This window comes from Polypterus senegalus, chromosome 9 (assembly GCF_016835505.1).
Source record: "Polypterus senegalus isolate Bchr_013 chromosome 9, ASM1683550v1, whole genome shotgun sequence".
In the NCBI taxonomy this organism is placed as follows: domain Eukaryota; kingdom Metazoa; phylum Chordata; class Cladistia; order Polypteriformes; family Polypteridae; genus Polypterus; species Polypterus senegalus.
Genome location: NC_053162.1, coordinates 76,339,063 through 76,483,241, shown reverse-complemented (window position 1 = coordinate 76,483,241; position 144,179 = coordinate 76,339,063). Strand labels below are relative to the sequence as shown.

At 38.1% G+C, this 144,179-nt stretch overlaps 1 protein-coding gene across 2 annotated transcripts; it reads right to left on the bottom strand.

The window, feature by feature from the left end:
- Nucleotides 1–30,450: 30,450 nt before the first annotated feature.
- Nucleotides 30,451–98,754, bottom strand: hnf4b (hepatic nuclear factor 4, beta). 2 transcript variants are annotated; one of them, XM_039763326.1, is made up of 10 exons: nucleotides 98,446–98,754; nucleotides 94,364–94,535; nucleotides 87,426–87,520; nucleotides 68,627–68,730; nucleotides 64,693–64,848; nucleotides 57,560–57,647; nucleotides 55,844–55,996; nucleotides 49,115–49,348; nucleotides 48,682–48,792; nucleotides 30,451–30,748 (listed from the first exon to the last, which is right to left on the bottom strand). In XM_039763326.1, exons 1-10 carry the CDS (start codon nucleotides 98,558–98,560, stop codon nucleotides 30,645–30,647), a joined length of 1,332 nt encoding a protein of 443 aa, XP_039619260.1. In that variant the 5' UTR covers nucleotides 98,561–98,754; the 3' UTR covers nucleotides 30,451–30,644. The 2 variants fall into 2 exon arrangements, with proteins under 2 accessions (XP_039619260.1, XP_039619259.1); XM_039763325.1 differs by having other exon boundaries at nucleotides 30,452–30,748; nucleotides 68,627–68,733.
- Nucleotides 98,755–144,179: the final 45,425 nt, after the last annotated feature.

The window sequence follows — 144,179 nt, the reverse complement described above, 5'->3', positions numbered from 1 at the left end:
TCCAAGAACGAACAAAATTTACCTTTAGAATTTCATAGTCAATGGACAATTACATGTTACGATCTAGAAAAAGCTGACACCTCACCCGTAAATCGCCAACATCAAAAGCGGATTAATTCTCATACGACACTACTGTGGTGATCATAGGAGGTGAAAATAGGAGGTAGTAGGTAACACTGTTTCACAAGAAAAAAGTGATTAAATCAATAAAAAGTAAAAAAAGCACTCAGTTAACACCACCAAATGAGAAAACTCAAAAGTCCTTGGATAAACACTGCAACTTCTTACATTTACCACACAAACTTCCTAATTCCTCTCTCCACATGAAACACTCGCTCTTTATTCACATCTTAACAGAGAAGGTGCTGTGAGCAGATGGAAAAGCTTGTCTTGAACATAAAAACAGCAGCAAAGGCTTGGAAATAATGGCACCAAAAGGACAAAAGAAAGGGGAGTTGAGTGAAACCAGGAAGTCAAAGAACTGATTTGTCCAAACATTATGTGAAAAACCAAAGTCATTGGATCAAACAAAAAATTCGAAATATCTTTGAATCATTTCCTAAAATAGCTGATGCTGTTCATCACGAATTTTGGAAATATTCAGAAACTCAGATGATGGCATTAATGTGACAGAATTTTAAATAATATCTGCAATCGAGATGTTGCACCTTAAAGTGCTATAATAAACAGTAAAGCTCATTTAAAATTAGGAGCCAGTCGAACAGATGCCTTTATTCCAAATGCTATTGTTCAGTACAAGTAACACCCATTATTGCCATGCCATCTACTGAGACCTCTGAGTATCAACATGTACAGTACACTAACATCTTTAACATAAATGGGCAACCACCATCAATCATGTGAATGATACAGAAAGTACCATTATTACCAAGAAAAGAAAACTTTGGAAGAGAAGCAAACTCAAACTGGTATTGAAATGATGTGACTACTGAAACAATAAAAAGTAATAGTAACTTAATTTGTTTATTTTAAATGTAAAACAGCCACCAGAATTTTACTTAACGACTCAGAACTGACAAGTACAGCATAAAGTTTATACGACTTACACAAGAAACAGTTGTTCGACCTAAAGTGCTTGCAACAAACCCCAACCAATCTAGTCTACACTCATTACAACAGCATCTCCTCTTTATGGCATTATTCTTTTTTATTACTAGCCAATATAAGAAAAAATGTACATCACCATACATACTAAAATGATGCGGCACATTTATATAGCTCTGGTTTTCTGGTCTACGGTGCGCTGGCGCCCTGCCCGGGGTTTGTTTCCTGCCTAGCGCCCTGTGTTGGCTGGGATTGGCTCCAGCAGACACCCTGTAACCCTGTAGTTAGGATATAGCAGGTTGAATAATGGATGGATAGATGGATGGATGGTTTTCTGGTGTGTTTGTGACCATTGCTACTACTATTTTTGACTTTTTTTTTTGCTTGATTCATTTGTTTAGAGTGTTTGCCTGTCATGTTTTTTAACACTTTGTCTACTTTATGAGGATAGATACTTACCTTTGTTATTCTAGTTTCATCATAGGCCAGTGTCCACCAGTGATTTGATTCCAGTTGACTGCCTACTGAAGTGTGTACACATGGCCTCAAAAAAATAGGGATGCCACTATACATGACTGTCCTCTGTGATGGAAGAGTATAATGCACCCTAATTTTTACAAAGAAAACTGCAAAAGCCCGTTTTGCCCTGTGTACGACGTGCATTGTGATTGTATAGGAAGCGGGTGAGGTTGGAGTAAGACACCGACGTGAATAACTGTAATGGAGAATAATTATGTTTTGTTTAATTCTTTCCGCACATGATACAGTATATTGTATTGGAGTGCTAACTGTAAGCAGTACTCCTACTGCAGAATGTTCAGTGTTTGTCGCACCATGCTGTGAAAGGTGGGAATGACAAATAGCCCTGTGAATCAAGAAAAGAAAGAACTGTATAGAGACAATTGGTAAAGGACTATAACAGCAAGTGGAAAATTATTGTGCTCATCAGACTATTCCAGTTTAATCATCATCTTCCAATTCGCTGCTGAATTTGGATTCGCCACTGCTACTGACGTCGTTGTTGTCATTTTCCCATAAGGTGTCGTCTTTGCTTCCATCGATGCTGCTGGATATGCTGCACTTTTTGTAGCTTTTCACAACCAAATCCTCTGGAATAAGCTTCTAAGCAGCGATGATCCAGGCACACATCCGCACCAATGTTGGGGCTTTCATTTTGCCAGTTGGCATTGTGTCGTGTACCGTTGTTGCAGCCCATTCGGTATACATTCTTTATACATGAGCCTTAAATGGCCTATTGATGCAGACATCTTGAGGTTGGAGGAGCAAAGTCATGCCTCCAGGAATTATCACTTGATTTTTTTTTCCCATCTTTCAGTCTTTTTTTAACACCTTCAGTTAAATGGCCGCGAAAGCTGTCCATGACCAACATGTTTGTCATTTTCAGGAGACTGCCCGGCCGACATTGCCACACACATTTCAACCAATCAACTACGAGATCATTGTCCATCCCACCCTTTTGTTGATCTCTGATGATGATCCCAGGAGGAAATGTCTCATTTTTCGGCAAGGTCATCCTTTTAAATATTATGTACGGTGGTAGTTTCTTTCCATCCGCAAGAATTGTCAACATCACAGTACACCGCTGCTTCTCTCTGCCTCCCGTGTGTACCAGGACACTCTTGTCTCTGACTGCATTAACAGCTGTGTTTAAGAGATTCTAAAAATAAGCTGGCGTTTGTTCAGCATTACCAATTTGCCCCATTAAATTAATTTTCTGCTGCCTCAACTGAATAACATATTTTTGGAAAGCTAGTAACTTTTCTTCATATGCGTCTGGTAGACACTGCGAAATGGTCGTGCGGCATCTTATTGATAAGCCATTCCTTCTCATGAAGCATGTAACCCATCCGTGTCTTGCTTTGAACTGAGTAATGGGCATTCCACATTCTTTCGCTAAACAACGAGCTTTCATCTGAATCATTTCCATGGACACTGCATATCCCAGCTGACGCCTGTCTTGAATGTAATCAGCGAGTGCAACTTCAACTTGTGGGAACTGAACAAGTTTTCCACGAAATGCCCTTCTGTTTTTGTTGCATAATGAAAGTTTTTCTTTCTTCCGTCACCAATCTCAAACACATGACTCTGGAACACCATACTTGCGACCTGCTGCCCGATTTCCTGCTTCCAAAATCATTTTTAGTTTCTCTCCCACCATAAAGGATCATAAACTAGTAGAATCCTAACTAGGAAAAGAAAATCAGAACACATCACACCAGTCTTAGCGTCACTACACTGGTTACCTGTGTCATTCAGAATTGACTTTAAAATTCTGCTTATGGTTTATAAAGCCTTAAATAATCTCGCCCCATCTTATATATCGGAATGTCTGACACCTTATATTCCAAATCATAACCTCAGATCCTCAAATGAGTGTCTCCTTAGAATTCCAAGAACAAAACTTAAAAGAAGTGGTGAGGCGGCCTTCTGCTGTTATGCACCGAAAATCTGGAATAGCCTGCCAATAGGAATTCGCCAGGCTGATACAGTAGAGCACTTTAAAACACTGCTGAAAACACATTACTTTAACATGGCCTTTTTATAACTTCATTTTAATCGTAATTTAACTTAATCCTGATACTCTGTATGTTCAATTCATCATAATAACTATTCAGGGTGGCTCTAAAATCCGTACTGACCCCTACTCTCTTTTCTGTTTCTTTTTCCGGTTTCTTTGTGGTGGTGGCCTGCGCCACCTCCACCTACTCAAAGCTTCATGATGCTCCAACAATGATGGACGGATTAAAAGGAAGAAGTCTACGTGACCATCATCATCATCAAGCCCTTCCGTGAGAATCCTAAATCCAAAGAGGACTGTTTCATTTATGTTAGGTAGAATGCCCAGAGGGGACTGGGCGGTATCATGGTCTGGAATCCCTACAGATTTTATTTTTCTCCAGCCGCCTGGAGTTTTTTTTTTTCTGTCCCCTGGCCATTGAACCTTACTCTTATTCGATGTTAATGTTGATTTATTTTTTATAATTATGTCTTTCATTTTTCTATTCTTTAATATGTAAAGCACTTTGAGCTACTGTTTGTATGAAAATGTGCTATATAAATAAATGTTGTTGTTGTAAACGCGTGCTACTATTGATGCTGAATGATGACGTCAAACTGATTTTACCATATACCTCATGTATGACACGCACCTGATTTTGTAATGCTAATTTTTGGGAAAAAATGTGCATGTGGTACATGCGTAAATATGGTAATCAAATATCAGTGTCTCAGAAATGTAAGAAGTCAGAATACGAAAGAATAAGTAAAGAACATACAAGATGTATGTATGTTGTTTTAAAGTTCACAATCATGGACAAAGACTGGAATGCACTGCCTGCTGAAATTTTGTGACACTGACATCACATGACTCAGCTAGTCAGATCGCGCTGCTCTTGGATGAATAAGTATAATAAAACGTGTTCAAACAAAATAAAACAACTAAACTTAAGGTAAAACTAGAAAATGTTTAATAAACCAAAAAAAAAATTGAACAAAGGTACTAGAATTCATAACAAAATCAAAGTCTAAATTATAGCATCACAGGCAGTCATCTCAAATTAAAGTGGCATGAGAATTGAACTCCCTGAAGCAGCTGCTCACCGTGAACTATGAGTATACGTTAAGGTGCTGAAACTGTCTGTCTACTGCATTGGGTTACATTATGTTTTAGCGTATTCTGAACTCAATTTAAATCTAACTTTAAAACTAAATAATAACATAAACAGAACAAAATGAAGAAAAGAAAATAAACAAACTAACCGTAAATAATGGCAAGAAGGGGCTACATACTGTATAAAATAGATGCTACATGGACTACTCAAAAATGGATCCTAAAAATACCCGAATAATGACCAAGATTTTGTGAGGATTGACCACTATAATGAAATATAGTAACACTTTGATCACTAAGTATAAATTTAGCTTGTGCTAAGCCACTGTATATACATTAACCCTTTACACTAACTGTCACTTATTACAAGACTCGTATACCATAACTATTCAGTAGTTATTGGACAAGGGGAACTACAGGTGTAAGTATTATTACCATGTACTAGCTGCGTAACATTTGTCAGTCTTATTCCATACCTCATTCCATATTTCACAGTGCGTAAACAAGTAATAACAGTTACACTGTAAGTACACTGTAATAAGAGGGACAATGTTAAAGGTTTGCTCAAAATAGCAATTGTCATTAAGTTGCAAAAGGAAAAGAGCAAGCGCCTGAAGGCATGATGGAATAAAAAGGTGGGAAGTGGATGTACTAAAACTTTCACCTAAAAACATTCACATCCCAACCCACCGCTGTTACTTCAGGTGTGCCGCAAGGCTCTGTCCTGGGGCTTCTTATTTTTATTATTTACCTTCTTCCTCTTGGCAATATCTTTTGTAAATATAACATTAATTTTCACTGTTATGCCGATGACAACCAGCTCTGCCTTGCTAGTAAACCCATCTCTTCTTTTCCACCATCTTCACTTATTGACTGAATTGCTGAAATTAAATCCTGGTTTTCTTCAAATTTTCAACTGAGATTCTCCTCATTGGTACAAAATCAGCATTATCTGAAGCCAATAAGCTTTCACTTGTTAATGATAATTCCTTTGTTTCCCCTTCACCTCAGGTCAAGAGTCTGGGTGTCATCCTCGACAGTACTCCATCTTTCCAATCTCACATTAATAACATCACCCGGTCTGCTTACTTCTACCTATGTAATATTAATTGCAACTGCCCCTCCCTCTTTCCCCATACCACTGCCGTTCTTGTTCATAGTCATTTTACTTCTCGTCTGGACTATTGCAATTCAATCTTCTTTGGTCTGTCCAATAAATCTCTCCTAAGCTTCAGCTGGCCCAGAATTCTGCTGCTCGCATCATTACTGGAACCCCATCTATTCACCACATTACTCCGATTTTAAAATTCTTCCATTAACATTTAAGGTCGTTCATAACCTCATCCCTCCATATCTGTCTGACCTTCTTCATGTTGTCATTCCCTCCCGTAAGCTTAGATCCTCTTCCTCCATCCATCTGACCTTCCCTCTAGCCCGTCTAACCACCACTGGGAGCAGAGTATTCAGCCGTTCTGCTCCCAAGCTCTGGAACTCATTACCTACTGAGCTTAGAAATACTGAATCATTCTCAACTTTCAAATGTAAACTTAAAACCCATCCATCCATTGTCCAACCTGCTATATCCTAACTACAGGGTCACAGGGGTCTGCTGGAGCCAATCCCAGCCAACACAGGGTGCAAGGCAGGAAACAAACCCTGGGCAGGGCACCAGTCAGGAAACAAACAAACCATGGGCAAGGCACCAGTCCACCGAAGAAACTTAAAACCCATTTGTTCAAAATTACTTTTTCTCAATGATCACAACGGCTTTGTTTGGTTTTAACTTTTTATATTTTCTTTGTTTATAATGTGCTTTTTATTTATTGTTTGCTCAGTGTCCTTGAGTGTTTAGAAAGGTGTCTTTGTATAAATAAAATGTATTATTATTATTAAAAGAGCGTAATCATTAAATAGGCATGGGTCTGAAAAGCTCATGGAAACAAAGAAGAAAAGAATTATCTAAACAAAAAAATCAAATTACAAAGTTCAATGCAAAAATCCTGAAACTAACTTGCTTTGTTTGCCCTAACAATTGCTACAGTTTTTTAATGAAAGGAATTCAAAGTGAGTAATGTGCATTGCCATCTTTTAAAGGCAGAGCATGATGACGTAATGGGTCAAGTGACTTCCTTGTCACATGACCATCAGCAGGCATAGCAATAGCAAGCCAAATGAATGCATCAATGTGTATAAAATAAAGCAGGAATCTGTAGTGTTGTCAACTCCTCATGCATATGTTACATTGTATGTTGCCCTGCTTTAATCCAGTTATGTTTTACCCAATCTGTTCCCCTGGTTATGTGATGTCATCCATGGGAACTCCTCACAGTATTTGATGAGAGGAGGTAAGTATGCAGTACTTTCTTTGTATTGTAAACAATTAAAACAAAGCTTTTTATGTGACAGTAATTATAATATGATCTCTTTTGAGAATTTGCAGTTGCTGTTTTGAAGTGTTCAGTCATTGTTATATATTAATGCGAGCATTAAATGGCCTTTTTATAGGAAATGAACAAAGAGACCATGCCATTTACTTGTGCTTTTGTTTGTTAATATGTCAGCCTATGTGTTAATATTCATTAACAGACAATAAAGCTGACAGTTAGTGCCTTAACACTTCTTTTTGATGGCTACACAACATAGTGCAACATGAATTGCAGTGCAGAAGCTCAGGGGCCTCATGTATAACACCGTGCGTAGAATTCTCACTATAACATGACATAAGCACAAAAACTGAAATGTGCTTACGCACAGAAAAATTCAGATGCAGGAATCTGTGCGTACTCCAACTTCCACGTTCTTCCGCTACATAAATCCCGGTCAGCGTGAAAAGTAACGCTCGTGCACGCGCTTCATGTAACGCCCCAAATCCTCCCAGAATTACGTCTCTTTGAATATGCAAATCAATATAAATTGCCCTTAAGCTCAGCCTTCTATGAAAAGACAATGGGAAAAGCACGGGGGAAAATATAAGAATTTCAGTGAATACCAAGTGGAGGCAAAGGAAAAACATACTATATGTTTAATTAAACCGTGGTATAATCAACAAAAGGAAGTTGATCAAGTGACATAGCATGTTGAAGAAACTTGAAAGCTCACGTTCACAAAGTGGCACAGTGCCGGAAATAAAAAAGAAATCGCATATCAAAGTCGCTGTGAAAAGACGAGTTGTAGCCCATTGTCTGAGTGTCATATGAAAGCTTATTAGGGTACAGAGAAAAAAAAGGCACACAGTGGGGAAAAAGCACAAAATTTCCACTTTAATCACGTAGTTTATAATTTCATTAAAGTAGAACATCATAAACTTCATCTTACAATCGTTTAATTAACCAGTTTCTCAAATCACATCGTAAATAAAGTATAGCACAGTAAATGCTTTGTTTTGTATGTGATCTTCTATGTGCTCTATTTGGGTGTGAATCATAACTTGCTTCTTAAACCGGCTCTTTTCCTCCAACAGGATACAGAATCCATGACATTCATGATATTACAGCTCTCTGAATAACTAAAATACTGAGATGTATATGTAATATCATTTTGATGATGATAGGAGTTAAAGCACGTTATTAAACATGGGTTTCACGGCGCAGTGATTGTGCGTGACCTTCGATGAAATTATTTATTGCAGCAGTAATCAGGGGCGGCTCTAGGCTTGTGGCGGCCCTGGGCAGAGAAAGAATCGGTGGCCCCTTCACCCGCCAATGTCAATATGGTATCTTATGCACGGTGGATGACCACATCCATTGCAGACACAGCATAGCCGCCTCGTGCTCATGACACAAGCGTTTAACTTTTGTTGAAATTTGCCGCTGCGTTTTTAGTTGTGTTCTTATTTTCTCTTTCTGTTTTATGTTCAATATATATTGGCGTGGCTGCCCCTGCAGTCCTTGCTTTTCTTTCTCCAAGTAACCGATCGGCACACAATCAGCTCTGTAATAGACGTTAAGCCATCTGTAAGCTTAGAGCGCCGATTCTTCAAAAATTGAAATATCTTCGTAGTACATGTTTAATTTTTCTATCCTTCACGCCAGTCCCAGTGAAGAATACAGATTATTTAAATGAAGTTAAAGTTTTATCTGTATAATATAATAAACATATTTTGCTGCATTTCATCTTAAAAATGATGTCATCATATGTAAATATGCACTTTATAAAGTGGCGCAGGTTGTGTAATATTATAACTGTAGTGCAAGTTTACAGTGAGGTAATTGTACTTATAAATACAAACAGTTCTACAAGGAGCACTTGATTGAGTGCATTTAAAGTTCTTGGGATGAAGCTTTGAAACGTTTTGCCTTGGCTGAGGTAGCGTGTGCTTGAAACTGTATACCGATAATTCTCTTTCCGATCAGCTGCTGCTGTGATTCACACTCAGATACAGTGATATAAATACTCCGAGTGGTGCAGTGAGAGTAATATGGAAAAAGATGATCCGCTGTGGCAACTCCTAACGGGAGCAGCTGAAAGAAGAAAAAGAAAGTGCAGTGAGAGTAACAACGCTAAAGCAGTTATTGCATTTGGAATACTATGGCTATTCCCTGGACCATTATATTGTTACAAGTTAATTACAATCAGATGCATTATACTAATAAACAATATGTGGTTAGTTTCAGTGTATTTATAAAGCCATGTCAGGAAAATAAGGAGTTACCACACAGGAACAGTAGCATTGCTTTGATGCTGGGTGCCACCAGTCTGCAAAACCGAGCGGAGAACTTGCGTACGACAAGGTATGAGGCACCGTGGAAATGTGTGTGGCTTTACGCCAAGTGTAGGTTTTATACAGTACATCGCGATTTGAACGTGGAAAAGTTCTTATGCAACATTTCTGTGCGTACGCACCATTTATACATGAAGCCCCTGGACATTACCCGGACTGAAAGTCAGAGTGCTGCAGGAGAGAGTGTGCAGTAAACACCAGTTATACATGCAAGGATCAACCCATAAAGGCTGTGACAAAAAAGAAGCAAGACTAGAAAATGGTGGCATGATGATATCCAAATGATAACAATAAAAATAAACAGTCACATAAAAAATAAATCCAAAAAAAAAAAAAAAATGCAAACAAATGATGAAGTGGAAATATGTAGGTTCTGACAAAAATAAACAGGTCATAGCAGTAATAAAAATGAAGGGCAGAAAACTAAAATTTGAATAAAAAATAATTTTTGCATTTTTGGTTTACTCTTGTTGCATGCACTCTGGTGCATTAGATTAGGTACTTAGAATATATTTGTTATTTACCACTAAAGCACTGGGAAATTTAAAATGATCTTTTTTCTTTCCCGCTCATGATTTATACAACAGGTACCTTGATTACTATGTGGAAGCTAATTGAAAAATAAATTGCTCTGCGTAACAGTTAGTTTGTGATTCTGAATGTAATGAATCAGAAACTTCATGAAAATGCCTGCAGGGGCAGTGACCTCCGTTAATCCTACAGAAGCTTCCATTTTCAGGAATAACAGAAAATGAAAAATCACTCAGAAGAGAATAATCTGTTTCAATAGTCTTGCAAACACCTGAATACGCTTATACTTATTTCTTGGTACTGAGATTCCAAACATCTCTGCCTTAATACTGTTCTAGCTCTTGACTTCCAAAATGGACAGGGGACTATTCAGTTACATTCACCTTAATAAAAGGTGTCTGTGTGTCTATCCTATTGCTATGTCATTCCAATAGATGGTGCAACACAAGCATTTCTAGTATTAAAATGCATTGCATTAGTCATTCGAACAGATGGCACATCACAAACAATAATACTACTTTTACAAATTCCATACCAAATGGCATCTAATAGAGACTTATGCATTGTATCTGTCATTTCATGTAGTAATACATTTTATTACTGCAAATGTTTGTGCTGCACCATCTGTTGGAATGAGAAATACATTTTATTATTACATGCATTACAAAATACATTCCAATAGCTTGTGCACTGCAAATGTTAACATTGGGGACTACTTTGATTACTTAGATTTCAAACCGTCTTAGATGGGAAGCACTGCTAGTTTTCTTTGAAATAATATGAGCATCATCATTAACAGTATTGTACTCCAGTTGCATTATCCTTCTCAAAATAAAAGAATCAAAATCTAAGCTTTCTGCAGCTGCAGCTACTTTCACCTAACAATGCGCACCTTGGACTGAAACAGATGAAAATGCATCCATTGGGTATCACTAAGGATTTCTAACAATTGCAATAGTGCTTTATGGTACTAAGAATGGGCTGAACAAGGTGTTCAACAAGTGCCAAACTAAACTAACACATCTAAATGTTAGTGGAATCTAAATAAATATGCCCAGTTGTCACCGTGCCAAAAAACGTTTTTTCAAATGATATTGTCAACTGGGACATTAGCTTCATTAGGCCTTTTAATGATAAGGATCGAGAGAAGAGACACAGTAAGCAGATGTGCCAAGTTCATATACCTGGGAAGTCAAAACATTCTTTCAGCAAAACCTATACCCTGAGCCGAAAATCAAGGTCCTTTTAACAAAGCTAGGTCTTTTAACATCATACCAATACAATAATGCACTAAATGTTCTCAATATTCAGATCTCAGATAATTAAAGGAGATGTCCACTAACTTTGATATGATCACTCTGGTGACGCCACAAGTGGCTCACATTCTAATGCCTCATGAAAACTGCCACTATAAACAACAGAAAATAATGGCACCCAAATGGGTGTCATGAAATAACAATAAAAAAAATAATAACTTTTCTAACAAAAACTAAAATCAGAAACAAATTCCATGAGATAAAAAAGCAAAAAAAGACATATACTTTATTCAAACAATACGCAGAAAAGTAAAAAAAAAAATGAGAAAATGCCCTTCATAAATGATCTACACTGTTTGCAAGTCTATTACTGGCCAAGGAACAGTCAACTTTAATACCACACACACTTAGAAAAACTCAATGTATTCTCAGTAAGTGTACTCATTAAGTGAGAATTCAGTACACTAAAGCAACAGTTATCAATACTGTATAATGAAAAAAGTATAAGATAAACGTAATGTTAAAACATAAACAATGAAAAAACAATCAATATACATAAGTATGCTGAATGTTTTAAGTCTGTATTCTAGATAGCCTAGTTCAGACATGTTATTAATTTGCTCACTCCACATATACAGTAAATGTTACAATTGCAGAAGGGTCTTACCCTTGTCTTTGCTCTTGGTTATTTTTGTAATTTTTGCCCTGTTCCTTTGTTTGTCCTATTTCTTTTAGTTTGATGCCTGTGGTCTTACCTTGCAAGTTTATTCTTGATTGTGTCTGTCTGCAGGGCCAAGGACTGATTTTCACTTAGGACTCTTAGGTATTGCAGTCCTTAGGGTCTCAATAACCAATGAAGACCAGACATCTCTCATTGGTTCAGCTAGATCACTCTGGTATTAGTTAGCTTTGGCTCCTTTATATCTTTGGCCTCCATTCTTTCTGTGTAAGTTGATGTACGATTGAAAAATATTCCCTAATTTTGTTTGGTTACTTGGTTTCACAGCTACCTTTGGTATAAATAATTAACAGATGTGATTATGGTGTTTTGAATTTTTATAGGTAGTCTTGAGGATTCTTATTGTGAATCTTAAATTATAAATAATAATAAACTATGGAATATTTAGTAAATTTAGTCTTCAGTTTTTTTATATCAGTTAATGTTTTCTTTTATCCTTTCTTTTATAGTACTATAGTACTTCTGCATTAATGTTTGCAGTAGTTCTCAAGTTCAGTCCTAGGGAGCCTCCCTATGGCTGTAGGTTTTCATCCCTAGCAAGTTATTATTTTAATTATTGTAATTTTATTCAATTTCTACATTTGTTTATGTTTAACAAATAGAATTAAGTTTGTTGGTGAAAACACTGAAGATCTTTTGCCTGTTAAGTAAAGGTTTGAGTGATTTACCAAATTCCAGATTTTAGTTTTTATTGCAATTTTAGAAAGCGTCTCAATTTTTTTGGAAATGGGCCTTGTAGTTGTGGTCTGATATTGTGGCACAGGATAGTAGGGGCAACCAAGAAATATTTTAAACAGAATGGGAGTGATATTTCTTTCTTTAGAATCAAACAAAAGAGAATCATCAGGCACTATAGGAAATTATTACAATCAGTACAATAAGCAACCAAAAAAATGTAGGATTGTTTTTGATATCTGATATTCATTTTTGAATATTTTTATGCAATTTTATGGCTATTGTTTATCCGAGACCATGGTCCTCAGCCGGAAAAGGGTGGAGTGCCCTCTTAGGGTTGGGGGAGAGATCCTGCCCCATGTGGAGAAATTCAAGTATCTCGGGGTCTTGTTCACAAGTGAGGGAAGAATGGAGCGTGAGATCGACAGGCGGATCGGTGCGGCATCCGCAGTGATGCGGGCTCTGCATCGGTCTGTCGTGTTGAAAAAGGAGCTGAGCCGTAAGGCAAAGCTCTCAATTTACCAGTCGATCTACGCTCCTACCCTCACCAATGGTCATGAGCTATGGGTAGTGACCGAAAGAACGAGATCGCGAATACAATCGGCTGAAATGAGTTTCCTTTGCAGGGTGTCTGGGCTTTCCCTTAAAGATAGGGTGAGAAGCTCAGTCATCCGGGAGGGGCTCAGAGTAGAGCCGCTGCTCCTCCGCATTAAGAAGAGTCAGATGAGGTGGCTCGGGCATCTGATCAGGATGCCTCCTGGACGCCTCACTGGTGAGATGTTCCGGGCACGTCCAACCGAGAGGAGGCCCCGGGGAAGACCCAGGACACGCTGGAGGGACTATGTCTCCCGGCTGGCCTGGGAACGCCTTGGGATTCTCCCGGAAGAGCTGGAAGAAGTGGCGGGAGAGGGAAGTCTGGGCCTCTCTGCTTAAGCTGCTGCCCCCGACCCGACCTCGGATAAGCGGAAGAGGATGGATGGATGGATGGATGGATGTTTATATTTGCATTTGTGTCAAAGATGTCACCATGCTGCATTTGACATGTGGTTTTCATTGCGTATGGCAATGGTCCCTGTTTTCGCCTGTGGGATCATCAACATTGCAACACAAGACATTATCATGGGATTGCTATAAAAGGTGGTGGTGCAGTAACACAAGTATCAAAGCTTATACATAGATATTGAAAAACAATTTTCAAGCTATAGTTTCTGAGACTTTTGCCTAGAGCTTAAAGATTCTATGGCTATTTTTGAGCTATCCTTTCATTCCTTTTGAGTAAATGTTTTTGGGTTCAAGTTTTGGATTTTGGTGTTAGTAAGTTTGACTTTCCATATTTTTGACTCTTCCCAGCCCCGCCTGAACACAAGTTGGCCTTCTCCCTTTTATTTTACCATCTTGTTAAAAAAAAATCTCCTTAAAACAATCTACTCAACACCTTTACCTTTTACTTTGTGAAGATGATCTTCTTCATTGAAAACAAAGTTTGAACGCTGAGGTGCACTCTGCTGGGCTTTTATTAAAGATAACCACAATGACATCACAAGCATGTAGTCACACCACCACTCTGCATGCAATCTTACCTCAGCACCTTCTATTGACGTAATGCAATTATAACAATAAATAAAACTGCAAGTCTACCACAAAATCCCAAAGTTAAATTAAACCAGGAGGTTAATTATTAGGTTAAAGGGCAACCAAGTCCTTGAATGAGTCACCTATAGATAATTTTAGCATTTAGCATTAAATCAAGAACATTACTAGAATGTTACTGTTTCTTCCTGTTCTCAGTGTCTGTAGTATCACCGGGTCTATCTTGAAGTATGTGCGTTGTTACAAATTAAGGACCTATTTTGTATTTATTCATAATGCCTATATTTGCTCTTATGGTTTTCCTTAGAACAGAAGGCCAAAACATAAAAAAAATGCACAAAACCTCCCAACTCAAAAAAGGCAGACTATTTAATTAAAAATAATAATAATATTAGTATTAATAATAATAATAATAATAATGTAATAATTCAATAGTTCTGAAATTCAGCTCTGGGGACCCCCTTTGGCTGCAGGTATTTGTTGTATAGTAATACTGTTTACAGTCACTGAGCAATTTTACCATTAATTGATCTCCGTTTAGTTAGCTTCCTTTTTCTCCTTCTCATATTTTGCATTCAGAAAAGTCTGGTAGTGTGAGGTTTGCGTTTATAAGAAATATTTGGAATATTTAGTATATATTCCAATTTTTAAACACTTTTTTGTCACTGCCTTTTAAATTTGCTTTTTCTGTATAGTCCACTCTCTTAATTGTATTCAACTGATGACAATTCATGACAAACATACTGTAGCAGACACCAGTCCAAAAAAAGGATACAACTAGGATAAAAAGATATGCCCCGAAGTATAGCTATTAGTGCCATAAGGAGTTTGGCTAAACCATGTTTGGCATCATTGTGATAAGGAGTGAAGCTATGAACTAAGGTTCTGTTCATGCTGTTTCGTTTGATTACAAGTGTTAACTGTTGAGAACTAAGTGAATATTATGAACAGCCTCACCATAAAGCACCACAATACTTAATTTAGTATTAAACTTGCTTTGAAAGGTCCAACAACAAAAGAAACTGAATTAATATCACAATATTTCTAAGCTGAAGAAAAATAGATTTTAGACAGTGTAGAATGATGATGAATTAAAGTTAAATGTGTGTAAGAGATGACACTCTAAAAAGACAAAGTAAAATTCAAGAATTCTGAGTTAAAAGTATTTAGCATTGCTCTACTATGCACATGATTGTGAACCACTAATGGGAGTTCTTTATTCTGAGTTTAAAAACAAAATAATTTTTATTGTTTAAATTCAATAGAGCAGTGAATTGGTGATATAATTGTGAAAATATTGGTTAATTTAAATGACAACTACAGCCAAGTGTCATCAGTGTATAAATTGTATTTGTAATTGGTCATATCTCCTGGGACAATTTTAGTAACTCCGACTGTGTAATATGTCTTACAATAGAATGGCTCCAGGGAATTAAATATTGGGTAAGGAGTGCAGATGACAGAGGCAGATGGCCTAGGTATACAGACATAATGCAAAATGTCCAATAATTTAATTAATTATAGTTTTGTGTTTGAGCAAGATTTTGCATGGCACTACCTAATTTTATACTAGGTTGCAAATATTCATGTTCTGAGCCCTTCTGGAGAAGTAGGAAGGAATTAAACCGTGAGTGCAAGTCAACGAATCTAATAAGCAAAGCCCAGAATATGAATCAATAATTGTGTCACGAAACATAGTGAGAGGAACAGAAAACAAAAGTTCACATAACCAGAGCCAGGACGTAAGGCAAAAATTAAAGTCAGAACACAGAAAAAGTGTTTGTAACAAGAGAGACTCTTTTATTTTTAATTGTATTGATTTTATTGTAATCACACAACATTCCATACAAATAGATCAATTTTTACAAAAATAGGATTGAAAACAAATCAACCCTATGAGAAAGAGAGAAAGAGAGCATGGCCAGCAGAGTAAAACTTAAAGCTAGTAAAAATAAGTAAATAGATTAATTAATAAGTGAATAAAGATAAATGGAAAAGAAAATTAAATTAGGAATCTGCTTCCTCAGTGCTTTACAAGCTTATCCTAAAATGTTATTGATTAGATCTTGCCAGGTTTTTAAAAAGTTCTGCACACATCCTCTTAGGTGAGAATTGAATTTTTTTCCAATTTCAAATAGTATATAACATCAGTTACCCACTGACTTAGAATAGTAGAGTTAGGATTCTCCCAGTTGAACAAGATAAGTCTACATGCCAATAGTGTAGCAAAGGTGATCACAGTTTGTTTGCCCTTCTCCACTTTAAGCCCAAGAAGAACACCAAACACATCTGTTAATGGGTTAGGAGGGACTGTGACACCAAGGCTGTCTGAAAGGCATTTAAAGATTTTTGTCCAGAATGATGTTAATTCGGCCCAAAACATGTGACCCAGTGAGGCTGGAACTTGATTGCAACATTTGCAGGTTGCATCTTGCCCTGGAAACATTTTGGAAAATTTTAAACAAGGCAGATGTGCTCGATATATAATTTTGAGTTGAATAATTGCATGCTTTGCACATATGGAGCTCGAGTGAATGCTCTGTAGTGCTACCTTACACTCCTTTTCCAATATGTTGAGTGAGAGAAACTTTTCCCACTGTCCTCTTGGATCTTTGAAAGGGAGGGACTGTAAACTGGTTTTATATATTACAGAAATGCTGTCTGAGTCCGCAAAACTGAGCAATATTTTTACAGCATAGAGGGAGGTGGGAGGTGAAGAAAATTGGGAAGGTTCTCTTTAACAAAGTTTCTAATTTGAAGGTATTGAAAGAAAGGTGTTGCTGGAAAGTTACATTTGGAATGTAATTGTTCATAAGATGCAAAGACGTTGTCTATGTACAGATCTCTAAGTGATTTAATCCCAAATGGTTTCCAGATATTAAAAACTGCATATGTTTGCGAGGGTAGAAAAAAGTGGTTTTCGTGCAGAGGTGCCACAGATAAAAGCTTCTCTATCTTAAAATACTTTCTACATTGGTTCCATATTCTCAGTGAGTGAAGCACAATTAGGTTGTTAGTATATTGCCGATAACTTGCATTTATTGGGGCACAAAGCAAAGAATATAAAGAAGTACTGCGGGATTTTATTTCTATTGCAGACCAAGCCTGAGTATGTTCATCTACTGTATTTGTGTCCATGTCCAGGTTTTTATAGTTTGTGTTGTAAGAGAGCCTTTTAACAAACAATAATAATGTCAGGTTTTTTAGGTTGAATCCACAAAACTTGACAACCGGGAACTGCATGATACTCACCTTTATACCTTTTACCCGGTGATGTAATGTGCTGCACACTTCCAGTTGAACTTACCTAGCAATGGCATAGGAACCATCAACAAAAAAAAAAACAAAACTGCAGTGTAAAGAGTTAGTAACATAAGTAAAAATGCTTTGACACATAAAAATTAATGTGACCAATGGATTTCTGGGTCTCACACACCCTTGAAATGACATACAAATTATTTTTAGAACCCCTAGGATGTTTCAATGACAATTTCAGATAAAAAATGTAACTTAACCATTGAAAAGATTCTCTCTTCATGAATCGTGTCAACCGATGGTGTAATTTAACTAAAAATCGATCAACGCACACATGTACCTCAACTTAAGTTATCAATAATGTACTCAGGCGAGTAGGTCTCGTCCGATGCGAGAGATGGACGTCTGAAGTGGAGCTCCGCTAGCAGTGGTGCTATTTTTCATATTATTTGCTTATTATTCTGAGTTATCCTGTATTTATCCAACCCGAGAGGGACCGCTACAGTATATGTAAACACATATAAACATGGCCAACAAGAAGGGGGGTCCGAAAGAATCGAAGACTAAAGCTACATCCAAGCTGCGATCAGCAAGCCCTAGTTCGAGATACGGCCTCTCAGAGACAGACCTGGATCAGATGGGCGAAAGTACAGACTCCTCGGGACCACGGTCCGCTACATCGTCGCCTGCTGAGAGCGAAAAGGGGAGCAAAGGTGCGATCGTGAGTGCAGATGTGGATAGCTCGCCGATTGGAGAGGATTACCTGAAACTGGAAAAGGCCGGGAGGTCCGCGGCTTCAGTTACGCAATCACGCGGGACTGGAGCAGCGGGGACACCGCTTCAGCAGAGTCTGCTGCTTCATCTACGGTACAAGAAGGCACATTTGAGCTATCTGAACTGAAAGTGTTGCTCGCTGACCTCAGGCAAGATATAAAGAAAAGCGAGAAGGCTAATGAGAAAGCAACGGCAAAGGCACATGAGAGACTGAAACAGGAGATGAAACAGGCCAATGAATGTCTGCGACAGGAAATCCAACAGGCAAATGAAAGGCTTCGTCAAGAGGTACAGCTTGAACTTCGACAGGTGCTGGGTAAAATTGAAGAGCGCATTGAGAAAAACTCGCTAAACTGAGCACGCTTGCTGATCGATTGGAGCATCTTAGTGAGACATTCACGAATCGGATCGAAATAGCCGAACATCTAGCTGCCAGTGCCGAGGAAAGAGCAGTAAATGTCAGTTGAATGTAAAAACTCGGAGAAAAACTTGGAGACAGACTGGCTGCTTTAGAAGATGGGAATAGAAGGTATAATGTCAGAATTGAAGGCTTGCCGGAGAATCGAGAAAGTTTAAACCCGGTGAAATTCGCAACTGAACTTTTTTCTAAAATAATCGGGGGCGACTTTAAAGCAGAATCTGAGATAGCAGCGGCTTACAGCGTCGCGGATCAAACACCGTCAGACCCGACCAAGATCTTTTATAGTCCGTTTTGAACGATTATCATTTAAGTTAGAGGTGATGGAACTCCTCAGGAAAAAAAGGAAGATATTATATATGAAGATTGCCAAATTCGCGTCTTCCCTGACTTCTCTCCAGCAACAGCTATCAAACGCCGCCTTCTATAATATTAAACAGCTGCTACGGCAAGCCAATGTCAAATACGGCCTCCTGTATCCGCAAAACTGAAAGTGGAATGGCAGGGCATTTCTATGTTTTCGCTAGCAAGGAGGAGGCAGAAAATGAGTTAAGAAAGCTGATCCGGACTATTCTGATACATAATTGTGAGTCATGGCGGTAAATGATAAAGCTAGGATTAATAATCTACTGTCTGATCTATTTGTTTTTAAAATACGGGTTTTTTATCAGCATATATTCTCATATTCTTATATTATTATTACTTACTTATTACTTATCATTACTTAGTATTACTAGGGCGCTAAATGTTTGTGTTTTATTGTGCTTAATTACGTTTTCCTCCTCTTTTTTCTTTTTTCTTTTCTAATTATTTCATGTGTACCCTAAATGAGACTGTTCAATATCATACCCTTGGTTTGCTGTTATTGCTATTACTGCATTAAGACTTGTTATGCTTGTTTTGGACACATCTTTAACACCATCACCTGGGTTTATTATCTGGGGATATCATCTTAATGCACTAAAATTGATGAAGATTATATGTATGTATGTATATATATATATATGTATATGTGTATATGTATATATATATATATATTAAGTGCAAAATTCTTTTCTTTCTTTTTCCTCTTTTAAAGACTATATTGGTAACAGATATCTCTATCTTTTAACCTTAAAGCGCCACTGCATGGGGGCTTGATGTGCTTTGGACGTGCTCTGTCTCTGGGTATGTCAGAGGACTGGGACTGCATGAAGTGGGTTTTAGCCTCACCTGGGGAGGCAAAAAGGGAGGGTGGGGGTTAAGGGGGGAAGAGAAAGAGAGCAGGCTTGATCTATATCTAATCTATCATCTCAATCTTTATAATTATAACTATCAACGTAATAATAAGCTGCATGGCAACAACTCTTGGGGGAATAGGAAATTAAGACCTAAACTATTTCACTTCCAGTTAAGACTATAATATGACACCAAAAACTCAGAATCAGTGTCTCCATGATGGGACAGTTAACTCGTAAGCTGGAATGTTAAAGGCCTGAATCACGAATTAAAGAGAAAGAAAGTACTTTCTCACCTAACAGGTCTAAATGCTAAAATAGTATTTTTACAGGAAACCCACTTACTAAGTAAGGATCAGTTCCGGCTGCAAAAGACTGGTCTGGCCAAATGTTCCATTCTAGTTTTACAAAGAAAACTAGAGGGGTGGGAATTCTCATACATAGAACAGTACCATTTGTAGCATCAGATGTAGTATTGGATCCTGAAGGGAGATATGTGATGGTCATGGGAGACTTATCTAACTGTAAAATGATTTTGATAAATGTTTATGCACCTAATGTTGATGATAAGGAATTTATACAAAATTTATTTGCATCCATTCCCAATCTGAACACTCATAAACTTATAATGGCTGGGGACTTTAATTGTGTTCTAAATCCACTTTTAGATAAGACTTCCTCCACAGGGGAACGCAACTAACACCGCAAAGATAATTACAAAGTTTATAACTGATCACAACTTATCAGATCCCTGGAGGTTTTAAACCCAAATTCAAGAACATATTCTTTCTACTCACCAGTACATCATTGCTACTCAAGGATTGATTACTTCTTTATAGATAATAACTTCTTGCCTAAGATTAAATCTTGTAAATACGATGCTATTGTTATTTCAGACCATGCTCCGATGATCTTGGAGCTGAAATTACTAAGCCCCATACACTCACCCGCAGATGGCGTCTCAATCCGCTTCTATTAGCTGACGAGAATTGTACTGAATTTATATCCAAACAAATTGAATTCTTTCTAGAGACAAATACATCCCCTGAGATCTCTGCAGGAACACTCTGGGAAACTCTTAAGGCCTTCTTAAGAGGACAGATTATCTCATATCTTTCCCACAGAAATAAATCCGAAGCGAAGAAAGTAGCAGAGATAAAAGCGAAATTACTAAAATAGATGAAGAACATGCCAGACTACCAAGCGAGACTCTACATAAGAGGAGGCAGGCTCTACATTCAGAATTAAACCTCTTGACAACTAAAGAAACCGAACAACTAATTTACAAATCCAGACATCATTATTATGAACATGGAGAGAAAGCTAATAAGCTTTTAGCGCAACAAATTCACAAGCAAGAAGTGCGCAACGCAATCTCGTAATTACTAACACGAATGGAGATAAAATCATCGAACACAAAAATATAATGTGCACTTTTAGAGACTACTATAAATCCCTATATACTACTGAGTTTAAAGAAGACAATATACAATCTAATGCATTTCTGGATAAATTACAGATACCACAAATTGACGCTATTAGTGTGGAGGAGCTCGATAAACCTCTGTCATTATCAGAATTACTGGATGCTATAAAGTCACTCCAAGGTGGAAAAGCAGCAGGCCCTGATGGCTAACCCGCAGAGTTTTACAAGAAATTCTCCGCTCAGCTAGCTCCCTCCTATTAGCAACATTTACAGAAGCCAGAGATAACCAATCTCTTCCACAAACCTTTCGCCAAGCACTAATCACTGTCTTTCCAAAACAAAATAAGGACTTATTACAATGTGCATCATACAGACCAATTTCACTTCTGAATAACGACGTTAAAATACTCTCTAAAATCATAGCTAGAAGGATGGAGAAAGTGCTCCCTCAATAATATCACAAGACCAAACTGGATTTATTAGGGGCCGACACTTATCTTCAAATCTTGACGCCTGTTTAATGTAATATACTCACCAACTAAATCAAACACCCCAGAAATATTATTATCATTGGATGCAGAAAAGCATTCGACATGATTGAATGGAAATACCTTTTACTATTTTGGAGAAGTTTGGGTTTGGCCCAACATTTGTGCATGGATTAAATTACTGTATACTAACCCAGAAGCTTCAGTTTGCATCAATAACATTTGCTCAGACTACTTTAAACTAGAACGTGGCACAAGACAAGGATGCCCTTTGTCACCACTGCTGTTTGCAATTGCCATTGAACCACTGGCAATACATTGTCGAAATACTGATCAGATAAAGGGGATTAGCAGAGAAGGACTGGAACAGAAAATCTCATTATATGCAGATGACATGGTACTGTATATATCGGACCCAGAAAATTCTGTGCCTGCAGTCTTAGCAGCACTCACAGAATTTCAAAAGCTCTCTGGTCTCAGAATTAATCTGAATAAAAGTGTACTCTTTCCGTGAATTCGCAAGCATATAATATTAGATTAGACACCCTTCCTTTTATCATTGCAGAACAGTTTAAATACCTCGGGGTAAACATCACAAGTAAACATAAAGCTCTTTATCAAAAAATTTCGTCGTCTGTATGGAAAAAATTAAACAAGACTTGCATAGATGGTCAACCCTTCATCTCACACTAGCTGGAAGAATTAACACTGTTAAGATGAATATTCTTCCTAAGCTCCTTTTTTTATTTCAAAACATACCAATATACATTAATAAATCGTTCTTTAAGCAATTAGATTCAACAATAACCTCATTTATTTGGAATTCTAAACATCCACGCATCAAAAGAGCGACCCTACAAAGACAAAAGGCAGAAGGCGGCATGGCTCTACCTAACTTCCAGTTTTATTACTGGGCAAATATACAGTCGATAAGAACCTGGACACAAATAGAAGAACATACACAGGCATGGACCGCAATAGAAGTAAAATCCTGCAGTACTTCTTTGTATTCCTTGCTTTGTGCTCCAATAAACACACGTTATCGGCAATACACTAATAACCCAATTGTGCTCCACTCACTTAGAATCTGGAACCAATGTAGAAAGCATTTTAAGACGGAGAAGCTTCTTTCTGTGGCACCCTGCAAAAGAACCACCTCTTTCAACCCTCACAAACATATGCAGTTTTAATATCTGGAAAAATTTGGAATTAACTTGCTTAGAGACCTTTATATAGACAACGTCTTTGCATCCTATGAACAATTACGTTCCAAATTTAACATTCCAGCTACAAATTTCTTTCACTATCTTCAAATCAGGAACTTTGTTAAACAGAACCTTCCAGATTTTCCTCATCTTGCACCCTCATCCACGCTGGAAAAATTATTGCTCAATTTCAAGGAGTTAGACTCCATCTCTACAATATATAAAATCCTTTTACAATCCCTTCCTTTCAAAGATCCAAGAGGACACTGGGAAAATGACCTCTCAATTAATATATCAGAAAAGGAGTGGAAAGTAGCAATGCAGAGAATTCACTCAAGCTCCATATGCAAAGCATACAATTATACAACTCAAAATTATATATCGAGCACATCTGTCTCGACTAAAACTCTCCAAAATGTTTCCAGGGCATGATCCAACCTGCGAACGTTGCAACCAAGCCCCAGCCTCACTAGGTCACATGTTCTGGGCCTGCTCCAAATTAACATTATTCTGGACAAAAATTTTTAATTACCTCTCAGACAGTCTTGGACTCACAATCCCTCCTAACCCATTAACAGCTGTGTTTGGGGTTCTTCCAGAGGGTCTTAAAGTGGAGAAAGACAAACAAACTGTGATTGCATTCACTACACTGTTGGCACGCAGACTTATTCTGATAAACTGGAAGAACCCAAACTCTCCTCTTTTAAGTCAGTGGGAAACTGATGTGTTATATTATTTAAAATTGGAAAAAATCAAATACTCAGTTAGAGGATCTGTGCAGACTTTTTCAAAACATGGCAAGATCTAATCAGTAATATTTTGAAATGATTTTATAAAGCACAGAGAATTTGTTGATTTAGGTATTTTTAAAAGCCTTAAATTTTACACCGTTTGGCTTGCTCTCTCTCTCAAGGGTGGGGATCGATCTGTTCTTAGCATAATTCTTTTTTTTTTTGTAAAACTTGATTGCTATGTATTGATTGTAATAAAATTAATAAATAAATTAAAAAAAAAAAAAAAAAAAATAATGTACTCAGGCTAAGACACTAATTTTGAGTGATGTCATCAAGCGTCTTACTTGGTCGTTTGTTTTGGAATTGTCACATATCAAACCATATTAAACAATTCATTATTAATCATTCATAAAGTATGGGAATTATTCCTAATCCTTTTATAGCAGTATTGAGAGTTTTATTGCACCTAATCTTATCATGAAATGGAAAAACATTAGAAAAAAATAAATTTTACATCCAAGAAACTGTCCATAGCATTATTAATTTATATAAAGAATTTATTATTATTTTCTTTAAAGGATAAGTTCAGTGTTTTTCAAGTAAAAGTTACTTCTGCACAAACATGCTAAAAAAGCATTTGCCATGTAAAATTGCATTCTAAAGTTACCCACTTTTTACATTATTGGCTATTGGGCATGGACCTTAAAAACTTGCCAAATACATTAAGTTTTTCAACCCAACTCATAAATATTAATATATAATTACATGGTTTTACTTATTCTCAGTTAATTTCAGAAATATTTGCACATTATGTTTTTCTCAACACTATAATTAAGTACCCACTTTCATCACCAAATTCACGTTATTGCCACATGTTATTTTCAATGCTACAAATTATGTCACACTTCCCAGGAGTTTTTTCTACATTTGTTCAATTTCTGCCGAGTTTGTGTTGTGGGAACAGTCTTATCGTGAGTGAAAGACATGCAGAAGAATTTGCATTGCTTCCATGGAAACCTACTTGTCCAACTTATGTAAACTGACAAAACAATGCTTGTATTTCCAACCGGGAAACAATGTGGTCATTGCTACTTACTGCCCTACTGTTTCAGCAAGTGCTACAGTATATCATCTATGAGATGCAGGCCACTCTGCCCTATTCATAGCTCAATCTACTGACCAGTCATTGTATAAGGAAGTCTCAAGTACTGTCACTACTTTCAAAGAAAGACTTTGAAAAGACCTACAAAAAAGACATACAAAGTAGCCTCTTTTCCAGTGATATCAGAATATATACTGGAACGTCATGTCAGCACATTTCAGTCCAGTTTGAGAACAAATGAATATTTAATATGCTATTCTAAAAACAAAAATACAATAAATAGAACTGTGTAACTACATTTTTTATGAGATACTCTTAGGTTAATCTTCATCCTTAACCATGTCACAACTCCTAGGTTAATGGAAACTGGAATGCTGAAAAATTCATAGCCCTGGTAATGGAATAATCTAATAAAAATGTAGTTGTTTGGAGTTTATTAGAAAAATTAATAAACTTGGTCCCTTCTGGAAAGAGAGAGTTTGACCAAAGGGCGCTAAGTAAGCTAAGGCTGCCACAAGACAGAATATTTTAATATTTTAATATTAGTAATGTCTGTGATTTATGTGATCTTGCAGATAAAGCGTTTGAACTTAGTTCAAAAAGTCTGCTCACTTGCTAGTTCTCCAACAGTGAACATTTTGGAAAAAAAATAATATTGCATATTGTTACAGATTAAAACAGGTACATAAATAAATGTGCATGAATGTTTGTGTTAAATATTAACCATTGAGCTGGTTGAGTTCATAGAGGATACTAAACTGGTTAGAATGGCAGATAGATAGAATAAGCCAAATCATTACAAATGGACCAGGACATAATTTAAACTTTGGAACAGTTGTGGCAAATTTATCTCATGTAAATAAATTTCATAGGAAGTAAAAATGTTACTTTTAAATATACAATGAAAGGTTTCGAACCTGAAAGTACACCTTACGAAAAGAACCCTGCAGTCATACTGGACATGTCACTGTCTACTTCCATCCAGTGTACAGATGCTGCGAGGTAAAGTCAAGGGATGTTATGTATGAACTAAATAATGCACCAGTGAAACCTTGTCTGGGAGTTTTGGTCTTCCTGCTACAACAATGACATAACAGCACTAGAGAAAGTCCAGAGAGGAGTGACTAAGTAAGTTGATTCTAGGACTGAGAGATATGAGCTACTAGATGTGAAGTTTTATAAGACAATGGGAATCATTTAGAGTGCTGTAAGTTAATCGGTTATATCAGTATCAGAAGTACTATGTAACTAAGTTCTTTGCTATATACAACATTTGTCGGTTTTTACCAATAACCAATATTATTGGCAGGCCATGTGGCATAGTGGTTAAGGCTTTGGGCCTAGGATTCAAACCCTGAGGTTATGGTTTTAAATCTTGCTACTAACACTGTGAGGCTATGAGAAAGTCACTACACCTGCCTTTGCTCCAGTTGGAAAAACAAAAGAAATGTAACCAAATGTTATCTCAAATGTTCTAAGTCACCTTGGGTAAAGGTGTCAGTCAAATAATAAAAAATAACACTATACACTATTTTCCATTAGTAAAACATTCCTGCATTTTCGAGTAACTGGACTTTTGTCTATGGTAATTGTAAAACATAATTTTACTGGAAAGTGTATACTTTTGAAATGAAATGGCCAACCATTAGGACTAATGTGAAACTTAAGAATACTTTGTTGTCACTGTTAGATGTTACAATTTTCATTTTTTTATATCATTCACTCAGTTATTTATTTTTGTGAATTTTCGTTAGTGTATTTTTGAGATTTGGGGGTATTTAGTTTTTATATTGTATATTGAAATATCCTATCTTAATGGGTACCTACTGCCCTAGATGTACTATTCTGCCAAATGCCAGCTTGTTAACTAAATGGGAACTAGCGTTTTTGTTGATGAGTTACTGAGTGAATGCGTGAGTGAGCCAGTCAGTCAGTCAACTTTATGCCTGCCTTATATATACAGTAATCTGTTAGTTAACAAAGTAGATACATTTCGAGAAACTACTTTGTTATGAGAAACTTTGTTTTCAGAGGTAAAATTAAAATGGGCTGAATAGGGATGTGTTTTTACACTATGAAATGAAAATGCCTCATGGGCTGGACGGACATCCCGGCCAGGAAGGAAACAAGAAGACCCGGAAGGAAGCATATGAGAAGATGGATGGACAGCCCACATAAAAGAAAAGATATTGCTGGGGCTGCCCGGGGTTTGTCTCCTGCCTTGCGCCCTATGTTGGCTGGGATTGGCTCCAGCAGACAACCGTGACCCTGTAGTTAGGATATAGTGGGTTGGATAATGGATGGATAGATGGATATTGCTGGGGAGTTTTTATTCCCCTAGTACGCTAGATGACAGCAGTCCCAGATATCCATGCCCAGTGGGTAGCCAGCAGGGCATGCCGGGAAATGTAGTCCAGCAGGGCAGCCCCTGTTAGACAAGTTCCCTGTTATAATGGACTTCTGTGTGACCTGGAAGTGCTTCCATCAGGCAATCGCCCTGCCACTGGAAGTACTCCTGGGTCTATAATAAAAGGGACCGCACTCCCTTATCCAGGCAAGTCAGAGCTGGGAAGCAGAGAGGCAACACTTGATTGGAGGAGGGCAGTGCGGTGGTAAGAGAATTATAGTAGCGAGACAGAGACCTGTATTTTATGCTTATTGTTATATATTTGAGGAAATTTGGTTAATAAACAACCTTTATTTGAACCCGGGACTATGCTTCTGTGTTCGTGTCAAGGCTTAGGCTTGTTGACGCCCAGATTTCCATCACAGAAAATAATACTTGTATATAATGAACACAAACTGAAATTTCTTCTGAATGAGGCAAAAAACATAAATTTTTGAAAAATTGATCTATTGTTGTTTGGATTTACTTGTTAATTTAACACAGAATTCTAGCACTTTGTAATTTTCTTTTTTTAATATTTCAAAACAACCATGAGACAACACGAAGCTTTCTGTTATTTCTTCACTTTCTTGTGATTTCAAATGACTAAACAAATGTAATGCTTTCTGTTGAATTATTGCACGAGAATGAGTTATATGCCATTGCGACATATCATCAGTCCAAAGACTTTACCATTTCCTCCATTTTATTCTGTTGTGGAACTGTGTGTGTGAGTTAATTTTGATACGGTGACATTAATGAAGTTTTGTATGGACTTTTGAATTTTATCTGAGTTGAGTTATAGATGCTGCTACATTGCACTTTTTTTCTCAGGCTTCTCCAGTATTACTTTAGGGACCATCAAAATGCAATGCTATTTTGGAGAAAGTCAGGAAATAGGATTGATGAACTTTGTTGGGCTAAATGGCCTGTTCCCATCAAAAGTCCTCCAATGTTTTAATGATTCTAGAGTTGAGTATGTAGTTTAAAGATTATAGTAATTTCACAGAAGAGAGAGAAAGAGAGATGGATAGTTTAGAGGGAGTGAAGATAAAGGAATGGGAAACGTTTTATATTCAAATTTGTTATTCAAAGTAGCATGAAGCCACCATAGTAGGTATTGCTTGATTCTCTTCAATTTTGATGCTTCCAGCCAAAAGGGTGAATATGTGCAACACTGTCACGCACACGCGCATAGGGAGTCGTGGAAAGACCCAACGCACAGCGTAATATATGGTGCCGGGGACAAAGGCGGGGTACTAACCTCTCTTTCTTTATTTCTGCAGAAAGAAAGAAGCAATGCCACCATGAATACGCCAGGACTCCCTAACCATGCACTGCAACTTCCGCATTCTTTCTTCCTTTCAGTTCCATCTCTGATGACACCATGACTCCCATACATTACATCAGTTCCTTCCCAGCATTCCATCTGTGTCTTTCTAGTCCCACATCATAAAATGTTCCCATTAATCATTACAAGGTGTCTGTTGTACATGTATATATAAACACTGACCGAATTTCAAAAGCTTTACAGTATACGGGGCCGGAAAACCTCAAACCTTTATGCTGTGTGTGTTTATTTCTTTCAATCACATGCACTTTAAAAAACAGAGGTTGACTGTGGCTCAGTAGCTTTGTAAAGGTGTGCCTCTAATGTTTATGGCCGACTTTGTCTTAATACTGTAGACAGTGGTGTAGCAATGGATTGTGCAGATTGTACAAAGCACAGGGGCCTACGAGCTTAGGGGGCCAACTCGGGCCATATAGATATAGATTTTTTTTTTTAATTATTAATAACTTAAATCACTTGCACAGTTCATTGCGTTATTAATTCACAGTTTCAGGGATATGTTTGCACCATCAACAGGCAAGTCCAATCCAATCCAAGATGATATTACATATTTGGCAGGCCTACAATTTACATGAATTTAGACATTGGGATTTTGGAGGCTCGTAACCTAATTGGAGGCACAGCACATCGTAGTCCGCCTTACAGAGAAGTGCACATTCCCAAATTTGGCGACCTTTGGCATGCTATAGCGGATGTGAACAGAAGAAGTTTTGAAGGACCTCACATGAATAGTGTAAATATACATTATTACTGTAAATAATTGTTACATTTGTACTTTGATTGGATGTCAACAGTTCTCAAAATTTTAACTCGTAAATGGTAAATCATAGCAATTCTGTTGTTAAGTTGTGGTCCCTATTAGTTGGAATATTTGAACAATTGGACAGTTTTTATACACTTGCCATACGATGCCATGTTGGCCAGTAGCAGCAGAATCCGTCAAACATTATAAGAATTGTGCTGCTAAACATAAGGTACACCTGCAACAAGAATTGTAAAACGCTAAGCTTACCAAGATTTCGACACCTCAAAACTGAGCAAGGGCCAGTGGTAGTAACTGTGAATGCGGATCCTGGTGAATCGTCAAAATCGTCACAAGCAGATTATGCAGTGAGTGAAATGGTTGCAACTACCGGGTCTGGAAGTAGCAATACAACGGCTTCAGATGAGGTGCTATATGCTGAAACTGTTCAAAATGGAGAAACTACTAAAGACAAACAATCTATATATATGACCAAGCAATTTCCTACCGACAATGGCAAATTTCTAGGAACCATTGACACCTCACTTTATGTTGTCAATTTTCTCAGAACTTGTGTAAAACAGGTCGACTGTGAAGTAGTATCCTGTCAGTCGGTGTTGTCATTTTAATTTGTTACAAACTGAAATTGCTTCATTTTATTACACAGAACAGTGTCTACATTCTAGCTTACATTACATTTTTATCCTCTTCTTTCACAAAGTTGTCTTGGAAAAATAAGCGGGTCCACATTTTACATATACTACATGTATGTACAAGTACTGCTTCCCACGCCTCCCACATTCCATTCCCACAATTTATTTTATTTTTGCTAACTTACAGTTGCTGTAAAAAAGCGATTTAAAAAGTTGTTACAAATTCCATTTAGAGACCCGGTTTGTTTGTCACCAACGTGTGATGTGATATTATTGCAGACACCACTGCCCATTCGACCTCTAGTTGCAAATGAATTACCAACAGTTATGCTGGACAGGAGGGGCCCACCTCAGGGCTCTGCACAGGGGCCTACAGCAAGATAGCTATGCCCCTGACTGTAGATGTTTCTTTATTACAAATGTTTACAATTATTTAATTAATATGGAATAGTCTTTTCAAGCTACTGTAAAGAGTTACGACTTCCTTTGAAGCTGGCATGTACATTTTGTCAAGATTTTTATTATTATTTTTAGATCAATTAAAAATATTTTTATACGGTATTTACAATTCAAACATCTGTTCATTTATTGTTGTGGCAATTCTGTATCACAAATATTAAACCAATACATGAATTTATTGTTTTATTATTTTGTTTGTTTATTATGTTGCAGTAGCATGAAGTTTCTCAGATGGCTTCTTGCTTTGTTGTTAGTGGAAGGGTCCTGGAAGATCTTTGCTCAAAAACATCTTTTCTTGTTGTTGTTGATGGAAGAGTCATCTCAATAGAGGCTGAAAGTATGCAAATGACAATTTTTAGTTTGTAAATGATATCTTAAAGCCATATTTCTATAGTACGACAGTAAACATCAATTAAACATTCAATACATAGCAAAGAAAGCTGAGCCATCCTTATTGTTGTCCATGAAAAAACAGTGGAACATATTAACTCACACCATATTAGTCTTAGGAAATGTTAAAAGTGTTTCTTGGGAGTATTTACAGAATAAAATGCAGACACACCCTAATTTAAACACTGTACCGGGGCAAGAAGAAAACCATTAAGATGTGAAAGATAACCTCATGATCACACAGAAAATGTGTAAGTTTCACACAGTACTCAAGCTTGTGAGGCAGCAGCACTATACACTCCACTACCACAGTACACCCCAGCAGCATAGTCATGTAAATAAAAGACACAGTCTGTGTGTGCATAATTCAAAAACTTTTTAATATAAGCATGGCAATATGCATGCATAGTGTCACATATGTGCACCTTGGAGACACCTTAAAAGTCCTGGTGGTGGTAATTCCTTGCTAATCCACAGGGTGGTGCTGTATTCAAACGCTTCTTCTCTTCCTCCTCCTGTAGATCAGACAATTGAGAAATTCACCACCTCTGACATCACCTTCAGTGTTCCTGCCTGGCCTGCATTTAACTGGAAGCGTCGTCATCTTGGATAGTCTAATCTGAGACTCGTGTTCTTAGAGAAGTTATTTTTTTGCTGAAAAGCTTCAATATATTTTGCCTTTACAATATACAGGGGTCCAGGTGTCACCCCATATCTTTGTCTTGTCTTCTTGTACAATAGATAGGTGAAGCTCAATGTTCTCCAGATCTGTTATTTAGAAAATGACGAGTTCACATATGCCTATACAAATATATAGAGCTGAATTTGTTATATTTTGAAATATATATGATTAATAAAGAGTATTTCTAAAATAATTAATGAAGGAAATAATGAAGATATTAAACCTTAATCCTTCAGAGTTGTTAAATACAGTAAGTATTTACTTAGGCTCAACTGTCACTCTTTATTTGGAAATTAAATTTTTTCCTTATCAAGACATGTGCCCTAATGCCAGATGAGAATCCTGAATATTAATTGCATTACATAAATTTATTAATCCCAACTTTTTTATTGCGTCACATTTAATAAAAATCTCTTATATATGAACACACTCTGTGTGTCTCATATAGTAAATAAAAGGAACAAAAATTATTGATAAGCAATACAAACTGAACTGAAACTCAGGAGTCAATATGAAAATGTTGACAGAGAGAAGATTTACTCACCTACAGAATATTTCAAGTTTTTGGAATTTTAGAATTTCAACAGGCGTCTGGCCGTTAAATTGTAATATGTAAATGTGTCTGGAAAATTTACATGAGCCATACTTTGCCATGAAACAGGATAATTAAAATCTCCATTACTTTGTTACTGTGCTGACTGTAATAACTGAAAAAGCTTCTTGATTACATATTTTTATTCCTTGTATTTCTATTTAATTTTAAAGAGCTACTAAAATGCTGAAATTAAGGTGTTCAATGAGCATAAATGACTGTCAAAATCAAATTTTAAATACAGAAGGAAATAGCTTGTGGAATCCATACTTTCCTTATGGACAATTATATGTGGATTATTCCAGAGTGAGAAATAAAAATGATTTATGCATTTTGTGTCTGAATGGATGCAAAAAATATATTGTTTCCAAAGAAAATGTGTAGTTTTTAGTGTTATTATATTTCCCCATGGCTAACATAAATGTGACATTATCAGATCAAGCCCATTAATGATGAGCATTTCTGCTTGTGTAATTATAAACTTTGCAGTGTAATAATGTAATTTTTTCATGCAAACATATAATAAATCATTGTAATCATTGTCAATGACAAAAAGACAACATAAACCGTGCATGAGCATTCATAGGTACATACATTGTGAAAAGGTTACTTTATCATCAGAGTCTTTCCCAGTAAAAAAGTAAATAAAATGTATTGCTCCAAAAACTGTAAATATGCTGGTAGGTCCACAGAGAACTTGCACAGTGGGGCAGATAAACAACTACATTATATGTACTACATTCTCCATTTTTAGTTTCTTGATTATATATTGATTGACTTGTCATATTGCAAGAAAAACCAAGTTATATTTAACAAAAACATAAAGTCACAATAGATACACATAATACATAAAATACTCAGTGTAGTGACAAAACAGAATACAACTTAAGCAACTGCATTCAGTAATGCCTAAAATGTGTGTTATTAAACAGCCCTTAAGCATGATCTTGAATGTGGCTGTCAAGGAAGGATTCAGAGCAGAGCCTTGGCTTATATGTCATATATACAATTTTCTATCACCCATGTGAAAAATTAATTGCCCCCTAAATGTAATACTTGCTTATGCCACCTTCAGAAGAAACAACTGCAATCAGTCATTTCCGGTAACAGGAGACAAGTCTTTGGTATCACTGTGGAGAAATTCTGGCCCACTCTTCACTAGTGAATTGTTTCAATTTACTCACATTGGAGAGTTTTTTGACAATGAACTGCCCATTTATGGTCTAGCCATAATATCTCACTGTAACTATTCAAATGAGGACATTGACTAGACCACTCATAAACCTTAATTTTTTTCAGGCTATTCTGAGGTGGACTTGATCTTATGCTTTGGGTCATTGTCCTACTGCACAACCCAATTGCACTTGAGCTTCAGATCATAGGCTGATGACATCCTCCTTCAGTACTTTCTGGTAAAGAACAGAATTCATACTCCCCTCAATTATGGCAAGTCACTCAGGCCCTGAAGCAGCAAAGCATCCCACTATTACCTCCTTGTTTGGCTGTAGGCATGATGTTTGTATTATGAAAAGTTGCTTTAGCTTTACACCAGATGTAACCGGACTCATGTCTCCCAAAATGTTGCACTTTTGACTCATCAGTCCACAGAACATTATTCTAAAAGTGTTGGGATTAATCAAGGTGCTTTTTGGTAAATGATAGTCAAGCCATTGTTTCTCATAAGCATGCGGTTTTTTGCCTTGCAACTCTGCCATGGATACCATTTTTGCCCCATGTCTTTCTAATGGTGAAATCATGCTGACATATAACTGAGCTGAGAGAGGCATGCAGTCCCTTAGATGTTCATCTGGGTTCTTCTATGACTTCTTGGATTAGTTTTCTATGCAGTCTAAGCTTGGTATAGACTGGCCACTCTTGAGAAGAATTACCAGTGTTCCAAGTTTTCTCCATTTGAAGAGAATGGTTCTCCCGGTGGTTCACTAGAGCCCCATGGTTTTGGAGATTGCTTTGTAATCATTTTCTGGCTGATATATTCCAGTAACTTTCTTTTTTAGGTCTTCTCGACTTTCTTTTGATTGAGGCATGGTGTTCCACTTGTTGAGACCTTTTGACCAACTTCACATTGCTGGAAAGGTTCTATTTAAGTGATGCTTAGATTCAATAAGGCTGGCAGCAATCAAGTTTAGTTAGTGCCTAGTCTAATTTAGCCTGCTGTCATTTAAAATTGGTTCATTGGGTGACAGAGTGACGACAGGGGCAATTACTTTTTCACATGGGTGATATTGGTGTTGGTGAACATTTTTCTCTTAAATAAATCAAATGATCACTTAAAAAACAGTATTGTGTTTACACAGGCTGTCTTTTTGTATTATTGTATTGTATGTGTTTGGAGAAACAATTGTTAATGAATAAGCAAAAACAGAGGAAATCAATAAGGGGGAAAATACCTTTTTACTGCATTGTATAATATAACAAGTAATGTCACGTATCATAATGAGGGACTTTAGTCTCCATGCTGTCTGCACAATATGGAGTCTAGCATCCCTTTGAAGTGAAATAACTACACTGACATGACTCCTCAAGTGGTTCTTGTCAGGGTGGTCTTTACTATGTATTTTATACAGAACTCTCATTCGGAACCATTTGAAAAGCTGGGTAATTACACTCTCAACTGCGTCCCCTCCACTTATGTTAATATAATTATACATAAAGGTATAGAAAGATGCTCACCAGAAAGTATTAGAGGTGGTCTGGTTTATTCAGAATTCACGTAAATACTACCTTATTTCTTATTGCATAATTTCTGATAAACTATAAAATCTTGGACAGGTGGTCAGAGAATGGATCACTCTGCCTCATTTTTCCATTGAAGTCTCATCTTTGTTAATGCTTTAATCATATCTGAAGCTCACCTTTTCCTCTGCACCCACAATACTAATACAATATGTGATCCATGGCCAGCCATTCATCCCAGCCAATACCCCAAGGCCACCAGAGAGAGCCCTCCATGCGACATGGAAATGCCCCAAATTCCAGCAGGGCATCATGGACTGTGGACTTTTCCTGTACAGCCCTGCTGGATAACCAGGGGTCACTGCAGGGAGACCCAGGGACTACTACTTGCCCTACGCCCCGGAAGTACATACGAGTCACATGGACAAGAGGAATGACGTACTTCCGGTGTGAAGAAAAGGACTTTTTATCTTACCCGGAAGTGATAAGGAATCATGAACTGAAGGATGGGAAACACTTCTGGGTCACGAACTATAAAAGGACTGTGGGAACTCCCAGACTACGAGCTGAGCTGGGTCGAAGGGTGGCAACGCGTCTGGGAGTGGAGGATTGGTTTATTGTAGTATATTGTATAAGTTATGAGTATAATGGAGAGGAGGGTGCTTTGTTCACTGTGAATTATTAATAAAGTCAACATTTGGACTTTTACTTTGTGTTTTACGTCTTGGTCAAGGGTTCCAGGGAGCGATAGTGCCCCCTATCTGTCACAGTGGCATAGTCGGCAGGATTCTTTGGCCATCGTTTTGGCAGAGGACCTATACACAAAATTTCTGTGGACAGAGAACCCCGAGAAGACAATATTCGGACACACAGTAACAGCGCCGGAACCTACCTTCACCAAGTCTGATATGGGGAAGAAGAAGGGCAAACAGAACAACACCAGCGGAAGAGCCACGCTCATAATGGCTGACGCTCGGGAGGAGTTACAGAGTGGCTTCCGTCCGGAGAAACATCTGGGGACAGACGATCGCTCTGGGGTACGTGCCGGGAATTCCATCAATAATCCATTTAAAATAACACACTTTGGCCCGTGCATGTACCTTGGAGATGATCACCTGGAGGCTCCGCGGGAGGAAGGATACTTTCCCGAAGACAGTGGCACGCTCCTGTTCGAGCTGACGAGCATTAAAGAGGACTTCCGCATGTTGGCGGCCGACGAGGGACACGTGATCGACCCCGGTGTGTTCTGGGAAGGAGGAGTACCGTGTCCCGCTGTTTGCGCCTTCGTTTGCGAAGAAACGGACTTGGACTGTCCGAAGGGGAATGGGGAGGCGAGCGAAGCACCGCTCACCCCGCAAAAAGGTAAGGAAGGCCGGAAAATGGCTGTTCGATTCACTGACAAATTGACACAGGTGGATCGCAGTCAGTCAAAGATGGCGGCCCGGTCCTCCCAAAAGATCTCCAATTCCCAGAAGCCTCCATGAAGCCCATCAGAGCACGTGCCGACAGCGGACGTGCTCATTGGTTCCCGGCTGGCTATTAAGGCAAACAAGGAAGTAAGCCTACCTCCGGCCGAAATAATTAACTCTTTTAATGTGCAGGAACTCGAGAAACTAATCGAGCCCGTGCAAGATATTTTGCAGATACTGACGCCGATAAAGAAGATCGTCGGAGAACTGGGAGAGACGGTCAAAGTGCCAATACGGAAGGTAGATAAGTACCTGCGGCGATTAGGCCAGGAGCCTCCTGTATTATTTGATTTGGCGGTACAGGTGAGTAATACCGGTACTGTATATAATGAAATAGGGACGCAGTGTGATCCGGGCCCGCGTTTAATAAGTAGCGGGTGTCAAGTCACTGCGATGCCTACAAAAGACAGTGGGACAATGACAGAGTGGTCGGGGGAAGAGCCAATCGAGCAGCTGGATGGTGCTGTCTCTCAGAGTGATTCGGTCCTGAAGACCTCGACCCGTGTTGCAAATAAATTAAAGGGCATACAGACAGTAAAAGGGCTTTCTCTCTCCCATAGAGAGACTCAAACTGTAGACTAGCCCCAGAGTAAAAAGGAGATCCCAATTGAGACAAAGGGGTCTCCTGATAAGATAAAACAGGGAACTGAAAGCTCAAGGGCAGCTGGTGAACACTCTTCAGTGAGGAAAAGGGCGGAGCCAGAAGTTCCAAAGTGTTTTCAGTCCCGCCGAGGGATACGAACAAGGGGAAGGCGGCTGTGTTATGAATGCCGCAGGCCAGGCCACATATGGCGAAATTGTCCTCAGAGGACACGGGATAGGATGACTCATTTATTTAATGTTCCCCCTAGGTTCTCCCGGGAATATTCAGAACGTTGCAGACGCCCGACTAATGAAACCTCTTGGAGGAAGATGTCCCTCGAGGGCTGGCCGCTTCAAACCATGGTTCTTTGCTGGGTTGGGGTTCAGTACTGTGGTCCATGGCCAGCCATTCATCCCGGCCATTACCCCAAGGCCACCAGAGGGAGCCCTCCCTGAGACATGGAGATGCCCCAAATTCCAGCAGGGCATCATGGACTTTGGAGTTTTCCTGTACAGCCCTGCTCAATAACGTCAGGACCACCAGGGGTCACTGCAGGGAAACCCAGGGACTACTATTTGCCCTACGCCCCGGAAGTACGTACGAGTCACATGGACAAGAGGAATGACGTACTTCCGGGGTAAAGAAAAGGACTTTTTATCTGACCCGGAAGTGATAAGGAATCATGGACTGAAGGATGAGAAACACTTCCGGGTCACAAACTATAAAAGGACTGTGGGAACTCCCAGACGACAAGCTGAGCTGGGTGGAAGGGTGACAACGCGTCTGGGAGTGGAGGATTGGTTTATTGTAGCTTATTGTATAATTTATGAGTATTGTGAAAAGGAGGATGCTTTGTGCACTGTGTATTATTAATAAAGACAACATTTGAACTTTTACTTCGTGTTTGACGTCTTGGTCAAGGGTTCAAGGCAGCGATAGCACTCCCTATCTGTCACAAATGCTAATACCAATTCAGCCTCTTATTGACATTAATTTTCTTGTTTTTTATTATGTTTTTAAATGATCTTATTTTAGGCTTTATTATGCTTTGATTCTTTTATTTTTCATATTATTCTTTAGGACAATACGAACAATTAAAAGCATTACATTAAACAATTATTGTTTATTTATTTATAGATCAACTGATTGATTAGATTTTGTCTCCATTTTTGCAGGTGCCAGGCCATACAATTTGATGGATGTCAGCTCTATGAAAAGTCAAATAAATGTATGTGAAATGAATATAATTAATCTAAAGTAGGTTCATTCTCAGTGAAAAGGATCAAAACACGAAAACAATCAAAATGATTTGACTGAACCTTCTTACGCACTCTGCAGAGCTAAAGGCAGGCAGTTTTGTGCCGTGCAAAAAAGGCTTAAGCTATCAAAGAATTCTTTTCTTATTATGATAATTGTATGCAATTATTGTTAAAGAGCTGTCTGTGTAGAAATTTGCATTTATGTAAGAGTCTTTTTACTGCGTAACTTTCATCTAGGTGCACAGAAGAAAGTGGATGTAATTTAAAGTGGCAGATCAGAATTTGAATAGCACCAGTCAGGTGGCAGCATAAGAGTGTAATAGGACATATGGTGTGTCAAATGAAGCAGGTACACATTTAAGAAACACAATGAATAAACAAGCCTGTAGACACATTTCGTTTTAAGGATATTTAACAGTATATGTTCAGCTCATTAAGAGACACAGTGGTTAGTGCTGCTGCCTGGTCCAACATATGCGTTCGATTCTGACTTTGGGTCACTGTCTATATTCAGTTTTTTATTCTGCTTATATCTGTGTGTTTTTTTCTCTGTTTTCTGATTTTGTGCATGTTAGGTTAATAGGTGATTAGAGATCGATCTAGTGCGAATGTAGGTGTGTGTTTTGTAAGTTAGTGGACCCTGTGAATGGACTGAAGTTTTGTCTGGGACTGGTTCCTGCCAGTCTCCTGTGTCTCTGCTATGGAAAAGGCAAATGTACTGATGTTTATGTGTCTTTTCTGTAGAATCTGTAAGGGACACAGGAACATTCCAAGGAACTCTGGCATCACTATACCCTGGCTCCCAGTAATTGATCCTTTCGAATTGTGCATTTGTTACCTTTCAAAGACACTGCTGAATGTATACAATTTTAGGCACATTGCCACTGCTTTCAGCAATGAATGCCTCATGTTTAACAATAATTAAATAGAAGAAACATCATAAAAAGACAATGACAGTTGCTTTCACACCCAAACTGCAATGTTTACCTGGGGTAAAACAGAACACCATGCTCAAGCATCTGAAGTGAGAGTTCAGCATTTCTCTGTAGTTGAATGCTTTTGTTTTATCTAGAAAAGGAATATGTAAAAGCACCCTGGAAGACAATTTCTCAACGTCTTGATATAAGCTGCTTGAAAAGTGTGAGTGGGAGACTCAAAGTTACTAAAGAGCAACAAAGTTCATGAAGTCAACATTAAACAAAGCCATTCTTGCCTTCTGATACCTTATGACTTTTGCTGTTCTGTTACCGTCATATTTTATATATATATATATACAGTATACAGTATATATATATATATATACAGTATATATATATACAGTATATATATATATATATATATATATATATTGTAGCGTCGCGGCTGGGGGGGCCAGTGGCCACCGCCAGGCGGTGCCCCGGTGCCTGAAGAACCCTGGACCTCAGCACTTTCACCACACCAGGGGGTGTGTCTGCGGGAGATTGCCAGGAAGCAGCTGGAGCCCATCCGGGCTCGTATATAAGGGGGCCACCTCCCTGCATTCGAGAGCAAGAGTCAGGTGGAAGAGGACGGAGCTGAGGGAGAGTGGAGTGGAGCTGGCCAGGACAAAGGCACCAGAGACTGTGAGGCCTGGATTTTGGGGGATCGGGATTTTGGGTTGTGCACTGAACTTTATTGTAAATAATAAACGTGTGTTGGGTGAGAAAACGATATCTGTGTCCGGGTCCCATTCCACTATATATATATATATATATATATATATATATATATATATATATATATATATATATATATATATATATATATATATTGTGATGGACAGCCAGGGGCAGCTACCCTGGAGCATAGCGGTGCCCTGGGTTTCCGCAGGGCATCTTGGGACTTGGAGTTTGGTTGCTCAGCCCTGTTGAGTGTCGTGGGTGCCACCAGGGGTAGCTGTCAAAGGACCTGGGGAGTCATTCTTTCCCTATAGCCAGGAGGTACTAATAGATTATGTGGATGGGAGCCCCGAAGTACTTCTGGGCTGACTAAAGAACTTGGATTCTCCAGCTGAACTGGAAGTGCTGGCGAGTCATGTCGGAATAAGAACATAAGCACTTCTGGGCAGGGGCGGTCCTAGCCTGTTTGGTGCCCTGGGCGAACACCCCCTCTGGTGCACCAAACCCCTCACCCGGCGCCCACCCCAGCGTTCTAATAAACACTGAACAAAATCAATGCAATAAAACAAACTATTGGAAATGTAATGTCTAACAGAGACAAAATCAAATTTTACATTTATACAGCACCAAAATATTTCGTTATAGTGTAAAGAATTTTCACTATAGTGCCATCTCCAGTCATCAGTTCACCAGGTCACTAACAACTACATAAACCTTTTCTCTCAGAGCTGCAGTCAGTTTATTATTTCGGGTTAACTTTCCCTGCCTACCACTCTCCACTACGCAAGTAATTTGCATTAATAAGTTAGCATGCAAACATATACCTGTATATCCATACAAAAAAACTCTTACTAACTCAAATCATTTTATCAACATGTTCAAAATCTTATTGACAATATTTTACCATTTTAAAGTCTGTAATGTGCACTCCAATTATGGCGAATTTACTAACCAATGTCCTCATAGGTGGCGCAGTGATAGTGCTGCTGATTTGCAGTAAGGAGACTGTGGAAGATTGTGGGTTTGCTTCCCGGATCCTCCCTGTGTGGATAGCGCTTTGAGTACCGAGAAAAGCGCTATACAAATGTAATGAATTATTATTCTTATTATTATAAAGAATAGAGAGAGCACAGGCATTGAGCTGGAGTCAGCTTCACACAGGAGGATTTATTCTTCCTGTTTGCTGTACTCTGCCCTATGCTGCTCCCGCAAGGAGCACCCATCTAACGATTTCTGAGATTTCGCACAACCCAGGAAAAATTATTTGTGACATAATGGGCTTGGATTGACAATACCGTATTATGAATGAAATGTGCTTTATTTGGAAGCACTCCTCCCCTTTCGACAGGTTGTGTGTGAGACTTCAGCACAGCAGCAGCTGCAAGCAGGCACACCGAGGGCCCTCACGCTCACTTTCCACATATATGGGTGTGATAGAATTTAGAAAGCACATCGGTGCAAATTATAAGTCTATATCATAATGTCTGGTGCTTTTGTGTTTGTTTGTTTGTTTGTTTTTATTTTGTTTTATTTTGCGAGCTGGTTATTAGATGCCGCGCCAGTCATCTGGAGAGTCCCCTGCCCCTCTACTCCCTATGCGTCAAGCAGCAAGCAGCAGGCGCACCTCACAAATGGAGGGCGCCCTTACTCCCCGCAAATGGGCAATAGAAAAACGATTGGTGCCCATGCAATCCCAAAAATGCGCTGGCATAATGTTGGGGCCACATGGACACACGCAAAAATGCCCAAGATGCCGCCCCCACCACGATGCCGCCCTGGGCAACAGCCCATGTCACCCATATCAAAAACTGCCACTGCTTCTGGGTGAAGGACTATTTAAAGGACTGCTGGGAACACAGCAAGCGAGACAGAGGTGGAAGGTGTAGGACAGAGCTTGCTGGGAGGTGTGGTGGAAAAAGAGAGAATTTATTATTTTATTTGGTGTTTCTCTTGCCTATTTATTTGTGGCTGTGGTGCTTGTGGGCACTTTATAGAAGAAAAAGAAAAAAATTAACAAATGCTTTGTGTTTTTAACCTGTGTTCATCTTCTGTCTGTTGAGGTAAAAGGGGCAACAGTGACCCTTAGCATCCACACATTTACAATGTGTATATATATATCTATACTAATAAAAGGCAAAGCCCTCACTCACTCACTCACTGACTCACTCACTCACTCACTGACTCATCACTAATTCTCCAACTTCCCGTGTGGGTGGAAGGCTGAAATTTGGCAGGTTCATTCCTTACAGCTTCCTTACAAAAGTTGGGCAGGTTTTATATCGAAATTCTACGCGTAATGGTCATAACTGGAAGCAGTTTTTCTCCATTTACTGTAATGGAGATGAGCTTCAACGCCATGGGGGCGGAGTTTCGTGTGACATCATCACGCCTCCCCGTAATCCGCAGCACATAGAAAATCAGGAAGACCTCAAAAAAGCGCTGAAGAAAACATGCATTATATAATTGAGAAGGCAGCGAAACAATAAGAAGCGAGCGAGTGACATATACAACCATATTGATGAGTTCTGCTACTTCGGAAACAAAGCACGATGTAAACCTACACTTTAAATTAAGTTTATAGACAGGCTGCCGCTGGCGTTTGTAATTTAGTGCCTGCCCATATAAGGCCGTCCGTCAGCGGCAATCCAATAGCAAACTCCCACTAAATATTCACGGGTTAAGGACTGTGCTTATGCAGAGGAAGATGAGATGGTCAGCGTGGTGTTTGGCACAAACTCAGCGAAACTGCGAGAGAAAGTTTTAAGTGCCAGGACTAAGGTAACATTAAATAAAGCTATGGACATAGCGAGATGGCACCAGCACAGCTGGGAACCTTCGATGCAAGTACACGAGTGGCTCACGTGAACTGGCGAGTGCACAGATAAAAGCAACAGTTCCAAGAGCTGAACAAAACCGAATTACACAATTGAAAAGGCAGCAAAAATATGAAGCGTCTGATAAGCATATTCATAAATGCAGCTACTGTGGAAACAAAGCACCGCGGTGGAAAAAGTCAATGTCCGCTAAAGGAAGACAGTGTAAAAAACCCGTGCATGCAGTGTGTCAGGTCTCAGATAAAGAAGAAGACGAGCTGTTTATTGATGCAGTAAGAAGCGAATCGATGAATGAAACCTGTCATCTTTACAGCGATTGACAAACACGGAATGTAACTTGAACACAACACATCCTACAAATACGAACCTGATTGAAAGAAATAATGATAATCAAATCCTTGATGACAGCAACACTCAGTAACACTCACAAAACAAATACTGTATATTGACAGTCATGTTACGTTATTTTTAAAATGTTCCCTTTTCTTTTTCTACCTTTTTAACACACTACTTCTCCGCTGCGATACGCGGGGTATATATATATATCCGCTCTACATACTCGAATAATGGATACTTTATTAGCCATCAATGATTGTTTTGGTAAAGCCATACTCAGTGTATTCATTAGATGAGCGGTAAAAAGTAAGCGAGGGGAGGATGACTCATTGAGGCATGCAGGCTGTAGTCGCGTCAACTCTATCTGAATTAGCGATCACATTTGAAAAAATATATCTTTTCAAGTTCTATTTAGTCCATATGTGTCAAACTCAAGGGCGCGGGCCACATCCGCCCGGTGTGTAATTATATCCGGCCCGAGATCATTTTATATACTGTATTATTGTTATTAAAGCCGGGTATATGAAGCGCTGGTAACACAATAAACTACAGATCCCATAATGCAGCGCTTCAGCTGCCTTGCGAACACTTACCACGTTAATCAAGTCTACCTTATGATGCTGCAAGTTATTGCGAAGCTAGAGTTATTAGCACTGAGTTTGCACAGCGCTTTGGTGACTTTGAAGAACAAAAAAAGTCCGTCTACATGCGGCTCGAACCTTGTGCATGTTTGGTAGCGCATATCTGTGTGAGAAGCTCTTCTCAGTGATAAAGACTAACAAAACAGCACACAGGAGTCGCCTCACTGATGAGCACCTGCAATCCATCCTGAGAATCTCCACAACACAGAACCTCACACCAAACAGAAACAAACTTGTGGCCAAAAAAAGATGCCAGGCGTCCAGCTCTAAAATGACATATGAGCAAAGACAACTGAATGATTTGATTTGTTATTGCACGTAAGAGCGGGAGTCAACCGTTTTAACAAACAGTGTATTGCACTGATACGAAATAGCTGTGTGTGTATATATGTAGATATGTATGTATATGTATATATATGCTTATATATGTGTGTGTGTATGTATATATATATATGTATATATATATATATATATATATATATATATATATATATATATATATATATATGACAACAACACTCAACACTCACAACAGTGACAAAACAATTACATTGACAATCAGGTTACGTTATTTTCAAAATGTTTCCTTTTCTTTTCATTGCTTCTTTAACACACTACTTCTCCTGCGCTTGGTATTTTCTTATACTATATAAAAGAAAAGGCAACTTTCCTTTCTTTACACCTTTTTCCTTTTATCCCAAACCAAAGCCTTTCTCTCTTAACACTGCAGAGGACACAAAACTAATTTTCTTTAAATGCCGGTAAGGCACATTACCAGAGACACAAATTTGAATGTTCACATAGAAAATGTAATTTCAATGTACCTGTACTTCTTAAAACGTTAATGTTTTACTGTTTAATAACATATAGACTATAATTTATTATTTTTCCCTTGCACTCAGTGACCAAACCTATACACACACATATAGACACATACAAACATACACACAAGTATATGTATGTGTATACATATACACACACACACACACACACACACACACACACACACACATACATACATACATACATACATACATACATACATACACACATGTATATAATTTGTGTGTGTGTATGTATGTATGTGTGTGTATATATGATGTAATAAGTATGTATGTGCGAGTGTGTGTATATGTAGATATGAAGATATATATATATATATGTGTATATATATATGTATATATATATGTGTGTATATATATATATATATATGTATATATATATATATATATGTATGTATGTATGTATGTATGTATGTATGTGTGTGTGTATATATATGACAGCAGCAATCCAAGCTGTGAGAAAACAGTAAAAAGGAGGCGTGTCAGGCGGCGTGGTACATTTTCTGATGCAGCTACGAAAACAACTTGGCGCTGCCGCCAAATACACAAAACAATTACTTTGACAATCATGTTACATTATTTTTAAAATGTTTCCTTTTCTTTCTCTTTCCTTCTTTAACACACTACTTCTCCGCTGCCAAGCGCGGTATATATATATATAGATAGATAGATAGATAGAAATATATATATAGATAGATATGAGAACAACACTCATATCAATGACAAAACAATTACATTAACAACCATGTTACGTTAGTTTTAAAATTTTCCTTTTCTTTTTCGTACCTTCTTTAACACACTACTTCTCCGCTGCGAAGCGCGGGTATTCTGCTATATATATATAGATAGATAGAGATATATATAGATAGAGATATATATATAGATAGATAGATAGATAGATAGAGGTATATATATATAGATAGATATATATATATATAGATAGATAGATATGAGAACAACATAGATAGATAGATATATAGATAGATATGAGAACAACACTCATATCAATGACAAAACAATTACATTAACAATCATGTTACGTTATTTTTAAAATTTTTCCTTTCTTTTTCGTACCTTCTTTAAAACACTACTTCTCCGCTGCGAAGCGCGGGTATTCTGCTAGTATATATATATACAGTAGAACCTCGGTTCACGACCATAATTCATTCCAAAACTCTGGTCGTAAACAGATTTGGTTGTGAACCGAAGCAATTTCCCGCCATAGGATTGTATGTAAATACAATTAATCCGTTCCAGACCATACGAACTGTATGTAAATATATATATTTTTTTAAGTTTTTAAGCACAAATATATTAGTTAATTATTAATATATTAATAATAGTTAATTAAACCATAGAACGCACAGTGTAATAGTAAACTAAATGTAAAAACGTTGAATAATACTGAGAAAACCTTGAACAACAGAGAAAACTAACACTGCAATAGTTTGCGCTATAGCGCTACCAACCACTGGCTAAAAGCACTTTTTAATGAGTTTTAAGCACAGGGAAAAAATTAACATTTGAAAAAATCCGTAATTTAATAAACCACCAAGAAAAATAACATTGCAACAATGCACGCTACGAACCAATCGCTGGAAACAGAAATGAAAACAAAATCAAGCCCAGTGCATTCTTTAACTGCCTTTCTACCTTAATGCGTCCAGCTCTCTCTCACGCTGCCAGTGTGTCGTGCTTTCTCTCGCACTGCCTGTGTGTGCGCGTCTGTCTCTCTCGCGCTGCTTGTGTGTGTGTGTGTCGCGCTCTCTCGCTCTCTCTCTCTTGCTTGCTGCACAGGAAATGCACAGGGAGAGACTGAACATGTACAAACCGAAAGGGAAACTGGCTTGTTCGTATACCGAGTGTGTGGTCGTGAACCGAGGCAAAAGTTTGGCGAACTTTTTGGTCATAAAGTTGTAGAGAGTTGTACGTGTACCGAGACGTTCGTGAACCGAGGTTCCACTGTATATACATATATTTATATATATATATATATACTGTATATATACATATAAAGGAGAGTTGGGATCCGAGAGACTGTGTTTGTGTGTTTGTGGAAGGGTGGACAGTTAAGGCGGGTGGGGGAGTTACGTGATCATCTCCCGTCCCATTCACCTCATTTCATTCACTTCATTTCGCTCCAAGCTGAGCTCCGCAGCTGACGCAGTCTTGCTGTTCTTTCTCCTTAGTGTTTAGTCCTCTCTCCTTTACTGATTTATATAAAGGAGAGTTGGGATCCGAGAGACTGTGTTTGTGGAGGGATGGACAGTTAAGGCAGGTGGGGGAGTCACGTGATCATCTCCCCTCCCATTCACCTCATTTCATTCACTTCATTTCACTCCGAGCTGAGCTCCGCAGCTGACGCTGTCTTGCTGTTCTTTTTCCTTAGTGTTTAGTCCTCTCTCCTTTACTGATTTACTGTTTACTAGACGCAGTACTTACTGAATAGTATTTTTTTCTTTAGTGTTTCTACTTAGTGTTTCTTAGTGTTTAGTAGATGCGGTGTGCCGGTGTACCCGGCGGTGTTGCCGTTTTTCCCGTTTCTATTTTTTATGTAGCATGTTCACGAATTAGTCATAGACAAAATTTATATATTTTGGCTCCAGGAGGACAAACCAAAAATGATGTATACAAAGAAGCTCTATAAGTCGCATGTAGATTCATAATTATTCCAACTACAGTGGCTGTAGCGACGCACACAAGGTCTACTAGTATATATATATATATATATATATATATATATATATGTTGTAAAGGGCGCTTTATAGCGCCCGACCCGGCACAGACTACGCAGAGGCATGTGTACAAAACACACAGGCTTTTATTTTTTCTTCACCCGTGGGCACACGCCTTCCCCGTGACCCACAGGCAATACACAGTCCCAAAGCACCACCACTCCTCCCAAGCAACCTCGTCCCCTTCCTCCTGATTCTGGCTAAGAATGAAGGGAGGTTGGCCCACTTTATAGCTCACCTGGAAGTGCTCCAGGTGCCTGACCAGCTGGTCTTAATTGCACCTCCGGGTGGGGCTGGTAAGTCGTCCAATGTGGCGGCTGGCTCTCCGCAGCACCCCTAGCGGCCACCCCATCTCCCAACTGGGCTGTGGTGACTCCATGTCCCATGGAGCCACGGGGGAGACTGAAGAAGGACCCATAGCCAGGGAGGCTGCCCCCAGGCACCCCGGGGGAGGCATTGCACTGTCCATGGTGGCTCCCCCGGGACGTATGCAGCTGGGCTGGGCATGGGACCCGGCTGTCTGTCACAATATATAATAGAAAACCCTCAAATAAAGCTGAATTACAACAATTCTGCAAAGATGAGTGGGCCAAAATTCCTCCAGAGTGCTGTAAAAGACTCATTGCAAGTTATCACAAAAGCTTGATTGCAGTTATTGCTGCTAAGGGTGGCCCAACCAGTTATTAGGTTCAGGGGAAATTACTTTTCACACAGGGCCATGTAGGTTTGGATTTTTTCTCCCTAAATAATAAAAACCATCATTTAAAAACTGCATTTTGTGTTTACTTGTGTTATATTTGACTAATGGTTAAATGTGTTTGATGATCTGAAACATTTTGTGTGACAAACATGCAAAAGAATAAGAAATCAGGAAGGGGGCAAATAGTTTTTCACACCACTGTATATATATATATATATATATATATATATATATATATATACACATACACACACATACGTATGTTTATATCTTTAATAATGAATTATTGCTTTTGCTTTCTGCTGGAAAAATAATCTGATGAAAAATAATCTGTTATAACCGTACACAGTCTTAACAATGTTTCTGCTATTGTACCCAATTTTAGTTTCTTTGAAATGATTTTTAGTACATTTAAATTTAGAATTTTATAGTTCATAGCTGAGGATTTTTGTGGCATTGTTAAAATGTATTTTGGCAAACCTCAAACATACACCTCATTTCTAAGCAAAACTACATCTTCATTCACATTGTTCAAAGACAGCTCATTCATATTGACCTTTGGTGCCATGTTGTTGCTCTGCTACTTGCTCATACAAGTTTGGTTTTTTCTTAACAAATCACATCTTCACTTGAAATGTATGTAATATATGTATAGTTGACTTCATATATTTCAAATTTTACTTTACATACAATATTTGTACTTTGAAACTATGTATGACAAATTTGGATTCTATATTCCATTTAACAATGCATAGTTATGTTGTGTATACAGTGTATATATAAAATGTGTGAGTGTATGTATTTAAATGTATGGTTCTGTTATTAATAGAGGAAACACAAAGTGTACTTCTATAAAACTATATATCTTACAGTTTGGTACAGCAGCTGTGCTATTAGGGAAGATGGCCGTTTCTCTTAGAGAATCCTGTGCTAGTGGAAGAATTCCTGGCTGGGAAAATTGCAAGATGTCACTGTTATTTCCTGTGGAGAATGAGGAAAACAGAGATTATCAGACACTGCTTAAACTTAAGCAACTTATTACATCTCTTTTTTTAAATGTTTGAAATATAATATTTTGAATAAATATGCTTAAACTGATATTTTATTAAAGATATAATATTAATGTTGTATTGCCATCCTGACGATATTCATTAAAATGACAGGTTTGTTATAATGATGGTGCCACAAATTAATATTTTAGGATGAAGCAATAGAATGTTGTAATATGATACCCCAAAAAAGATTGTCATTAAAGATGTAATTTTTTTTTTGTTGTATCTGATATAACCCTACCACAGCATACCTGCTCTCACTCCAAGTAGCATTTCCTGCAGAAGGCTGTCAACATGTGCCATACCCACAAGCCGTGCAAGTTGCAGCTGCTCTACCATCTGCCATGCTACACTCTGCAAAGTGGGCAACAGGAGCAGCAGCTCGCCAAAACGACCCCGCTGCTCACTTGCTATATCTTCTAGGAGAATCTGGACTTGGAGCCGAAGTTGTTTTACTTTGCTGCAGTGCTCCACACCGGGACAATCTGCACAAAACAGAAAAACGTTAGACTGAATAATGTTTATATTTACCATTTAGAATCTTTTTTTTAATTTTGGCTAGAAAGAGGAAAATACACATCCAATAGTATTATGATAACCAACAAAATTTCTAATCCGGAACCCAAACAGTACTACACTGAGAGCTGGAAAAGACTGTAGCATCCACACATGCATATTTATTGAATCAACCAGTGAAGTCGTGCTGTAAGGATGAAGAGTTGAGTTGGCTGGCAGCATGTGTGATTTTGTTGTTGCAGAAAATGACAAGCTGAAACATGCAAAAGGCAGAATCAAGATGATAAAAAATTAATTTTTTCCTTTTAATTTGTAATCCATAGCCATCATGAAATAAAGAGGCCACATCTGTATATTTCTGCTTCAGAAAGCAATGTCTGATTTCCTTTAGTATGTGTGTATTATCTTATTCCAATTGTGGAATTACCAATGAGCTAAAGCAGGGAAGACCCAGTCTCTTCTATTGGCCTAGCAGCCTTTTCAATGTGGCACCCTATTTGATTGTTTGGAAATGAGTACACACTTCATATATCACTGTCAAAATAGGTTTACTCCATCCTTTATCTGCTGAAAAGAATTATTTTTTACAACTGCCTATTTTGCCTATACCACAAGTTGGGGGTGGACAAAAAGGTACTGTTAAGTGTTGATTTTCAGGTATATTCCATGTGCCTGGGGATCACCCTCCTGGCACTGTTGAGGTGTGATTCCACTCCAGGACAAGAATGGACACAGTCATTAACTGTTTCATCTGTTTCACCTGCATTTCCGAGAAGATGCTGTCTCTTTAGTTGTGCCATTGTGTACCATTTTAGTTTGCACTTGCTAGACACAGTATCGTCCAAAATTTTAGAATAAAATAACGGATATTTATTCCACAAAAGCACCTCTTTGCAATCTTCATTCCTGTTATTTGCCACAATTATAAACAATCACAAAAATACTCTCTTGTTCTTCGTTGTGTGTTGCCCACTGCCTCTGGACTCTTGACTCATTGATGTAAGGCAAAAGAGTCCCTTTTAAGCCAGACCTGGGAATGCTTCCAGGTTCCATGCCATGTCTACCTGGAGCACTTCCAGGCCATAGAAAAAGTACAGAGGTCCTCCTTTGATAGCGCCCTCTATCAGTTTCCAGTTCGAAGTGTTGCAATTCCGGACTCCAAGTCGCAAGCACCCTTGTGGGCGTCCCAACTGTGTTACCATATGAGGACCACTGCCACCTAGCATACGGGGAAGCAACAACTCCCAATCCTTTGCTCTCATCAGTCCATCCATTAGACCATTCCAGTCAGGTACAAATTTATTTTCTCATCCTGCTGGCCAATTTGTTTGTGCCATCCCACTTGCCTACCATTTGGGTATTGAAACATTCTCTGTCCTAGCTGGGATGCCCATTCTCCTCCTATAAGAGTATGTCATATCAGTTTAAGATCAAAGTATTGCGGGTGTTTGGATGAGGAGGCTTTTAATGGCATTCCAGCCAAAGAAACTGATTCTTTGGAGACTGGACAAATCTGTAAAACCTTCACTTGTTTAGGTCCTAGTACACTAAATTAAATGATACTTTTGAAGCTGGGGCATGATAGATTACATGAAAGAATTATGGGTTCCATTTCTGTGGAGCAATCTACAGGACAAAGTAGCTCATTAGGGTACCTGAAGTGTCATAAACTTCATTAATTTCAACTGAATTAACTCAAAAATGGTGTTTGCTTCCTTCAGCAGTTGTTTTCCAAGTGTCTTCTAACACAATGCTCTATATTTTTAGAGTGCATTGTTACTCACCTTCTTCTCTAATTCAAGGACAAATGGTCTGGATTATTTTCCTGCTCACACACAAGAGTACTTTAGAAATCAGGAATAATGAACTGGGAAGACTAACAAACAATATTTGTCTACATTTAACAGATGAATTGCACTTTTGTTTGTTCAATGTGTCAGTATAAATTTGAACTAATTGTAGCAATGACTTTATAATAGTTGTGAAATGTCTCGAGAGCCCAGTTGTGCTGCATCACCAGAAGTGTCAAAGTCTGACTTGTTCTGTATACGTGCCAACATTAACCTTTGCCCAGCAATGCTTATTTGACTCATGGGTCTCATGATTGGAGAATGATAGTCACTGTCATTTCATAAGTGCCTCCTATGCAAATGTGTTGAAACAGAAGCTGGCTTCTATTGGTTTATTTGAGGATACTCCCACACCACCTTTCAAAAGGTTCAAATGGCTTTTAGAGCTTTAAGGCTTCAAGTGAACTGTGACACTAAACATAGGGAATTCATCTGTGAGGATTAATATGAGCTATAATGTTAAATTTACTCAACAATGTTGCACACTTCCTTGAGGTCATGTGCTTCTTTTCCATGTCAGGCTTTAAAACATCCAGATGCCTGAGTAAGAAAACAAGTAGCAGCATCTATACAAACGTAATGCCACATGGCCTAGATTTCAACCGAAGGATAGAGGGGTTTTCTGATTCCCATTTCTTGGCCTCCATTATTAACGCATTGGCTAAAAACTTATAAAACTAAAGAGAGGAAAGAATAGTTTAAATATACCTTGTTACAGCCTCATAAATACTGAAAACAACAGCTGTTTCTTGTTAACACAATATGGCCTGAACTCTAAGAGATGCAGGGGAAGAGCTCTGTGACTTGAAAAGTCTAAACATATTTACCTGATCCTATTATTATTTTGTAAATAGTTATATTTCACTCTTAGGACAAATAAAGCACCACATATCTATCTATTAAACTGATTTTCATGTATATTGTGACTATACCTACCAATATTAATAGATCTCATTGACTCGGACTTGCTATGTATGGATTGTAATAAAATTAATAAAAAAAAAAGAAAAAAAAAAAAGAAAATACAATAACTCCAGATATCTTAGAAAATCTATATATATAATTCACAATTCACAAGACAACCATGGAAAGCACGCCGGAAGGGGCGTGGATTCACTAAGCCGCCGACAAGTGAGATACCTATGGTGCACGCAGGAAGGAGCCACGCCCACCAACTCCAAGACCATTGGATACGACGACAACTCACAGAGCCACGCCCACCAACTCGGACGCAACGACACAGAAAAACCGGCGTCATTTATATTCGTCTGTTGTAGAGGTCACATGCAGCTCCGACCCACGTTGACTGTTAATAGAGCCATGTTTCTCGCGGAGGTGAATCGCCATATGTGGCGTGTAAAACTGTTTGCGAGGGGTATCCCATGGGATCCTTAAAACGTTCCTTTACAACTGAGGTTAAAACACAATGAAGTGAGCAGTCTTTAAAAAACGAGTTTTTGGTTACGACGCACGACCGCGTGCACTATAGTAAACTGTTTTACACGCTACATACAGCAATTCGCATCCGCGACAAACATGCGTCTTCTTAGATACTCCTGCACTTTGTACACACCCCCCTCCCACCGTGGTCGGGTGTCTTGGTGGATTATATATAGAAAGGCAGCCAAAACCGCACAGAGCAATGAAAAGTCTACGTGAGTCACAGGTGCATCTGGACTGTACAAAGACGACAACAACTCGAGTGACGAGTTGGAGGTGGGCACATGAGCAGGCAGTGTATACTGAACGAGAAATCAGCAGACTAGCATGACGGAGGGAGAGGAGTGGATGTCCTTCTCCTCTCCTCCTGTTCCACCCTGAGCGCCGCACGGACGATTGTGTGTTGGTTCGTTCCGTGCATTGGTTAAAACCCAATTAAGGAAGCAGTCTTTAAAAACCAATAAGCCCTGTGCCTCTGTTTCATTATCGTCTCACCTGCTTCACCAATGCAGGCCCCGCAACAGGCAGCCAACCGGGTAACCAAAGTCTTTGGGTTCAGGGGGGAGTATGGTTACAAAGCTGAAACTTAAAGGAATTGACGGAAGGGCACCACCAGGTGTGGAGCCTTTCGCTTCATTTGACTCAACACAGGAAACCTCACCCGGCCCGGACACGGACAGGAATGACAGATTGATAGCTCTTTCTCGATTCTGTGGGTGGTGGTGCATGGCAGTTCTTAGTTGGTGGAGCGATTTGGCTGCTTATTTCCGAAAACAAACGAGACTCCCGCCTGCTAAATAGTTACACGACCCAACAGCGGTCGGCGTCCAAATTCTTAGAGGGACAAGTGGCTTTCAGCCACGTGAGATTGAGCATTAACAGGTCTGTGATGCACTTGTATGTCTGGTACTGCACACGCGCTACACTGAATGGATCAGCGTGTGTCTACCCGGTGCGGGGAGGTGTGAGTAAGCCGTTGAACCCCATTCGTGATGGAAACCGTGGCTTCCAATTGTTCCCCATGAACGAGAAATTCCCAGTACATGCGGGTCATGCACTCGCACTGATTACGTCCCCGCCCTTTGTAAAGTCCCCCATGGTCGGGTGACTTGGTGGATTATATATAAAAAACAGCCGGAACCGCAAAGAACAATGAAAAATCAGCGTGGAAACCGACTGAGGCGGTGTTTGGAAAATTAACAGTCAGCGTGACTCACAGGTGCGTGTAGACTGTACACAGGCAGCGACTCAGGTAGGGAGTTGGGGCGGGCACATAAGCGGGCAGTGCGTACTGAACGAGCGCCGTTCAACCCCGTCCTTTGCTTTGGAAGGAGAAAGCGCAACAGCGCTCCTCCGGTTTTCAGTCACGGATAATTGTATGTTGGTTCGTAGCGTGCATTGTTGCAATGTTATTTTTCTTGGTGGTTTATTAAATTACGGATTTTTCAAATGTTTATTTTTTCCTCTGTCCTTAAAAATCATTTAAAAAGCGGCCTGATTATGCGGCATATGCTACGCCGTGGGTTGGCTAGTCTATCATAATAATCTATTATAATAAAAGAAAGGTTAACTTACTCAAAATGCAGTAGATGCCTCTGTATTTCTACCCTACATATCCCTTAAGGATACTGAAAATATCCACTAACTAAGAAGATGAAAAAAACAATCTTCAGTATCACTAGTGGCCACTGTTAAGGCTACATTCTACTCTAAAGTACTTATGATTTATTAAAATCTGGTGAATATACTGCATTTTCAATGTAGAAATACACAGTTGTGTGACTTTTTATGCAACATTGTCATTTGAAGCAATAGTAGAAGCAGTAGTGTAATGTCCGGGTTGCCAACAGCTGGCATCTTCTTGAACCTGGGTCGTTGGCAGTCATGAAAAGAGGATGAGCCAGTGCAATGAGGACTCGGACCAACCTAGGTTGGTGTAAAAGTGCATAGTGCTTTAATTAAAACAATCCAAACAATATTCAAAGCAAAATAAGTTGTGGTGCAGTTCATCTTCAATAAATACTGTAAGTAATACGGAAAAACATTAGGTTAAAAATCCAACAAATAAACAATAGCAAAAAGTAGTTAAAGCCTTCAGTGTAAAACACAGTCAGGATACATCCGTCTTCATTAAAAACATACCTCACATCATCCTTCCAATTCTGCACCTCTACAGCTTGCCTTTTTGATGTCTTCTTAGCTACAGAAGATGCCCTCTGTCAAGCATAGTCTTCCCTTTAACTTTCTAATGCCCCGTTGAGATCTTTCAGGATCCGTACACAGCTCATCTACCCTACTCCCTTCTAACACCACTGTCCTTCAGTGTCCATGGGACCTATCAGAGTGGTTGTGCGCCCCAGTTCACCTTTATAGTTCACCAGGGTGACTTCCTCAACTTTCATTCTTCCTCTCTATTACACTGGCTCTTCTATGATCCTGACTGCTCTCTCCATCATCATCATCATCATCATTGTCCTTGTCCTCATCCTGTGGATCGTTCTTGATTCTATTTGCTTCCTCCTTGCTTATTGCCTGGTGGGTACAGGTGGTCCACTTAATGATCCACAGAATGTCAATGGAGAACAGCTGAGGCAATCACACTCGCACGTAACAAGCAATCAGTTCACCTCCCCAGTGAGCAGCCTAAAACCGTGCAGCTTCATGGCAGAGCGCCACACACCCACATGCCCGAGCTGAGTCAGTTCATTTTTAATAAAAATTGCACATCACTACAGTCTCATAATGCGTTACATCACAAGTATTACTCGTAGTAGTAGTAGTATTGCCATGTGTACAGAGTATAATAAAATTGTTACTTGTATTTCTTGTATAGGTTGTCATCCTACTCCCTCTAATGAATAACCTTTCAAATCAAGACACATCAGATTACTGGTCTGGCATTCTGTTCCTCACAATGTAGTTAGTAATGGAAATGTAAAATCAACAGGTTAAACCCATACTGACAAAGAAAGTTTTGACTCTTTCATGCTAGTGAGTATCAGAAAGCTTACTGACAATGTAAAATAAAGATGTTCACTCCACATCACTAAAAATGAAAAATACTTTCCAAAAAATAAGCCTATGAAATGTGAGAAAGTATACAAAAGTAAGAAAATTGGAGAATACAGTGCAATATACTATTTTTACAAAATGCTGAATATTTTATCCACCTACCAGGGTCAAAAAATATAATGGTCTTCAAGCAAGCAAATTCACTCTCTGTAATATCCAACTCTCTCAATGGTCGGACAAGCTCATCTAAGATCCTGGCTGCAACACGTGCCACCTCTGGATCAGGTCCATTCACTGGGATAATGAAGTCATTTCCTGCAAAGGAGAGGAAAAATGTGATTCAAATAAAATAACATCATGAACAGCAGTGTGTGAAAATGTATATTTTGTTATGTCACAGCTCGCTTAATGTATGTGACTAATTGTGCAAGCTTTAACAATTTATTTTGATTCATATACATTTTTTCTTAGCAGTTAGTTTTTATGAAGTTTGGATCCTTAAAGAATCTGATACTTTGCTTTTTATTCCTTCTGTGATTCTTTTTTACAGTAGTGGGATTGTCTTATCATTAACTTTGTTGTTACCACATCGCTGATTGGTTTATTGTGTGGCACTACAAATTTCACAATTTTGTTGCCATAATGCATATGCATATTTATGGGAGACCATTCAGTCGATCAAGCTTGTTTAGTTGAATAATAGCTAACTTTTCCCAATATCCCATCCAGATCATTTTTTAAAAGCTGTCTTTGTTTCCATTTCTACTACATGACCTTGAAGTTTGTTCCAGAATCACACAACTCTCTGAAGTAGTGCTTCCTGGCATCAATTTTAAATGTTCATTAAGTATGCAAATTATTATGTAACCAAATATATATATATATATATATAATATAACCAAAATAATTCTGCCAGATCAGTTTTATCAATGTCTTTTAAAATTTTGAAGACTTTTGAAGCTGCTCAGAGTAGCCCTGGGAGGTCCATGGTTACTCTCTCTCTCCAAAGCTTCTTGTGTTACATTCACAAGTATGGACTCACCTTTACATTATATAGTCTGAGCAAACTACATCTTGATTATGTGCACCCATTTTTAGAAAACAGCATAATATTTTATTTTCCTTTTCTGCGTAGTGACAATGTAAATCAGTAAATGCTTCTCAGAAGTCACTTCCTATGAAACAATATTTTCCAACCTTCATTTATACTTCAACTCCATCCATCGAGATGACAGGATACATTATAATTATCAACAAGGCCAATATTATTTTCAAAAGTAAAATCCTTTTTTGCATGTAAAATGTACTAGCTCTTCTTCTCTGGATCAGAAAATGGTACTGCACGTCATCCTAGTGCACAATCAGCTCATACAAGATTGAGAGGCTTTTTAAATATACCTCTAAGGCAACAAACCTCAACAGGAAGGTGGACAAAACAGAACATGCTGTATGTGCTATCCATTTGTCAATCCAAACCTTGGTATTACTTTTTCTAATTTAGAGCCTGCTATGTTAGCATTGGGTGTAAGGGAGGCACCAATATAAGACTCCCTTAAACACACTGTTTCCAGTGATCCCAACAAAAGCATTTTTAGCATGTGACAGAAGCTCTGAGTTACCTCTGTGAAGAAGCCTGAAATCAACCAATGTTCCTGGAGCCATTAAAAAAATCACACCTCCCACTGTACCACAGTGCCACGTGACATGCAGTCACAGTGAATACTAATATTTGAACTTTACTCACATAGTAGATTGAACAGCTTGTAGTTTTATTCCATTTGAATCCTGGAAACCTCACTTGGAACTCAAAATCTTAATGATGTTGTCTTATTGGTGATAATATCACTTATACATATTCTGCATGTCACACTCTCTTACCCAGTAGTAGTATGTCCTTGTAAGGCAAGGAACGCCTTGCCACTCCAAGAATCAGGTGTTCCCCACCATGAGCACGAAGCAAGGCTACCTGCAGATGGGATTAAAGAGTTAGTCTAATCTTTTGGAATGATACACTAAACTGTTACAGAAGAACACCATGTAATGGAGACAGTTTGGTAAATTAATCAGTGGTAGCGCCAATCCAAAATTTACAAAACTCAACTTGACAGAGACAATATATGAAATGAGCACAAACAGAAGCAAGGCATGAAGATGAATTAAAAGTAAAAAAAACAAAACACAAACAAAAACAGGTGCATAACTTTTATTGGTAGTCGTGATGAGCAATCCTCAGCCTAGATGGCTGCAGTGGATTTCCCATACTTGTTATAAATGAAGGAGACAGATGTGGGAAAGAAAACAAACTAACTAACAACAGTCAGCTGAACACAATGCAAAAAAGGATGTTTGCATCATGTTACTTCTTAATTATTACCCATCTCTCCTTCTAACCATCCATCTACTTATTCCTACTTCAGGCTGTTGAGGGAGGTTCAAATGACCTACTAGCTCCATTTGGAGTTTACATTATTCGCTGGTTGGATAGGATTTTCAGTGATTAAGGGCAGAATTAAGTTAACAGCTGTAAATATAGTTTATCCCAAAGCTGTAGCTACTTTATGAAAAGAGAAGATTATTGCAACATCAACATTTAAAAATGAATTTTCAAATGCATAATAATTGACAGTACCTTTACTATTTATTCTTTTCTGAATTTAAAAACCAAGATTGCATAGGCTTTACAGATAGATTGATCACTGTGATATTACAATGATCAATCTACATTGCATTTACTGGTTAAGATGCTCTCCACAGAAATTCTAATAATGTTACACTTTTTAAAAAATTAAAATAATAATTATGAAGTGACATTTTGTGCTCATATAACTGTATAATGTAAATGTCAATTGATAAAAACAAGTATACTGTATATACAATGTGGACTATGGCCAGCAGCTTATCCCGGCCAATACCCCCAAGCCACCAGGTGGAGCCCTCCCGGCAACATGGAGGTGCCCCGAATTCCACCAAGGCATTATGAACGTTGAAGTCCAGCCCTGCTGGATACCGTGGGTGCTGCCAGGGGACGCTGCAGGTAGGCCTAGGGACTTGTACTATCAATATAGCCCGGAAGCAATTCACAATAAAGGAAACGGAAGAGATGATATACTTCCGGGCTGAGGAGAAGAGGAGTTTTGATCTGACCCAGAAGTGCTAAGAATCACATGGACTGGGAGGATCAGAAGCACTTCCGGGTTGAGGACTATAAAGGATTGTGGGAAACCCCAGAGCATTGAGCTGAGTTGGGAGGAAGGGTGACAACGCATTTGGGAGTGGAGGATTTTGATTATTGATTTATTATTGTGTATCGCTTATGAGCATTGTGGAGTGGAGGGTGCTTTGTGCACTTATTTATAATAAAAAGGCATTATTTTGGACTTTTATCTGGTGTCTGGCGTCTGGTCCGAGGGTTCAAGGGAACGACAGCGTCCCCTGTCACAACAAATATATATATATTTATATATATATATATATATATATATATATATATATATATATATATATATATATATATATAATATATGTGTGTGTATGCTGTATAAGCACATGTGTGCTTGGCAGACAGGTTAAGAGCTGTTGTGATGTTTGTTACCCACCAAACCAGGAGCTGACGCTGTTTGCTAATGCCTTTTCTCTTCCTCCCTTTGTAGACTGACAGCCATTCTACCTCTGATGTCACTTCCCTTGTCCACCCTCCAAGACCCGCCCTTTCTTGCCTGGAAGCCACATGACCAGCGGTTCAGCTATCTTTGATTTAGTTCTGTTTTAAATTCGGGTCTGAAATCTCTGCAATTTGTTTTGTGCTTATTTGTTTTCTACAAACTTTCAATTATATGGGGTCATCAGGAAGGTGCCCCATTCCTTTCACAATGTTGTATCCCCATTTATAATATACAGTGGGATGCAAAAGTTTGGGCAACCTTGTTAATAGTCATTATTTTTCTGTATAAATCGTTGGTTGTTACGATAAAAAATGTCAGTTAAATATATCATATAGGAGACACACACAGTGATATATGAGAAGTGAAATGAAGTTTATTGGATTTACAGAAAGTGTGCAATAATTGTTCAAACAAAATCAGGCAGGAGCATAAATTTGGGCACCACAAAAAAGAAATGAAATCAATATTTAGTAGGTCCACCTTTTGCAGAAATTACAGCCTCTAAACGCTTCCTGTAGGTTCCAATGAGAGTCTGGATTGTGGTTGAAGGTATTTTGGACCATTCCTCTTTACAAAACATCTCTAGTTCATTCAGGGTTGATGGCTTCCGAGCATGGACAGCTCTCTTTAACTCACACCACAGATTTTCAATTATATTCAGGTCTGGGGACTGGGGCCATTCCAGAACGTTGTACTTGTTCCTCTGCATGAATGCCTTAGTGGATTTTGAGCAGTGTTTCGTCATTGTCTTGTTGAAAGATCCAGCCCCGGCGCAGCTTCAGCTTTGTCACTGATTCCTGGACATTGGTCTCCAGAATCTGCTGATACTGAGTGGAATCCATGCGTCCCTCAACTTTGACAAGATTCCCAGTCCCTGCACTGGCCACACAGCCCACAGCATGATGGAACCACCACCATATTTTACTGTAGGTAGCAGGTGTTTTCTTGGAATGCTGTGTTCTTTTTCCTCCATGCATAACGCCCTTGTTATGCCCAAATAACTCAATTTTAGTTTCATCAGTCCACAGCACCTTATTCCAAAATGAAGCTGGCTTGTCCAAATGTGCTTGAGCATACCTCAAGCGGCTCTGTTTGTGCTGTGGGCGGAGAAAAGGCTTCCTCTGCATCACTCTCGCATACAGCATCTCCTTGTGTAAAGTCGCGAATGGTTGAGCGATGCACATCTGACTCCATCTGCTGCAAGATGATGTTGTAGGTCTTTGGTGCTGGTCTGTGGGTTGACTCTGACTGTTCTCACCATTCGTAAGCTTCTGTCTATCCGAAATCTTTCTTGGTCTGCCACTTGAGCCTTAACTTGAACTGAGCCTGTGGTCTTCCATTTCCTCAATATGTTCCTAACTGTGGAAACAGACAGCTTAAATCTCTGGGACAGCTTTCTGTATCCTTCCCTAAACCATGATGGTGAACAATCTTTGTCTTCAGGTCATTTGAGAGTTGTTTTGTGACCCCCATGTTGCTACTCTTCAGAGAAAATTAAAGGAGGAGGGAAACTTATAATTGACCCCCTTAAATACTCTTTCTCATTATAGGATTCACCTGTGTATGTAGGTCAGGGGTCACTGAGCTTACCAAGCCAATTTGAGTTCCAATAATTAGTTCTAAAAGTTTTGGAATCAATAAAATGACAACGGTGCCCAAATTTATGCACCTGCCTGATTTTGTTTGAACAATTATTGCACACTTTCTGTAAATCCAATAAACTTCATTTCACTTCTCAAATATCACTGTGTGTGTCTCCTATATGATATATTTAACTGACATTTTTTATCGTAACAACCAACAATTTATACAGGAAAATAATGACTATTAACAAGGTTGCCCAAACTTTTGCATCCCACTGTATATATATATATAACCTACTGTACTAATGAAATTTATGGTTGTGGGACGGTGACAACTGCCATATTATAATATTCTAATGTCTGTTTTTCCAAATGCAGGGTAGATGCTGTGGCAGCTGGAGCCAATCCCCCTGCCAGCATTAGGTGAGACCCTGGAAGGGTGCTTGTCCTTCATAGACCCCAATAATGCAAACCCCCACAATCATACAATATGGAATGTATGACTTTTATTTGTTTAGCATTCTTGTGTACAAATGTCAGCTTTTCTACTGCACTGGGAGTTGTGCTTTTTATGCTCTTTTAAAATGAGGTACTTGTCACTTTCTGGCTACCCTGAGTATGTTAATTGGGTTAGAAAATGGATGAATACATTTTGTTCTTTAATCTGCAAATTATTATAACATGTACCAAAATGTAAATCTGTCTTGAACTTCCTTTAATTCATACTTCAATTATAAACATCTTCTGAAGTATTGTAATCTGAGGTAGTCTTCTTATGTTTACCATCCATTAATCAATTTCTTGAACTTAGTTATTTTGGTTAAGGGGATGGAAGGTTGACACAAGTTATTAATCTGACCTGAACTTAATTCCTGTCAATTTTTGGGTGAATTTAAATTCATCACAGAGTCTAATGAATGTTTGGGGTACTTAAGAAAACTAAGTAATGATCTGTAATATAACAGGAGTAATACAGCTCAGACAGAATAACAAGTCCATGATAAAGCAAACTCATGTAAGTCCGTCACATCAGGCCAATTTAGAGTCACAAACTGACACACACTGGAGACCCCAGTGTAAACCCAGAGAATTGGGAAGAGCATGTCAACTCAGTATTGCCCACTGCTATAACAATCTGTAATAAATGCAAAAATATACAAGACTGGGTTCAAATGCTACTGTAGCCCATTGGAACATTTTTTGTCAACTACAGATTCTAGATAGTGTTTTATTAGAAATGGTGTCAACTGTAATTATAAATTAGGTTGCAGTCTTCTGACAGAATGTTAACTTTAACATGGCAGAGATGCCAACTTACTAAATAATTGAATGGTCCCCAGATGTAACTATTCCAGGAAAAATTTAATATTGGAAGGGCACAGAGGTGTAACATATTTTGGTTATGGCATCAAGGAGCACTAACATATGCATCATTTCATGCCACTTAATGTTTTTAGGCCTCTACAGGGTTTCCTGGCCACTGAATGGTTGATGGGAGATGAGTGACTGCGGTAAGCAAATCTGACATACCCCAAGACTAGAGGTTGCATAATGTTACATTAGCTTTAGATTTGTTTATTTTGTTATTGGGAATTATCTGTTACTCCTTCATTGCTTATTTATGTTAATAAATAACCCTTTTAATTTTTAACTGGGCCTGCTTGGTGTTTTCCTGGGTTCAAGGTCACCTTCATAAGCCATTATGCAAGGAAACATATTTGTGTTACTGGCCTGAATGAAATACAATAAATATGTGTTAAACCTTTACCTATGGGGACTGAAGCTCAGATTCTGACCTGGTTACTGTCTTTGAGGAACAAATTCTGTTCATGTCCATGTCCACATAGGTTTTTCTTCTCCTGATACTCCAGGTTTCCATGTACAACTCAAAGATGTTAACTGTTGACATTAATTTGGCCTTGAATGAGTGAATGTGGATGTGTGTTTTGGGATAATCATTGATAGGTCCATTTCTTAAAATACATAACACTTTCTAAAACCTCCTTTAACCAGCTTAAGGAATTAAGACTGTTTCTAAATATGGAGGATGCTAAGAATGTTTTTCATGCATTTTTGTGTAATAAAATTCATTACTGTAATTTGTTATTCACAAGTTGTTCAAATCATTCTGTTTGCAGCTTTCAGTTAACTAAAAATATTGCCATAAGAATTATTTCTAGAAGTAGGAAGGTTGACCATATAACTCCTGTTCCTAGATCTTTATAATAGCTTTCAGTTAAGTTTAGGACCTTTTTCAAGACCCTTCTTCTTACAGATTTAACTTTAAATGGCCTAATCTGTACTTGCTTATCTGAACTTATCAATACATTCATAACAGAGCTAACAATACAATTTCAAGATGCTGGTCTAGAATTTCAAAGATTATCAAACCAATAGTGGGAGTTCAGACTTCAAGAAAGTCCCATATGTGTGCCTACTTTTGCACAATGTGCCTTACCACTTATAATTAATCACTTTAAATCTGTGCTGAAGACCCAGTACTTTAGTCTATCATACCCTGATTAGTATGACAGATTACATTACATGTATGTTTGTTAGTAATTTCTACAAAAATATAAGCATAACAACAATTATGAGCTATTACTGACCATTCTATATTCTTCTCTCTTCTAAGTATTAAATAAGCTAAACTTCTTCTTTGGAACAAAAATGTATTACCCATCTATCTATCTGTCTACCTATGTGTTGTCAAGCACGAGAGCATCTGGCATGTTGCACATTTTTAGGTATGTTAGAATTACTTACAAGGAAGGATTTGGGTATGACCTAACTTGTAATGCACTTTCTGTTTGCCCCAGAATGGAGAACTCTCCGGAAGACTACTGATATCACTTCCTCTCCCAGCTCCTCAACCCCGCCTCTTCTCTGCCTCCACTACAAAGACAATTTTCATTGGAACTCTGATGTCAAACTGAGCCAGACTTCTGATCGAGAAGGTTCTCCTCCTGGAAGGAAGTCAGCCTTAAAGGTTTATTAAGTGTCTAACTGCAGCTAACAATGCCTATTAGCAATCATTTTTTTCATCATATTGTCCTCTGGGCATTAAACAGGGTTAACTGTTGTGCCCCAAGCCTTTTCTCAACTTTTCTCAATTTTTTTCTTTATTTTACACTATCTATCTATCTATCTATCTATCTATCTATCTATCTATTTGCTGCTAATCCTACACATGGGAAAGACACCAGATGTGTTGAGAGCCTTCGATTCTAAAGTTGAAAATAATACATTTTCTTAAAAAATTGCCCAGCACAAACTTACGTACTATAATATTATAGAATACTGAGAATGGGGGGTGGGGGTAACTACTTGGCCCAGGTAACCTAAACTATTTCTGACTTTGTTTGCTATGATAACCTAATATGTATACATCATGTGATTGGTTTTAAAGCTGTCAGTTTGTTATAGCACTCTGAAACTATACTCAGTGAAGAGCTCTTTACAAAAATAAATTTGATGACTATGCCCTGCAATGGCCTGGCACCTAATCCACAACTGGATTAAGTGGGCAAAGAAAACTAACTATATATATATATATTACAAATGTCACCATTTAGGTAAATAAAATAGCCCATTCTGGTAGATAACAGAGTTTGCACAAAGCAGTCTGCATAGTGTATACTATTAGGGACACATTGTGTTAATGGTAACTTGCATTTTTGGTATGCAATCATTTTTGTATGGAATTATACAATTTATGTGAAAAAAACATACAATGTGCAGAAGCAGTTAGTTATAAGCAACTTACCCTGTCATCCAGCAGAAGCTCACAAAATGCTGGAATGTGTTTTGCCCACTCAACTAGCAAAAGCAGCTGCTGTTTCATGGATTCACAAACATCTTCTACGCTAGCAATCTTCTTAGTTGTGATGTCAATACCAAGTGCAGGATTCATACCTAGGAACTGTAAGACATGGTAGAAATCAAGCAATGAAATCAGTCCCTGCTTATTTTCCACAGTGCATTTTATCGTAAACCTTATTCCAAATGAATCAACTAATTTAATAAATCACTGAGTTAGTTAAATTGTACAGTTTTTGACAAGTCCTTTTTCTAAGATGTTATGCTGTTGATGATGTGCTTTTTATTTCTATATTTGAATTATAATTTATAAAGTACTTGTTTTCCACCAAAACAACAAGTACAGGTAAGGAAGCATCCATACTGTCTTTCCTATTATGATCTGATTTCCATTATCAGGTGCCAGAAACCATTTCTGGACTGAATGACAGTCCATCGTAGTATGCACTCACACACCCACCAGGATTTGTGCATACCAAGCCAATTTTTTCATTATCAGTTTATCTGCCTTGAATAGCTTTAACATGGGCAATGAAACTGGAGAAATTTAAAGGACAAATGGGATCATTGCTTAAAATCAATTTTTGTGACTTCTGTTATGTTACAGCCGGGATTTCATCCATGACTTAAGTGTGTTTTCTTTTTATTTTTTGTTATTTTCTATGAAACATCTTGTTATTATTAATTTAGTTTTTGTTTTCTGTCATATGTTACTATGTAGAAATAAATATGTGGTTTATTAAGTATTTTGTGTTTATGTATAAAGTTAGATTTGTTTCTTGGGTTCTTTATATGAAGCCTAGGGGGACAGGGCCATGAGATGCTGCAGCTAGAAAACCTTTTGTCATTTGTCATCTGATTTACCTGCTGTTCTTTGGCTTTCAGTTTTGCATTATGTTACTGAATTTTCTAGTTTTCAACTTATGGATTTTGTCATAAGGTGCTAGTTTTAAATTCTGTTCTGAATTTGCTTGTTACCAGGCTTTTTGTTAACTTTTTCCATTTATTTTATATTATGATATTCTGATTTGTGCAAGTAAAGAATTCACAATAATCTTTAAAAAATGAATGTTTTGTGGCCTAGAGGTTTATTTTTATGGTTTTCCCCTCTCCCTTTGGGAATATTTTCGATTTTAAAGCCTTCGTTCAGCTATCATCTGCATCTTCAGCTTGTGTTTTTTTGGTTTAGAGAGGTGAGACATACACTTTCAGTATTCAGTTTGGTTTGTGTGAAGTAGAGGTCTGGCTTTAATTTTTCAGGCCTCCACCTTTCCAAGTTTTGTGAATAGGCCGAATCAAAACCAACTGGAACTGCAAAATCACTAACTGATGTAACCTACAGTAGTGTACAACTGCATATTTCCCAAATGTAATGATATCTACTAGGTGGCAGCATGAAGCCCCAGAAACAGAACACAGGGTCCCCAGTTATTACTGGAATGGTCAGGAAGGCAAGTGGCTGTCTTAGATAACTTTACATATATAATTGTAGTGTTTCCTGACACACTTCTGCTGAATAATTTGTTGGCTGAAAGTCCTCAGTGTTAGTGTGTCAGAGAGAGGATGTGTAGAATTGTTCATAATGGCACTCAGTTTTATTTTAATTCTCTCCTTTGCTACCTCCAGAGGGTCCATAAATTAGCCTGCCCTTTTAATTAGCTTGTTGATTCAGTAGGTCACTGCTGAAATGTTGTTACAAGCCCAGCACAGTGTAGAAAGTTGCATTGGCTATTACAGAGTTGTAGAATATGTGAATGATGTCACTTCTCACATGAAATAAGCATAGTCTCCTAAGAAAGAAGAGACTGCTCTTTTCTTTCTTATATTGTTCCTCTGTATTACAAGACTTGTCCATCCTATCATTGATGTGGACCCCCAGTTATTGTAGGAGTGTACCACCTCTACATCTACTCCCTGAATAGTGACTGGACTTAGAGGTTCTTTGGTGTGATGAAAGTGAATAACCAGTTCCTTGGTTTTGCTGATGTTCACTTACAAACAATTCTTTCTGCACCAGGAAACAAAGGTCCCCACCTGACCCTATACTCTGTCTCATCACCCTTGGCAATCGACCCCATTAGTGCAGAATCTTCAGAAAATTTCTGCAAATGACATGACCTGCTGTTATATAGTCTGAGGTGTACAGTATAAATAGAGACAGAACTGTTCCTTCTGGTGTTCCAGTCTTCCTCAAATCCATATCATAAACAAAGTCCTTGAGTCTCACAAACGGTGGTCTGTATGACAGACAGTCAATTATCTAGGACACCATAGGCTCATCCACATGCATATCTCTGAGCTAACCCCTTAACATATATGGCTGGATTATACTGTAGGCACTGGAGAAATCAAAAAACATAATCCTCATAGTGCTACCTGTTTTGTCCATGTGACAATTAGACTTGTGCAACAGACAGATAATTGCTTCCTACACTCCAATCTTTGTCAGATATGTAAACTGCAGTAGGTCTAGATGGTCTACCACAAGAGGACTCATAGAGTCCTACATTAGCCTCTTTAAGGTCTTCATGATGTGAGACGTACTGTAAGTGCCATTGGGCTGTAGTCATTATTTTAAAAGGCGCCTGCCTTCTTTGGAACAGGAACAATGCCTGATGGGGACAGATGGAACAAGTGACAAAGGATACCACAAACATGGTCATCACAGCCCTTAAAAAAAATCAAGGACAGACTTTGTTTGGTCAGGCAGCTTTTCCTGTATGTATAATACATTTAATGTGTCATATAATACATTTTTAAAGATATGTAACTTATAACAGTATGAAGGATCATGGATGCAGGGATGCCAAGTGACAGTGAACTGTATCCTGATAGCTGCAAATGGGCCTCACCCACCTCTGAATTTAGGGGACTCTGGGATAGTCCAGTAAATATAAGTTCAATATGAATTTAAAAGACACTCCAAATTAGGGCACATTAAACATTAAGCAATTGGTAGAGTCTGAGATGAAGTGGAGTGAAGGAGGCCATGTAAGGGAAAGAGACTTAAGAGGTAGAAATATGAATACAGGGTAACCAAACAAAATGTCCGAATTCTTCTTCTATAAAGGTAACCCAGTGAAGACATTTGGTATTTATTTTTTTGCATTATTTCTTTCTTTCCTCACTGTTAACCCACCATTTTTATTTTCATCTTCCTGTTTTTGTACAGTAGCCTGGCCTTACATTTGTATATTTTTCTGGCCTGGGTTCAGTTTGCCCTGATTAATGATAGCAGAGTTTTGAAGGAAGTGGAAATTGAGAAAAGGTGCTGTAATAATACATATGTGTTTGTCACACTCTTCAATAATTATGAAAAGAAGTGCACTATTTAATTAACAGTGAGGTTTAGTTTTGAGGTTATTGTTATTGTCTGGAAACTCCAAGCTCTGGCCTTGTTACCATTTATATGGGCTTTGTACATTTTCCTCATAGGCTTATGAGAATTATGTTCGGTCCCATCCCAAAGATGTACAATTTAGGTGAAAATGACTTTTCTAAACTGCCACTATACCAGTAAGTGTATCTTATCCAGGAGTTGTGCCCAGTCCCAAACTGATTCCTAACTTGTAAAAAAATGCTACTAAGAAAGGGTCCACACCCCATTGTCCTTTAACTTGATTAAGATGACTTGAGAATGGATGAATACTTGTGTTAACAATATTAAAACTAATGCTTATACATTCTAAACTACTTGCAAGTGACATATTACTCTACATGATTTCCATCTGTTATCAACTTCATTTGCGTGTAATTGTTATTTAATATAATGCTACAGAGAAAGAGTGCTAATACATAAACAGGCACATATTTTCATAGAATGAATCCAAAATTAGGCAATAAAGAAAATAAATAGATTTACACTTTTTTATTTCACCAACCTGATGAGTCTTTATTTCAGCCTGCATTAAAATGCTAACGGACAATAAGCCTGCATCTTCATAGTTAGGCTTACGACAACTGATCCGGTCACGCTCATTCTGAACTGCTGCAAACAGATAGAGAAAGGGAGAGACTGATGTCCTCAAAACAGTAGCAGATCATTGCAGTTTTGTACACTGTAGACAAAATGACAACAGGTAAACCCAAAATCAAACCCTGATATTTGTCTGCATCTCAGTGTAGGAAACATGCTTGTTTGCATTTACTGTTTACATTTTTAACCTGGCTGCAGTTACAGTGACATCTTGTCAGTTGCAGAGACAGGCTTGAACTGCCTGCTTCCTTCTGTCTTGTGTGTTGTTTTTCTGATTAGGGAAAAGTCATCTCAAATAAAGGATCCCTAAAATCATCGGGTAGAAGGGTCCTTTCATTAGATTGGCTAGCCCAGCACTGACTCGGCAGGAGAATGACCAATATTAGGGAGGTGGCTTGTTGGCTGGGACTGTGATTGAATCCTGGCCCAATCAATGTCTGCATGAAGTTCACAGGTTCTCCTCTCTCTCATGTCAGCTGGTGGTTTTCTTTGTGTCATACATTATCTGCATTGAAGCTACTGGTACTGGAATAAGCTCCAGACCATGTCATTTTAAAAATGAATTAAGTGAATCTCAAAACGATGGAATCTTGACGGAAAATTATGAATGGAATAAAGCATTGCTATTTATTTAGATATATAGATATATCTATAGATATATAGATTTACAAGTATATAGTTACCCTCATTTGCATTGTAGATTTTAAGAACTTAATTCAAAACACAAAATTTGACAAGCTCATCTGGGTGAAATTATCTTTTTGGGTTCTTAATTTGAGGTTATCACGGCTAACTTCTTTTAAAATAATTAAGACACAATTTTACCAAACAAAAATTCCATTGATTAATGATTAATGGGTTATAAATGTTTACAACTGTAAGGTTAATAGCATATTTCTCACCCATATAGCACATGCAATATACTGTTTATATTCTATACTTGCTGTGCCAGTCCATTATAAATTGTGGACTAACAGTCTAACACCTAAATCGAACTGCACAAGTCTCATCTAATTGAAATGAGCAAAGTGTAACTGCAGTTTACAACACCTACAAAATCACTCATATTGTTGCTCCAGGGCATCATTCTCAACACACATATTCCAAGGAATTTGTCATATGTACTAATAAAATGTATTTAATTTCAAATCATTTTCATTCCATCAGATGGTGTATACAACTGACATTGTCAGTGCAGGATTTACGTATAAGCTACACAAGCTATAGCTTAGGGCCCCCGCCTTCTTGGGGGCCCCCAAAACAAATCATATTTGGCACTTACATAGAATATCTGGACTTATAAAGGGCCCTATGTCTCAAATAGCTTAGGGCCTTATCAAGTCTAAATCCGGCCCTGGACATTGTACCCTAATAAAGGAAATCTTAAAAGACAAAAATGACAGGAAATTAAAAAGACTGACAATAGAAGTACAAATTCAATTGGAGTCTATTTATTGTCACACAGAGGAAAGTAGCTGATCAGTAGTCTGACCACGACGGTCGCAAACTCAGGTCCTGAGGGGCCAGTGTACCCTCTTTATAGTTGTTAATGGAACTTGTTATTTATTTACAAATAAATTCCTCCACTCATTTTGCTACATTAATGGGAGAAGATTACGATAATGTGCAACTTGATTGAGATTAGTAATTATTCTTTTTTGTTTCCTATTTTTTCTATTTGAATTATCCTGTATAAAGTTAGTGTTAGTTTGTCTGTTGCTGCATTTAAGCAACATTCACTGTAGAATTCTCAACATAGAGAGATAGATAGAAAAGGCACTATGTAATAGATAGATAGATAGATAGATAGATAGATAGATCCTACTGTTTAATAATTATTCCTGTAACTTGATCATTTATAGGACAGTTAAAAAATGCAGTACTTTTACCCAGTCACCTTTTGCCAATATTCTAGACACACTTCTTGAAGTTTAATTTCTCTTGTGTGTGTGTACTTACTGCACAGCAGCAGCAGTTTAAAGTAAGATATAATCATAAGGGAAATTGTAATTGTAATAAAAAAGTTGTAACCAGAAGGGCAAGAAAAAAATAAACACACAACAAAATGTGAGGACTAATCATAGATTCAGAAATGTAAAAAGGGAGTCAATAACATTAATATTTCATATAGCCTTAGCCAAAAACAAGATGTAAATCAAAGTCAAAGAACTGATAAAAACTGGTATCCACCGGTATCTTTATCAATAATAATGCACAAGTATTTTGACCTTTCCACACACTAGAACAGATAGAAAGTGACATTGACATTTATTCAGTCATGGTAAAGATGTGATGCACACACAACTCCAGTCTTTTTACCTAGCAACAGCCTGGGAACCCTAAACAGCTAAAAATGGTGGCGACCATAATAAAAATAAAATGGCCTCTTGAGAATTTCAAAAATAACATCTTCAAAAACATTCTCAACGATTTAACCATTTTATTCCTTGACCTCTAAAACCCCTCAAATGATATCTCCATTATTTTGGAAACCAGGGTAAAGGCTGAAAAAATATAAAACATAGTCCAGATCATTACAGTGAGGGGGCCACATTTTATATTGCTGTGGTCAGAAGATTAGCTATAGTTACTGCATGTTAACTGCATATTTTAAGTTATGTGCTTGCCCTGAGGTGCTTTTTCTTGGAAGCCAAACACTAAAATCTCTTCTGAGATACTGTATCAAGGTCTATCCATCAAATTTTGATATCTGGCTATTCCAAACCTGTTCGGAGCATCATTTCCTCATTATTCTCACAAAACCATTAGGTAATTTTAGAATTACGAATTAGCCAAAAAGTCTTTGGGGTTTTGGTAGAAAAGAGGAGTACTCCCAAAAAAAGTCATAAACTGGCCTGAAGTGAAAGATTTCATACAGACAATTGGGCTGGGATTCAAACCTAATCCCCCAGAGTTATCAGGCCAAACACAGCCAGTACCTCAAATGAAGGCATTGTAGGGAAAATGTTGGGCATAATTGTCTTGTTTTGGAAAGCCTTTCTATAATAAATGACGTACTGCCCTCCTAAAGCTTAATTTTAGGTGGTAGATTCTAGAACTTTTATCTAAGTTATTTTGTGGAGATGGATCTGTGGAGTTGCAAAAAAGGGCAGAATAAGAACTGAGACAATCAAAGGTACAACAAAAATGTGGGAGAGATATCTAAGAATTAATACAAAAATAAACTAAAGTTGTATGGACCTATGAAGAGGAGAGACAATGAATGTATGGGCAAAGGAGTTTTTGGAATGAAAGTACAGGGGAGGAGAAAATGAAGGAGGCCAAAGTGGAGGTGGATGGATAAAGTAAAAGAAGATATGAAGGAAAAAGACTTGACTGGTGAGGAGGTGCAGGACTGAGCTGTATAGAGAAGGTTGATCAAACATACCGACACCACATAAAGGTGGGAAGAGATGAAGAAAAAAAAGAAAAACTTCTCAGTTGAAAATTGCTGCTCTAAAATAGGTTATGTTACCTGTAAACATTAATCAAATTAGACAAAAAAAATCACTTTTCTGCATATTGCACATTAACCCCCCACATTCCCATTATAAACTACGCTTATGGTAATTTTTCCAACAGACATTTTAGCAATAATCACACTAAAGTGATTTCTTCAACATCTGATCAGTATAATGCAAAATGTTAAATTTAATAAAATGTTAAATGTTCATTTATAAATAATTTACACATTTATACACAATTTGTGGTGTAACCAAACCCAAAAAACATTAAGCCTCTCACACCGAGTAGTATAGCTTTTCTGGTAATTAGGATATTCCTTGTTCCCTCAACACTTCATATACACACATACATATCAAGTTTACCAATTACTGAAAGCCAGGTTCATAGTGTGGGAGACAAAATCTGAAGACTGAACAGTAGGTAGTCTGAAAAACAAATCTGCGAGCCTTATAGGAGAACCAATCTAGCATGTAGATTATTGAATGATGTTAAAATAAGGGCCACCCAACTGGGCTTTGAATTGAGATCTACAGAGGATTATTTAGAACCATTTATTCTACATTTAAAGTCTGGAAATGTAAGATTAGCCTAAATGAAGACACATGCTGTTAAGAGAATAAGACAAGTCTTATGCAATGATTAGCATACAAAATTGATCTCATATAGGAACCAGAAGATAGGAATAAACTATGCATTGATTAAATACTGCTTTGGGTTTTAGACAGAATAGAAAGAAACAAAATTTTTCATAAGTAAAAAAATATAAAGTTAATATATTTAAATCTTAAAAGTCCTAAGGAATTGCATATGTGAAGTGTTACAGGAGAATGACACAGTATGGTCCAGAACAGGAGATAAACAAATTAGTAGGGAAAGCTTTCTTTTATTTTTTTATTAGGTGTGCACCGTAACCCAGGTAATGAAGTGTAAGACAGGGCACTGTTTGCTTTAGAACGAAGATTTCAATAAAATGTAAAAATCTAGTACCTCTGATTTGTATTTGCCAATTATACTGGTCATTAAAATATTATATGATTTAATTAATTTTGTTAAAACTAAATTATATTTTGTTAATATAGTTTTGTTTTGTAAACAAATATGACTATTTGCTAAACTAATTTGCTGTATGTCATTTTTAAAGTAGCTGTTCTGTTATATGTCTTTTCTCTTATCCATCACGTCCTCGGTCCTGGCACCTGACGGATAATCAAGGTTTTACTGTACTTAGTCTATTGCAGACATGGAATACCAGTAAAAAGCATTGACAACAACAATAAATAAATAAATAACACACTGAACCTTTGTAAGGCAACTGCAAAAGAAGGCAGGACAAGATTGGTGAATTACAGCACAAAAACCCTAATGTAGTGCACAAAATGTAAGCTTCATCTGTTTCTTGTGGTAAATTAAACTGCTTGAAGGGTGAAAAAAAAATCTTCTGGATATAATTATTAGGCTGAGTACATAGTTTACTTGTTGCTTCAGAGTGATATAGTGTTTGTGTGTATATTTCTTTCTAAAAAATAAAAAATATAACTGCAACTGCAATACTTCCTTTGAGAAATTGTTTTGCATTTTCCAAAAAGGAACACTATGTGCCAAACAGTATATCTTTGCAATGCTCTAGGATATGACATCTAAATTTGGTACAATGATAGCTGATGGATTGAAGCACAAAAGAAACTTGATTCCAGGTTCTACATAGTCTTGCATATGTACTATAAAATCCAATAAGGGCATAAGGGCTTAAAGCAATATATTCTTTGTACAGATGAGACAAAGTATGATTTTGATTTGAGTTTTGTCTTGCACTGTGTCACACACGTGCGTATGGGAGGTAGGTAAAGGTCTTGAGTAAGGGCAGTTCCAAAGCATGCCGGGATGTGGCAGAGTGCACTGACTCTTTTTCTCCCTTTCTTGTAGACCATTCACGGGAGATCCCACCTGGCTCTTTTGACGTCACTTCCGGGACCGAGCCTATAGGAGAAGACCTTGCCGGCCCCTGTGATGTCATGTCTTGACTCGAACCAATGGCTGAACACCATGAGCCCGATCCATATGATCTCACTTCCTGTCTCCCCCTTTAAAAACCTACACCTTTTCCCTAGTCCCTCAGTTCTGTTTTGGACTCGGTTTTGTGCACATCAGTGCTGTATTTGCTGATCATTACTTTTGCAGCCAGGATACCAGATTATACGGGTGGCTGCCCCAACCCTTTATATGCCTCTGTCTCGTATTTGTGACAACTGATAAAATTCTATTGTACAGTACACAGAAGAAGCAATATGTAAACTAAATATTAGAAGTAACAGATTGCACCTGTGGTAAAGTGAGGTCAGCGGCTGTTTGGCATTTTAAATAATGCAATACGGGAGTGGCCCTATACCTAGTGTGACAAGTGTAGGATCATCTGTGACCCTAATTGACGCTAGGAGCTGCTAATTGCCCAGCTGTGCCATGTCCACATTTTAAAAGAGAAGCGCGAGTGCAACAGGGGAGAATCAAGAATCAAGAAAAGATGGAGGTTAAATGGAGAAAGAAAGAGAGAAGGCAGAAGGAGCAGACTCGAGAGAGAGAGGGCAGGCAGCTGGGAAGGAGAGCCCCTTGAGCAGTGTGAGAGGCTGACGCCCAGGAGGCTGAAGGAGTGATTGCTCTGGCTGAGCAATTTGGGGAGCCAGAGTGATGTGCACTAAGAGGAGCAACTCGCCCTGGAAGACCAGGAAGGCAGTGGGGGTGGAGGAGGCTTGGGAGGAGAGCTCCAACATGGCCGTTGGCGTCCCAAGACTAGGTCCAGTGAGGGAGCCAGGCCATAGCCATGGGACAGCAGGGACCGGGACCTGTGGAAAGTTAGCTGTGTGTGTCAGTAGGGAAACTCCCCTGCTGTAAAGCCCATATGGGATAAGCAAAGGAGCCACAAATGAGTTTTCAATAAAGACAGCTTCCTGCCAGCTGATTTTAATCTTGTTTTTAATGGATTCATTTATATTGATTTTATCCTACACCTCACCTTTCATTTTATTGGATTATTTATTATTAATGTGGCACTGCACTTTCTGAACAGTCGTTTTTATTTTTTTTTTAGAAAAGCACTGATCACTTTACACCATCCATTTGCTTCATGTGTGTTTTGTCCTCATCAGCCATGCTCATCCAGTTAAGTCATCAACGGTGTCAGGTTCAAGAGGCTCCCATTATAGAAGAGGGAGCAAGGTGCTGACCCACACCGTCACAGCACCTTGTAGTCCGATGAGGAATCTGCATGAATGCCTATACCTGCTCTTTATAGGCTAAGTCTCTTATGGCAGACTGTTTACCAAAAATATCAAGTGGATATTACATAAATTATCTAATTTAAATTATAGAGAAAAGAGATACAAATGGTGTTAGCATGCCAAACATGTATGTGGAAGGGTACAAATTCTATTAAAGAAGTTAATATCTCTGACATACTGTATAAAAATTATTAAAGATATCTTTAAGACATTTAAGCTTATCAAGCATTAAACGCAACAGAACTGAGGTATAATCATGCAGTAACAAAACAGTATCCTTAACTGACACTTCAGGTATAAGAAACAGATATAGAAATATCAAACACTAATGTTCTCTGAATTTGGCATTGTAATACTATATATATGCAGAGTGGTAAATGCTTCATGAGTATGAAATGTTTATCCCTAACCCACCTGCAAACACGGAAGCTTTAGCCAAATGAACTGCATCCCAAGAAGCTGTACTTCCAAAACTCATTTAACACTGCAACCAAATCTACCTGCACTACAAAATATTGAATCTATTGCAACCATATACTTGCACACTTCATTTTCCCTACAATTTTCATTTACCTCTTTATGATAAGTAAATATGTTTATATTTGGAATCATTTGTTTACTGAACTTGTTTTACATCTGCGTTGGAAGGGGCTGTAATTTATCCCAGTAGCCTCAGGCACAATGCGAAAGCAAACCGTGAATGGAATGCCATTCCATTACAGGGCATAGTCCCACACATAACTGGTGGCCCAAATTATGCTTCCCCTTTCCTAGACTATCCTTTTGTATTTTACAGAAAACACCTGAGAAAAAGCAGATATTCAGCTTTGTTCCAGTTTTTGGTAGTTCATTGTATTATTGGAATGGCTAATCAGCCTATTTTGCTTGTCTCATGAACCTGTTTAATCTAAATGCCAGGTCACAAAGAACAGCTGTAACTATCATAGAAGTCCTGAGCACAAGCCCATAGATGGGTTATAGTCCCACAAAGCTTACTTTTGCACATACCCACAGGCATTATATTAGGAATCTAGTGGTCTGAGGAATCCTGCGGTGGGCTGGCACCCTGCCCAGGATTGGTTCCTGCCTTGTGCCCTGTGTTGGCTGGGATTGGCTCCAGCAGACCCCCGTGACCCTATTCGGATTCAGCGGGTTAGAAAATGGATGGATGGATGGTCTGAGGAAGCAGTGCTAAACACTATGGTATTGAGCTATTTTATTCTATTAACTTCACATGATGCTGACTATTCATACATCTGTTAATCTACTTCTATTTTATGGTTGTGGGGAGCAGGAATGTATCTCAAGAGCATGGATAAGAATCAGCTGTGGGCAGGATATATAGTAAGTCCTGCAAAGTGCTCACTCACATGTACACCCAGAGGACAAATTTTGAGTTTCCAGCCAAATCTACATGTTTTGGGATATTAGTCAAAAAAGGGTGCTCTGAAGAAAAAAAAAAGCAAAACATAGAAACCAATTTAAAGTGTAAAACCCACACAGCCAGTAATTAGGCTGGGAGTTCAACTCAGGTTTTTAGAGCTGTGATTAGGCAACAATAACTTTGGTGCTCCTATACCACTGCATAATATTGAATCTATACTAATAAAAGGCAAAGCGCTCACTCACTCACTCACTCACTCACTCACTCATCACTAATTCTCCACCTTCCCGTGTAGGTAGAAGGCTGAAATTTGGCAGGATTATTCCTTACAGCTTACTTACAAAAGTTAAGCAAGTTTCATTTCGAAATTCTACACGTAACGGTCATAACGGTCGATAACAGTCGACAACGTTCGCCATGTTGAACTTTCTTATTTATAGCCCCATCTTCACGAAATTTGGTAGGCGGCTTCCCTGCGCTAACCGAAACCGATGTACATACTTATTTCGATGGTATGACGCCACTGTCAGCCGCCATATTGAACTTTCCAACATTACTAATTCTCCAACTTCTCGTGTTGGTAGAAGGCTGAAATTTGGCAGGCTCATTCCTTACAGCTTACTTACAAAAGTTAAGCAGGTTTCATTTCGAAATTCTACGAGTAACGGTCAACAACATCCAACATGTTGAACTTTCTTATTCATGGCCCCATCTTCAAGAAATTTGGTAGGCGGCTTCCCTGTGCTAACCAAAACAAATGTACGTACTTATTTCGGTGGTATGACGCCACTGTCAGCCGCCATATTAAACTTTCCAATGTCACTAATTATCCAACTTCCCGTGTAGGTAAAAGGCTGAAATTTGGTACTTATTTCGGTGGTATGATGCAACTGTCGGCCGCCATATTGAACTTTTCAACGGTCTTTGTTACTTATGGGTCCATCTTCAAGAAATTTGGTATGCGGGTTGCCAACGCTAACTGAATCCTACTTACGTACATATATACGTTCATAGCCTGCAGCTCGGTCACCGTGTGAGGCGGCATTGGGTCCCCCATCCCAACGCCTCCCACATTGTTGGCTGCCTGCCTATATAAGGCCGTCCGTCGCTCCAGTCTCTACATTCCCTTCCTTGCTTCACCATGGGATTCACGTCTCCCTGCTGATAACTACAGCCTTTTTATTTAATCCACAGCTTCTCTGCTGTTTTATTGTTCATTTATTACGATTATAGTTATTGTGTAGGTATTTTAGACTTACTTTACATTGTTCAGGTACCCATTTCCTTTATCATTCCAACCGTATCTCCATTAACATATCTATCAAGGTGATCACCATCGATCAAAGAACTGTCACTTACCGAGTGGTTTCCATGCCCGGAGAGGGCACCTACCTTTTCCATTCTCTTTGTTACATATTGCACGGCCATATCAGGCTCACTCTTGATATCCGGAGGAACATTGTGTCTTATGTATTGAATGACTGGGACAGGTTCAAGGTGTGGACTGATGACGGTACAGGAGATAATTATACTACACAGGAGCACTAGAAGAGTGAAATGCTTAAGCCCTTCACCTATGGTTCTGCATGTGAGTTGATGACTGCCGCTGAATTGTTCGGTTGTCGCTTTCAAGTGTACCGAAATGGCCAAATATTTTACACCTTTTGACAACCGCCAATTCCTCTTAAACATCTTAGATTGACAGGTGATGATTTCAGTAGTGGACACTTTGATGTTTATGAATGTATAAACTCTCAAAAGCTGGATGTGAAGTTATCGATGAAACCGGTTGTATACTTACAACGCTTGACAGATGCCGAATGTCTCTTCAACACAAGTCCTACAAATACTGTCATAATTGAAACAAACCATGAAACTCAAACCAATTACGACAGCAGCAATCCAAGCTGTGAGATTTGAAACAAGATTACTGTTCACATGGCCAACTTTACGTTGCATGCTCAAGAGTAAGCTCAGTGCACAGCTTGGTCATATTACAACCGGAGGGCTGAACTCACAATGTGGTATACAAAGAGATCCTTAACAAATAATTATTGGTATATTTTCCCTCAGTTTAAAAAGGTTTAATTTTCTTCTTAATAAAAATTTTAAGGCAGTACTTCGCCGCTGCGAAGCGCAGTTATTTTGCTAGTAGTAAATATTATTCATTTTATGATATTCTGTCCATCAAGTTACAACAAGAAATTAATTTACTGCTTACAGATCAGACTAATTAGATACACACCTGAGAATTTAGTAGTTTCATCTTGTTTAGCATTTTGAAATATGTTATTAGGAACTGTAGTATTATTTTTGCAGTACAAACTCCAGGATATAGTAAACAAAGTGTTAAATGTACCCATACATCAAATTTTTAGATTAATAATATAAGTAGAAAATAGAAACAAAACAAAATAATTAAATATAACATGTATATCTATTCACCTGGGATCTGTTGCTACAGGAAGCACAGAAGTACAATAGTGACTCACTCCTGTTTTAGACTGGATATCAGTATTTCAGTGGGATGATCACTGAGCCATTTCTAAGCCAGGCCCACCAGATTAAATATTGTTGATGAAGAAATTATTGCTTTGGTTAATAGATTTATAAGGTGTCACATATGTGTGCATTGGAGACAATTTACAGGCTCAAATAAATGTGTTTCCACACCCGATCAGGAGTTGGAGCTGCCTTCTAACTCTTTCTCCCTTTCTCAGGCAGATCAGCAGAAGATCCAGAGCACTAACCACTATTCTGATCCTCAGGAGTTTGACATCACTTCCTCTTCCAGTCATTGAGAAACCACCTTTTGATGACATCACTTCCTCTTCCAGTCTTCAGGATTCCATCCTTCAAACATCATTACTTCCTTAATCCTGCTTCTTCCTGTCAGTTGTATATATTTGCCAGCCATTTTGTAAAGATGCACAGATCTGTTGTGAACTCAGGAAGGGATTTAAAAAGATCTAACAATTGAAAACCAACCATTATGCTGTTTGGAAGATCACCTACAAGTGGAGAAGATTTTAAACAATTGCCAAATTGTCCAGGCCAGGCCACCCTAGCAGGTTTATCCTGGCAGCAGGATGCTAAAAACCAGTCTTTAATAAACCCACAATTTCATTATGGGGCCTACATGTAGCTCTTGCAGATTGTTGATGTCAAAGTGAATGAGTCTGCCATTAGAAAGAGGCTGCACGTGGATCTACATGGAAGGTATACCAGGAGAAAATATTTGCTGTCCAGAAAGAACATCAGAGCAAGACTAAACTGTACATGTGAGCACATAGGCAAAGAAAAGGGCTTCTGGAGCAATGTACTCTGGGATAGATCAGGCAAAGTACCAGAAACCATGCTTGGTGAAAATTAAACAGCATTTGACCAAAAGAACCTGATACTATCTTCAAAGCAAGGTGGCGGACATATGATGATTTGGGGCTACTATGCTGCAATAGGGCCTGGGAAGCTCTGTGAATTCTTTATTGTACAAGAGGGTACTTGAGGATACAGTCTGTCAGGAGACTGAAGCTCAGCTGCAACTGGATCTTGAAACATGACATTGAACCTAAAGATACCAGTAAAATCACCAAGAAATGTCTGAAAAGAAAGAAAGAAATGGAAGGTTCTGGAATGGAAAAATCAAAATGCTGTAGGCAAGATATGAAACCGGCTGTGCGTGCAAGACACCTTTGAAACATCACACACGGGAAATAATTCTATGTGGAGGAGTGGAAAAAACATTCTTTCAGTCGATGTCATAGACTGCTAGACAGTAATAGGAAACACTGACTTGAGATTTTTTCTGCCAAAGTGGCAAAACCAGCTATCAGAGCCAAATGTGAACTTACTTTTTCCACAGACAGAAAAGGAATATCTGTTGGTTTTTCCTTGAATATAGTGTTGCAAATTAAATTTGTATTTACTTTTGTTTCCATTGCATTGCCTTTATCTAAAGATACTGTTTAAATGAAGCTCAAATGTTTATATATCCATATATGTTCAAAAAGAATAATCATTACATGGGGTGTATTTACTTTTTCACATTACTGTAAATGTGACACAAATTACTTCTTCTGATTTTAGAGTGGTTATTATGTTTACAAAGTGAGTGAGGTGCCATCAAGTCATTATCAGAAAATCCTCATATTGGGTTTTTAGACTCTTTGCAGTATCTCAAAATTTCCATTTGGGCTTAGTGGTGCGTTTTGAATTCCTAACAAATTCATTCATCACCTTTGTAAAATTATTGAATGCTTTGTTGTCATATTTTATCATACCTGAGTAGTTTTATTCAGTTACTTAATCCAAATGACTTCTGCTATTTCTAGAGATTTGTCGCCTGTTTTGCATCATTATGCTCTATGCTAGGCCTAGTGATACTACGGTAAATTGTCTGTACTACAGAAAATGATGTTAAATATCTTCACTTCCAGATTGAAGTCTGTACAGATTACAAATTTAAGAGTGTTTAGTATGTTTCACTGTGCGGCTCTAGGGGGCATAATTGAGCCCCAATACCTTGACACGACTGCACACACAACAGTCTCAGATTCAAATCAGCCCTTTTATTTACAATAATATCTCAGCAGATTCACAGTCACCATCTCAGTTACGTTTTCTCCTCTCGACTCCAACCCCTGGTTAAGGTGTCGAGCTCCATTTTAAACCTGACCCAGGAGTCTTCCATTGGCCAAACCATTGTCTCCAGTAAGGACTTCTGGGTCAGGCAGACCCACCCAGGAACAGAAAATGCATCCCCCAACATCTCCCCCTAGCAGCACATGTGAAACAGGACAGTCCAATGGAACTACACCTAACCTATACCTAACAAATCATGAAGTGCTTTGAGAAACTGGTGCGGAGTCATATCATCGGCTGTCTGCCAGCAGACCTGGACCCATTTCAATTTGCTTACAAAGCAAAGAGATCCACGTAGGACGCTGTGGCCACGGCCATTCATGCTGCCCTGACCCACCTGGAGCAGCAGGGGAGTTATGCCAGACTGCTCTTTGTAGACTTTAGCTCGGCGGTTAACACCATCCTTCCACAATGACAGGTGTTTAAACTGGCAGATCTGGAACTTCCATCACTCACTTGCAGTTGGATACTGGACTTCCTGTTTGGTCGCTCCTAGAGGGTCAGACTGGGTCTCCACACATCCACTGTTCTCAGCCTCAACACCGGGACGCCGCAGGGTTGTGTGCTCAGCCCGCTCCCCTACACTCTCTACACATATGACTGTGTCCCCACTCACCATAGCAACAAGATCATAAAGTTTGCGGATGACACGACGGTGGTCGGACTCATCTCAGGCAAGGAGGGTGAGCTGGCATACAGGGACAAGGTGGAGTGGCTGTCAGAGTGGTGCACAGTCAATAACCTGGTCCTCAACACCACAAAAATGAAGGAACTTGTTATTGACTTTAGAAAAAACAAAACTGACATCCAGCCACTTACCATTGGCAGGGTCTGTTTGGAGAGGGTCCCGGTGTTCAGGTTTCTGTGCATTGAGATGGAGGATAACCTGACCTGGAACGCCAACACCAAGGAGCTGCTGAAGAAGGCGCAGCAGAGACTGTATTTTCTGAGAATCCTCAGAAAGAACCATCTCCGCAAAAATCTGCTCTGCCTTTTATCACTGTTCCATCGAGAGTGTGCTTGCATACAGACTGTGTGTGTGGTATGGCAGCTGCACTTCCTCAGATAGGATAGTGCTCTACAGGGTTGTCAGGACAGCGGAGAGAACAATTGGCTGTACACTCACCACTCTGGAACAAATCTACACCTCCTGATGCTGCAAAAAGGCAATAGACATTTCACAGGATTCATAACATCCCAGACATTGCCTCTTCCAGCTTTTGCCATCAGGTAAGAGATACAGAACAATGAAAACCAGGACAAACCACCTTAAAAACAGCTTCCAAATCCAAAAGCAATTATGGCCCTGAACTCAGAATAAAACTGCTCCATATCATTCTCCCAATGTGCAATATATACCTTAAGTCAACAAGTGCAATTTGTATATTTTGTAAAGTACTTTTATTACTTTTCGGTCTGTTATTATTTGCTCTCTTCTTGTCTTTATAACTCTTATGCCTCACACTGAGTCTACTGCATCTCCAATTTCGTTGTTCCTTCGTAAAAGTGACAATGACAATAAAAGATCTATCTGTCTATCTATCTATGGAAAACAGGGGCTTGCCACAAAAGATGCTGCCACCCAGTGTATGGGGGGACAACCTGAGCATAGAAGGCAGTATCTCACTGACCCACATTTCTGCTGGTCTTCTGTTAGGGAAAGTGACTGCTGATCATATTGGTTGGGATACTTCTACATCCAGGTTGTCCACCACTATGCTGGCCATCCATCTGGGAAACGGACAGGAAATGTCACACCTCCCTTCCTAACAATCTGTTACACTGGCATCCTGGTAAAGTAATGGAGGTCCATTACAGCTGGGACACTGTTCAATCCATCACAACAGTTTATATGTAAATGTCTGCTAATGGTGCTGATCTTAAAAAGTCCAAAATATCCATTAAACTATATTTATTATATTGCTAAACCAAATAATCCAAGTGTTATTTTTAGCACCCTGCATTTGACAAGCTAATTATAAGATGAGTTATTGCCTATGCTGTTCAGGTGGCCTCCATATCCTGAACGGCACAATAAAGGTACGGAATATTCAGTCATGGATTAGTAGCTAAAGTGCTAGAACCTAAATCACAATACAGTTAGGCGAACCTTCACCCCTTACTCGTGTGTGACATTTATTTTTATTTTTATTCATTTTCTTAGCTAATGCTAATGACAAAAACAATTGGTATGATAAATCACAGCTGTGTGAATACACTGAAATGCTTGTACTCTGTGAAGTTATTCAATATTCTAGTAAGGAACAGGTTAAAATAGGAATGAGGTGAAAACATTGTAATGTTATTTTATGTTTAAGTTACTAGTATGCTGGTACTTGCATCCCTTTTTTCATTATTAGAGGTTGTTTTGGCCTACATTTTACTGGAATAAAGGTGCCCTCAGCATATCTAGAACAGCATCATTATGTGTTTAGTTCAGTGGAAAGTGAATAGAACATTTCACCTGAGTGGGTAGTCTAGAAAGTGATATGCTGTGTAAGATATGGCTGGCCATGTACCCCGGCCAATACCCCCAAGCCGCCAGGTGGAGCCCTCCTTGCAGCATGGAGGTCCCCAGAAGACCAGCAGGGCATCATGGACAATGTAGTTTTTATGCACCGCCCTGCTGGATGCCATGGGGGCCACGAGAAGGAGCTGCAGGGAGGACCAAAGAGTTCTTCGTGCCCTATGACCCGGAAGTTCGTCATAGGAAGAGCAACGGGCTTCCGGGGTGAGAAAAAGCATTGTTTACCCTAACCCGGAAGGAATACGGACTTGTGGACTTTTGGATTGGGAACACTTCCGGTGTCAGGGGATATAAAAGGACTGTGGGAGCTCCCAGACAGACGAGCTGAGTTGGGAGGCAGGGTGTCTAAGCGTCTGGGAGATTGGAGGATTTGGTTATTGGTTATTTGAGTATTGTTTGTTTATTGGGAATTGTGGAGAGGAGCGTGCTTTGTGCACATTATTATAATAATAAATAATAATTGGACTTTTATCTGGTGTCTGACGTGGTGTCTGAGGGTACAAGGGTGCGAGAAAACCCTAAATCTGTCACAGCTGTTTTATTAGAGACTTTTATAGATGGCTTTTAGTTTTATTAAATGTAATGATCACAAGGTAATGTAACAAAAGAGCAAAATATAAGAAGCATGGCACATTTAGAAACTGTAAAGTAACATTGGGTGAGTGTAAAAATAACTGCATTACCACATTCAAGATTTATGTTTTTTTTTAGTACATACCCATTTAATAAACTATTTTCTAATTATTGGGGAAAATTTCTTAAAAAATGTTTTTTTGTTTGTTTTATGGAGAATCTCTTAAAACATGTTCTAAAAGCTTAGAAGATATACATTATAGCATCGTCTTCTGTGAATGATTTTTTTTTACCACATTCCATGTAAATAACTTATAAAGTAAACACCATCCCAAGAAGCTTCATACATAGAGAGCTATGCTTCAGGTATTTATATTTATTTTATGTTGCACTAATGACAGATCCAAAAGCAATTTTGATGCCAGAGTGCTACAATGACATCATGTTTTTGTTGCAACCAGTTTCTTACTTTTAGTTGGACTCATAACATAACACATAACATAACATTTAAGCCTGCTAAAGCCAATTGCAGGACATGTGGAGCCATCGGTACTGTGGGGGTCAGTGATGGAAGCAAGATGGTAAACAGCCTAAGTCACTCCAGCATCCATACACAAATTGACACAGGACCAATTTGGGACCTCCAATTTTCCTAACTGGAGTCAAACCCTAGATTAGTCTCTCTTCTTTAGCAAAGTTTCTTTCCCCATTATAAAAATCCACCTAAATGAACTAATTTATGACATTTTTAATTAAACTTATTGTTGTCATTCTAGCACTGTAGAGAAAAGGCTGCCTTGGCTTCTTTTAAAATTGATACAGTAGCTTTTTATGGAGTCTGCTGTTCATTGTGGAGACCACTAGATGGCTGTATTGCCCCTCAAAATCTTTTAGAAATTCTATTTTGATGCATTGAGGAAAAAGGAACATTCATGTTTCCTATGACCTTAAGTGCATTTGTGCAACCATAATTGCTTTTCATCTGGAACTATAAGTGAAATGGCATAAAACCTGTGTCACTGACTGAAACTGATCATTATATGTGGTAAGCACTAAATCCAGTCAGTAACATAATCAATCCTTAAACTGCCCTGTGCTACCGGAACAAGTTCTGTGACTCAGAGAGCCTGGATTGGTTTAGAACGTCCATGCAGTATGTGTCTATATACATTATGGAAGTATGCATTCTGGGCATTAGATGACAATGGGTAAGAATGTATCAAGGTAAAAACAATAAAATATTCACTCTAAACTCATTTAAGGACTGAAAGTGCAAGTTGCACAGGATATGAGTGAAACTTGAGAAGGACTATGGCTGCGCCTAGTCAGAGGTCATGACTACAATGATATTCAGTCAAGGTCAGTGAAATTATTGTATGTTGGATCTGGGTAATGACTAATTCTCTGGGTTTTGACAACCTCCACTTCTACAAGTATGTTTCCAGTTTAGTCTAAAAACATGAGTGGAACAGAAAGTGAACAGAACAGAAGATGAACAGGGGCTACTGCTTTAATTTGTACCCCATGTGTTTTTCTTTTCCAATCCGATTGATCCACCTCATCGTCCTACACTTTGGATATAGACAAGCAGCAATAGATTAAATGTTTTTGGAAGGTTAATAATAATAATAATAATAAATATTTTGAGCCAGTTATAATAAATCTCTATATGTAAAGTAAGAAAACAGAAGTGAAAAGATAGGCAACCCTAATAATAATAATTCTTTGCAATTATATAGCGCTTTTCTCACTATTCAAAGCGCTCAGCAATTGCAGGTTAAGGGCCTTGCTCAAGGGCCCAACAGAGAAGAGTCCCTGTTGGCATTTACGGGATTCAAACCGGCAACCTTCCGATTGCCAGTGCAGCCTATTTAGAACCTATTGCTTGTTAGTTTGTAGACCATATAGCAAATACGGGTTGACCTCAAGTCATGTATGTGTCAGTTTGTATCTCACATCTTCCTGATACCATGTCTTGGCACCTAGGTGTTATAGGGCCAAACATCATCAAGTTTGTTTTTGCGGCCTATTTTTTATTTTTTGATCTCGTTCAGTACAAATGAACATGTCTGGTGAAAACCTCTTTGTTTTTTCCTTCATTCACAGCAGCACTCTGAGATTGCCTGAGACAACCAGGATTCTTTATGTCAGTATTATCAATCAGATACACATAAGGGATAGCGCTCGGAAGAGGCAGCACCCACCACTTTCCTTCTGACCATAAAAAGTTCCTGTTTCCTTTTGCAGTGAGAAGGCAAGCAAAATGACACCTTTTATTGGCTAACTAAAAAGACTACAATATGCAAGTTTTCAAGGCAACTCAGGCCCCTTCTTCAGGCAAGAAAGAAAAGAAATTTTGCGTGACTTCTCACTACATTCATAATGGCTAACACGGTACAACACCCTAGTACTACTGCTTCATTTTGCAAAATTATTGGATTAAAAGCAGTTGTTACTTTTATTGGGTTATCCATTACGATGGTTAAAAGAGTCCAATAAACTGGTTTCTGTTTAAAATTATGTTGCGCATTATATTCTGTTTTATGACAAATTTATTATTGTATCTCTGGCCTACAGTACACAAAGGAAAATATTCCATCATATAGCCCTTTTGAATTCACATTTGTATTTTTTGAGTCACAAGGGATTAGAAAGTATAATGTGATTGCATCTATTTATATAAAGAACATACATTTAGAAGATTTCAATGAAATTAGAGTGAAATGTGATTATTTATTTTTTGTCATCTTTAAGAACTTAAGCCAGTTTGCAACCCAAAGCACAATAGGTTTAAATACAGTTAAAAGTTCTAGTGCTGCCCCCATTCTTCCCAAAAACTGACCTTCCTTCTTCATTCCAGCTCTGAAACATTTACGGAGACGGCAGTAGCGACACTGATTCCTCTTGTCCTTGTCCACTACACACTGCCGACTGAACCTGTATGGACAGCACAAACATAGCAGTTAACATCTGGACTGTATCTCATGGAAAATGCTAGGAATGAAGAGATTGTGAGATAGACTCAAACTGCTATAATTCATTCCTCTGTCTATTATCTTTGACCCACATTTTCCATTGCAGGGTTACATGGAGTCAGAGGCTATCATAGTTGTATAAGGCAAAAGGCAGGAACCATATGATCATTAGGACTTGGTAGAAAATATAGATGCAGTCAGAGCCTGTAAAATTCATGCAGACTAACCATGATGGCATTTCAACCCAGAATTCCAGAAGGCAAAGTTGGCCCTACTCAGTGATCCCTTTAAAAAGTCAGAAAGCTTTGCACCTTAGTGCTTTGATTCTTCATGCATTTTTAAATTCCTCTGTTAGAATAATAACTCTGTGGCTAATCATGCTGATATCTTCAAAAATGCCAAGACTTAAACAACAATTAATGAAAATTAACAAATAAAAGGTTTCATATTTTAAACCCTTGATTATCAGAAGATTATTGCTTTTTATTTTCTTTAATAAAAGTTTCATTGCCTCCTAGCTTGGTTTATTATTATCACTCGTATGTGTCTTTAATACTCTAAAGCTTTTTATTTTTACATATTTTTATGATTAATACCCCCTAGCAAATACAGTTGTATTAATTATGCCAATAGTATTATTAAATAAATCTATTTTCATGAAGTAGGATGCTGCTGGATAGGCTACTGTTCCTCCATGATTAACATAATTTATTTAAATGAGGAAAGTCCTGTAGAAGCCTTCATCTCAGCTTTCTTAGCTTTGCAGTATTTTATGCCCATCATTCTAAAAGGATGTCACAGCACAGCTCTAGATTTTGACAAATGAGTGGAAGCCATTCAGACTTCCATGTCTCATGGTTACCTAAAAGCCAAACTTATTTTAGCTCAGTTATCCAACCCATTATATCCTAACTACAGGGTCACGGGGGTCTGCTGGAGCCAATCCCAGCCAACACAGGGCGCAAGGCAGGAAACAAACTCTGGGCAGGGTGCCAGCCCACCACAGGGCGCACGCACACACACACCTAGCACATACTAGGGACGATTTAGAATTGCCAATGCACCTAACCTGCATGTTTTTGGACTGTGAGTGGAAACTGGAGTACCCAGAGGAAACCCCCACACACACAGGGAGAACATGCAAACTCCACGCAAGGAGGACTCAGGATGCGAACCCGGGTCTCCTAACTGCGAGGCAGCAGCGCTACCCACCATGCCACCGTGCCGCCCTATTTTAGTTCATATTTTCTATTTTCAGTTTTTTTTTTCTTTTTAAAAACTTTCGACTATTTCTATTTCAGTCATTGTTATTGACAAACTAATCTCAAAATTCTCAGTTAGGATTTGTTTTGCAAGAATAACTTGAACTTTAGCTTGAAAAATGGTCATTTGAAAAAGAAGTGCATGATGTTCACTGGGTGTGTAGCAATATGCAGATATGCTTATAAATGATCAAATGCTTTGAAAAATATGCCTCAATTGTGTTGTAGTAGAGTCCTTCAGTTCAAGGAGCAGGTTGTTTACTTTGGCATTCCTAGGAATTATTCATTTCGGATCAAGCATTTCAGAGAACCCAATGAAGATAGATAATCCACACACCCTGACAGATGCTCCTGATTTAATAAATAGTTATACCTGCACTCTTTCTTCCTCTCCCTCTATCTTTGTGTTTGATCGACTGAGGTTACCAGTACATGATGTTTAGTCTGACGGCCAAAAAATAAATCCGTCTTCCAGCAGACTTCAGAGTCTCCCATGTGGCATCTGCCAAGATGTCATATGTTTTTTTTAACAGTGGTATTCTCTTTGACACTCTTCCATAGACCTGTGACTGGAGAAGCACCCGAGCAACAGTTTTCTATACAGTCCCACCAATCTGATCGACTGTAGCTTGTAACTCCCTCACAGTTATCATAGGTCTTTTGATGGCCTCCCTCGCTTTTCCATTGTCCAATTACTCACCTTTTGTGGACAGCCATTTCTAAGCAGATTCAAAGCTGTGCCATACATACTATTTGCCTTAATGACTGATTCAACTGGACTCCAAACGCTATCCAGCAATTATGGATATTCTCTTGTATCATCCCTTGCTTTTTAATTAGCTTTTCAAAGAGTTACATGGAGTGTTCTTTTTGTCTTCATTGTGTAGGTTAGGCCATGATACTAACTCATCACAGGTTGGACATTCCAGATGAGGTACATTTATAGAATAAATTGAAATTAAAGACCGGTGATCTCCATTGAGCCAATTCTGTGACTTCTAAAGTCAAATGACTGTACCAGTGATGATTTAGATATGTCATATTAAAGAGGTGAGCACTTGTGCAATCAATTATGTTGTGTTTTAGATTTGTAATTAATGGAGAATATGTTGCTGAGATCTGCTTTCACAATGACATTAAAGAGATTTTTTCTGTTGATCAGTGTCTAAAAAGCCAAACTAAATCCTCTGTGATTAAATGTTATGACAAGAAAATATAAAGTAATCTTTATAAACATTGTATTTTGTGGCAGGAGGCTGGGGTCCAGACCTAGCCGGGAAGCCTGGAAGGACCGGAAAGCAGTCTATACTCCCCCGATTCACGAGGGGGAAACTGCCCTGGATGATAAGGAGACCACGGGGATGGAGCAAAGAGGCTCAAACCCATTATGGACCTGTGGCCCCCGCCAGGGGGCACCCCAAGCGTCATGGAGCCCGGGAGACCTGCACTTCCGCCATACCTGGGCAGGTGGAGGAAGAACCTTCCAGGGACACCCAGAGTGCTTCCGGGTGCTCTTGCAGCACTTCCGCTACACCAGGAAGTGCCGCTGGAAGGTCATCAGCGAGCCCCTGGTGGACATAAAAGGGGCCGCCTTCCTACAGTCGGAGAGCTAGAATAGGGAACTGGAGCAGGACGCAGCTCCAGGGACAGGAGGAAGAAAGGTGGCCCACAGACATTGAGAGAAAGGCCCGTGTTGAGGGTGATTGGTGCTGGGAGCACTGTGTGCTGTGCAAACTTTATTGTAAATAAACATGTGTTTTATAACGTGGTGGTGTTTTGTCTGATGGTGTTCAGACAATATGTTGCCATTGTTTATCATTGCAATGCTTGAAAAAAAATGGCAGTATTATGTAGATAACATTCAATTTTGTTTTTGATTATATTTTTGACCCTTATTTTAATGACATGACATTACTGCCATTTTGTGTCGAGGTTTTACATATGCACTTCCTTTGTGTGTTATTGTTTGCATGGGCACCGCTATTTTGAATCTCTGGTTTTCATGGCTACTGTCATTTTATGTATCATGTCACTTTGATAATTATATGCTTGTGTTAAACATGACATATGCATCATATGACTCACGACATCATGACAGCCATGTTATTTAAGATGGCTGTGTAGTTAGAATAGCTTCAGAACTTTGTTGAAAAAAAAGGAAAGAGTTTAAAATATAGTTTTTATGCAATTTTCTAATGTAGAATGCTCTCGTATAATTTTTTTTAATTGACCAGTACTTTAGGAAATTTTCATTAACCTGAATACTGATCTCTTGACTTTTTGTGTTTTACCAAGTCAACTTCTGCAATATCCCTAAAATCTTTTCCACTCAATTTACAGTAAATAATAGTGGTCCAATAGGATTTCATGGAAAAATCCAATAAAGTAAAAAGAAAAACAAAATCATTCTTGTTTCCTGACTTTTTTTTTAGTGTTCAGGAGCTGGGCACTTTAGACTATTTAGCAATTCCCAGAATCACATGAAGACCAATCTGTTTCTGTAGTCAGATTATTTATACTTTTTTTGACTTTATATTGCTTGACTGGAAGAGATACAAGTTAAAATATTAAGTAATGTGTTTGGCTTGTCGAATGAGAGGTCCCTGATGACCAGTGTTATAACAAATAGCAGAGATTTTATGACTTATTTTATAACTTTTTATGAGTTTGCACACGGAAATTATTACTAATCTAAATATTACTAAGCAATAGTGAAAACCAGTAATTGTTTCCCCAATTTCTTTTGACTTGTATTTGTTGTTTGAGCAGTTAGTCTGTCATGAAGGCCATACGCTTTGTTGTGAGTACCATCATCTGTTAAAGTATAGCTTATATTTTCAGTTTCAGTTACAATATATTAAAAACGGGTGGGGAGCAATGATACAATATCTACTTTTTGGTGAGACATTATTTATAGTCACAATAGGGGACTCGATTTAGTTTCAACAATGATAATTTTACATTTAACATTTCCAGATTAAATAGAACACCACCATACTGTCAGAAGCAATCTACATTAAGCAATGCAGGAATGAGTATATGTAAAATATTTATATAAATACCAATAAAAAGAGCCAAATGTTATCTTTTAAAATCAACTCAAAAGAGTAATACTAAATAAAAATGGCAGGTTTGGTTTCCCAGCACAATGCAGAAACTAAATTTTATGATGAGTTTCTATTGATACCACATGCAAAATGCTCTTGATACATACAGTAGATGTGGGGAAACAGACTGAAAGGCAGGAGAACATTGCTTCAAAATCTTAGTTAGATTGCAATTTTGTTTTCTTACTGACATCTTCAGGTAAGTATCAGTCAGTCAGTCATTCTCCAACCCATCATATCCTAACTACAGGGTCATGGGGGTCTGCTGGAGCCAATCCCAGCCAACACAAGACAGGAACAAACCCCAGGCAGGGTGCCAGCCCACTGCAGGGCACACCCACACACTAGGGACAATTTAGGATCGCCAATGCACCTAACCTGCATGTCTTTGGACTGTGGGAGGAAACCAGAGCACCCTGAGGAAACCCACACAGGGAGAACATGCAAACTCCACGCAGGGAGGACCCAGGAAGTGAATCCGGGTCTCCTAACTGCAAGACAGCAGCACTACCTACTGCGCCACCATACTGCCTCTTCAGGTATCTATGACTTACCGTATTTATTTAAAGCTAAAACATTAAATACTTGTATGAACTTCCATAATTGCCAAATTGAGGGGTTTTAAATAGAGTTGGGCTATTTTTAGAATCTGTTGCGTGTGAAAAAAAATGGCTTGGGTGTGACTCCTCATTTTGGGCTATTTTTCTTGAAATTTTGTGTGATTATGTAAAGTTATATGTTTATATTTCCATGCATCTGTAGCCTGTGAAATCGCCTCTTTTTCTTTCCAAACCAAATGACAGTAAAAGAACACACAGCCTTCTTCACTTAAAATTTAAAAGCTATCAGTATGACAGATAGTTAAAATTTATTTAACCAGTAACCTGTCATTCACGGTTACTGATATGCAACTATTGATAAAATCAGATAATGCAGTGAGAATCAACCAATTACAGCTGACTAAACAGCCTGTCTGAAAAAGTAAAGCATAAACGAGTGCTGAGAACAGGAATGCAAAGGTGGAATAACTGCCGTAAAGAAAGTATTTTTGTGATAATTTACCTACAGTTGGATACGTTATATTTTTAATAATAGAAAAAAAAAGTATTAGAAAGTAAGGGAAGACACTCTTGATTTAACAGAACTGATCACTTATATTCTTTGAGAAAATTCAAAGGTTAAACTCTGAAGCATAGTTAGTTAGTCATTCTTACTAGGCTGAAACATTCATAATAAACATTTACGTTGCTGTATTAATCAGGGGTCCTCAATCACAGTCCTGGAGGGCCGCAGTGGCTGCAGGTTTTTGTTCCAACCCAGTTGCTTAATTAGAAAGCAATTCTTGCCAATAATTTAATTTCATGACTTGTTAGTGCTTTAACTCTACTACATCAGGAAATTGTCATATCCTAGATTTTCTTCCCCTTTATAAGAATATCATCCAAATGATTTGAAGGCTAAAATGGATGAGTAATTCTCAGTCCTTCACTTTTTTCTCTTCACTTTCCTTCCAAGTATTTAATTAAACCCAATAGTGCATGATAAATACACACAGGTGTAAATGGTAACAAGCTAAATGGAGAAATGCTGGTGTCTTTTGTCATTTGCATGTTATTACTACTTAAGAGCAATTAAAAACCAAAAATACAGCTGTTTAAGACTAAAATAAGCAATAAGGGTTAAAATCTTAACGAGCGAGGCAACTAAAGTGAAGAAGAAGTGTTACTAGAGCAATAAGTGCTTCTTATTAAGCAACTGAGTTGAAGCAAAAACCTGAAGCCACTGCGACCCTCCAGGACCATGATTGAAGACACTTGCTGTATTTGGTAGCATATTTTTTTAAAAAGACAGACCCCGTCTGAACAAAATGTGATGTATTTTATCAGGATATTTGTAATTGCATTGCTTGGATGTATCTGCATTATATTTTTCTAGAAAGGAAAACAAAAATTAATAGGTTGTTTCTACGCCGAACAAGAAAGAAGGCAAGAGACACAACATCTCGGTGACACACCTGACAGGCTATACAGACAAAATGTTGTGTCTCTTACTTTCTTTCTTGTTCAATACAGAAATAACTTTTTAACTTTTTTTTCCTTTGCAGGTGCACGCGGACCCAACCTCTTTACCTGTTATGTTATGTTGTTTCACCTGAAAAGATGAAAAATTTCCAAATGGGCTCCATTATGTGGAGTAACAGAAAAAAAATGATATTGCACCCTCAGACATTAGACATTTGGAAAAATTATTCTCAAAATCTCACTGTGCATACGCGCCCACTTATGCAATGGAAATGGTAGGAAATGTCAGCATCATATACTTTTACACTGCACATAAAAATTTGACAGTGAATATGCATTATTGATATTATAGTTTTCACAGCCAAACCAGCCTTCCACAGTAACTTTGAATATACTTTTACACTAACACACCCACCTGCACGTGTAGACATGATTTTTGCGGACACTCCTTCTAAAGAACCCTTTGCAGCCATCACAGCTTGAGGCTCCATAGTGTTTTCCAGTGGCTCGGTCCCCACATATTGAGCACAGTAAGTGGATGCCATTTCCAGCAGGAGGCAGCGTCACAGAGTCAGACACAAGGACTTCTGCAGGTCATGATAGGTACATAAATATCAGTCAGTCAGTCAGTTATTGTCCAACCCACTACTGTATATCCTAACACCGGGTCACAGGGGTCTGCTGGAGTCAATCCCAGCCAGTGCAGGGCACAAGGCAGGAACAAATCCCAGGCAGGGCGCCAGCCAACTGCAGGGCACACACACACACCCGGGAAAATTTAGGATCGCCAATGCACCTAACTTGCGTGTCTTTCGACTGTGGGAGGAAACCAGAGCACCCGGAGGAAACACACACAGACACGGGAAGAACATGCAAACTCCACACAGGGAGGACCCGGGAAGCAAACTCAGGTCACCTTACTGCGAGGCAGCAGCTCTACCACTGTGCCACCATGCCGCCCGGCGGTACATTAATGTATACTTATATATTTATTTGCACAATTTTTATATATATATACATAATACATTACTAAACCAGCTTATTCCAAGTAAGTGCTAACTGGTTCTAGAAGATATGTTGGCTGCACTGCATCAGTCCATCACAGGGCCCACATACACACACTTACATTCACATGGGGCCTTCTGAAGTTAGAATAGTCATTAAACCTAAAACACTATTGTTTAGGGATGTGGGAGGAAAATCAGAGTCCAGCAGAAAAAGAACCTTTGCAGACACAGAGTGAAAATGCAAATTCAACACCAATAGTTACCAAGAGATTCAAACCCAGGATACTGTAACCTAGAAGTACCAGTGTTAACCAAATCGTTTGAAGATATTTTAGCTATATGATGTATTGTTGAAAGGTGGTAAAGTGGCAGGAGCTGCTGCTGCCTTACATATCCAGTTTTTTGTTCAAATTCTTTAACCAGTCAATCAGTGTGTTTAAATGCACAAGAATAATTGGAAAAGGTGAGTGACCTAATTAAGGTAGAAATCTGGTTTCTTAAAAATCACATGCATAAGTAATCATTTGTCTTGCTTTGGCAAAAAACTCCAGTGTCAATTAGACTGTGCAAAAAATTGTTTAACGTCATCATCGGCCATTGTGCCTCCAAAAACAAGCACGAAGCCTGTGATAATTTTTTTTGTTTAATAAATGTGTTTATTCAAACTGATACTTTAATAATATGTTTCTGTTACCGGACTGCATGCAGCACCGTCTTCTCTGCTTAGATGTGCAATTGAGCCCTGCAGAGGAGTGGTGCACCAGTACATGTGCATCCTGCATTTCGCTCAGTACTGTAGGGCATAATAATAGAGCAGGTATTTTTATTTTAATGTAAGAAGTATTGGTTTAGGTTATTTGTTACTTCAAAAAGTAATCAGACTGCTTAACGCATGTTACATTTAACATGCTATCATACTAAACCAGGGGTCCTCAATCCCAGTCCTGGAGAGCCGCAGTGGCTGCAGGTTTTTGTTCTGACCTGGTTGCTTAATTAGAAAGCAATTCTTGCCAATAAAGCACTAACAAGCTATGGAATTAAATTAACTTCTGCTATGTCAGGTAATTCTCATATCCTAGATTTTCTTTCCCTTTCTATCATGCAAATGATTTGAAGGCTAAAATGGACGAGTAATTCTCAGTCCTTCACTTTTTTCTCTTCATTTTTCTTCCAAGTATTTAATTAAACCCAATAGTGCAGATAAATACACACAGGTGTAAATGTAAATAAGCTAAATGGAGAAATGCTGCTCTCTCTTGTCATTTGCATGTTATTGATAATAAGGAGCAATTAAAATAGCTGTTTAAGACAAAATTAAGCAATAAGGGCTCAAAATCACTAAAGTGAAGCAGAAGTGTTACTTTAGCAATAAGTGCTTTTTATTAAGCAACTGGGTTGGAGCAAAAACCTGCAGCCACTGCGGCTCTCCAGGACCGTGATTGAGGACCCCTGTACTAAACTGATAAACTTGATCGACACCCATTGCATGCCCAACCTACCTGGAAAGAGGTCTCTCTCTGTTTTGCCATTTGGAGTTTTTTCTTGGATTTTTAGGGAGTCAAGGCTGGGGACTATCAAAAAACAGGGGCTGTTAAAGCCCTTTGTGGCCTCCTTGTGTGATTTTGGGCTAAATAAAAAATTAAACCATTGTTGTTATCAAGATTGTGCTGTTGAGTTTGGCACTGTATGTTCAGCTTATCAATATAAATTGAGTGATCTCTGAAATACTGAGAATGATTATTTCACTCAGCTTAAGGAAAAATGAGATCATCTAAAAATATATGTTGTGGACATATCCACCATCTTATATCTTTTGCTGCTGGAAGTGTGTGTGAAGAAAATGCATGCACAGGCTGAGAGTGTCACTGTAGACAGACCGTAACCCAGTTAAGGGTTTACATGGCCAAATAATCGGGTTACTCTTGGAGAACTCTATGTTTGTTAACCTGGTTTCACTGAGACCAATAACACAGTTTATCAAACCTGAATAAGGGTTTACATGTCATTTTATACACTGGGTTTCTGTGAATAACTGGGCTATTTATATGGATGTAAACTTATTGACTCTCTGTGTGAGGTTTTCATGAACACTTTGCGTCTGTTTATGTTTCCTCCTACAGGTTAGGTTAATGGATGATTCCTCATGGGCCATCACTGTTTGCATAAGTGGATCCTGCAATGGCCTGGTTCTCTATCCAGAGCTGTTTCCTGTCATGTGCCCAGTGTTTGATGATTGGTTGATTAAGTGTGTTTCAGAATGGTATGTTAGTTACACTGGGATGCAAAAAGACAATGGATTGATCCCTGTGATTAAAATATATACATTCTTATTCTTTAGATATTTACAGTATTTGGAATAGCCTCTTAAACATGAACAGTAAAACATGTAATATGTCTCCCTGGAAAGAACACAAGGGAAGTTAGTAATTTATGATTTACTCTACATAAATACATTTTAAACATTGTATCTATTATTTAAGTACAAATATGAAACTGAATAATTTAAAACTCATCTGATTTGCCTTAGCATCTTGATTCTCAGAGTTAAACTACTAGAAATCAAAATGCAAAAGATATGAAACATTTTCAAAAATAGTGAACAGCTTATTCACTTTAAAAATTTGTCTTGATGCAATGATAGGGAAAATCACTCAATAAATATCCAATTGACCCTCACTCTTCTTTTGGCCTTATGTGCACCTCATAGGTTAGAGCAGATCATCAAGATTAGGTTTTTGCTTGGTATCCTTTTTTACAAATTTGAGAGAAAAATAGTATGATTTTTCAACTTGGAGAAATTTTCATTTCAACATACTGTATAACATGCTGTGTTTACTCTTCATAAAGCTATTTTATACTACATACGTAACTATTCATTGGGCTGATTGTAAAACTATATAAAGCAATTTATATCTGCCGCAATGATTTGTGTAGCTATAGTCTTGTTACAGATTTGAAAACCTGTCATTGTGCTGCCCACTGACCTGTCTTTCTCCAGCTATATGTAAAAAGCAGAGTTTTACAATTATCTGTTAATTATCAGTCAGTGAGTAAACAACCTAATCATCTGCTCAGACTGGCATTAACCCTTTCAGTTCTCAGTCTTCAATTTTCACCAGTCTTTTTAAGCTGAATGCATTCTATCTGATGCGATTTTTAAATTATTGCTTATGCAACTGCGATATTATTAAAAGTGTCCATGCCTAACCTAGCAACATTTTTAACAGCTTGTGAAAACATCAGATCTGGATATTTAGGACAAAAAAAGTCAAACAGACTATTCTTCACTTGGTAAAGAGTGTTCTTTAGCAGTATGTTCAGTGTGCTATTTTTGGTGAAGTTGTATCCTGCAATGTAGCAAGAAATCTTTCCTGTAGGCCACTAATTTTCCAAAACATATTCTTTGGCCAGACTTATGTCATCTTGTGTGTCAGAATGTGGCATAAGCTACCAATGTACTAGTTTACCAGCCATACAAATTCCAACTTACCTTCTCCAGCAGGCATCCCACGCAGGGCTTCAAACTCCAACATGTTGTAGGAGGGACTGATGGCCAAAGAGTAGTCTGACATTCCCAGCTCCATAGCTGCTTCACACAACTTCATACTTCTCAAAGCTTAGACTGTCTCTCTTCAAATCCTGCCTCACTCCAGCAAATAATCCTACATGTCAGCAGCCCCTACAGAGAGCAGCCAGGCGTCTGTTTAGTACCCTAGCCAGGTTACTTCTCTTTCTCTCACTTGCTCCCTCTGTTTATTGCATGATGCCTCACCCCTTTTACTGCAATAATCTGACTAGTTTCAGTTCAGATGAGCACTTTTCACTCAATCATTAAACATTCATTGTTACAACATTAGGTTGCGTTCCAGAGTAATAATTAATCAGGAGTCTGCACTCACTCCGCACATTCACTTACTAGTTCTCTCTCTCTCTTTCTCTGTTGTCTCCTCTTCTTAATAGTTTCTGCTCCTTATCTACTCAGCATTTCTCTAGTTTCTCTCATTTTTATCCTTATGTCCATAAAAGATTATTTCTGAGGCCTTAGACTTTTCCCTTGTATGTGAGTGAGATACTCTGAAGACCTTATTTCAGTAGAGTACATCCAAAATTTGTGGGTCACACCACTCTGCAACAGAGCAGAGCTTAAGCTTCCTTCTGGATCCCTCAGTCTATGCACCTCACTTGCTAGTATCAATAAAAGGAGACATGCGGATACTCTTTTGTCCATACTAGGGTTCTTTAAACACATTGCAAGCTGTCCCTAGTCATAATATTTGAAAAGTTTTTTTATGTATTTACCAGAAGGTGTGCTGATGGTGGTGGTGGCATTTGTTTCTGTAACACCTTGGGCATACTCACTATACTTGACAGTTAACTGTAGCTTCAACTGTCTGACGTTACCTGAGTATAAAGCATCACTTTAGTTCAGGGAATTTGGTTCTTGGAATAGCTCATACTCAATTGGCAAATTAATCCTCCACAACATTCATTCTTTTATTACAGGAACATTGTTCCAAACAGCAAATGAGCAGTTCCAAACCTAGTATATAATACCTCCAAATCAGTTTTGTTCCCACCATAATAGCTCCATATGCTTGTCATAACTGTGTCACTTGAGGTTTGTTGGTGCAATTAAATATTGAAAAAGTTGCTTATAGATGGCCTGGCATTTAAGACAGCTTGGGACCACAGCCAGTGTAAAGAAATGCAGCATTTGGTTGACTTTTAGCAAGCAATGTATGAAGTCGTACACCAAGAATGTTACAACACTCATATGACAAAAGTAAGGACTAAATATTTAAAAGAAATGTTTTCTGAAGTTGCTTGATGACAACATGAACTTGATTCCAGTCATTCATATGGCACAATTATCAGAATCGTCTACTCCCTCACAAAAGCAATAAACTTACAAAGCTAAAAATGGTACATAAAAATAAGCATTTTTAATTTAAAGAGTTCATAGATTCAGAAAACCTGTTACAAGTTACAACTGTTAAAAAAAATTATTTAATACAGAAATGGACTTCAGTAAGTATTCTGTGACTGTACTGTCTACAATATCTTGGGTTCTTGTCTTGTCCATCTTGGAGGCTCAGTTGGGTTATTACAGTATAAATTTTTAGATTAGCAATTTGCCCCTGGACAAATACAAATTACCTGCTTCATTTGTATCTGTCTATGTGTGGGGCTGCTATTGTGGGTACATTGGGATCTAACTTGATTTATAATCAGCAATTTAATGAGTTACAATGCACATGCAGAATAACATCCAGAGCTTTGCCATGATGCATATCATCTGAAGTTCAATACTGAATGTGAATTTTTAAAAAGTGACAGGAGTTGATGTTTCAATTTTAATGTTCTGCCTTTTAAAATTATTGATCATCAGTCTAGGAGCAATATTCAAATCTAAACTGCTGTCATGTATTTTTGTAAATGCTAGATAAATCTTATTGTTATCAATCATCATACACTTACTATACTGAATAATACTACTTAATGTATGAAAACACAGCCTTCAAATCATAGAGTGTAAGCAGTCATGACCTGTGTCAGACACTCACCTGTTGTGATAATCATTGTGTCAGACATACAGTATTTCCACATGAATGCTGGCAACAACCTTTGGGGATACAGATGGAAAGGTTTCTTGGTTTCAGTGCACTGCTCAAAGAAAAAGTAGCATGCCAGGAGTATGACACTTTTCACCATTAGCTGAATTGTGCATCTGGGAGGAGTACCCGTAATGGGATATTGTTCCTTGAATCCCTCACATGCCTTCTTAAAGGAGCCAAACCGCTCAACAAAATATATTGTTCCAATAAATATGGTGCATCTTTTCTTCAGCATGCACTCAAATAATGGACTTTGCACTAGCTTCACTTGATTATGTTTGCTAATTCAAAAATCAGGGTAGAAATTCTGCTGGGCTCAGGGATACTTTCTCATGTGGCACCCTTTATTTGATAAATACCTTTTTTCCCATTCCAGTTAGATTAATACAAATTTTGAATCCTATTCATAGCAAAAATTACAATCCCATCACAGATCTTTAGTTATTGACACTCAAATCATTGGACTGTTTACTTATTTTTCTATGTGCATCTATGCTTAAGAGGCAGCCCAGAAGCCAACACATCACTCATCTTTTTAACTACCACCTCTCTGATATATTCCATCCATTTATCGCCAGGTACCTCATCTCTGCAAATCCTAAAGACATGTGTGCTACTTTTATTGATGACTCTAAATTGTGTCTGTTGTGGTCAGAGTTATTGTGTGTGTAAAAGTATTCAACAATGTATAAGCATCCAACAATAAGTTGGTTCTTACTTTAAGCCTAATGATGCTATGATAAGCTCCAGGTCACTTTATCATAAGAGTGAGCTTAAAAAACAAAAATAGTTACACATTAAATACAGTTAGATCCAAACATTTCAACGCCAAGAGACTCACACTTATAGTATGGATCAAACTTTTTACATTTTCACACAACAACCAGCTCCCACTTGCGACATGGACAGTAAGTAGCTACACAAGAAAAATGACCATAAGTGGTCACAATTAATACATAACTTACTATACTTGGAACAAAGTTTCATTTATGTTTGTAATTCATATAGCAGTTTCAATCATGTATACTTATGCCCGAGTGAAGAAGTCAACTAAATTTCTGGTGATTATGAATAGTGGTGTGGTATCTTCTCCTAGCTACTTCAGGGCTCTTTTTTGCAACATCAACAAACATCTCTCTTTCACTTCCATGTCATGAGTTATTTTAAGTGTTTCTGTAGTTGACAAGATTGAAATTAACTTCATCTAGCATAAAAGAGGAATTAACAGAAAGAATTTTAGAAATACTGCACAAAATATAAAGAATGCATTTACTATTATCCCAGATCTTAGTATCCACATTTTGTCTTGTAGTACCCATATATTCCTAGTAATAAACAAATACGGTACTTCTGGTGGTCTGTAAAAAGTAGTATAAGACATGAAAAGGATGGATAAAAGCCAAAAGGAAATAAAACAAAGTTTTAAAAAACCATAAAACAGTAAGTGTACTGTAAGTGAAAAGGCACAATGGTCAGAGGTTAATTTACAAAATGAAAGAAATATCTTCACACTGTAACTCTTGCTTTGTGAAGTGGGCTCCAACCAATAGTCACAATATACTTTGTTTTATATACATTGTATGCAAGACTCAACAGAGTTTTCCCTTTTACAAACTTCCAAATTCATGCTGTCTCTTGAGATTTACTAGCCTATCACACTGCAAACGTTTTCTCTAATCTAATTTTCTTTTCTAAGCGTGCATTCAATGTCAGTGTTCCATGTATGCAAAGTGTTTACATTACATGCTTACATTTTATTATTTATGTTTGGTCTTGAATGTCACTGATACATAGTACATTACTTTATAAAATTATGCCCAGTTTTTTGACATAACATAATGGGGATTTTGTGTGGTGGTTTAATCTCCATTACAAGATGGACAGAACTGCAAAACTATTTAGAAAAAATTATCCTGCAAACCAGCCTTGACATTGCCAATGTAATACATTGTCTATGTATTTTTATGCATTGTGACCAGTTGGGGATGTGGCAGCACCCCAAACCGCAGACACAACAACAATGACACAGTATAAATAAAATGGTTTATTAACAACAATAACTTACAAAATGTTTTTGTATATGATGTTCAGCCACAAATGCTATGTTCTCTCTCTTTGTCTCTTTTATTTCCTTTACTCCTTCCAGGAGAGTGTTGTCCAGCTCCTGTCTTGTCTCTGACTAGCCTAGACAAGGCAGTGCACTTCTTTTTATTGAAGACTCTGGACTACTTTCAGGGCCAGGACATTTTCCATCAGAAGCACTTCCAGGTCATACGGAAGTCCCATAAAATAGGGAGTGTAATTCCCTGCAGCACTCCCCCCCTCCCCCCTTAGAGGCACCCATGGACCCCAGCGGGGCTGCCCCACTGGACTACAGTTCCCAGCATCCCCAGTGGTTGATTGAATGGATACCGAAGCCCATCTAGTAGGTCAGGGACTTCATAGCATAGTTATATAATCTCTTTGTTCTATTGGCCAACAGGGATGCCAACTCATGTGTGCTTTCCTTTACACCATGTTTTTTCATTGAAGAAGAGCTCAAACATCTGCCTGGAGAAACTGGCCTATCACAACTCACACTCCATGCTCTCTACATCAACACATTGGAGTAATTTTACCTACCAGTTTATCAACGAGTTTATTTGTTGGATGAAATCTACATGACAACATGGGATATCAAGTGGAGCCAATGCTACAGTAACTCCATTGGCTCTCCAACATGGAAATTAACTAAGGCCCAAATGCTGCGGGGAGGGGAGTGGGCAATGTAACCCACTCTGCCACCCTGCTTTAAAAACAATAATTAATTAAAGGAGAAAAGTCTGAATATTCTTTGAGGAGCATATGATGAAGAAAGAATACAGACTATGGAAAACAGAACTACAGTCCAGGTGGTAAAGCAGCACCACCTTGCTGCAGAGTAAGTTTTCAGTTTTTAATTAGTAAACAAATATACCAATTCAGTATTGTCGGAGATGGCTGGGGGGTACCGGAGGAGAGCTTACGCCTTCCCCAGACCATGTGGGGGCAACCGCCCTGGTATCTTTGGGGGCCACCGCCAGGGGGCGCTCCTATGCCTTTGGAGCCCTGGACCTCATCACTTCCACCACACCCAGAAGTGCTGGGGGGAAGAGGCGCAGGGACACCGGAGTGCTTCCTGGGATGCAGCTGGCACTACCGACACACTTGGGTGTGTCGGTGGAAGATTGCCGGGACACACCGGGAGCACATCCGGGGGAGTATAAAAGGGGCCACCTCTCTTCATACAATGACTTGAGTCGGGTGGAAGAGGACGAGGTCTCTGGAGGAGGCAAGGAGGCGGCCTGAAGAAAAAATGAGGCATTTTTGTGTTGGCCAGGACTTTGGGGGACTTTTGGGGTTTGTGCACTTATTGTAATTATAATTATGTATAATAAATGTGTTGTGGGTGAACCTATGATGTCCGCCTGTCTGTGTCTGGGCCAGTGTTACAGTATATAAACTGCATTAATGGCATACTTGTAAGTGGTGAACAAACACTTGTTTGTGAATACATTTCATTCAAAAACAGACCCTGAGAATTTTACAAACTTCAAAAACCATTCTGTTTTTTTTTTCCAACAAAATCATTAGAACAATTTTGATGAGAACAGGCCTTTCAGCTCAACAAAGCTTGTCAATGATATTCACTTGTTTTCCAGAAAATCATATCAAGTGAATTTTTGAAAGTTCCTAAAGTCCTACTGTCTAACACACTACTTGGTAACTTATTTCACATGTCTATAGTTTTTGGTGTGAAATTAGATTTGTGTGGCCAACGGCACACCTGGGAAAGGCAAACAGCAGTCCTTGGAATCCAGCAGAGCCACGCTGCAGAAGGGAAGCCAGAAACACAGCACATTCCTAGAAGAGACTTGGGGCATCTAACCTTTCTGTTTTCACTCCCTCAGAAGAATATAAAGTAAGGTTACATTAATAGGTGCTCAGGTCACTTATATCTTGTTTGTGAGTCTGCTCCAGGCACCCAAGAATGATCTTATTGTTTTTAATACCATCATGTGTACAGAAAATGATTCCATTCAGAAGAATATCAATAAAATCAGTAGTCAGTTTGCTTTAAGTCTATATATCTGGAGCATTGTCTCTTGTTTAATTAAAGGCCACCTCACATGTGAGTGCTAAAAGTAAAACAGTGTTGATTAGGACATTCAAACTGGTTAGATGTTGAAGTTATTTTTCTTAAATAAAACAGAAATAACCCTCAACTCTCTTGACTAATATACTACTGTTAGTCATGAAATAAGACACAATATTAGGCCATCTTATTATGTCACAGTGATTAGCCTGAGTGTGTGAAATATGATATTGTAGGATAACTGGAAGCAAGAATATGGGCAATACGCCTAGTTCAGCAAGGCTTTTCTTCTTGCAAAGCATCACGGCCCCCCGAGTTGTTTTTTTTTTGTTGTTATTGTTTTTGTTAAATTGCATTTTTTTGTATTTGTTTTCTTAAATGTCAACTAGCCAGAGATTCTGTAATTTATGTGTAGTCACTATTGTTTTAAATGGATACTAGGGGACCTTGCCCCCTGCTCGCTTTGCTCGTCAACAGCCTGTGCTACGCGCCAGCCTCTTCACGTCTCTGCCACTCGTGTATATAGATTTCACTTTCACCAAACAACAAAAATTTTAATTTGTGCGGATAGGTCTCTTCATTAGGAAGAAACACTACTTTTCCCTGATGGCAACATGAATTAGATGATCTACAAGTCAAAAAAAAACAAATAGATTGCACAGTATATTTAAAAATACTGTCCAGAAAAGCTTCTTTAAAGGATGAAACTGAGTATTTTTCATAAACGAATTTAAATGTGGAAAATGTAAAACTTTATAGGAGCTGAGAGCACATGAACTGTGTCTGACAATAGCTTCCACACGAATGAGAAATGATTGTAGCACGTGCCTTGTTCTAAGTGTTTGAGAGGAGGACAGGACTTTTCAAAATCTCTTTGCATAAAGTCTTGTCTCGCGGGACTTGAAATTATCTCAGAGAATGTCTCAGGATTTCCTTTTATAATAGAAAAATTTGTATTTGTGTATGTATTTTATCAACAGTTTGTATTTGTAAAGTTATGTAAATTACCTGAGCTGTCAGTGAAGAGCACAATATATAGTATAAATAAGATGAACTAAAATAAATTTCTTTTACTGAACCTTCCCATGTATTAATTAACAAAACCTTCCAGAAAAATATTTAAATAAAACACAAGGTAAAAAGCGACAGCTGATTTCAAAATAAGAAAGACATATTTGGACAAAAGGTTACAAATTGATCAATTGGTTAGCGCAATTTTAGAAAGAGCAAATGATATGAATTGAACAAACAACGTGAGATAAAAAGATTGAGATTTTGATAAATCAATAAACAAATAGAAGCTATGTAATGGTGCAAGCAGAGTGACACCCCCCTTGATGAACTCATTGCCTTGTTATGTTTGTCCTCCTGACTGTTCTTCCCAGAATAACACTTGTAGAATATCAAAAATGTCTCAGCTAAGACACTTTCCTTGTAGATATTTTTTAGCTGCCTGTTTTTTTCTTACGTAGTGCCTGCTGGCTCTGAAGAGTGTTTTTACCAGCTTCCCCCACCCTTCACTTCATTGATGTCATGCCTGAACTTTGACCTGCTTTTCACCACGTCACCAAAGCCAATTGGAACGATTCCATCAATGAAGCTTACTCAGAAAAACACAGGTAACTGCCTGGAAAAGAATCAATGACTATCAGGCTTTTCATGTTGTTTATGATGCAAGAAGCCATGTCTTTTGCTTAGATTCATGCAATAAAGTTTTGTATTGACATTCATGATTAATTTTTTAAAGGGGCGTACACTTAAAAAATTACATACATAGTTTATCCTGTAGGGAATAACCCTGGGAATTGTAAAAGAAAGTTATCTGGTTCTAGAAGCCAGCTGCCTATAACTTAAAACAAACATTTTTTCAGATTGATCACTGATCTTTTGCAATTTTATAGAAATTCCAGTAATAACAGATTAATAAAGAAAAATGAATATAAAGTATAGTTAAACATTGAATACTATCAGCTTAACTGTATCTCAGCATTTAAATGAATTTTCAGAAGACAATGAAACAGTCAGTCAGTCAGTCAGTCAGTTATTGTCCAACCCGCTACTTTCCAAAGCTGAGGAGAAATGTTTCAGATGGCATCAATATTGCATGCTCTTTGCCTTCCTTAATTTTCTTGTATACTGCGATATGTGGGCATTGAGGAGTAGTCTAGTAGAACTCCCTAGAAGTCTGTCTCATAAGATATGCTTTCAGTTTTTGACACCTCTATTGGAGAATTACATCTAACTTCCCATGTGAAGCATTAAGTTGAATTACATTCAACTTCATTTAGCACAAGTCTGCTCAAGTCTAAATTTGTTTGGAGTTCCCTGTTAATGATTTGGCTGACTTTATGATATCCACTCATTCACCCAATTTAACATCAACTTGTTGGAAAAACCAGTTAGTTAATTTAATTTTTATTGACATCATTGTGTACATAAGAGCAGTGGCCCCCCAACGAGTCCCTGAGATGCTCCACTTTAAATATAATCTAATATGGAAAAAGATTCTTGCATCATAGGGTGCTATTTTTGGTTCTTAAGCTATTTGCATTCCCATGTGCACACTGCACCTTGAACTGCTGCTTCTTTCAATTTGATCAATTGATTTTCATTAAGTAGCTCAAAGATCTTTGGAAAACAAGACAAAAAATATTATTAATATTAATGTGATTAAATGCTTTTGGTGTTTCACTTCATTTTCACTCTCTACAACAACATGACAGGCTGGATTAATCAAGCCACCCTATACTTACAAATTTTGCCAGCTCCTAATAAAGATTCTTCATGCAATCAGGCAAGCTGAGAAATATAATTCCTTAAGCATGCCCAGGGTCTGCATACCCAGTCATTTTTCCTTTGGGCAGTGCCCACCCCCATCCATACTGCTAACTCCCTAAATGTATTCAAGAAGCAAATTAAGACCCATCTGTTTTGTGAATATCTGTCTAATTGAAAAGAAAAAAACCAAAACCTTTGTTCTGTGATTCTTTATATTCTTGGCTACTTAAGTGTAATTGCTTTATTGATTGTAAATATATGAGTTATTACATCACCACTTGTGGCAATCATCTTCTGTTACCTGTCCTATTACACTAGGGCAGAGTGGTTGCAGCTATGAGGCTAGGGATCTGCGCTGGCAATCAGAAGGTCAAATCCCATAAACACCAGAAGCGACTCTGCTCTGTTGGGCCCTTCAGCAGGGTTTTTAATCTGAAATTGTTTTGTCCTGGGCATGATGTTAATCTGCATCCAACCCTACATGCAGGTCCTCCAACTTCCAGGAAAAACTTGGGATGTTGGTGGCAGGATTGGCACTCAAGCCACCGTAAAAAAAACTCTTTTAGTGTCTGCTAAGCAGATAAATGTAAATGTAAATGATATTTTACAAATCAATTGTGCCTGCGGGCCCACGGGGGCACTATAGCTACGAAAAAAAAAAGAAAAAAAAAAGAAGCTGCAAAGGAAAAAATGAGTTGTATAAGTTGTACAACATTAATAACTTCAGTGCTGATCGTAGGCCATATGAAAGTATAAGAGCAACAGTTAAAAAGATATTAGGGAAGCTAAAAGGGAGTAAGAGAGAATTGTTGCAGAAAAGCTGAAAGATGGCCCAAACAAATTCTTTTAGCATTTTAGTAGTAAAGAGACTGCCAAAAAGGAGGTGAACTACCGTATATACTTGCGTTTAAGTTTTTCCCGTGGATAAGTCGGGGCTTGATTTTACCGTATAATTTCTGGTATTTTGTAATGTCGGTCATATAAGTCGTATACGGAAAACTCACGCTATTGGTCCAAGAGATTATGATATGCTAACGCCCACCTGAGAGAGTAACCATGGAGCACACTGCCTTTTTTTTCTATGTATTATAACACTCAAACTATTCTGAAGCGATGTTTGCACTGTGTTGTGTTTTTTGTGTCTCATACCCTCATACACCTTTATCATAAGAGCATCCCTTATCTATAATGAAGTGTTCGATCAGAAGAAAATATGAAGTTAGTTTTAAATTAAAAGTCATTGAAGTGGCGAAAGAAATTGGTAACTGCACTGCTGCAACAAAATTCACTGTGTCTGAGAAATTGGTGCAAGATTGGAGGAAGCAAGAAGATGTAAAAAAAAAAAAAGATAATTATCAGATTTTTGAACAGCCATATAGGTTGGGGTCTGATTTTATGATCGATTTTTCGGGTTTCAATATCCAGCTTATACATGATGTCACACACAAGCGCATGGGGAGCAGTTTAAGAACCCGGGCCACATCATGACAACTCATGTCAAGGGACAGCGATGGCGCACTAACCTTTCTCTTCTTGTTTCATCAGCCAGAACGAGGACTCGCCGACGTAACAAAGCCGGGAAAAAACATAAAGCCACCATACTTCCGGGTTCCCTTCTACCCTCCAGTTTCCGAGATGATGACGTCACTCTCCCATACTGCATCACAGTTTTCCCAGCATTCCACTGTCTAATTTCTTGTCCCCCCAATATATATTTTCCCCCCTTCCCTTCCTATGACGTCCTATGTTGACCTTGAATTTGTATTGTGGAGACGTTACTCTTTTTGTGTTACAGTAAACGGGGTGGAATCCCACAAGTTTATGCTGTGTTTTTTGCTTTCTTCACAGTGAGTACATATGGTATATCAGGAACACTAAGGGTGAAATCAAATATACAGACTGTAAATACCAGGTATTGTAAACTTGCATTTTTATGAAGTTTTCACATCTGAGGAAGTGGATAACCTCCCAACAGTACCAGCAAATACTGGAGAGGTGTTTAATCATTTGGAAATTGTACAGGGAAAAATACTGCTTGGATTAAACGGGTGGAAATTATACAAATCACTACAACCAGATTACATATATCCTCGAGTGCTTAAGGAAGTTAGTGAGTGAATATACTGTACAGTATAAAGCCGTGACACATATTTTTCAAAAGTCACTGTACACTGTGGAAATTTATAAGGACTGAAAAATGGCAAGTATTATACTATTACATAAAAAGGTGATTGGGTAGATCTAGGTAATTATAGGGCAGTATTATTAGCATGTATTGTGAATAAGTTAATTAAAAGAATTCTTAAAGAATTGAAAGCATTGAGAAGGGGGCAAGGGTGTTGTGTTTTGCTAATATACTGGAATTCTATGGGAAAGCAACAAATGGATACAATCAGATAGCTGCATATGACATTACTTATCTTGATTTTTAGTCAGCATTTGATAAGGTCCTACGTGAAAAGTTGGGAATCAGACTAAAAGCAGTGGGAGTTCATATCATATACAGTAGATAGCATATAGCAAAGCATATACAGAGGTTCAAAAATGGCTGAAACGCAGGAAGCAAAGGGTTATGGTGGAAGGAACCCTTATCAGAATTAGATGATGTTAAAAGTGGTGAACCTTAGGGGTCAGTGCTAGGGCCACTGCCATTTGTTTTGATCTGAATAGCAATATAAATAACAAGTTATGTTAAGTTTGCAGATGACAGCAAGGTGGGTGTAAAGTCAAATAATCTAGAATCAGTTTAATCACTACAAAGAGACTTGGACAGAGCACAAGCTTTGGTTATATGTGGCAGATGAAATTTAACATAAGTAAATGTCAGGCACATGTGGAAAATAGAAATGTTAGATTTGAATACACAATGGGAGGTCTGACACTTGAAAGTACTCCTAATGAGAAGGACCTAGGAATTATAATGGGCTGGGCATAATCTACATTCAGCCATTTATCAGAAGCCATTAAGTATATCAGTATGTTAGGTTATATAGGCATGATGTGTATAGTACAAGTCAAAGGAGGTAATGCTTAAGCTTCATTCTGCACTGGCAAGTCTACAACTGGAGTACTATGTACGGTTTTAGTTTTTTTATAAACCTAACAGACATAAGTTGCAGGAACATCTTGGCTCTCTCAGCTAATCAGGCATTAAAGCAATTTACCTTTGTGAGAAAAAGTGTTTTCTTGCAACAATACCATCCTATAAAAGGGGAACCAGCACCTTCTCTGTCAAAGTATGTACTCATTGTGAACATGCAAAAATTTTTAACACAACACAGTTGTAGTAGCCTACATCGCTTATCACTACTTTTATCTCTGAGTTTTACAAAGAAGAGGAGTTGAGCACTTGTACTTGGAAGAGACAAATTAAGCAATTTTGGGAGATCCATACTAAATACTGAAACAGAATCATCAAGCAGTGAATAAATACAATTCTACCAACAAAAAAGGTAAATGTAGACCAATTAGGACAAAGAAGCAGGCAACCACTCTGCACACCCTACTCATATTAGAGTAATTGGATGTGTTGGTGTTTAACAGTTGAATGTTCTTTTACCATTAAAGTCCTTACTCAACCACTGAGGAGTCCTTTTAAATTTTGTAATGCTTAAAAGTTTTAAATGAACATGAACTGTAGTGTATGTATTGTATCACTTTAAATCTTTATTGTTGCTAAATTAGAAAACTTTTTCAGTATAAATCTGTTTTACTTCTACTCAAAAATTGCCTGCAGGCTGAAATCTGTATGGGTAAGTGAAAGCTTTTTTTGCTGATTCACTACTCTAGCGTCTAGCCTTGATGAATGGGTGGTGGAAACAACCTCTTTTCAATTGCTAAGTACTTGTGGTAGCTTGCTTCTTCTATCCCTGTAGAAAATTACATACTTTCCACTATCACCCATGTTCCCTCACCAATTACCTTATTCTCAGAGTTCAGTTTACCAGCTGAAAATTATATTTCAGAGCTTATGACAAAATCTCATTCTTCCACTTACAAGCCTTGTTAATATTTCCCCCATGACAACTGCTATAATTAACTATTCCCTTACTTCTGGCACAGTCACACTTTCATTAAAAATGATCTCAATTACTCCAATTCTGAAAAAAAGTATCTTAGACCCTGATATCTTTAATTATTGGCCTATTTCAAATGTTCCACTTATATCAAAAATTCAAGAAAGATAGTTGCCTCCCATTTTTCAAAAAATAACCTCAAACAGTTTCAGTCAGGCTTTTGTCCTTAACACTGCACAGAAACTGCAATGGTCAAAATTAAAAATAATCTTCTCCGGGCAGCTGACATGGGACTTTAATCGATTCTTGTACTTCTTGATCTCAGTTCCACATTTGACCCCATATCCCATCAGATATTTTTGAAACATCTAGCTAGTTTTGGAGACTTGTCCATCAATGGTTTTCTTCCTACCTCACTGACAGGAGGCAGTTTGTTCAAGCAAAGGTCTTTAAGTCAGAGAATGCAGATGTTACTCAGGGAATTGGGCAGGGCTTTGTTCTGTGGCTGCTTCTATTTCTCATGTACATCTTCCTAATAGGCAATATCTTTTGACACCATGGCATTTAATGTCACTTTTATGCTGGCGACACGCAGCTTTATCTATCCACTAAATCTACTTCCATTCTCACTCCATATTCTCATATGGCATGTCTCCAAGACATGAAGACATGGATGATTCACAATTTTCTCCAATTAAATAGCAATAAAACTGAAGTGTTTCTCATTGGCTCTAAATCTACATTCACTAAGGATAACAGTTCTTCCATTTTAGTTAACAACACTATCACAAACATTTCTTCCCAGGTTAAGAGCTTGGGCATCATTCTAGACTGTACCCTCTCTTTTTCATCTCATATTAGTAATGTTTCTCGGACTGCCTTCTTCCATTTGCAAAACATTTCTTGACTTAGTACTGAATTATTGGTTAATGCCTTAGTCACTTCACGCATAGATTACTGTAATGCTATTCCATCTGGCATCCCTAAAAAATATATCCATCACTTACAACTTATGCAAAAATTCTGCTGCTAGGATGATTACATGTTCTGTGTCCACTGAACCTGTCACACCTTTTCTGCCCCAACTTCACTGGTTCCCTGTCTATTACCGAATGCAATACTAAATACTGCTTTTAACATTTAAAGTTCTCCACAATCTTACTCCTTCCTATCTCACTGATCTCCTACAGACTTACACTCCCTTTTGCTCCCTCAGATCCTTATGTTCTGCACCACACATCAAACTCTGTTCAATGGGATATCAAGAATTCTCTCATAGTGCCCCTCAACTCTGGAATTCTCTTCCCTCTCCCATCCATCAGCTGGACACAATTTGAAATTGCTCTCAAAACATATCTTTTCAAATTGGCGTACTATGATTTTACCAATGTTACAGCCAGCTATCTTTGATAATTTAACTACTTTTGTACTTTTATTGCTATTTTATTTTATTGTTCTATTTCTTATTACTGTTGTTTAATTCTTTGTAAAGTGACCTTGAGTGCTAAGAAAGGCACCTATTAAATAAAATGTATTTTTATTATTATTCTTGTGATTTCACGTACCATGTTAAGAGTATTTACTGATCACATCTAAGAATGCCCATTATTGTACTCCAATATTTATTGGGCTTTACCAATTTATATTTAATTTTAAAAGATTAGTACAGGTATGCTTTTGAAAGAAGCACAAATGATGCAAATGGAGTTAAGTGATTGCAAGTGTTTTTAAAGAATAAACTAATCATATAATCCCTTTTAGCATCACTACATAAAACACATATGAAACTTGTATGATCAGTAGTAGGATGGTACCATAATACAGTTAAAACTACTTAGTCGCTAAACAAAACACTTACGTTTTTTGGCCTGGCCACTGTCTGTCTGAAGTTAAGTTTTCTCTGTGTTTCCACTAGACTTCTCTCACTTTCAAAAGATGCACACTCTATCTTTGTTGTGTTATTTGAACATGCGAATATAATATGAGAGAGGCAAACAAAGCATTACCATTTCTTTTATTGGTTTATATTAGATAGCAAAGCCTATATTTCACCTGTGCTAGGAGTGCTAAGTCAAATTTAAGTCTATCTTGTGTTGTACACAAATAAGACACATACAATCGCTACAGTCATGACTTCATTGGTTGGATTCTCTGTAAGGAATCTCCTACAGAGACAGATACAAACAAATATGCCACACTAAGAATTATTACGCCAAAGTCACACCAAGCAAACATTATTTTAATGTCTTTTGTATGACTGTAACTTCAACTGTGCTCTTGGTAGGCCTAAATCATTGGAGCTGAGTAATGAAGAAAGAGTTCATATGGAGATGCCATGAAGATAACAAAATGTTTCTTATCTAAATAAAACGATTCCAGATAGGCAACATTTGTAGATATTTCTGCTTCTGCAAAGGTCTTTCATGTGGATGTTTCCTTTAAATAACCCCATGTGTGGTAAAGCTTATTTCATGAGGGTGTTTTCTTTTAATATTGATTCATTAATGGGTGCTCTGAAAAAGACTGGCACCCTGTCCAAGATTGGTTCTTGTCTTTTTGTTTGTGATTCTGATCTTGACAAATGGATTAGAAAATAAAGACATTAATATAAACTAAGTGATTCTGCTGTATAGTTCTCATTCATGCAACCCTTCATTTTCTTTTCCACCTTTATTCACTACAGGGTTTTAAGTGTTTTTATAAGCCACCACAATGAGTGGGAAAGCTGTCTAAAACCCAGGCCACACTAATGTAACTTTTATTTATTTGTTTATTAAACTAAAAAATAAAGATAACAAAAGGAAACCAACTTTGAAGATACAAAAATTAAAAAATCTAAATTAAAACGTTTTAAACATAATTTAAAATAATACAAAAACAGCAAAATTAAGTAAATTAAGTTAATTCATACACAAAAAAAAGATAAAACCCAAAGACTTAATCAAAATCTTAAAACATACAAAAGTTCTTAAAATCAAACCTAGAAGGTCCAACAGATTAACAGGTCACAAAATTTCACAATGATACAGCAAAAAATTAACAAGCATGGGTTTATTATACACTGAAATGAGTTTATATACAATGGGCTGTTAGGGCTGAACAAGCCACCACTATCAAAAGTAACAAAAGAAAATTAATAAAAAATCAAAAAAGAAAAAGGTCATTTGAAACAAGACACCCTAAGAAAATGATACACAATTGCAAAACAATTACGAAAAGTTAAAATAAATCAAGACATTACCAGGAAAGCAGTGAAAATCAAATACAAACAGTACATAAAAGAAAACTGCAAAAACAACAACAACAAAAAAAAAAATACAGCAAACCTTACTAATAATAAAGAAACCCCTGTCCAAATATTCTTGAAGTGAAGACAAGAAGCAGTCTTGGATGAGAAGACTTTATTTAATGATAGGACTAAATAAGAGGTTTGCAATTCAAAATTCAAAATGTATAACTTTATGTATTACGATTTTAGGCATGTTAATTTCAATTCCTCAGATTACCTGTCATCATTACTTATATTTAACTATTTGCCTAGACTGCTGAAATCCTCTGGTATGGCTTTCTCACAATTCCAAAGACATGTAGTGAGTGCTAATTTATTCCTAAAGACTCACATCTTCTCTCTTGGATTCAAATCTTTTTGACTGCAACTGTATTCTTATTTCATTCTTCTGTAACTATGGTACTAATCCTGACTGCATCTGTCATCACAGGCTGTCGGTCTACACCCGTTGTACTAGTCAGTTGGTGTTCTTCTTGAATTATGTTCACTTTAGATTATAATTGTGTAATTCAGCTAAAAGGTCTTGTATTTACTATTTATTTAAAATCTATCATTGTTTGCTACTTGATTTATCTTATGATTATGTACACTATGGCTGGTAATGTACAAAAAATGATAGATTGCTTAAGACAAACATATTCACTTTAATTAATAATCTAGAAAATTAGAAACTATGCTTTTAGCTTATGGTGCAAAGTAATACTAACAAAAGGTCACATTCTTGACATAAATTTAAAAGGCCGCAATTTCAAAATTGATTATTATTATTATTATTATTATTTAAATAGCACCTTTCCCATTCTCAAGGTGCTTCACAGAATCTCAGAAAGAGCTGCAGGGTATATGTAACATTGGATGCAAATATTTTCAGCATAGAACACTAAAACAGATGAATACAGGATATATAAAGTCATTATATAGAATAAAAGAAATGGAATACATTTGTTAATATTTATTATTATTTTTTCATTCACATTCATTCATTCATACAGATTATACAAGATAATCATTATTAGTTCAGCTAAAGCAATATTTATAGATGTCCTCTCCATTTATAATAAGACTCTAAACTAAACTGTTAACTAAACTTATGTGGTCTTTATAAAGTAAAAGTCAAGAAGTGAACCAGCACAGTTTATCCTGTTCTGACAATTGCTCCCATGATACTCTCTTTCTAATATTTGCTTGCACCTTTCTAATTGAAATTTCATTCTTCTGTTCATTTTTCTTTATTCTTGCAGTACTCCTACTTTTTAAAACTGCCATTTAGCATACATTTCTCAATTATAGTTATAATTATAATTATAGCACACTATTAATTTTCTCATCTTGTAATGCACTAGGGCATAGGTATCAAACTCTGGTACTGGAGGACCGCAGTTGCTGCAGGTTTTCATTCTAACCATCTTCTTAATTAGGGACCAGTTTTTGCTGCTAATTAACTTCTTTTGCTTTAGTTTAAATAAATGGACTCAGGCCTCTTAGTTGTTTCTTTTTCCTTAATTAGCAAATTAGACAAACAATAATGAGAAACAAAACAAGTCACCATATGACCAGTTTATCTGTGCCCATCACACAATACAATGGAACCTCGGGTCACGACCGTAATTCGTTCCAAAACTCTGGTCACAACCCGATTTAGTCGTGACCCGAACTAATTTCACCCATAGGATTGTATGTAAATACAATTAATCTGTTCCAGACCGTACGAACTGTATGTAAATTCTTTTTTTTAAAGATTTTTAAGCACAAAAAGTTAATTATACCATAGAATGCACAGTGTAATAGTAAACTAAATGTAAAAACACTGAATAACACTTAGAAAACCTTGAACAGAGAAAACTAACATTGCAAGAGTTCACACTACAGCCTTACGAACCGCTCGCTGTAAACACTTTTTTTTTAATGAGTTTTAAGCACAGTCAATGAACATTTGAAAAATCCTTAATTTATACAAAAACTAACCATAAACAACCAAGAAAACTAACCTTGCAGCAAATCGCCATGAATCTTCCTGGCTTTCTCACATAACATTGCCTCACTTACACTATCCCCAGCAAGTTGCTTCTCGTTCAACCACACTAGCAACTTCTTGTACTCGGTGGCAAGATCAGTAACACGAACGCCACGCTCATACTTTTCAATAATTTCTTTCTTTAATTCGATTTCAGTTTTCTTTGAACCTTTCTTCTCACCAACACTACCACTCTTCACTTGCTTAGAGGCCATGGTTAATTGCAAAATTAATGCAAAAGCAAACGAAATAGAGCACAAAGAGTTCATGGTGAAGGTGAATGCATGCACGTCTGACCGAGAACAATGTACAGGGAGAGACTGCGGAAATCATCGGCGCATACAAACTGGAAGGGAAACTGACTTGTTCGTCACCTGAGTGTGTGGTCATGAACAGATGCAAAAGTTTGGCAAACTTTTTGGTCGTGACCCAATTTGTACATGTTCCGAGACGTTCATGACCCGAGGTTCCACTGTATCTGAAAATAATGAAAAGTGGTCTCAGTAATACTGATCTCTCAGCTCACCAAAACATTTTGATGGTGTTCTTAGAAAATGTCCTGGAAATGTGTGCTGGGGCAGAATGAGAGCAGCAAGATGCCACAAAATTAAATAACAGGCTTAATTAACAGCAAGAATTGACTTCTCATTAAGAAACTGGTTGGAGTAAAATTCCTTGGGTTTTAAAGACCCAATTTAGCTGGTCATCTGTTGGCTCATTTCACATATCATTTCTGTTTGGCTGACATTCAATGAAGAAAAGAATCGATTCAAAGGACTGAATCCTTAACAGTATCATCTCCAGACAGAGGCGCAGCTTCAGCGACAGACTGCTGTCACTGTCCTGCTCCACTGACAGATTGAGGAGATCGTTCCTCCCCCACACTATGCGACTCTTCAATTCAGTTTTTCAATGGGGGTAAACGTTAACATTATACAAAGTTATTGTCTGTTTTACCTGCATTTTTATCACTATTTAATTTAATATTGTTTTTTATCAGTATGCTGCTGCTGGAGTATGCGAATCTCCCCTTGGGATTAATAAAGTATCTATCTATCTATCTTAAAAACAAGGCTATTAAAATGAAGGGAAAAGTTAATTAGCAGTGAAAACTGGTCACTGATTAGGAAAAGGGTTAGAATGAAAACCTACAGCCACTGCAGCCCTTCAGACCTGGAGTTTGACACCCCTGCACTAGGGTTTGTGCATTTATTGTATGCTCTATTCATTTTTTGGCTGGAGAGTATAGAAGGTACAGCAGAAGTGGGTTAAGCTGGATTGCAAGTGGAGTGTTTCACGGAGCCACTAGAGGTCACTCAAAGCTTATAAATTGAATGTACATTGATAGGCAAACTGCTGATGTGCTTTGTGTGTAACACAATCAGGCCAGAATAATAAGCATTGTAAGCAAGCAATTTCTTATCATGATATTATCTGAATTACTCATCCTCAAATGTTTGTTTTTTTTCTCTCTTGTCTGTTCTGTCAGCTCTTTAAAGGTAAAATAGAGCCAGATTATTCAATGGCATTGAGTGGTTAGTTAATTGTTTAGCATTTCAACAATTTTATAGTTGTCATTGTACATTTTCATTATGGTGGTACAGTAAGCACTCTTGCCTTAGAGCTATCTGCAGGGACTTTTCATTTTGAAGCCATTGAGTTTTCAGAATGTTGTCATGTTTATGAAAGTTTTTTTCCATATTATTTCAGATACTTTGGTTTTCTTTCACATTTTCAGAAAAGATTATCATTAAGCCAGAGGTGACAATGTATTGCACATGCATATTGAAATGAGTGAGAGAAGTGCACTTATACTTTACTGAAACCAATGAAGTGTCCAACAGATTCTGATATTAAACAGAAGGACTGAGAAATGAGTGGAATACCCTAAAGAAGGAGACCAATTGACAGGAAGACACAGAAAGAGAGACAGTCAGACACAAAAATATGTCAGAGCCATTGAGCTTAAGGCTATAACAGGATGCAATGACAGTGTGGGTTTGTTGTTTTAGTGGTGTCTCCTATTCAGCATCATAGCCCTCACATATCCTCACACAGTAGTTTGTGCCAACACTTGATATTGATTAACCTTAGTCCAGTCCCCCAAAGCTCTTAGGAGATAATTCCTACCTAATGCTTTGGTTCACTGAGACAATATAAAAACTCTAGACCTAAAGGGGTCACAATGAAAACTAAAATTTAAAAGGGTTAAATGGAGTTAAACCAACTTTATTTTCATTTTCATGTGTTGGGTTCACCTTTAGAAAGAGTGGTTGACATTCTCCCTCAAAACAACTTTTTCTGTTGGGTTTGGTTATATCTTTGCTTTCCATTATCTACACAATATAAAAATGTAAAATATTATTTGAGGGCCAAGCATTCCTCACTAGCTCAATCAAACCTGCTAATTATATGATATTATATGAATGCTTGTATATGACTTATTATTACCTTGGCATGGCTGGCATTTACTTGTTTATACAGCTGCATCCGCCTTGAGCCACAACTAGATCATGAAGTCTACTGTATATTTATAATTTTTTTTGTACTTGATGCATAAAAGTTGAGCGATTTATAATGAAAAGTTTGTCTGTTATGGTCATCACAAGTGGACATACCACTCTAAAGCACTGTCCCCAGGCCTAACCCTACAAGAAATCCTTTGTCCCAAACATTATGGAGGGCACGGTAAATATCAAAGATATATTTTTCCTTGATTTACCTCTTGTCATTCATACATGGTGTGATTGAAATGTATACAAATACGCTTAAATTAAGGTCTGCATTATGCACTTTAATCACGCTTGAATTATTTGATTTGTCTTTTGATCTGATTTGTCAAACTGTGAAGCTGGGTAAATCAAGAAAAAATGTGTCTTTGTCCCAAACATTATGAGGGACACTGTAATTAAATTGATAACTAGATCTTGGTTTACAAAACGTGGGCAAAACAAACTTTATTCATTGTAGGCCTCACTACAAAATAAAATCCAAAAGATAGCATTGCTTTTCATTAATCTAGTGTCATGGGTTTGAATCCCATGCTCAGCTGTTGTTCATGTGGAGTTTGCATGTTCTTCACATATCTATGTTTGTTTTTTTTCTGGGAAGTCACCTCAGGGATTAACAAAATACAAAGTATATCAAATCAGAAATCAAAATCATAAGACCTGTTTTTCTCCCATGTTCTGAAGAATGTACATGTTAGAAATGATATTCAGTCCAAAAGTGGTTCCTGCCTTGTGCTCAATACTCCAGTCATCCATTACTTGCATTTAACAGATTTTCCAACATTAGGTTATTTTATGATATGGTGTTATAGTTTTGAAAACCAATGACTAAATAATGTAAAAAAAATTGTTAGAGGAGTTCTTTAATTATTTTTATTTTACTATAATTATTTCAAAGCATTTTTGCATAACAAGAGACACAGCAGCCTCACAGATGCAGAATCCCGGGTTCAGTTTCCTGAGCAGGTGCTTTGTTTGTCGAACTTGTTCTTCTTGTGTGTACATAGATTTCTCCTTTTGCTTCTTTGGTTTTCTTATCTCCCCCAAAAACATGTCTTACATTAATTATCAGCTTTTAATTGACCCACATGAGCGAATGTGGTTATATGAATAGGTATGCCCAGTGCTGCAGGGAGTGGGCTGTAGCTTAAGCAGATTCAAAAACTGATAGATGGATGTACTCAAAAGGCATTCTTATGTAAATTATATTCCTCCTAGATATTTAGTCTATAAATTTGCCATTCATACATTTTCAAACATGTTTACTAACCTAGTTTGCATTTCTTGTGGGTGCAGAATGAAGCTATAGCTTGCAGGCATGGGAAAAAAGTGCTGTGTAAGCCTTTAATTCTTTGTCATACAGAAAGAACCATAAAAGAGCAGCAAACATAAAGACTATACCAGTCAGTGCTTAATAGTCAGTAACTAAATCAGTATTAGTGAATCAGTGTGAAGAAAACAACTTACTGTATGTTGAATGTGATTGTTTAATAGATGTTGTATAAAGTAGACTGATGGATCTCTGTATAAGGGAGCAAAGTGTTACAACTTCTACATCATGGGGAAACTGGGATAGGGCATCAGGGCAGGGGGCATTTAATAAGAGAGTGGGACGCAAGTACTGCTGCACACTAAATGCTAGGGAAGGGATCTGATCCCACTACTTGGTAGATTTGAGGTAGTAGCAACTGTACTATGGTGCATCCTATTAACTAAACATCTGAAGCATTTAACAGCATGTCAAAGTTCAAACAAATATCATATATTATATAATATTATAATAGCTCTCATTGACTGGTGTCCATACCAGTATAGGTTCCAGTCCATTGACTGGCCAGGAGGTCAGGGGAAGAAAAAAGCAGAAAAATGTAAGGATGTTGCTTGACAACTGGTTATGCTGGCATCCCTGCTGGAACAATTTCAGGTTCCTGGCTGGGGGGACAATATAGATGTAGAATCAGAGGGAGTTATAATGCTAGGACTATTTACTCCACCCATATGGAAGATGGCAGCATTCCTGCATTAGAATTCCTTCACAGTCACCTGCAAGGGCATGCTGGTACCTGTAGTACCATGATGTAGCCATGTTGGGTTCTGTCAGCACCACTTTGGAAGCTACCGGAATTCCCACTTTTGGAGACTTCCATTTGACCTGGAAGTGCTTCTAGTAAATGTGCCAGCATAGTACTCCTATTTCTGAGATAAAAGGAGTTACTCCACCTCACTCAGGCAAATTGGACAGGAGTGGAGCATGATCAAAGCTCGCCTGGGAGAAGTAGAGGAGGAGAGAGACAGAGAAAATGAAACATAATTGTTTGGTGCTTTTGTACAATAATATAAAGAAACCTTTGTTGAGGCATTGGTGCTCAAGAAATCATTAACTAAAACTGATAGATAGATAGATAGATAGATAGATAGATAGATAGATAGATAGATAGATAGATAGATAGATAGATAGATAGATAGATAGATACTTTATTAATCCCCAAGGGGAAATTCATATACTCCAGCAGCAGCATACTGATAAAAACAATATTAATTAAAGAGTGATAAAAACACAACGCAAGTTCAAAAATGCAATGTGGAGAGTGTGAGGCAGGTGTAACAGTCTATAATCTTGTATAATGTTAATGTTAACGATCTCCTCAGTCTGTCAGTGGAGCAGGACAGTGACAGCAGTCTATCGCTGAAGCTGCTCTTCTGTCTGGAGGTGATACTGTTTAGTGGATGCACTGGATTATCCATGATTGACAGGAGCCTGCTCAGCACCCGTCACTCTGCCATGGATGTCAAACTGTCCAGCTCCATGCTTACAATAGAGTCTGCCTTCCTCACCAGTTTGTCCAGGTGTGAGGCGTCCTTCTTGTTTATGCTGCCTCCCCAGCACACCACCACGTGGAAGAGGGCAGTCGCCACAACCATCTGATAGAACTGTTGAAAATGTTGAAGGAGGCCAGCTTTCTAAGGAAGTATAGTTGGATAGTAACTGGATAATAACTGGAACGTATGTCTGTGGTTTGGTGTGCTGTAATACCCCCTAGTGGTCACAATATACATGTTTTCTGAGGTGTTTACAAGTGGATAACCTGCCAGAGGTAAACGTGACTACTAAGGAGGTACTGAGGGATTTGGAAATTGTAGAGGAGAAGTGCTGCTCAGATTAAATAAGATGAAATCAAACAAATCACCAGGACCAGATAATATTTATCCTTGTGTTCTTAAGGAGGCTAGTGAGTACATATATAAACCCATGACACATATTTTTAGGAAGTCACTGTGCACTGGAGAGATTCCAAAGGACTGGAAAATGGCAAATATCATCCCATTATATAAAAAGGGTGACAGGGCTGATCCAAGCAACTATAGGCCAGTAAGCTTAACAAGCATCACAGGAAAATTAATGGAAGGAATTATTAAGGATAAGATTGAGCAACACATGGCAAGGACAGGAGTTATTCTGAACAGTCAGCATGGGTTCAGAAGAGGGAGGTCGTGTTTTACTAACATGTTGGAATTCTATGAGGAGGCAACAAAAGGATACGATCAAAGTGGAGCTTATGATATTATTTATCTGGACTTTCAGAAAGCATTTGATAAGGTGCCACATGAGAGGTTGGGCATCAAGTTAAAAAAGTGGGAGTTCAGGGTGATGTTTTTAGATGGGTGCAGAATTGGCTGAAACACAGGAAGCAGAGGGTGATGGTGCGAGGAACCTCATCAGAACTGGCCGATGTTAAGAGTGGTGTTCCACAGGGGTCAGTGCTAGGGCTGCTGCTATTTTTAATATATATAAATGATTTGGATAGGAATATAAGTAACAAGCTGGTTAAGTTTGCAGATGATACCAAGATAGGTGGATTAGCAGATAATTTGGAATCCGTTATATCATTACAGAAGGACTTGGATAGCATACAGGCTTGGACAGATTTGTGGCAAATGAAATTTAAAGTCAGTAAATGTAAAGTATTACACATAGGAAGTAAAAATGTTAGGTTTGAATACACAATAGGCGGTTGGAAAATCGAGAGTACACCTTATGAGAAGGATTTAGGAGTCATAGTGGACTCAAAGCTATCAACTTCCCAACAGTGTTCAAAGCCATTAAGAAGGCTAACAGAATGTTAGGTTATATAGCACGATCTGTGGAGTACAAGTCCAAGGAGGTTATGCTCAACCTTTATAATGCACTGGTGAGGCCTCATCTTGAGTACTGTGTGCAGTTTTGGTCTCCAGGCTACAAAAAGGACATAGCAGCACTAGAAAAGGTCCAGAGAAGAGCGACTAGGCTGATTCCAGGTCTACAGGGGTTGAATTATGAAGAAAGATTAAAAGAGCTGAGCCTTTACAGTTTAAGCAAAAGAAGATTAAGAGGTGACATGATTGAAGTGTTTAAAATTATGAAGGGAATTAGTACAGTGGATCGAGACTTGTATTTTAAAATGAGTTCATCAAGAACATGGGGACACAGTTGGAAACTTGTTAAGGGTAAATTTCGCACAAACATTAGGAAGTTTTTCTTTACACAAAGAACGATGGACACTTGGAATAAGCTACCAAGTAGTGTGGTAGACAGTAAGACGTTAGGGACTTTCAAAACTCGACTTGATGTTTTCTTGGAGGAAACAAGTGGATAGGACTGGCGAGCTTTGTTGGGCTGAATGGCCTGTTCTCGTCTAGATTGTTCTAATGTTCTATTGTTTATTTTTCCTCCCACCCAAAGTTGGATCCTTCCTTACAAAAAGTGTTGTTGGAATAGATAATGGATAGGACAGGTTTAGAACATATATTTGATCAGTACTAAGGGCTGGCTCTACCATGTAGTGAAAGTAAGCATTTGCCTAGAGCAACAAAGGATTTGGTCCCACATATCAACCCCACAACTCTCCACAAACTCATTGCTCTGATGTCTGTAACATTGCATGTAGGTGTGACTATTTCACCTTCTCCTAGGGCAGGAAAACACCTAGAGCTGGCCCTGTCTGTGCTGTGTTATACTAAATAGTTTGTATTGAAAGTTACTTGCAAATTTTAACATTTTACCTGTGCTCTTATTTTAAAGCCCTAATTTAAAGCTTTTTCCGATTGTACCTGTAGTATTATCAGCTGTCTGGTGGCTCTGGTCTGATACATGATCTTATCTACAGCCCCTTGTTTCCTAAGCATTTCTAGAATATCCATTTGAAAACAAAAATAACAACAGCAAAAAACTGAAGTGTAGAATATCCATTAATCAATGTGGCAAGTTCAAGTACAATCTGTGTGACCAGCAAGTGCTTCTCACAGCTCTTGTGATGCCACTGAGTGGCTATTGTACTAATCAGAATATTCAGAATAGTATGTAAAAGAATGTTTATGTAATGTTGTCATAAGGCTTCCAGCTGCAGCACAATTTGTTCCCTCTTGATCATAATATCAAAATCATCAGCTGCAATAACAATCACATTAAGTGCATCTTGTTTAGATTTAAAAGTATGTGAAATAAAAAGATATTTCCACCATAATGTAGAATATACGGTATACTGTATACTATGCTTACACACAAATTTATACACACTTTGTATACACTGTTAGTCCTGTTCTTTGCAGTATTTATACAAAACGTTCAGTAGGATGTCATTAATCAAGAAGAAGAGAGGAGAGAAGCACCATCTGACGTTCTTATTAACCATAAATTGCCATGGCATCGGATGGCTGACCAGTCACATCAAGCATTCAGTACATACTTTTTAATGGCAGTTGCTTATTATGACACAAGTCTTAAGGACAGTCTTCACATGAGGCAGTGTTTCCTATGACTGAGCCGAGCACTTCTTTGAGTCATTCAGACGTCAGCTAAGCATAACAGAGCCAAGTAGGATGAGACACTTAACAGACTAAATAACAAAGCGTACGGCTGACCCTAAATATCACTATTGCTGGAATTCATGATTTGGTTAGCACATCCTCCTGGACTATAGTGATATTTCTAAAGATATATAAAAATCTGGCTAGTGATGATTAAGTAAACATAAATGTACAAACCATTTCTTCTGATTAAAGGTGTGCTAAATTGTCTTTTCTAGTAAAGGTATGGAGTTTACAGTGTATGTTGCATAATATTTAATTGGTTTGCGGCACATTTTAAGTGGAGATTATTTAACTACATATGTTCTTTATTTCTACAATCTTTCACAGATGTTTCCAGATGTGATTAAATATTTTATTGCTTTCTCTTAGTCACAAGGTGCTTGGCTGACAAAGAATCACCATGATATATGTGATTTTCTGGGACACTTACGAGCAGTCTCCTGAACTCAGAACACAAATAGTCAAGCCCAGATCTTCAATAAAAGAACATTTATTGGAAGGATAAATAAGCAGGACACAGGAAAGGTATAATGAAAGGATTAAGGCACAGAGTGAACACAAATAAAAATAAAATACAACACACACACTGGGCCTTCCTTACCTTTAGCCATACCCTTACTACCATTAAATTAAACATTCCCACAATGTCTCCTCAACTCCTTCCTATACTTTAAAAGCTCCTATACTGTGGCTTACTCTCTCCTTTCTCTTCCATTTCACCATTTGAGACCTTGTCCTCACTCCTCTCCCTCTTCTAGACAAGAATGGATTGAGGGCTAAAGGATTTCTCATAGTCAGGCTCTAAAGAAATTCTGGGGTGATGATGATGTCTTCAATATACACCTCCAGGTCAATCGGAGTCAGGAAATTACAGTAATCCTGGTAGCTCCCCAAAATGACCCTAGGTATTTCTTCCAGGGTTCCCCACAGATTTACAATTCCCAAGCAACCCCATGGGAGTCATAAACCTGTATGTATCGGACTGCTGTTGTCATATTTATCTGGAGGACTGGTGGTTGCAGGAGTCAACTCCTCCCAGTTTTATTTAGATACTGTAGACAGTTTTCAGTGTTTCATTCACAAAGTGCTCCAGAACACTGCAATCCTGGAAAGGATGACCATATCAGTTTAGTGGCATCTAAGCTACAAAATCTGTACTAACCCCTACTTTCTCTGCTGTTCTTTTTCTGGTTTTCTGTGGTGGTGGCCCCTGATCAAAGCCCTGTGCAGTCCCTATATTGATGGATTGAAGGCCAGAGGTCCACATGACCATCATCATCAACTTCTTTCATGTGAAGCCTGAAAACCATGAGGACTGATTGAGACCATTTATGCTTTGAGGGAGGTAGGCGGTCTCGTGGACTGGAACCCCTGCAGATTTTCTTTTTTTTTATCCAGCTGTCTGGAGTTTTTGTTTTGTTTTGTTTTGTTTTTTTTGTCCTCCCTGGCCATCGGACCTTACTTTTATTCTATGTTAATTAGTATTGCCCAATTTTATTTTTATATTTTGTCTTTTTTTTCTATTTCTTCATCCTGTAAAGCACGTTGAGCTACATCATTTGTATGAAAATGTGCTATATAAATAAATATTGTTGTTGTTGTTTTGCTTAAAGAAGTAGAGAAAAGTCAGTGGAGAAAGGCATAAGGCTAGAAGAGTTCATACAAACCACTGGATTGGTGTAATGGAGACCCTGCTGCACATTATGGCTCATGATTTTTTAAGAAAAGTCCTGTTTTTTAACCTTGTTTACTGGAAGTTATTAAATTTGACCTCCAATTTGACTTTCTGCACTAATTACACTTTGTGTTTTGGGATTAATGTTAATAAAAGCACAGACACATTTTGCACCAAACCCTTGCTGAATGTGTGTGTCCCCATTTGCCTGGCTCATCTTGGTACATGACTATCGACGGTTACAGGTTGAAGAGGCTTCTGGATGCAACAAGAGACCATGGAGCTAACCCAGACCATCACAATTAAGCACAGAGGCACATCTGTTCCATTCTCAAGGGCAATTATTTACTTTACCAAAGGGTCATCTTGTCTATTATATATCATTAATGGGAAGAAGCTAAACCTAAGCTAACATCTGAGCTTCTTCATGTAATCTATGTAACCTGGTTCCAAATTCACCAACAGCCAGCTGTAATATGACGCGTCAGATGCATAATTACATTGCATTTTACAAAAGCGGAATGATCCTATTACCACAGGATAAAGTACACCCTGAACATAATTATGCAAAATCATGTCCTTCCTAATTGCTTTAGTAAATTGCCAAATTGACCAAACACTCTCACAAAGGTTTTTGCCAAAATGTACAGGACAGGAAATTTTGCAATGCCTAAAGCAAGTAAACAAAGCAGTGAAGTATTTACTGTCAGCAATGCACTCATTTTCCGATTACCTTACTATTATGTTGTCTTAGCTGTAAATGCATACAATATAAGATTCAGCCTCAGAAAAACATCTATGTTAAAGCAGTTGCTAAATGTTTGTTAGCTTTATTTCTGTAATTCATACTGTGACTGTAGTCATTCCAACACTTTATTTTCTAGAAACATTTATTGTTACATTATAATTATGAAACAATGCAAATAGTATTGCTGAACCAAGTAATTTTTAATGAATTTCTTCATTTATCATAATTCTTGTGGACAAACAGACTTCTTGAGTTAGTTCTTGTTGCCAAGTGTATGACATTTGTTTCTTATGAAAACTGCCTGATACTGCATTTATGGTATTGCACTTATTTTTCGTATTTTAGTATTTATTGCTGTAAGTAGTCTGTAAGAGAAATGTCAGTAAGAAACAAATTATTGGCCAGCAATGCTAATCATTCAATTGGCTTGTAACATCAGTGAAGATAAAAGAGAAGAAATTTGTGATCTGATGTGGACTGTTGGTCAGTTTTGTTGTAGTTTACCCAGGGTTCCTCCCATGCTTGGGGTTGAAATGTCTCTTTTGTGTAAATTTTGTCTCTTGATTATGTTAACATTGTTGATTAGATTCTTCATGTCTGACATTCTTTTGCTATGTGTCATGTGTTTTCTGAGTAGCCAAGGGGCTGCCTTTAGCCCTATAAAGGCTGTGAAAACCAACAGTATATTGCTGTTCATTCCAAATACACATATTATGGTAGTGGTGAGTTTATCTAAGTTATTATTGTTATTTTGTTTTTGATGATTTTCTAGAATTTATTAACCTCTATTTTCTTTTTTTCAACTATTCCTTAGATTACAGTATGTATTGGGACTGTGTTTGCTTTTAGAATTGCCTTTTTTACAGACATTGTCTTCTGTGTGTTTGTGTATTTTGTATTTTGGGTATTTTTGAGTTTTTGAAAAATAAATCCTTTTATTATGAAGATACTACATTGCCCTTTGTGTAACTACCCGGGTTTTTGATGATATCATCCCTCTCTACTATGCATTTTTGGGATTTGGGCAGTTTTTCTATGTCTGCCTGGCATACCCTTTCAAGCTCCATTAGACGGGGTTAAAAGTACCTGTAAACTGCCATCTTCAGGTCTCTCCACAGATGTTCTATGGGGTTTAAGTCTACGATTAGGCTGAGCCTCTTTTGAAACTACTTCAGCATTATCTTGATTATACACTTCAGGTCATTATTGTGCTGAAAGTTGACCCATCACCCTAATCTGAGGTTGCTGCACCCTGCAGTAGTCTTCTTTAAGGCTACATTCATCCTTCCCTGAATTCGGACTAGTCTCCCTTCCCTGCTACTGAGGAGCACTCCACCATGCTTCCCCACTAGGCTAGCGATGAGCTGTGCCTGGTCTTCATCAGACATATTTCTTGGAATCATGCCCAAAGAGTTCATGGAGTTCAGCTTTTCTCTCAATAGACCAAAGAATCTTTTTCCTCATGCTGTCAGAGTCCTTTAAACTATCATATGCCTTGTATGCCTGATTGATGGAGTGCAGCTTAGAAGGCTGTCCTCGCGAAGGGTTAAGAGGACTTCTGAAGCTCTGTCAGAGAGACAAACTGTGGTCTCGGTCATCTCACTGGCCAAAACTCTTCTTCTCCATTACTCAGTTTGACAGGTTGGCCAACTCATGGAAGACCCCGATGTCCCAATATGAAGCATGAATTGTGTTACCTTATAGTTAATTCAGTTTGGCACAGGTAGACTCCAATCAAGTTCGAGAATCTCTCAAGAAGAATTAAAACAAACAAGATGCACTTGACCACAAATTAGAGTGCCACTGCAGACGGTCTGAATACTTATATAAATGAGGGATTTTAGTTTTTTATTTTTAATTTTTATTTGCATTGACTTTATGGATTATTGAGTATAGACTGATGGGCAAAAATGGCACATTTATCCATTTAAAATTAAATTTAGACACAATAAACTATGAAGGAATTGAAGGGATCTGAATACTTTCTATATCCACTGTTTACGTCTATAAACAGTGTTACATTACAGCTTATCTCCTATTTATATTTCGTTTCATAATGCCATTGTAAATGTGAATGATAATGTCATTTTTCTGCTGACATGTGAAAAATAATACTGATACCAAACTATAGCGTCTATCTTTAAAATATTTATGCATTTTTTCTTTTGCGGTCTCCAACATCTCTCATTAGCACCAGCTTTTGAGGTATCCTTGTTGTTGAATTGACTGCTATCACTTATAGACTTAAGACTGAGGTAATATCGAGGTGTGAGGTAATGTAAGGGTTTGTGCAGGATACTAAATCATTAGACACTAAAGAGTGAAAGTGGACAAATTCAGCAACCAATATAACCAACTGCATAAAATGCTTACAATGCCCAACAGCAGAGTAAGTCAGTTAAGTGAACTATTTCTTTACATGAGGGCAGGCTCCCAGAAAAGAAACCACAGAGTTTTCCTGCTTTCAGGATAGTATATCAGGGAATTGGCCTGGCTCCATTATAGTTGGGAGGCACGCTTGTGGTTACTCTGACCTAGGACATGGATAAAGCATCGAGGGGCCATGTGATTTGTAAGCCAGTGATAGCTTTTGTCAAAAACAGGAGCTTTTAGAAGCACTAATCAAAATACGATAGGTGATCAACGTGTCTGAAGATTGGCAGCCTGGGCAATTTGTTTCTTTCTTTAACTACAGTATGAACCAGGTCCAAATAACAGAAACCCATGGGAAGATACTGGGAAGTCTGAAATGGTTATGAAAAGCTGTGACTTCCAAAATCACATAGAGTGGTACTAGGAATAAAAAAACAGCATCCGACAGAGATTACTGGGACTAGAATTTGAAGGCTGTCGGAGAACTGAGGGTAATTTTTATTGCAGGCAAGGGAAAAAGTGAAATAATAGAAAGATTGATGCTTTGTAGTCTGTGGAAAGTACAGATTTGTTCTGTATTTACCAAATATATAAAGATAAAGATGTAACTGCCGTATAAGGTAAAAGCCTATGGCTGAAAGTTATACTATGGATGCAGCTTCTTCCAGTGTATTAAAACAACAGCATCAATCAGGCTTTAATAAAACTGAAAGTTTTTGCTGACCCAATCCCAATTCTTTTAATATATCATGTTATATTCCCTGTTTGTTAAGTGACAAAATAACACATGGAAATCTCATTTTGATTGGAATTAAGATGCACAGAATGCAGCCTGTTCAAGAAAATATTTGACTGTCCATGTGTCATACTGTAGCTGATTAATTTTATCGACCTACTGTATTTGTTTTTTTAAAGTTAAGTGGATAAAAGCATTTTACAATGCAATTGAGCTGAATTATAATAATATCCCCTATTTATTTTCATATTAGGGGATGTTTCTAATAAGGTACATGCACGTAGATTTTATATAAATAAAAGAATACTTGAGAAAGTACCTGCTGATATGACCAAAAAGCTACAAGTGAGCTTATCTGGACTGCAAACAAAAAACAAACAAAATCTAAGGGCTAAAGGTTCTTATCCTTTTGTCACTTTATTTGAAAAAAAAAAATCGAGACAAGACAAATGGTTGCTTGATCATATCTGCTATTTTAGAGTATTAGTTGACAAAACTGAGATACTGCATAAGGGGTCTCATGCAAATGTAAATACAAAAAGTTTGAGAGATGAAATCTAAAATGAAATCTCAAGTTGTGTTGTGGAAAGGTGGTCTGATGGAATTTATCCTTAAACAAGAGATACACTTTTCCAGGAACAGAGATGTGCTTGCCTCTTGAGTGTAATGTAAACAGTCCTAAAGAAGTACATTTCTGCTAAGTACGACTTGCAATACAGTTCATATTTAAGCTATTAATCCCATTCCTGGCTTATATTACATTTTATTAAACCTTTTCATCACATGAAAGATAAAAACGCTAACTGGTAATGTAGGTTAAAATGTCTCTTTTGAATCTTTTTCAATTTATTTTTCTCTTTGTTTATCTCTTACTCCACGTGTGCATCAGCAATGTGTTTAAAACACACAAACACTGGAATTTTACAGGTTGCCTAGTCGAATATGAAAGTGCTGCCAAGTGGGCCACCTGCCACTGTATGTCCTCTCTGTTGATTTCCCTTGAATAAAACTTCTTTATACACTTCTACTGATGGTTGAGGGTGACATCTGGCTGTACTGCATGTTATTCACTGTTATTTTGTGCTACTCAGGGCTTCAGGATTGATTTACCATTTAGGAAGAGTGCAGGCAAGGATGTAGTAAGCAATCAAAATTTGATAATCAGATCTCTTAGGAGAGAGTAAAGCCAAGAAGAGAAATAACAATACACAAATATACAGAATCCATCTACAGATGAAAGCAGTAGCACCCCAGGCAAGCAGCTTACAGGTTTTGATTATTTTTTCTGGCAACCATATATCAGCTTTACAAAAAGCTAACATCTTAAACTGAGCATTAAAAATAATATGAGTGTCACGTCCTTGACTTTCCACCACAGTCTCTAACGCAAATCTGGGCTTTGGTGTTAGCCAGATAGCAGATTGCTTTCACTGAAATGCTTTCTTTCAGTAAAATGGAGACAAAAAAAAACTTTTCCTTTAGTGAATCATGGCTTTCCACTTCTGTTGTGGCTACCATTTATTATAATCAACCTTAATGAGTTTTTAGTGTGCATTTTCAATCAAAATGTCTTGCAAAATGAGTACAGATCTGCACCATTGTCGATCTGGAGGGAGCTGGTAAGTTAATCTGCACAAAGTGTACATATCCAGTTTACAAAACATAAAAGGGTCAATGAGAAGTTATATTGTTAACACTTCATATGGGACTCCATGTTCTTTGCAGATTCCCTAGCAACTGTGTTATTACCAAGGAATTTAAGATACTATAAATGGTGTAAAATCTACGATCTGCAAGACAGGAGTAGTGTTTTCATTAGTTTCTCAACACAAATTTTGACAGTAATGAAAAAATCCAACTGGACTGAAAGTAATCTTCTGCATGTCTGCTTGAAGAGGTGTTCAGTCTGATGAACATTATTGTTATTCATTATCTCACAATGTGGAAGTCTCTGTTATTCTGCTCTGGTCATGTTCTATAGTCTTCTGGAGTAGGCTAGTCTATATGCAATCAATGTCTTACCGTCTGTGATGGACACCTCAACCCTGGAATGGAAGGATGGAAGGGAAGGCACCTACTTGCCAACACTGCTTCCCCCAAAACACTACGTAGATGGCAGCTCCCCTGCAGTGTGGTGGTACCCCGGATTCCCGCAGGGCATCCTGGGACTTGGAGTTGGGTTTCTCAGCCCTGTTGTGTGCTGTGGGTACCACCAGGGGGAGCTGTTGAGGAACCTGGGGGACTCATACCTTCCTTTTAGCCCGGAAGTACGAGGAAGTCATGAGTACGGAAGCCCCAAAGTACTTCCGGGCTGAACAAAATGTCAGTTCTTCATTAGACCTGGAAATACCAGTCAGTTACGTGGTCAGAAGGACAGAAGCATCGGGTCAAGGACTATTTCAAGGACTGATGGGAACCCAGCAAGCGAGCCAGAGTTGGGTGGTAGAGGACAGAGCTTGATGGGAGGTGTGGAGGAGAGGTTTAGATATTTAAATATTATTGTGTTTATTTGTTTATTGTGGTGGAGGTGCTTTGGGCACTATTTACTTGAAGAAAAGAAATTAAGCAGCTTGTTGATGTTTTAATAATGTGTTGCCAGTGTCTGTGTACCGGGTTAAGCTCTGGTATACTGCCATCTAGTTTAACATGTCACAAGTGCCAGTATGCACCAAGTCTCTGCAACCCACCTGTGATATTGAAAGAACCAAAGTAGCCAAACACGGACTGATTTTAACCTCACTGAAATGTTCCCAAAACTCCTTGTTCTTGCGAATCAATGCTCCATCAATAGTGAAATTAGAACTAAGGAAACCCAATATTCTGAACTCTTTTTGGCATTACTAAATTACATTTGTTGTTCCACTTGTTTTGTTTTTGCCATGTAACACTGTATAGTTACTGTATATTTATACATTTTAAATACCACAATGCCATCTGAAGAGGATAAGCTGCTCCACTCAAGCTTTGGTTCCTCTGAAGGTTTCTTCCTACTATCATTTAGGGTTCCCTTCTTAAGTTTCATTCCCAGAAATCTGGAGAGCTGCTCTGTGACAATGACTGTTGTAAAAAGTGCTATATAAATAAATGTTGTTGTACCTTCCAAAGGGGGCTCCAGATTGCAAAATGAAAAAGGTGGGAAATGGGGACAAGAAGCCATGCTGTTGAAACTTAACAACAGATAAACCTATTGAATTTATGTAAAATGACAGTAAGCCTTAAAGAGAGACAACACAGGGTAAAAGAAAGACTCTGCTTCTATGGTGGTGAATATGGGTTCATCATAAAAAGCTCACTCTACGTTAGGGTTGGGAGGATAGGTTCTTGTAGATAAACACTACGTAAGAGTTTACTTGTTATGACATTCACTGTGAATACAATTCCTGACTCTGCTCTCACAGATTGAGGGGCAAAATATAATTTTTCATTATTTTTTCTCCGGTACCTAAGGTCATTTTGTGTTCTACTTATCTTTAGAAACTAAATATTGATCACTGCAGTCCATTCTGTCAGGATCATTACCTTAAACATTTGCCTCTTAATATCCTGTGTTTTGCCATAACTGTTGTGGACACGACCCGGACACAGACAGGCGGACATGTTGTTTCTCAACCACCACACGTTTATTTACAATTATTTCAACGGTCACACAGACCCAAATAATGGTCATTAAGACCCAGTTCAGTGCACAATACACCCCAATACACAGTCCTGGCCACAAATGCCTCTCTTCGGGCCGCCTCCACACCTCCTCTGTGCTTCATCCTGCCTCCTCCCGACTCCAGCGATGAATGAATGGAGACGGCCGCTTTTATACAGTTCCCGGATGAGCACCAGGTGTTCCCGGCATTCCTCACTTGGCCATGCCCCAGCGTGGCGAAAGTGCCGGCTGTCCTACCAGGAGTTCTCCGGGTGTGACCCTAAATCTTCCCCCCAGCACTTCCTGGTGTGGCGGAAGTGCTGAGGTCCAGGGTCCCCAAGGCATTGGGGCGCCTCCTGACGGTGACCACGGGCCCCTACAGGGTAGGGCTTCCATGCCCTCAACCCGTGGCCCCCAGAGCAACCAGGAAGGCGGCCCCCACGTGATCCAGGGTGGACTTTGACCCTCTTCCGGTCCCTCACGGCGTCCCGGCCGGGTCGTTGCCCCTGGCATCCCTGACACTGTATATCTCTTGAACACACCGAATTCACAGGTTTTGATCTTACCACCACATCAGGACTATGACCGCACAATAGACTTAATGCCTGGTGCACTATACCTAACCAATGCTCTTTCCTGACTAGAACAAGAAGCTATGCAACTATACATTAAAGAGAACATTCAAAATGGATTAATTAAAATTTCTTATAGACATATAGGAGCTAGGTTTTTATCATGGAGAAGAAATATGGGGGATTATGGCCATGTATAGACTACACGGAATTAAATAAAGTCACAGTTAAAATAATCCTTCCATAACAGAAAGTTGTTAGTAGGAGTTCTTGCTTTTTTTTTACTTTTTCATTTTTGTTTATTTGGATTTGATGATTGATCTAAAAACAGCACAGTATTCTGACCTTTTGCTATGCCTCAGATTAAGACCATTACCTTTCACCCTTAAGGACATTGTGTCACACTACTCATTCATTATACTAGGATTTTTTTTTAAAAAAAGGCCTATTACTCCTTGACCAGTAGCCTTGAGTATATGTAAAAAAAATTTAAATGATTACGGATGAGTAAAACTGACACCTGAATAACATTTTCCAGTAAGGAAAGAAACTTGTTATCATCCAAGTGTGGTCTAGTGATCTGAGGGTCCAGATAAAGAAAACGATCAGATAAACTCCACAAATACCCATTTAGAACCCTGGCGTCATATAATACCAAGGTATAAAAAACAAGATTGATACTTTTGTGGTGTGGCCGTAACCGGAGCCCATAATAATCTGATGGGGTGTCAAAAATAAAAGGCAATGTTGTAGTAAAAGGCATGCTGGTAAGAAAAAAATATTTCTGGTTTTCAGCACTAAAAATAAATGCCAACAGAAGCAAATTCCAGAAAAATATACATTTATTAATTAATTCAATCTAAACAATATAGCAAAAATGATATTACAAAATATTTTGAAAGCAAACAGACTAGTTTCCAAATCATTCTGCTATAACCCATAGTTTGGAGTTTGTGGGTGTTTTCAAGGTATAAATTAATAGATTTGACTGTGGTCTACATCAGAGTTTGGCCAACATTGCTCCTCTAGTTCTACAGATGTTTTGCTAGTATGACTGCTAAAGCTGTGTCTTTTCATTAAAACCACAACAAAAAAGCTAGCTTAAGTGCAGTGCTCTAAAGATAACAAAGTGAGCATAGGTTTTTGATTCTAGATCAATTTGTAATGAACTTAATAACATAATTGGGACAATGTGCCTTTGTAAAATTACATTCTGCCCATAAAAACAAACCAAATTTGTTTCCTGTTGATTTCGTTTAAAATTTCATTGTTTTTTTTGAGATCAGTGTTTTCTTTTCTTGAGACAAATAATGTGCTCTCTGAATATAACTTGGAAAATGTATAATAATCTCAGTTCTTTGAAATGATTAAAACCCTCTAAGTAGGTATATAAAATCATTGAATGGGTGGGTAGACGTGCCTATTCAGAGTGAATGTGCCTATATTTTTTTAGAACCAATGCAGATTTTGGGTGTTGTGGCTAGTTAGAATGCTTATAATGATTCATTCATGTTCTTTTTTGATATATATCTCTGGCAATATTCAAATGCATCTACTGCTATAGCTGGTCGCATTATTAGTGACATTCCAGGAATCATCAGGTGTTTTGTGTCTTTCAATATCATACACCCTCATCGGGGAGGACATCAGCTGGGGATGATCAAATCTAACCTTTTGTCCAGTTGGCATGCTAGCTACATATGCCCCAACTTTTTCTCTCTTGAGCCACAGACATTGAGAGGCTATCTCTGTCACTTTGGTGGTCTTATGGAAGGCTCTCTTCCTTCCATCTCCTACTAAGTTCAAAAAATTGAGGGTCTTGATTAGGGTGAGGGCTGCAAAACTTCTGCAGCCAACCTCCACAGGGAGGTACCTGGTTCTACATCCCGCTTGCTGATATTGACCTGTCCCATATATTTGGAGAGCTTCCTCATAGAGGCCTCCCTCAAACTTTATTCCAGCAAAGCTATCAGCTCCAACATCGCCACTTGTCTTGATGGCCTCAGACAAGATGACAATGTCCAGTTGATAGGTAGTGACAGCAATATGGCCGAGGAATTTCAACTGCCATTTAAGGTCCACCAGTAAGTGCCAATCCGTTAATGAGGCCAAGGTGCCTACAGATGTCTTCCCCATGGTTTTTGGCTGTTTGGACTTCTCCAAAAAAAAAAAACAAACAATCATCTGCTTAGAGGGGATGGCTAATAGTTTTGGTGACATCATTTAAGACTTGGTCATGCCCACTTCTGTAATGTCCCACATCAAATGTTTTTGAGCAACTGCTCAGGATGTGTTCCAAGGTGCCTCACCTGGAACGCAATGGGCAAACTGGAGACTCTGCTTTATCTCATATATGCAGGTTTGATGAAGTGGGCAATACATTAGCCACTGCCTGAACAAGAAATGTAATGTAATGCGGCCAATTCTGATGCCTCTTTATTTATTGATTATGCTAAGTTAAACAAAACATTACACATGCTTAGCCAAAAATGACAATTAAAAGAAAGAAAACAGATCACATCATAAAAAGCAAAGCACAATTTACAGGACTTAAACATACTGTATTATCTCTTTATTGATTGGTTATCTGTTGCCATTTTCTCTGAAAGCTTTATGTTTCCCCAGAATTGATCTTTTACAGAGTGCACACTAGGCAAAAGCAAGCTATTTAGATTGTGAAGGCACTGATATATGACAAGCATTTTGTACAGCCAGGGAGCTTCCAAACATAAGACACACTTGTTTGTTTTCGAATAGAACTGATGTGATTGGTGAGTAAATGTGGTGCACTGCTCGGATGAACCCAGCAATATGCCGTTTAAGAAGTGCACAGTAAAATGTCTGCATAACTTACTATCAGAGAATGTCATCCCTTCTGAAATAACTAGAAAAAAATAGTGGAGGCACCAAAACTGGGACTGTCCCAGGAAATATTGAATGTCTGGCAACCTATTCAGGGTATTCATTCTTTTTTACTTTCTCGTAAATGAAATATAGGAAAAGTATTGGAATCCTACAAAAATTCCATTTTGAGATTTTTAGACCTCCCTGAGTCTGAAAATAACATTTTTGGAATTGTGTCTGTGTATCTGTCTGTATGTATGTATGTAAACACAATAGCTTGAGTACGCTTTCACTTAGGTCAGCCAAATTTCGCATACATGTATTAGGTACAAAATGTAGATTTCTGTCAACTTTTGGGCTATCTCCGCTAACCGGAAGTGGTACTTTACCTTTTATTCATACAGCTGCAGAGTCTGATTTATTCAACTATAATAATTGTTCAATATATTAAAAATTTGATTTGATTTGTTGTTGATGGTTCTTTAATGTACATAATGTAAAAATATAAATCATTGTCTTGCAGTTTACTCAAATATCCATCCCCATAATTCAGTATATGAACAAGTCTAGGGAAGACCACTCCCAATTTTTTAAATTTCATTTTCTGACCTCATTCCTTTCAGTACTTTCAACTAAATCATGTTAGACAGCATCAGGTGTAAGGCAGGGACCAGTCCTGGAAAGAATGGACATCCATTGTAGGTCACCTTCAGCGACCCACCAGTCACCCTATTCACTGCCTTTGAGAATAATAACATGGGAGGACGTTGTCAGGGATGCCAGGGGCAACGACCCAGCCGGGACGCCGTGAGGGACCAGAAGAGGGTCAAGGCCCACCCTGGATCACGTGGGGGCCGCCTTCCTGGTTGCTCTGGGGGCCACGGGTTGAGGGCATGGAAACCCCACACTGTAGGGGCCCGTGGTCACCGCCAGGAGGCACCCCAATGCCTTGAGGACCTGTTACCTCAGCACTTCCGCCACACCAGGAAGTGCTGGGGGGAAGAATAAGGACGATACCCAGAGAGCTGCCGGAGAACAGCCAGCACTTCTGCCACGCTGGGGCGTGGCCAACGGGGGAGTGTTGGAAGCACCTGGAGCTCATCCGGGTAATGTATAAAAGGGGCCGTCTCCCTTCATTCGAGGCTAGAGTCGGGTGGAAGTAGGACGAGGCATGAGGAGAGTGTGGAGGCAGCTGAAGAGAAGGCATTTGTGGCCAGGACTGTATTTGGGGTGTTTTGTGCACAATTGACTGGGTCTGAGTGACCATATTTGTAAATAGTTTGTAAATTAAACGTGTGGTGGTTTGATGAACAACATGTCCGCCTGTCTGTGTCCGGGTCGGCTCCACAAAGTGTAAACCCAAGAAAAACAGTGTCTGGCACTGACTTTGTAGCTATGAGGCAGCAATGCTAACCACTGTGTCACCATGATGCTCTCAGTTAAAACATGTTAGCAAAGCTGATACGGTACATTTCACTAGAATATGACCATCATCTTAAGAAAGTGTTTGATTACGCTTTGCAATGTGCTGCTACCACTTTCAGGGCTGATTCCTCCCTTGTGCAGATATACCTGATATATCCTACCATATTGCCACCTACAAAATCAAGTACTACATTTAATCTTGCTTTAGCTGATGTCAGGTTGGGATTCCAGGTAATTACTTAAAATTCAGACTAGTCAAAGGTGGGTTAAGGTTGGACAAGCCAAAGAAAAGAAAACAAGCTCTAGAACCTTGCCTTACTAACAGATCAAAAAAAAAAAATCAAATGAAAAAAGGAGACACCGCTTACTTAACATTATTTAATAACAGAATCAAAATGAAATATTAGGCATAAGGAGTAAGAGAGATGAGAGAGATGAAACAGCCAGAGAGTACAAACAAGATTTAGAACAAACTAAAGTAGAATAAATCTCAACAGCAGATATCGCTTGGCTATCTCAATTAGGAATAAATCCCCATTCAAAAACTGCCCTTTTACTAGATTCCTCCTGCAATAAAGCCCAACAAAAACAACAAAGACCTTGAAAATGTGGCCATAATATTAGAACAAATAAAATTCTAGAATTAGTAACAAGAGAACTACTACAACGTGACACGAGAGGAACTGCTAAGTAGCTAACACAGATCTGTAAGTCTCAAGGCTTAAGAAATTCCTTCAGACCAGAAGACTGATGGTTGCATGCCTGACAAAAGACACAGAAAAGTATGGAATTAACATTAAGGGAATATAAGTCTGCATAATATGTTTAATCCTGTAATCTGCTTTATGTTCACCAAGCAACAACTTTAATAGCTATATTTTTCAAACTGAAGTCAACCTTTAGCCAAAATGTCTGAAAAGAGTTTACAAGAGAAACCAGAAAGCAATAAATTAAACTAAAATACCGTGACTCATGAAAACTGATTGTTTTACTTATTGTTTAACCAACTGAATTAATTCAACAAAAACCCAAAAGTGGCAAATTTAAATCTCTGGCCGCTTTTGAAAATAGTAAAACAACTACTGCAACAACTGCCATGAACTAGTGCAATTGTAGAACATACTGACTTATGGAGATCATTTACTTTGTTCATTTTTAATTTTGCTTCATTTTATGTTAGCACTAGTGGTTTGTTTTGTAAATATTAAATACTGACCTATTATACATATCCTATTGATATAATCTCTCAAATCCCCATTCTCTAATGATATAAGATCTTCAATGAGAGAGTTTAGAATAAACTAAAAGCATTTAGTCAACTACCACTATAACCAATTTATATTGATTGTATATTCCTTGAAATGGTACATTGTCTCCAACCAGTTAGAACATTAAAGTACTTGTGAAGAGAAAAAGCCATTCTGCCTGACAAGCGTGTCCACACTCTTCACCAAGACTGTCCAAATTAACGTCAAGTTGTGACATAAAATACTACACCTCCCCACAATACTGGTGATTTATTCTATGTGTTTATGGCCCTCTGCTCTTAATAAAGTTTCCAACCAGAAATTAATTTTAAAGCTAAAGCAGGGGTTCACTTTTCTAATTCATTTAATAATATTAAAAACTCAGATCATGTTGCCTCTTAATTTCAGTTTGCTTAAACTGAAAGGGTTCAACCTTTCAATCTTTCTTTAGATTTAGACCACTTACTCTCAGAGTCAACCCAATAAGTCTCCTCTGAGCTTTCTTTAACACAGCTATGTATTTCTTGTAATATGGAGACTAAAACTGTACCCAGTACTCTGGGTGAGGTCTAAGTAGTGTGTTATATAACTTAAGCATAACTTCCCTTGTCTTGTACTCCACACATTGTGATATGTAATCTAACATCTTTTTAGCCGTCTTGATAATTTCTGTAAACTGTTTGACAGTAGATTTTATGATTCCTAGATTCTTGCCATAAGTACTTTTAGGTTTTAGATCTTCCAATGTGCATTTAAATTCAAAATATCTACTACCAATGTGTAATAATGTGCATTTACTTACGTTAAATGTCACCTGCCACAATTCTGCCCAAGCCTACATACAATACAATACAATTTATTTTTGTATAGCCCAAAATCACACAAGAAGTGCCGCAATGGGCTTTAACAGACCCTGCCTCTTGACAGCCCAAAGCCCCAGCCTTGACTCTCTAAGAAGACAAGGAAAAGCGCCCAAAAAAAAAACCTTGTAGGGAAAAAATGGAAAAAAACCTTGGGAAAGGCAGTTCAAAGAGAGACCCCTTTCCTGATAGGTTGGGCGTGCAGTGGGTGTCAAAAAGATGGGGGTTAATACAATACAAAACACAGACCAGAACAAATCCTCAATACAGTATAAAAATAAAAAGTACGTAGCAGAATTTAACAGTAGATGATATCACATAATATGATTTGGATTTGTTTGGAGTCCTGGAGACCTCATCCATCAAGCTGCTTCCCCCATTTGGCCATTCCATGGCTGAAACAGCGCAGGGCCAGCCAATCCGATGAAAGGACCCCTCTTTCCCATGATTCCTGTGATCCTCCATTAGGGATGACTTTACCTTAGGCAGGCAAAACAACTTGGCAGGTGGGCCGTGCCACATTTGAGTACCGAGAATGCTGTCCATGTCCCTTTGTAACATAATAATTGATTCTAAATTGTCGACCACAGTTTAGAATCGATTGTCCAGACCTTATTACCTCAAAACTGGGATTACATGCCATAGCAATACTTTCTATTCTTAAGAAGTCAATGTGGTAAATGGAGTTATATGCTTGTGCTGTTACTTCTGCAAGATGAGAATGATATGGAGCATGGCTAAAATTATATGGACTGAAATATTAGGTATATAGATAGATAGATAGATAGATAGATAGATAGATAGATAGATAGATAGATAGATAGATAGATAGATACTTTATTAATCCCAAGGGGAAATTCACATAATCCAGTAGCAGTATACTGATACAAAGAAACAATATTAAATAGTAATAAAAATGAAAAAAATAAAAATAAAATTAATGTTAGCATTTACACCCCCGGGTGGAATTGAAGAGTCGCATAGTGTGGGGGAGGAACGATCTCCTCAGTCTGTCAGTGGAGCAGGACAGTGACAAAAGTCTGTCACTGAAGCTACTCCTCTGCCTGGAGATGACACTGTTCAGTGGATGCAGTGGATTCTTCATGATTGACAGGAGTTTGCTTAATGCCCGTCGCTCTGCCACAGATGTTAAACTGTCCAACTTTACTCCTACAATACAGCCTGCCTTCTTAAAAAGTTTGTCCAGACGTGAGGCGTCTTTCATCTTTATGCTGCCACCCCAGCACACCACCGCGTAGAAGAGGGCACTCGCCACAACCATCTGGTAGAACATCTGCAGCATCTTACTGCAGATGTTGAAGGATGCCAACCTTCTCAGAAAGTATAGTCTGCTCTGACCTTTCTTACACAGAGCATCAGTATTGGCAGTCCAGTCCAATTTGTCATCCAGCTGCACTCCAAGATATTTATAGGTCTGCACCCTCTGCACACAGTCACCTCTGATGATCACAGGGTCCATGAGGGGAATTTATTATTAGATACTGCGTATTACAGTATCTTTTTTTCCTTAAACTCAATTCAGTTTAGTGCATCTTCATAACTTGCACTCTCATTTAAAAGCACACCATGTAGTTAAATACAACACAAAATAACATGCAACCAATCACAACAACAGCATTTCAAATGTCCAAAACAATACATGTAAAGCTAATCTTGTTGTACACTTTCAACAGTGAAGGTTTAGTCTCATTGGGATCAGTACTGACATTTAAGAAACTCTAGGAGGCAGCATCACAAAAGTATACAGTTTGGACACCTGACATCAAATTGCCATGGAGCCTTTGAGCATTTAATATACAGACAAGGTTCCCTGGGTGGAGGCCATGGAATGCTGGTCGTTTATACAGTGCAGGGTAGGCAGGGGCTGGAATAATGCGTGTATGTGTGTGTGTGTGTGTGTGTGAGACCAAGGGTGCAATAGGACTTGAAATACTTGGGAAACATTTCTAAATCCCCTGCTGGTTGATCACACAACATTCCATACCAGTAAAGAGAAGAAGAGAATTTTTCTTACCATCCCCAGCCTGTGAGAGCACCATAACTTGCAACATGAAGAAAAGAAATACAGATAAATACTTTTAAAGTAAAGGCATGTGTGCAATGTAAAACACTGCAGGTAGATTTAATCCATCCAGTTTGATACGTAAATTCAAATAAAATAAGGTGCTAAGTTATCCATTGTGGTGTGTATGCCTGGCATGAGGTGTTTCATATCCCATCTGAGGTCAAATAGCAGTTTGTAGGCACCAACTGTGAGATGCAAGCATTGCTGACAGCAAATAGGAGCCAAAATTCTGTGTAGTACTTTTAGTAATGCTGGTAGCAAGTGATTCAGCATGAGGTTTGTCAATCACATCGATTATAATGTGGCAATTAGCTGATCCAGTTCATATATGAGTGTGCTGGGAATTTAGACATGGGTAAGTGACAGTCCACTGCAACAGAGGTTCATAAGATAGGCAGGGCTGTTTAACCAGAGATATGTTGTTTTCAAGGCCACTGTTTATGGTGTGTGGTGGCAGCAACCCTCTACCTGCACCAGGGGCCAACCTGTAAGCACAACGTATGTTGCATTGCAGTATGCTATTTACCAAATAAACAACCTTTTTAGCAAAGTGCTGTTTTTCAAGCCTTCTCTAGTTTACTCAGATTTCTTTTATTGTGTTTTGTTTTGAAGTACAAGTAAAAAGAATAATGTGGACAAATATATCTGCTTTAAATTAAAAGTTTATGTAATGGTGTCCTTCTCTTCATACTGACTTGAGAGAACAAATGATATGTTCGTTCTCCTGTAGTGACAGCAGCCTCTTAATCGAAAGCAGATCTCTATTCACTGATTTATTTCAGCTTTCTGTCTGGCACCCCACTTTTTAAACAAAGGGCCTCAAAATTAAAGCAATATT

What these genes read in the sequence shown, in the direction of transcription:
- hnf4b (XM_039763325.1), bottom strand. Translation starts at nt 98,560, where the DNA reads ATGAAGTTGTGTGAAGCAGCTATGGAGCTGGGAATGTCAGACTACTCT. An exon ending in TGGGATGCCTGCTGGAGAAG is followed by an intron (nt 94,536 to 98,445) that starts GTAAGTTGGAAT and finishes CATGACCTGCAG; the next exon opens with AAGTCCTTGTGTCTGACTCT. An exon ending in GCTACTTGGAGTGAGAGCAG is followed by an intron (nt 48,793 to 49,114) that starts GTATGCTGTGGT and finishes CATTCTCCACAG; the next exon opens with GAAATAACAGTGACATCTTG.